At 40.3% G+C, this 106,298-nt stretch overlaps 2 protein-coding genes across 6 annotated transcripts; both read left to right on the top strand.

Moving 5' to 3' along the window:
- The first annotated feature begins 12,130 nt into the window (after positions 1-12,130).
- FBLN5 (fibulin 5) lies at positions 12,131-56,496 on the top strand. Its single transcript, XM_088057568.1, has 12 exons — positions 12,131-12,237; positions 12,409-12,600; positions 14,693-14,747; positions 17,156-17,207; positions 18,364-18,606; positions 42,763-42,885; positions 45,651-45,767; positions 46,709-46,828; positions 49,618-49,740; positions 50,296-50,422; positions 53,608-53,803; positions 55,658-56,496. Exons 2-12 carry the CDS (start codon positions 12,509-12,511, stop codon positions 55,817-55,819), a joined length of 1,410 nt encoding a protein of 469 aa, XP_087913694.1. The 5' UTR covers positions 12,131-12,237; positions 12,409-12,508; the 3' UTR covers positions 55,820-56,496.
- Positions 56,497-73,236: 16,740 nt separating this feature from the next.
- Positions 73,237-105,457, top strand: TC2N (tandem C2 domains, nuclear). Of its 5 annotated transcripts, none has more exons than XM_088058223.1 (12): positions 73,237-73,387; positions 86,773-86,900; positions 87,559-87,792; positions 91,177-91,341; positions 93,104-93,195; positions 93,813-93,888; positions 95,124-95,224; positions 95,986-96,102; positions 96,953-97,144; positions 99,049-99,163; positions 99,637-99,836; positions 102,132-105,457. In XM_088058223.1, exons 2-12 carry the CDS (start codon positions 86,834-86,836, stop codon positions 102,240-102,242), a joined length of 1,470 nt encoding a protein of 489 aa, XP_087914349.1. In that variant the 5' UTR covers positions 73,237-73,387; positions 86,773-86,833; the 3' UTR covers positions 102,243-105,457. The 5 variants fall into 5 exon arrangements, with proteins under 5 accessions (XP_087914349.1, XP_087914350.1, XP_087914351.1 ...); XM_088058224.1 differs by having other exon boundaries at positions 73,380-73,470; XM_088058225.1 differs by lacking the exon at positions 73,237-73,387 and adding an exon at positions 73,465-73,578 and having other exon boundaries at positions 87,562-87,792.
- The last annotated feature ends 841 nt before the right edge of the window (positions 105,458-106,298 follow it).

Below are 106,298 nucleotides of genomic sequence, written 5' to 3'. Positions count from 1 at the left end.
ATAAAATTGCCTTTTGGTAAGCCAAAGCAGAAGGAAATGTTTAGTTTTTAAAAATTATGTGACTTACATGTTGTAAATTACCAGTAGAGTCATGCTGCTCCCTATTCTCTGAAGATACTAACTGAGCAGTTCTTTTTTTATGCATTTTTTTCCTCCTTTGACGACAGAGAACTTAATGTGTACACATTTCTCTTTCAGGAAGCTCTCTAAATGCCAATAAAGAAAATATAGTAAGACCATTTATTTCTGCATGCTATAAGTCAGTTCCATTTATACAGTAAGGTATGAGTTTGAACAGGGAAACCTAATACCAAGCAGAGGTACTGAAGAACTTCAGAATTCCTCATTAAGCTCCTTGATGAAGAAAAAGATCTACAGCAGAGATACAAAAGGTTTCAGTCCTTAAGTCCTAGGAGGTGAGCTCTGTTGAACTATGGAGAAAATCCTCATGGCTTAGACATTTCTGTTCTAAGGCTCATTCCACAGGTACATTGGTGAGGTTTGATGCTTTGTTACAAATCAGCAGTGCTTCTGTGTTCCAGGCAGTACTTTTGTGCAAAAAAGTGTAAAACGACTTCATTACTTTGTTTCTTCCTTCCTTCTTTGAATGTTTCACAGACCATTACAAACATTCGAGCTTTGTTTTCATTGAATGATTAGTAGTTATATTTTTTCCTCCAATTTTTCTTCTATGTTTACTTTGTCCTTGATAACTGTTCCATATATAGTTGCCTTACCAGTTTCCCACATGTACATACGTGACTCATGTAGTCTGTCCGGTTAATTGTGTGGGTCTTTCACACAGCAGCATAAGGGGAAAAAAATCTCTGGAATTTATGCAAGGTGCAGCAGCTGACATTTTTCATTCTTTTATTTAACGTAATTATTTTCTGTGGCTTTTGCAAGGATTGTTTTGGTCTAACAAGCTGTCAGTTATCTTTAGTGGTAAGGTAACAATTCTAGTAGCATTCATTTTGCAAGCTTGATATAAGGCGGGTGGGCGGGGAGATGAAGGTTAAGGTCTTCAGACTTTCTCATTTTTTTGCTGTTCTTTGCTTATCCTACATTCCATGCAGAGAGAAGGAAGTAACTGGTTGATCTTTCTAATTGACATTCTAAAGGAATGCACAGTGTGGGGTTTGGGAGTTTATTGGATTTTTTTTGGGGGGAGGGGAACGTTGGGGAGCTTTGTTTTGGTTTTTTTTCACTTAAACTTTCCTGCATTACACCAATTAGTCACAGCAATATAATTTCACAAATTATAGTGACCAGTGTAAAAATAACTCGGTTTTTTTAGCAACTGCATTTTATTATTGTTTCTTTTTGCCATTCTTGACCATTTTGCGTAAGTAGTTACCAATAAGGCAGGGGGTCTGGATTATCTATAGGAGTGACGGATGGCTAAAGCAGAAGAGACAGAATGGAAGATGCTTCTCTTGTAAGTGTTTCACATTATCACATAGTCATGAAAGCTTTGCAGTTAATTAATGTCTTCTTATTGCTTGTGGTGATGTACTGCTGGGTTTTTGGTCTTTTCATAGAATCATGAAATGGCCTGGTTTGGAAGAGACCTTCAAGATCATCCAGTTTCACCTCCCCTGTCATAGGCAGGTATGGATGCTAAATGCAAAAAGTAAGCAGGGAACAGAGCCTGTGTGAAACTAAGTCACACAGGCTTCTCATTCTGGCCTGAGAAAACATGAGAAAAAATCCTAACAGTCCTGGTAAAGGACAACAATCTTTGCAGGTGGAGTTTAGGAAAACAGTCAAGGGGCGGTGTTCCACTTAACCAACGATAGTGATGTGTTGCTCTAATGACCAGTGAGAGTTTTACCTCTCAGTTCTCCTCGAACATGTGTATAATAGAAGATTAAGAGTAATAAACTTTGCTGTCTTGGACAATGCAGCCAAGGGAGTCAGTGTTGTTCTGCTTCACTGTTCCTAATATAGTGCAACAGGCAGGGACACCTTTCACTAGACCAGGATGTTCAAATCCCCATCCAGCCTGGCCTTGAACACTTCAGTGGGGGCATCCACAGCTTATCTGGGAAACCTGTTCCAATGTTTCACCACCCTCACAGTGAAGAATTTCTTTTTAGTATCTAATCAAACCCTACCATCTTTAAATCTAGAGTCTGTGGGAAAAGTTAAAAAATATTTGAGTTTTGGTCAACTATTATTAGAGGGTTTTGCCAGTTATTGGTAAAAGAGAGTCTAGAAGCCCCGTGAAGCATGTGGCATTGCAACAAGCACTGACAGACTACAGACCTACGGTATCAGGGAAACAAATTGCTTATATGTATTTTTTGTGTTTGTTAACAAAATGAGTGAGCTGACCCTTGTACCAACAACCTGGAATGTTCTATCTCCCTTAGTGTAAAGGACATCTAACTCTTCAGAGTGCTGCCTGGATACTGTTTGAATATCAGCCAGTGTCACAAAGGTAAAGGGAATCTTGGCAGTACTGTTTAGTTAACCCCAAGGTTTTCATTTTTGAGATCAGATGCTGCCTGCATTTCCCCCCAGTGAATTTCCAGATGGTCATGCAAGGTGGATTGAATTGCAGCATGATCACATATGGCAGTACAGACCAAAGAGGTTTTACAGATTTGAGTCAGCTAGGAACTATTAATTTCATGTCAGTTATGAAATAGTAGCTATTAGCCAGCACTATAGTACAGCCACTTAGTAGCTAATATTTGTTGATGGAATAGTCCAAGAGGTTAGGAAAAAGACATGTGTAACATACTCCAAGTGGTGCATATTTTGTCGTTTGACAGCTTTCTGCCAAGGCTCTCCTATAAGGTTAATAAAGTCAGATGTTTGATTTTGAGTTAGTAAAAACTGATCAGTGGCATCTCCTGACTCCCTAGAATGAGAAGCAGTGTTAAACACAACCCTCTGAGAACAGAAAGCCCAAGAGTTACAGTGCTTCAAATCTAACCTTTTGTAAATTAGGGAGTAGGGAGCTAAGGCTATTCTAAGGTTTTGAAAATTATTTTGACCTTTTCAAGGCTGCAGAGAAAGGCAGAAGCCCACATTGTTTGGCAGAGGCAGCTGGATTTTTAGAACTAAATAAAGCTACCCTCATTTGTACAGCTTAGGGAGCCTGAGTCCATGAGTCTCTTGAGCAGTTAGTGTAGTGTTACCAACAAAAATACATTTAGCCTAAGCAGCGAAGTGGCAACTGGATGTAAATAGAGCAACAGTAAGAGGTAGTAGCAGTTTTGAGTAAATCAGGGATAAGAAGTTGGGTAAGAATATTAGTTCCTAAATGGGTACAAGAGATGTAAGCTGCAAACATTATTTCACAGAATCCATTAGGTTAGAAAAGACTTCTGAGATCATTGAGTCCAAACTTTAACCAAACATATCTTGTCAGCTAGACCATGTGGCACTGTGTCAGTGCTTGATGACCCTTTCTGTGAAGAACTTCCTCCTGATGTCCAACCTGAACCTTCCCTGGGGCAACTTGAGGCTGCTGTCCAGGTTGCCTGGAAGAGACTGACTCCCACCTAGTTATACGTCCTTTCAGGTAGCTGTAGAGAGTGATAAGGTCACTTTCTCAGAAGAACAGAGATAATGAGAGTGACTCGAGATGCTGTTTGGGTGCAGGTATCCAAAAAGCTGCAGAGAGAAAAGGAAATAAGGAATTCAGGTTTCAACTAGTCATGGAGAAAGCCAACCACAGATTGTAAAATTAACCTTTATGTATAACTGTTTCCTTATCTCCTGCAATACTTTTCTTTATTGTTATAGGATATTAAAGTATTTGAATGATGCTTTTGTTTGTAATAAAAGGGTATTTTCACAACTACAAGCAAATTACCAAGTTGATTCCAGTTCACCTATGTGTTTGGGTTTACATGTCATACCATGGATACAACACTAAATTGTAGCGGGAGTAAAACTATAGTAAAGGAAGTAGTTTGAATGGTAGACTGAAACATTGAAAAATAGTAATTAAAACTGAAACTTTTTCTGGAAGTAGATTTGGAAAGTATTTAGACTGTACTTCGCTCTACTCCTAAGTGGTGCGTGCCAATAAAAATGAAGGCAAACAGAACGCTGCCTTATTTTTGACAATTTTTGACAAGGAGCAGTAACAGATGTAACAGTTAACTTAGAGAAGGCTTATTATGAAACTACAAAAATTTGAGGAGTACTGGATTCTAAAGAAAATGAATGAGTCATAGCTAGGATTGCCAGATCTGTCTGGCCCCAACTGCAGACTGAATAGCACATTGTCTGCAGAGTGCTCTGGATGAAGGACCTGCAGAGTACCACTGCAGGCCGAGGAGTTGCAGGTGGTACCTCTGTCCTAAATTGGACTCTGAACAGAACAGCAACTATGGTGTGCTTCCCAGAACCTGCCATGCAGGCAGGGCTGGAGGTCCAGGGAGCCTGCTGCACTCTGGCTCTGATGTTCTTCTGAACTGAATCAGTGGTTCCAACTGCCTTGTACAGGTACTTAAATAGCCTGATGCTTTGCTGGCAACCTGAAGCCTTCACTGCCCTGGCCAAATGGCACTAGGCAGTCTAGTTCATGAAAGTGAAGATTTTCAGTAGAAACTCAAATGGAGTTGGCTAGAGCTGTTTTCAATTGCACGGAGGTAGAGTAAATGCAAAAATAAACCTCTACACCATGGAGCAGAGCTGTTTTTCTGAGATATGTAGTTCTTAAGGATAGTCTCCAAGAAAATCTATGCCTAAAAGATGACAGAATCATTAAGGTTGGAAAAGACCCTTAAGACCATCAAGTCAAACGTTTGATGGATCATTACCACATCAACTAGGCCATGGCACTAAGTGACACATCAATCATTTATTGAACACCAGAGATGGTGACTCCACCATCTCCTTGAGTAGTCCATTCCAATGCTTAACAACCCTTTCCATGATGAAATTCTTCCTGAATTTCATGATCTCCTATGTTCTGGTACTGATTTCCAGATAGTTTGTGTTTACTGTTCTGTATTTGATTAACCATTACATATAAACTTACGAAATAGAGGTTGTACTTGGTACTTTATCTTTTTCTAGCACCAAGGCAATTTTGTGAGAGATTGTACTTCAGATAAACAGTTCGGCTGTCGCAAATGGTCATATTTAATTCAGTTAACAACACTTAATTTCTAAACATCAAGTGAGTTCTGATGAATGGTTTTTCTTCATTTCCTTGATTTGTTCTACAATCTCTCCTGCTGGCATTTCAATTTAGACATATCCTCCCAAACTGGATTAGTTTGTTTTTACTTCTTTTTCCTTTTTTCTTTGTTTTTTTCCACTATGGTAATCTCTTGAAGTTTCTCTACCAAATGCAGATGACGAAGAAAAACTTCACCTTCTACAGTGATTTTATCTTTTCTAAGCACTATTTTTATACCTTGTTCATCTGTTGGCTTTGCAGACTCTTTGGCAATTTTCCTGCTCTTGGTGTGTCTGAAAAAGAATTTATTATTAGCTTTATGCTTCTTATGATTTGTTTCTCAAACCTTCTTGGCCTGACTTTCTGTTTTTCACATTTAACCTGTCAGAATTTTTGTTCTTTTCTATTTTCTTCATCTGGCACAACTTCAACTTCTTGAATTTTGTTATGGAACTGTGGACAAAATGGGGACTGATTGATTTATCAGACTCTGGTTATGGACTCTGCTCACAGTACAAGTGCCTCTGCTGGAAGATGCATCCAGTTCCACTCACTTTTCACATGGCTGCCTGAGGTTCTGGTACCCCACAATTCCTGAATGGATGGGAGTTCTGGGCATGGCTGCTTCTGAACAGGGAACTCCTGGTACTGCTCAGCTGTGGCATCCAGTGCAACTCAAGGCAAAGGCCAGGAGATTAAAAAAAACCAAAACAGTCTGTGTTTAGGATCTGCATCCTGTTGCAAGATTTTGTAAGTTCTGCAGCACATACAACACAACGAGGAAATGGGAGTACATCCCTGCTCAGTGGAATTTCTACATTCAGCAAGCTAAATTGCTGCCTTACAGCAACACTTGTTGCTGCAGAGCAGTGACTAATGAGTCTGAAAACAAACAGACAACACACATGATGTTTACCATCCAGTTTCATAGGCAATTCTTATGAACGGCATGGTTAGGTCGCAAATGTAAACAGGTAGTTTGTGAAATGGTGTAATCCCTGCTGTGGGAATAAGTAAAGTGTAGTAATTCTTAAATGAAAGAAAAGTTTATAAATGTCTTCTGGGATTAGGAAAGCAGTTGAGAAAGTGCAAAACTAAAAGTCAGAATTATTTCTCTCCTTATAGGGAAACTTTCTGCCACTCCTATATTTGACTAATGTATAACCCCAAAAATCTTAAGACCCAAAAATGTGCCAAGCATCTTATTGGAAAAAGAAGCCAGAAGTCTTTGCTTATATTGTATTTATTCACCTGTGAGAGTGAAGCATGTTTAAAAAGGGAATGTTTTCCACCACTTGGAAGAAGAGGCTCTGGAAGAGAGGGTTGATGTCAAATATTTTCTACTCTGGATTCATCACCAGGGTTCTGGCAGGTGCCCTTACAAAAATAGTCCACATACTTGTGAACATTCAAACAACCCTGTTGAGAGATGGCATTTCCACAGACTTGTTTGCGTTTATTCAGAACCTGAACTGTTTTAATGGAAAACACAGAATATGCTCAATGCTACAATGGCTGATCTTTTGCTCTGGATAAAAACAAAGTGAGTTGCCAGAGCAGAATAAAAAGGAGAAAGGATGCACTAAGTCTGGGAAAAGGAAAAAAAAAAACCAACAAAATAAAACCAACCCCAAACACAAAACCCACCTAAAATATAAGGTCTGTGTGGTGGAATTAAAGTACTTGGGAGCCAAGGAAGCATAGGTGAAGCTGATGTTTTACTGGCACTGATGCCCAGCAGCCAGGGAAAGCTGCCAGGTTAACCAGCAAAAGTGAACCACTGTCTCCAGTCAGCTGCTCTAAGGTGCCACCCAATCCTGCTGTGCCAGATGTACCCAGTGTGGTGCTTGTGTTAGTAAAGGGCTTGGGAAACTGCAAAAGACACAGCAGTCTTGAGGCATTTTTGCATAAAATAAATCAGTCCTGAATATTTCTAAGGAAGGTTTTAGTACATATTTCTAACTGTCTGGTCGTAATTGGAGCCCAATGGTTTATGTATCCCAGGCACTCGTGAAGACTGAATGTTGGCTTGTTCCAACAGTGAAACAGACTTTAGTCTTGGTCCAAAAGTATTAAGAGTTTTAGGTCTTTATTTATGGAAGGTCATTATTAGCTGAAATGGGCCATAAAGAATTTATGCTTGCTATTAAAAGGGGCTGGTAAACATTTTGTCACAAGATTAAAGAGCATTGTTTTCAACCACATTGTCTAGACCATTTGACAAAAATGCAGCGAAGGCTACAGCCCAGTTTATGTACATGTCAATCTTAAAAAATAAACAAAAACAAATGAAAGTATCTGTCTAGTTTCAGGCAAAATGTGAACTGCAGTTATGAGAGCTATGCTGAGATTCAACAGAAAAAGAAGCAAAGTATGAACAGTGGGCTGGGGCACCTTGTTCTTGGATACTCAGAGCAACCAAGGGGGAGATGGGAGTTCTCAAGTGTATCTTCTGTCTTTAGGTACATGATGATGTTCCATGCACTTTTTACAGGAAAGTATTTTAAAAGTACCAATGTCTATCTAAGGATTGAAAACTCAAGAAGAATGTTACAAACTACCACTAATAATAATTAGTACTTTCTGCTGAGAGTTGTCACATTCATGAAAAATGCTGTGAAAGTCTGATTTTTTTCCTGAGAAAGTTACAGTAAAAATTTAGTTTGTTTACCTTACTTTTACTGGGTTAAAAAAACCCTGAATAATACTGAGGAATTCTTCTAAGAATATTACTCTTTTTTGCCTCAGGCATCTTCTTAGACTGTCCTAGAAAGTATTACAGGTGATCATCAGACATCAAACCTCACCTCACTAAAGGGAATATTCCTGAAATGGTTCTGTCTTACAGTAGATGCAGTTCACTGGGCTATTTCAAACTGTTTGGGTTTTGGTATGTACCTGCTAGATCCTAATGCTCCTTATCTAAAGGAACAGGTGTTCAAAGCAATAAAGTGGAGTTAGATGTTTAGAGTTTAGAGTCAGTCCACGTTTAGAGTTGCTGCGTTTCAGAATGGATCCAATGATGCCTGGACTTTCCACTGATAATTTCCATCCTAAAAGAAGCTGGCTGTTAGAAACTGGTATCAGAATGATTACAGACCTGTAAAGAGAGTACAGCTATGGAGTGGTGTGGTTTAACCCCAGATGAAACCAGGACAAAGATGTAGAATTAGAGTAAACCAAGGACTTGAAGTGTTTATTCCATGTGCTTGGGCACTGTGAGACCACCTGGTACAACACAGCAGTGGGCCTCAGCACGCTGCTCTTTGGAAGCAATGATATCAGCAGTATGCTCCAGCCAAAGGAACCCATGCCTCAGACAGACAGCTGACATCCCTGTGCAGGAGAAAGGAAGAGGTGCTCTATTGGCTCTGTTTTGCATGGATATCTCATGCAGGTGGGAACTGTACCACACTGAGGCAGCTGAGGCCCAAGAAATGGCAGCACAACAGGAACTGTTACGTTTTCTCCCTCCTAAAAATTGTACTGTGAGCTGCAGATCAACACACCACAACATCTCAGGGACCCTACTTTTCCAGCACATTTTAATTAGCACTACTGATGTCTTTACAATTACATACTATGTTAATTTTCACTGTTAATTCTAGCTTGTGTTATATTTGGCTAGGAAAGGAAAATATATGTAAGGCTGTATTTTTGAGCTTCTGGCCTGAGCCATCTGGAACCAGTTATTGCATCATTCATGTTATGAGATGGCAATTATAATTCAGACAGTGAACAAAGCAGATCTCAGCTGATAATATAAGGTAGCCTTTGAAAAATTATAGGGAGCCCTCCCCAAACACCAGGAGTTTGCAACTGAGATTCTTTCCTGGGAGGTGGAAGAAATGAGTCCTACTCTTTCCCAGGTGGAATTAGGGTTTGAGATCATGTGTCCTGTGTGCTTGGTGCTATTCATGTGGTAGTAGGGTGAGATGTGTGTATGTCAAATCACTGCCTGTCGTAAAACATCAACAACAGCATCAAAAGCTTGCTTACTTGGCAGTCTCCAAGAACACTTAGATCAATCTCCACAGTCAGGCAAAAGCTCAGTTTTTGTATCTCATGGAGTTTAGATGTTATCAAAACACAGTTGTTTCTGCAAGTGCCCAGCTGGTAAAAACATTTGGTTCCATAAGATTTGGCAGGAGCAAAATGAATGTTTTTAGCATCTAAAGCTTGGACATGTAGGTCCTAAAGTGTTGGTTATAAGAAAATTCATTTAATGAATTTAGGTCTGTGTGGCTGGCTAAAAGATGTCTATGACTTGGCATGTAGAAGGACTTTGGGCTCACAGACCTACCACCATACAGACTTGTATGGTTTGACTCCTCTCACAGTTTGAAAATTTTCTTGAAAATGTTCAGAGTGGGGGAATTTTTAAAAATTACAAGAAATCTAAGAAGGGCGTTTGACAGATGTGGTTCTGGAGAAATATAAGAACAAAATCAGAGTTAAAAAAGGAGATTAAATATTGTGAAACTTAGAGGATGAGGACTTGTTTCTCCGAGGAAGATTTTTCTATTCAGGGGTGCTGAGTGTAATTAACTACTCTTAAGTTCCATGACCTATTTATAGCTTTTATCTTAGCATTTAGAATTAGTCAGATTATGTTCTCCTCTGCTGAGGGCTCCTGTTCATCCAATGCTGTGCTTTATCTGCAGGAGCATGGCTCAATTCATATGTGCAGCTATCTCATCCAAAGAGAGTAAAATTATACAACACAGTTTATGTCCCCCTTATTATATTTATACCCTTATACACAATTTTCACAATCCAGGTCTTAATTTGAGACACAGTTTCAACCCTGGCTATGAACAAAGCAAACTTTGAGAACATAGTTATTTAACAGAGCCCCATTTTATACTGGGGACAGTTCTGCACCCCCTCATGAAGACAAAGGCAATGTCAAACTAATCTAAATAAAGTAATGGATTTTATAACACAGATGGATATTTGAGACCATTGAAGTGAAAGCACCACTACACATGAAGTTTAGCCACCATCTTAAGCATAAATGCTGAAGGTGTCAGGACAGGATGTTGAAAGATGCATTGAATTGTCCATTTTTATAGGGTGAACAAAAGGGGGTTTATGCACCACAAAATCCTTCCTTTATGCAACCCTTAATACCAAACAGTTGTGAAAAGGCTGTGGCCACATCTCATTGTTTTATGACTGATCGTAGTTACAGAAAGGTACTGCAGAAATTCCACTTGCATCAAATCCTTTTATTTTGGAAAAAAAACAGTCACCATGCTGTAAACTAGCCCAGGTTGTGGTTTGGTACACTTTTTGCACTCTGGTTTTTATCCACTCCAGCTGTCAGATGGAGACAGGAAAAATCAAAACATTTGTACAGTATTTCTTCTTAAGGGAGCCCCTTAGGTGGTTGAGATCTGGATTCACCTCCTGTCTCCAGGGCTGGAGCATCTCTGCCAGTTGGCTGATGGATCAGAACTCTGAGGCAATTATTTGGGAGCAGACTGGTGCTGCACTCATACAGTGATTCTGGCATGCATGCAATGATTTTACCATGTGATTGCAGAAAAATTCAGTGGATTAGCAAGTGAAGTATGATCAGATGAAGCAAGTTTGTCTTCCACACAGCTGGATGCACAGAGCATTTGCTTTCCTATAAAGCTGTTTCTCATTCTTTCGGTAGATTTTCACACTTCTAACATCCAGTAAGCACTGCTACTCTTAGATCTGTTAGCCCTCCAACTTATTGAGTGTATTGAGAAACTCTGGTGGTATGGAGCAGTGAGAATATTCACTCTTAAACATTTGCCACAATAAAAATTTTCCTGGTCTTCGCTTTCTATCCTCTCCTGCCTGTTTTCTGACCCATGACAAAACTCCTTCACAACATGCCCAGCAGCTTCTTCAGAAGTCCCTCATGCAACTTTTTTGTTAGGCTTTTGGAAACTTCATTCAAAGTACGTAAACTGGTTCTTGTTTATTATTTTCAAATGTATAGGTACTGTTTGAATGATTGCAGGTGAGTGTTTAATTTTCCATGCAATGCAAGGGATACAAGCATGTCACTGAGAGACAAACAGACAGAAATGGCCAGGAGCCTCTGGTGCTGTTATTTTTGAAAAGAAATTTGGACAATTACAGCCAGTTATCAAGGTAGAGAGCTCTTAAGCTTCCCATTGGCTCCAATGCAACTTGTGGGGGCTCAGCACCCCTAAAGCATCTCAGTCTTGGTATCTCAAACTGGATGTTGATGCTTAGAGGCTGATTTTATTATTATCTATTATATCAACTGTACTTCTGTTTCTCAATCTGTTACACAGAGATGTATGATAATAATTTCAGGTTCCTTAGAAATAAAGGGTTTTCTTATATGGGGACACTCAACAGAAATTCAAAGTAGTTGTTTAATGTCTGTGTTTGTATTTAAATTCAGTGTTCATCTTTGGATCTACTATAATCTCTGCCACATCTGATTACTTACCTTTCACATCCCATAAATGTTCTGCTTGACCTACTAAGGCTCTGCCCGTGGCAAATTTGCAAAACACCTGAAAAAGTACTTTATTTCCTTCCTCTTCAGTCATAACTGGAGATCTGCAAGTTATGCTTTTCCTGAAGAAATATTTCATATCATAAACTGTTCCCTTAAGCATGGAGGTCAGTTTAAAAAAGGGCCAGTGTTTGCAGACAAGCCATTTGTTTTACTTTGAATGTTTAATTTGTTTATTCCTGTTTTCAAATAATCCCCAAGCAATATAGTTCCTGTAGCTGTGATCGTCATGAATTTGAGTTATTCACCTCCCAGAGGGTCAGACCTTTCATCAGTATGCCATTGGCACAGAGCAGCGAGTGTTGCATATTCATTGTCCAGGACACCAGCTAGAGGGCCTCCAAAAAAGACTGACTTTTTTTTTTGTTCTCAGAACAAGGAAAACAATCCCTTCCCTTCTCCAGTCCCTTGATAAGGGTTTCTGTCCAATAACGGTGCTCTCTGCTCTGAGGCACATTTAACTGTGAAGTTTGCAGCGGGAGAGGCTTTCCTTCAAGCTGTTAGTGTTTTATCCTGGCAGGCTCCTCGAGGTTGTTGTGAGGAGTCTAGCCAGTTGGTGAGCTTTGTAATCTAAACCAGCTGTCCCAGGCTGAGGCCCCCATTTGCATTGTTTAACATACTTAGAAAATGAAGTGTTCATTTTTAACATTCCTCCTCCAATTGGTTTAATGCTGAATTACAGAAGAGAACTAAGCAAAACCAGGTGCTTTCTCTGTATTCTCTCCAGTGTCTGAGGAGGTACAGACGGCTCCCGATCTTCTCCATTACTTGCCATTTCATTCTTTGGACTATAAATGACAGAGGAACTGAAGTGCTAGCGGAGGGTAATGCTTGGAAAACTTTCTAGTTATTCATCCGCACAGACTCTGGTTTTTTTCCACCTTTCCCCAACGGTTTTGGACATGCAAGGATTAAGAAGGTAAGTGGTATGCATGAAACTTCTTTACTTACTGACGGGAAACCTACTTGTGGAAAATAGCTGTGGCAGGGATATGTTATGCCAATCCACTTGCAAAAGCCATTTGCAAAGAGACGGGATCTCAATGGTCAGAGGTGGGGAAAGACGATCTGGCTGTTATTAAAGCTGTGCTGTCTCTGACAAGGTCCTTCTTGATCTGTGCTTATACTCTGCGCATCTGCAGGAGTGCTGAACTGCAGCAGCAATGATCCCACTGGCTACAGTGATTGATTGAAGTAATTAGTTACTATTGCAGAAGTTAATCACTAGTTTAAAGTATTTTGCCTGCTGGGCAAGCTACTGTGACCAGCTGCATACAGTGTTGATAGGTTGTGCTGCTTGTTTGTTAATAATTCTTGAGGGGATTTTAGATCTAAAGTAATGAGCAAATTGAGATCATGGGTGCAGACAGAGCACGTATGGGGCAGTAAGTTCACCCACACCACCACCACCACCAAAAGGAAAGAATATATAATTTCATGGCAAAGGAAACTAAAGGCTGTCTAAAAATGTTTGAGTTTTGTCTGACTGTTTTATGGGGGAGTTTGTTATCGTGCACTGTCCTGCAGCAATGTGCAGCATAGCCCAGTTGCTGCATCTGTCTTCTGCTATAACCTGTTGTATTCCTTCCCAGTGCTGTTTTTGCTATATGCAAAATGAGTATACAGTCTTTATAGAAGTGCACACTTTAAAATATCTTCAAAAATATTTGGGGACTCAATAAATTACATGCAAATCTAAATGGATAATATTGTAGTGTGACTGCTTTACATTGGACTATTAAAAAAAAACTGTGCAGAATTTGCATTTCCTTGTCACTCGAAAGTTGCCAACAAGTACAATTTGTCTCCACAGCACTATGAGCAACCATTTTTGGGTGTATGTTTACTTTTCAGAGCTTGTCCCTGTCTCCTCATTTAAAACAATTTTTTTGTAATGTGTTGGTCATTTTGTGTGGTTTTGTCTGATCCATTGGTAGATCTTGCTCAGCAGCTCAGTCTGCACTCTGGAAATCAGGGACAGCTCTAAGAAAGAAAGTTGGCAGCTCACTTGGGTAGCAGAACTAAGGCTACCTAAAATATCTCCTGCTTCCTCTACTGGTTTTGTGGGAATGTATTGTATCCAATTGCCATTTAGAACTACAATCCAAGATAAGCAAGGTGTGGGTTTAATGGTACTGGGAAGTTTTCTATAAATCAGTAAAACACTGAAATCCACAGGACCTAGAAAAAAAGTAGTTTCTGATTGAGCTTTTTCATGCTTTTCTATCTGTTAGTAAATATTTGGAGGTGGGAGGTTACATAGTTTCTATGCTCTGGGTAAGGAGCTCTAAAACTAAGCGTAGGGCTCTTCTTTCAGTTGCAGTGGAGAGCGAGTAGGGACCACAAGATGTGAAGGTGATATACCTGGGGAAGGCTCCACTGAAGATAGCAGCCTCTAGTAGCTGGTGACCTGGCACAGTGTGTCTCCTTCAAGACTGAGTAAAGGGACAGAATCTGGCCCAAGAAAATGGACTGATGTCAGATAGAGCCTCCTGGGGATGAAATGCGGTTTAGTGGTCGGAGCAACTGGCTTGGATTCAGGACCTCCTGCATGACATGTCTGCAGCCCTGCCAGTGCTTTGCATTGTGAGCTTAGGCAGGGCCTTGATCTGGTTTACCCATCTGTAAAACCTGCAGTGTGCAAGAAAAGCTTTCATTCTTGCAAAAGAAAGGTATCTGAGAGGGGAAAAAACACTTTATTGAATATTGCACACTTGTTCATTTTACAGCTGCTGCATGGGGTGTCATAAAAATTAGGTTAGACCATAGACATGTACAGCCTGGTTTCAATCCCAGTTGCATAAAACCATCATACCATCAGAGTCACTGGCTCTGAGACCTGAATCTGGCCACATTTATATTATTCCTTCTCCAGAGGCCAAATTCATGTTAACAAAACTGTGGAATACACTGAAGTGTCACTAGAAATTAATTTGTCCATGTGTATTTAATTCTATGTAATAAATCTGGATATCAGAAGGTTTTCAGCCTATTTTCTATGCACATTACAGGATACTGACTGCTTTCACACTGGCTGTCTGCCTTTCAAGCCCTGGAAAAGCACAGGTGAGAGGTGCATGCAGAGATGTATATACTGGGTTATACTGAAGCACTATATGGCATGAAACTTAACTGGCTAGCAAGTGGATAGGAAGCTCTGTGGTCTGGGGTTTACATGAAAAGGAAGTTGAATGGTCTAAGGGTTTAGAGGGGAGAACTTGCAGCCAGCAGGATTCTGGAGTTGAACATGGATTGAGCTTATTGACTCATCCTTGCCAGCTCAGCAAAATATCCCTGTAAAAACCTGGACCTCACTGAAAATGTGATTCTGCCTCTAAATTGAACACTTCTGGAACAGGAAATAAGAAAACCTATCCCATGAGACCAGAGACCACTCAGTTCTATTGTGAGAAACATCTGTATTTGGAAAATTCATTCATATAAATACACATTTTCTGTGTATAGCAGGATCATGTCTTAAGATTGTTTAATTTTGGACTGTGATCCTGAATGACTGTATCCCAGTTTTCATTTTCATTTATGCCCAAACCCATTTCTGTTCAAGAGGGTGGATGGAGGTAAAGCAGTCCAGTTCTTGAAATAGCAGAATCATTAGTTCTTTGTGTGCTTGGGCTCCAAGTAACTTTAAATCAGGAAAATCTATTCCTAAAGGCATGTTGTTTGGATTTCTAGTTGATAGTCCAGATATATTCAGTGTCCAGAGCTGTATTTCTGAATACTTTTGCCAAAAGTCTCTGAAATGTAGGATTTTTTTTCTTATATTACATTGAAAATTTCCTGCACAGGGCATGCTTACTGATCTTTTTGTGAATATTGGATCTGTATGGGAAATAGTTTTCATGCCCCTGCAGAATTTTTGAGATGTCTTTAAGGGTTTGTTTTTATAATTTAAAAAATATTGTTTATGTTATAATTTTTATAAAAACATCTTGTAACATAAATTGATTTTTGAAGTTGCTTTGAGAAAGAAACTTGAAGCTGAAACAACAGCAATGGGTTCTTTCTGAAGATACTGAAACTGGTAATTTTGACAATATTGAAATTTTTCCACAATAAAGTTCTAGAAAGTTGTTGAAACCAGTTCTACAGTAATTTCAGTGTTTCTGAATTATAATTTGTTGACCAAAACAAAATAATTTTGTTAAAAACTATTTCAGCTTTTCCAGCTAACCTAGGTGTAGTGTCTGTACAGAAAAAGGAGAACAAAAGGCAGAGTACATACATTTTTAAAACATGAGGGCAATTATACCTTTTCCTATTAGAATATCTTGGCTTTCCACAACATGATACCAAAACATCTTAGAATGCCAAAATAAATGAAAGCAACATTCCTCCATACTTGTCTGACAGTTCCAGCAGAGGTTTTGTGTATTCATATCTGCAAGTGGCAGGTGCAGTCCAAACAGTGCCATGTGTTTCACTTCTTGTCCTGTCCCTAACTCCTGCAATGACCCACTTCCACTGACTCACCCCTCTAACCCTTGGTCTGCCATCTACAACTTGCTACTTTTCCAAACATCAATTACATACTTCACTCTTCCACTCATTTTTTCTATGAAGTCAAAAAATAAGTGTCCTTATCATTAAGAAACAACAAAAAAGGAAGAATCTTGAATACACTCCATCCCTCTGCCCTCTGGCTGCTTCAGTGGTTTCTGTTTCCTGGATATCTCTCACTGACATTCCTTAGTACAACCTATTTACTGGAAGATCCTGTGCTTGTGTCAATTGCTTGGCCCCTTGCTAAATAGCTGGAGGCCCAGTCAAAAACTAGGAAGAGGAGGAATCATTTTAACAGGCTTTGAAACCATCATCACCAGGACTTTCACCTATTTAGAAATGCTGAGGTCACTGAGGAGATGTTGGAGACTCAAGGCTCCAGCCCCGATAATAACCAACACCACAGAATAGGAAGGAAGGCTTCCAGTAACCCTGAATGCCTGTAACATGTTGTCTAAAGATTTAACCTCTAAAAATTACAAGGTTTGGTAGAAAGGAAGAGCCTTATTTTTATTAAGCTTGTTATGTTTCAAATGGAGCTCCGTATCAGTCAATGTCTAGTGCATTGTGTGCTGAATGGGCTGTCTGGGGAGCTTTAGAGCCTGTGAGAAATGCAGCAAGTATCTTCCAGATGAACCCCCCTGTTCTGGCAAAAACAAAACTCCAAGCTAGAAAACTGTAATTCTGTGCTAACAACTCGTAACACATTGCACACTGGTGACCCCTGGGCAGAGGAACAGCCTGACACTGCCACCACCTGAGGTTACCACTCCCAAACACATACTGGGGCCTCAGGTTCATGCCTTGCTGACTGTCCTCTAGGAAAGGGACTTTATTTTGATGTACTGTATCATGCTGAACAATTGTACTAATCATAATAATCCAGATGAGCATTTGACTCTGCAAACCTCTCATTTCACAGTCACTGAGTGTCCTTTTTTCTCTCATTTTAGCAGCAATGCACTAATGGGTTTGACCTGGACCGTGCCTCTGGGCAATGCTTAGGTAGGACTTTAATTAAATCAATACATTTAAATTTGGGTTCAGAAATCCTGAATTTATTGAGTTAACATTGTGCTGCTCTTACTATGTTTTAGTTGAAAAGTTCTTACTGTGTGACAAATATGTGCATTTGTATACATGTATATACAAAAAGTATGTGTATATAAAAATATGTGTGTGTATGTGTCTTTACATAGCACTAATCTTTGACATTTTTGAGATACTAACAGGCTGTCAGGGCTACTCAAACAACAATGATGCATTTTGATAGGAGCTCAGTTTAGCTGCCAAAGGACAAGGGCTGTTCACCCTCCTTCTCTTTCTCCTTTAAATTCAGGATTTATTGTCTTTGTTGCCTGTCTCCACCTGCAGGCTCAGATAGTCTTCCATTCTTAGCACTGAAACTCCAAGTAAACTGAGTTAAGGTAGTGTATAAGGAAATCTGCACTTTGCCCAGGAGCATCTTTTTGTCAATGGCATTCAGTCTCCAGGGCAGCATCTTCTATATTCAATGAAGTCACTCAAACAGAAAGGGAAAAACCTGCAGCAGACTGTTTGCCCTGTCATCACCTACTGCTTCTGTGGCCCAAGAACCGGGGGAATGCTCTGTTTGACTAAACCAGTTGTATCTTGCTAAATTTAATTCAGCAACAATCTCAACCAAAACAAGAAAGAGGCCTGAATTCTGTCCCCAGATCCAAGCAACCCTAACATTTACTGTGGGAGGGAACTCAAGACTTCCAAAGCAGGATCCAAATTTCACAGCTGGGCAGACCAAACCATCAGTTTCTGAAATCCTGATCTGCATGTTGTGGTTTGGACAGACCCTCTAGCAGGAAAAGGCAGCAGCATGCTGCAGCCATGTGTAAATCAGTGCTCAAACCAGACTTCTATGGAATAGTAAAGCAGGCCTTGTCCTCTCCCTCTGTTCTCTAATAGTGAAGTAAAATGAGTAGATCACAGGATAAGTTGAATATAACGGATGTTTCCTATTTTAGTACAATCTAACTTCAAAGTGAGGTTCCACAAGAATGGATTAGCCTTTTTGATGGAGAATATAAATTTTTTTGCAATGATTTGTAAAAAACACTTTAACTATTTTTTTGATAGGTCCCATTAAGGAATAATCATTCTTTGAACTTCTGCGATTTCATTCCAGATATTGATGAATGTCGGACTATTCCTGAGGCCTGCAGAGGAGACATGGTGTGTGTCAACCAGAACGGTGGCTATTTATGTGTCCCCCGAACAAACCCGGTGTATCGATCACCGTATCTGAGTCCTTATTCCAATGTTTATCCACCGCCCCCAGCACCAGGCCCTGTTCCTAACTACCCTACTGTTACAAGACCTCTGATTTGCCGATTCGGTTTCCAGCTGGATGAAAACAACCAGTGTGCTGGTAAGTTGTAGAAACCTTTCTTCTGTATCTTCATTCATATTAAAGCTTGTCTGACATTGCAGAAACAATTGTCCTGCAGTTGTCCTTCAGTTATTGCAGCAGTCAAGCCCAGTATTTTGAAGTCAAATTTTTTTTAAGGATATGAGCTATATGTTTCATATCATCCTTATTCAATGCAAACTAAGATATTATTCAATCCTATTATTTAAGCTGAAGAGCCACTTTCATGAAAGAAGTAATGTTTTAATAAGTTAATCATCTGATGGCCGGTGATCTCAGTGCATCAAAAGTATGCCTTTTATGCCTATGATTCTGTACATGAGAGAGAATGTGGTCCTTCATTTGAAGTGTTAGGTGAGGCCTGGGGAAACTTTGTTCATCTCTTGGCTGTATGAGAACTGGTCTTTGAAACCAGAGAAGCAGAAAGCAGAAGGAACAACATTTACTTCAAAACTGCTGCAGAAAACCACAAGAGCTAAAACTTACTTGTTTTTTGGGCTTATTCTGCTCTATTGTCTGAAATTCCTGGTGGGACTTGGTTGCAGATGATGCACTTTCTTTGTTTCCCTACTGAGGAGACCACAAGAGCTTTACAGGAGCTTTGACAGTCTGGAGTTAAATTCAGCTGCCTTGGGACACATTTGCTGTATTTGAATCATTGTCCTTTCTGAGGTGGGAAAAACATATTTTCTAACCAACACTCACAGTAACACTGACTGGAAAATTAAAAAATAAAAATAAAAATCAAAAAATCATAAAACCTGGGGGTTTTTTGAGAAGTTTTTTAATCCTGGGATAACTGAAAAATTTGCTGTAAAAATTAGCATTTTTACTATCTGATCCTTTGAAAATTTCCTCTAGTTCTTTTCATCTTAGCAAACTGATCAACCTATTATTTTATCTACTGATTTGTAGATTTCCAGGAGTGTTATCATTTTGCTTGCTTTGCTGTAGATGATTCAGGAATTGGGGTAGTTAGCAGAAAAGAAGTACTGAAATGAAAGTGGAAATGAAACCTCTGAATTATCTGATCTGCTCCACACAAACCAGAATAATCAAAACAGGTAGATTTAGGAAACTTTTACAGTGAACTTTCCAGACTCCAAAGGGTACATATGTTCCTATCCATGCTGGCAGAAATGGGAGGACTAGTATTTTTTTCAGTCAGGGCTGTTCACTTCTGTCATTTTAACTTTCAAGTATTTGGGAATTAATTGTAAAGAAAGTTTGGTGATGAGAGACATTAATGAGAATGCATGGGAAAGGACAGGCTGTCATTTGAGTACCACAGCAAGCTGGGAGCAGTTTTTGTAAGTCTACATCAGATTTAAATTTGGGTAGATGATGTGCTAAAGGAAGAAAAACAAAACTAAAAGAAAATAAGACCTGTCAGGGGTCTCTGCTGGGTTAGATTTCATTTTTTATTTAGTGAAATTCTCTGGAGATGTTCACTGTGTTGATGCAGTATTTATTGCTGTAGCTGTGTGCCCTAGGATGGAAAGTGTTGTCACCAAAGGGGGTGATTAGGTCCATGTCTCACTGTGGTAATGGTAGAAAGGCCTGATCCCATTTCCAGGATTCCTGGAGCAATTAACAGGGTTATGTGCAGTGCCATGCTTGAAGTTCTTGGAGGCAAAACACCAGGGAACCTTAACAGGGTCCTTAGGAGCAACCAGAATTTTACCCAGGTCATTTAAGAAAGTCTGAACCACAGGAATCATGGCATCCATAAGCCAATTATAAGCATAACTCATGTTATTGGTATTGCAGTTGCTCTGTGCTTACCTCCTTGTCAATATTCAGCAGGTTCTTAAGATACAAAGCACTTCAAGGGCTAATTTTGTGGTGGAATGGTTGAAAACAGTGAACTAGAGTTTTGCCCAGTAGCTGAAGCACTATGTAACTCACAGGTTTGTGAAGCTGGTGTTCAGACACCACCCTCTAGCACCTTCTTTCCAAATAAAATTTGCTACAGGTATTTCCATTAGAGATAATGAGATTTTCTGCTATTGACTGCAAGGGAACCAGAGCTATTCTCATGCCAGTGTGTCTGAGCTTCCTGCAGATTTTAACAGAGTACACATTTCTGTCTGGTCAGATATGGGGTTACAGATCGGGATCACGTTTTCTATTGCTAGGACAACAGAAATCTTTACTTTCACTTTGAATTTCAGTCAAAACAGCTTATTAAATACAGGAGCATTTTCTGGGAGATTGGGAGATTTGCAGCCCCAGCTTTGAAGCACTGAATTTGTTCAATAGATTTCCAAAGTGAAACAGGACAAAAAATTTGATCTGAAAGTTGTGTGAGTCTTAACAAGCTCTTTCTTTTTTTTTTTCCTCCCTCTCCACAAAATGTAGGGAGGCTGCAAGAAGGTCCAGCTCTGTCCCAGCCTGGCACCTGGCCTGCCTGCCAAGGCCCCACATTCCTTGGCTCTCAAGGAATGTGCACCCCTGGTTGCTCACATAACATTCCCCTTCTTGGGGCTGATAGGTTCCAATCAGGAAAAAAAAAATAAAAAATAAAAAATAAAGAATAAAATAATCCGTTCTTCTCCCTTTCAAGCTTTTTGGCCTCGTCCTTTCTGACCAGGATGGTCAGGTTGCTCAGTGGACACTCAGTGGCTGAGTGTCCACTCAATCTTGCCAAGATCCTTTCATCTCCAGATCTTGTCCTTGGTGAAAACACAACTTTTCCTGGCTGAAGTGCCTCTCAAAGACACCTGATAGTGATGGCTTTGCCCACTCCAGACTCCTGTGTGTGCTGCCGTAGTACCTGTAGCCATTTGTGGTAGCAGAGAGAGAAATGTTTTAATGACAATTACTTCTTAAGTCTTCTGTGGGTTTGATTCCTAATACATGGTATTTTTTATCCCTGGAGTTGCTGAGTGCTTTATATTTTGTATGTGTAAGTTGTCTGTGTTTTCAACAGCACAGAGTTTTTGTAAATCATTCCAAAGCAGGTTGGGAATGAATTATAACCACAATTAATTTTGGAATAAAAGGCCATATACAGAAAAAGCAAAGAACATCTAGTGCAAGTTCACTGTTTGAACTGTTTGTCTTCTAACATTACTTCTCTATAAATACAGAATGGGTTAGTCATAATAATGACTTTTTGCTCAAGGAACTTGGTCTAGTAACTGCTGGCTCCACTTTACTGGAGTGAGGGCCTGTGTTCTTGCATTATACATTTGTAAGCTGAGAGCTCTTTCCAGTTTCCTTTCACTCCACCTTGCTGTTTCCTGATTTACAATGATTTTCAAAACATGCCTCAAACACCAATCCTTCTGGGCATTGTGGAAAGAACTGTACTGGGTGGGCTCTTATTATTGCTTTCTCTCCAATTAATGCAAACTCACAATGTGAGGAGATAATGGGGTTGGAGAGGGTTGAATAGAGAGCTCAGAGAAAGCAGATCTCAAAAACAGGAAGGTAAATGTTAGGAAAAGTATAAGCATAAGGCAAGATGAGTATGACCTAGAGACAGAGAGAAGGGAGGAGGGCAGAGGAGGTAATTAAAAAAAAAACCAAAAAAACCCATAATTGTTATTTTTAAAGCAAAAGGTAAAAGGAAGAAGGAAATGGAAGGATGCTGTCTCCAAGTGTAAGAGAAAATTGTTTTTCATGCCCCATTTGTGCAGTAGTCATTGCTTCAGCTTTCCTCATTTCTCCAAGATTGGCAGGGCCTCCTACATTCCTCACCTATGGGTCCCCAGTCCTACATTTGTGGAGTGAAACCCCTTCCTTCAAAAGATCACCTTTGCCCAGATGGGTTTTAGATCATTTTCATTTATATTACAAGCATACCTAAACCACACATCCAGCAAGCAAGTACAAGGCTGCACTTGTACTGCCCTGCCCTGTGCCCAACCTCATTAAGAGCAGACTATGTCTAGATGAGTTTTCAAGCAAAATGAAGGAACCAGATGTGCCTGTGTGGGGAAAGGGGAGGGAAATTAAGAGACAGAGAACTGAAAGGAGGTGCCCAAGTCTTGCATCAGGCTCATGGCTGCTCTGGGATAGAGCCCAGAGTTCCTTATCCAATGGCTTAACAGTGACCAAGTGAGGCTGCCTCCTCCTGATGGCTTTCCTTGTGACCTCTCTGGGCATGTAGAAACAGGAGGAAGAAAAGTAGGTAAATGGAGTAAGGAGATTATGTCTTAGAAGAGTTTATATAAAGTAAAGACAAATGGAATCCACTCCTGCCCTTGCCTTTTTAAACTGCCTATTTGGTTCACCTATGTGTCTTTCCCTTTTCCTCTTGTTCTGTGAGACAATCTCTTTTGCTGCTCCAGAGGGCCAGTTCATGAAGGCTATGCATGAGTCCAGTTAGGAAATGATTGCATCATGTCCAAATTAACCAGAAAAAGAAGGAAAGATTACATGAGAACAGATTCTCCAAGAGGTTGAGGTCAGACTTCTGAAAGTAAAGGTAATTGCTGACAGCTCCTGATTAAATTAAGGGCCATGATACATAGCTTTTACCCATAGATGGTTTTGCTCATGGGCTTTGTATGAGGAAATGTGAATTGAGACCTCATACTGCCATAGCAACAGAAAAGTTTCCTCTCAAGAATCTCAAGAGTTTATAGTTGGTGGCTAAGGCTTGGGTTGGAGGAGTTTGTGTTCAGTTCCTGGCTTTGCCATAAAGCGTGCCATTCCGGAGTCACCATCCCTGGAAGTGTTCAGGAAACACCTGGACATGGCACTCAGTACCATGGTCTAAGGGACAACATAGTCAAAGGTTGGACTCAGTGGTCTCAGAGATCTTTTCCAGCCCAAGTGATTCTGTCATTCTGTGATTCTGTGCTGGGTATTTTGGGGCTAAAGTGAAATAATATTCATTTTGAGGATTATACCAAGGATAATTTCACAAGGGGATGATAGGTGTGGAGGTGACTTCCAGGCAAGTATTATGTAAAGATACACAGACAAGAGAAAATCACACAGCAGTGATGCTCAAGGTGAGACGTAGAACTCAGGTTACTTCCCCAGTTGTTCTGGTTCCAGCCAGGACAGGGTTCATTTTTTGCAGTAGCTGGGAAGGGGGCATGACCAGAACCCACAGATTATTCTATATCCCCCCATGTCATTGCTGGGGGTGGGCAAAGGGGCTGTGTCTTCCATGAAGAAGGGGTGCCTTCCAGCTGAGAAAATTAATCCAGGGTTGTTTATTGTAGCAGGCTGCAGTGACCATTTTTGCATGTGAATCACTCTCTTCTGTACACTTTTGTCATTATTATTGTTGCTGTTATTGTTCATTTTCTTATCTCATTGCTGTTTCCAGTGAATTGTTCTTATCTCAACCTGTGATGTCTTTCATGCCTCCAGTAGGAGTGGGGGAAGGGGAGCAGCTTGTGGGTTTTTTAGTGGGAGTGCTAAATTGGAATGTACCATTCCTAAGCCACACCACCACCACTAACCTGGCTGGAATTCAGGAGCCACCTTTGTCTATGTTTCTGTATACATAAGAGAAGAGGGGATGTCCAAGCCCTTTACCCATATCTCCAATTTGCTTCAGGAATATCTGTGCCACAAAAGCTTTCAGCAGCTATTTGACTGGAGTTTTTCAATCATCTTCTACTAAAGTGTAGCACCATGCTACGACCAGATCCCTAAGGCTGCCTGCGTGTTTGGGTCTAGGGCACAATTCCAATAGAAGGCTGCCGAGGAAGGATGTCACTGGGACAGGTTCTTGTCTGGGAATCCAAAACCTTTACTGCCTCCAAGGGGGTTTAGGGACAAGAACAAGGATAGGCTGGGGGTCCAGGATTATATAAGAGATAAGACAGGGTGATCCAGGGGGCTAGGATCCAATGGGAACAGGTAGAAGTGGTGCATAGGAGGGGTTAGGGACAGGGGCAACCAATGGGGATTGACAGGGTGGAGCAATGCACCAAAATAGGGCCAATGGGGGTCCACGGAAGGGAGAACATTCTGGAGAGAATACATAGAATACATAAATGGTGCAGGGGCTGAACAGGGTGACATACTTGGCAAATCAATAGAACACCAGAACCCAAAAGGATGGTATTACTACCTCCTTTCCAGGGTCAAGGAATGAGGATCTTAGTCACTGGCCTTTGGGCCTCCACACTTAAGCTGTATTTGTTTTATGTTTTAGCACAACTCAGTATGGTTTTCCCTTGATTATTTAATGTAACGAGACTAGACAAGCCAGGTAAAATAAACATGTGGAAAGTACAAACTATATACTTTAAGATACAAGACCATATGTCAGGAGAGTAATGAAAGAAGGATAATTAACATCCTGGAATACAGACATGTTTAACATAATCCTGCCCCACTGGATAAACCCATATTGTACAGCTCCAGACAAACATAACTATAAATCTTTCAGATCCAGCTTCTGTGCTTCTGATCTGATGGCCTGATCTATTCACAATACCAACAGTCTTCATAAAGGTAATCATGAGCTGACTATAAAATAATCATGGGTTAAAAGGTACATCTGAAAATACTCAGAGCTCCTTCCTCCCTCAGGAAACCATTGCACCAGCACAGAGGATGAGCTGGGGCTGAGGAAGGGCAAGACTCATCCAGCCACTACAGTAGAGTCTATTAGTAGAGCCATTCCTACAGAAATTTGACCGTCAGTAATGGTATCCTGTCCTGCTTACCACGGGGAGTGAGGGTCGAAATGATGTTTTTCACTGAAGTTAATCCATCTGTAGTAGAGAAGTCAGCTTGATAGAAAAAGCTGCTGCATTTATCAATCTGTAGCAAGGTAAACTGAGCCTTCTGTGGCTTGGCTTGTTCCTGCTTTCATTCCTCCCTAAGTGCAGTGTGGGAGGAGTACAGTCTGGTGGTAAAAGCACAGGCAAGTGCTTCATTTATTTGTGAAACTTCTACTATTAACAAAGAAATGAGTAGAACTGAACCAAGAAATATAACATGCAAGCCAATAATTCTGGCATGTTATTAAGCAAATGGGTACTCTGTGCACTGGAATGAAAAATAGCAGGCTCCTGAGTATCCAAAGTGTAACAGTAGGAGCAAGCCCATCATTCTGCATGTCAGTGCCTTTCAAGCACCACTCACTGACTGTATTTACGTGTGATGATGTGAAAAGTGAAAACAGAATAAATACAACTACAGTATAGCCACAACTGATATTGAATGAACTACAGTCATACTGAGTAGGTAGCTGGACAGCAACTGGAGACAAAGACCCTTAGACCCATGATTACAGTCCCTGTTGACTTTGGTGAAGATCTGAAAGTAGAAGCTCTTGTAGTGAATTTATTAGGTTTCAGTTAAGCTGTCTTGAACCTAACCATAAGTATCTTATGGTTAGGGAGTCAGGTACCATATTTTTCTCCTGCTAAATTACTGATACCACAAGAAGGATTTCCTAGATTTTGTGGCATTTCTTGCATTTCGAGGTCAAAATAGACAGGTGGTCAGATCATCATGATTAAAAATTGTGACCACCAGGAGTGTTTGAATTTGGTTTCAACTTTACTTTGAGCTAAACTGATTCTGTCTGTGGAGGTGTGCATCTGCTGTTGGGAGTGATTGAAAGTTTTCTAGTTTCTTTTTTACTGAGCTGTGAGCAAGGAGGGAAACACAGTGGCATACTGAGGGGGACAGCTGAATGAGAATGGGTCATGTTACAAAACATAACAAGTTTGAGTGCAGAGAAGGGGCATAAGCACAGAAGGGACAGTGCCTATGTCTTAGATGTGCAGGCTACAGTCCAGACACAGGAAGGTTAAAATCTTTCTAGACTGTGACCTCTCTATTACATTATGTGTTTCAATTTTCCTTCTTTCTTGGAACTGTATGATGCTTTGGTATACAAAGTGGCAAGAACCCAGGGAATCTCATCTCCCTTGAGATTTGTAGACTACAGATGGAAAAGGGTATGCAAAGAAAAGAAATTCAACTGATATTCTGGTTTAATGACCTCAGTTATGCTTGGTCTCTGAATTGGGGGTTACTGGTCAATGGGCTCTGAACCAAACAATACACAGACTTCAGTTGTCACCCAGAGTTAGCTGGCAAGAGGTTATATCTGACTCAATTCAGAGGAGCAGTAATTGTGCCCAGCCTGCCATATCCTCTGGCATGTGCTGGTCAGGGCAGGGCTCATACCCCTGCCATTAATCTCTGAGTGATTCCTTAGACTTACTGCTAACAGTGGTTTGATACATGGGGCTTGGTTACTGCCTCGCCTTTATTATGTCTTACTTCCAGGGATTTCAGCAGTGCCAAATCAGTTAAAGCCACTGTGTACTGATTAGCTCTGTCTGCTCTGGAGTAGATTTTATGAGCTTTCCTTAATGGAACAGCTGTCCTGCAAGACAGTCCTACCAACTAGACAGTTCCAGGGCTTAAAAGAAAATCAAGTCACTTAACAATGCTGGAAAACTGACAGGTATCATGAGCACCCTTCCCCAGTCTCTCAGCTCTTTGGCTTGTTTTTCTCTCATTTTCCTGTGAGTGACACTTTCTCTACCTTCCTGTGGCATAATGTGCAGAGTTCAGTATGTGATAGTCTCTCCTCACCTGGAAGGCTGATTTATTTCAGTGCCTTTCATAGCACCAGAACTCTACTCAAGCCTTTGTTAATTTTTGCATATATTTGCATCACCCACGATGCCTAGAGATGGCAGTGTTCTCATTGACTTTAAAGTCACTGTTTTTCTTGGCCTTTCCCTTATATTTTTTGGGTCAGTCTTGTTTCTTTTCATTTGGTTCCAGCCTGAAATTTGCTATGGTTATATGTCACAATATAGATGTTACGCCAAAATATATAGAAAATATGAATTCTCTTCTTTGCCAGTATAAATCAGCCAAATGGACCATATGTTTTGCCAGACTCTATAGGAAGTGATAATGTGCTGGCAGTGTTCCTTTGTCTTGTCCCTAAAACACCAGACCCATGACAGAGCTGCCACACAGAAATAGAAGAGCTGCCTGATGTTGTGTGGAGTTTAACATGCTCTGACCCCTTAATCTGCCAGTTCTGTGCCTTCCCATTTTACTACTTCAATGACATGAGAGAATTTTTCAAAGAAAATAAAGCTGCTAGAAGATAAATATGAATTACAACCGTTCAGGGCAGTTGTTTCAGCATTCTGTCTCTTGGCTGGGATGCTCTGCCCATTGGAGATGACAGGACACGCTGAAATCCATCTTCAGTTTTAACACCAGCGAAACCTTCTCTTCATTCAATTGTAACTCATGGTTGCAGGTGCTCTGTGGTGTAAGACCACACTGCAGTGTGAGGAGAAGGATGGTGCAGAGGATAGGCAGAAGTGTAGGTGTCAGGACAGCTGAAATGCAGGCCCAGGTCACCGAAGTTTGGTTAAGTCCCCTGCTCTCACTGATCTCCATCCTCCATGGGAGTTTAGTGCAGAAATGCCCATTGGTCTGGTCTGCAGCCTTTGTCACAGGCTGACAGTACAACCTCAGACCTCTTTGCTCAATATTGCTTTCTGAACTGACTACTTCTCTGAGGAATATCCAAACAATCATCTGGAAACCCGTGAGGAGTCTAGATTTTCAGGCAGAAACCTTTAGCATTTACTGAAAGCTGGGGTGTGAATGGTGTCTTCTCTTGGGCATCTGCAAGTTTGGACATACAAACTCATATGTCCATCTGGAAAATGTTCTTGTTTTTTCTATGTATTAGCTCTACATCAGTAACATGCCACTACAGTGAGAATAAATTTTTATTCATGAAGCATTCAGATACTGAAGATAAAATAAGTGCTTCAGCTAAACAGAGGGAGTCTAGGAGGAGAGGGAGAGGAATGCACCATAAACTTGCAGGGTCTGAAAGAATCCGCAATCTACTGCTTGGTCTGAGACAGTATTGTTTGGGGTTTCCTTTTGTTTTTTCCACAAAATAATTTTAATCTCTGCTTTTTTTATAATATTTTGAGCTTGCTTTTATTTTCTATTTTTTTTTCTGGTTTTTTGGGGTTTTTTTTTTTGGTTTTTGATTTTTGGGGTTTTTTTGTAAAGTAAAATTCTTGTTTTCCATTCAGCCCTCTAAGTAAATGAAGCATTAACTTGTGAGCAAGTAAATTGCTGGTTGGATCAAAGGCATTAATTGATTTTGTACAACCAACATATCTGTAGGTAACACCAAATGGGAAGATTGTATAAACAGTAATACACAGATGTCTAGGAAAGCTGTAGTTGTGATCAGGAAATTAAGGGACTGGAACCCAGCAGTATGTGAAAAGATAACCTAACACATGGTCATCTGGTGGAAGATGATCTAGAGAAGGCAGTGATAGCAACAGCAGAGTAGCATTAGGCAATTTTTGGCAGTGCTACTAAGACTTCTCATTCTAGAACACAGAGCAAATGGTACTTCAGTATGTTCTGTTGAGAATGGCTCCAACCTGCTGACATTTGGTGTAAGTACTTTACTACCAGATAGATGTTGACAAGTTCATGGAAATCTCATAGAGCAGCAATGAGTTAGGGGCATTATTGAAGCTGACTTTGATTAAAAGAGTAAAGTGTATTGTAAAACTTAAGGTAAGATGACAGTAATTGGAACTGTAAATGACAGAGAGGCAGAAGTTTGTATGGTAGGTGGTACAAAAAAAATGATTATTGCTGAACAGGCTATAATTTGCGGAAAGGAAGGAAAATTACTTTTAGACTGAACATAGTAAAGCCCTTTATGGCACTGCAGTGTATCGAGTTATACAAGAACATATCTTGTAGTGGAGGAATAGTACAATATGTAACAGTAGAATAATTTAAAAGCTGCCTGGAACAATCTTTAGCAAGAAAGTCTCAAACAAGTTGGAGGTGCGATAGGTATTGTCAGGTGTAGGTTGCTGTACTTTTGAGTCCTTTGGTAAATATTTCCAGCTTCCAGTGTGCACAGAGGCACAAAAGAAAATGGTATGCTTTATCTAACTCTGCAGAGAAAAGCACATAGCATGGGTAAGAGCCTCCACCCATTAAATACCATTTATTGTCACTGTGGCTGAGCAATGCAAAGCTGTGATAGCTTGAACGGGTAGCCTGACATCCCCTTTCCGAAGGAGGAATCTTGGAGCAGTGCAGAGTCCGTTTGCCAGACTGCCACTCCTTAATCCTGGAGCAGGAGCCAAGCCAGGGAGAGGAGATGTGATCTGAAAGCCATAGCACGCTGCTAATTTCCTGCTATTTCAAACCCTGTGGGGAATCCCAAACCCGGCATAGGCTGGAGCAGCCTTGGATCGTGCTCCTGTTCTTCAGAGGTAGACTGCAGCAATATATGCAACACTCATTGCCAGCAAATCACTAAGCACTGCATCTGGAGCTTTATTTCAGAAGCAGATTGAAATTATTTTAATTAAAAGCAGGGCTGACTTTGTGATGGAATAGCCCAGAACTGTACATTGACAGCTATCAGTTGATTTCATGTACTCATCCCAAAAGACTGTAGCATGCCAACTTCAGAAAGGAGATGGTCTTCCCCACTAAATCAGTGCTGTTTGAAAATACAGTTCTGTAAAACCTGTATTACATTTTTCAGGTGGTACATTGCATTTTGGGACAAAATTTGTTCTCGGTAACATTTTCAAGAGGTTTAACTAGTCATAGATGAAAAGTGGTACAAGAAAACTTAACAGGGTTGCACATAAGACTTCAAAGCCATGAATTTAATCGAAAGAAGTAAAATATATTTGCCTGTTCCTCAGACAATAAACCCAACTATAGAGTTGAGTCCAGAGAACAATGGCATAGGTGTGTCCTACACAGACTAGAGAATACCTCTAAAGATAATGAGCAGCTGATAATTTCCAGTATATCCATTTATGGTCCAGCAGGTCACATGCATTCTGGAACTGGTAAGTGATGTACATAATCTAAACATAAAAAATACTATCATATTCTGCTCCACAAAAACTGCAAGCTGACATCTAAAAGCTTGGGACACGAAACTATTTCAGAAATACGCGATCCATCCATGGTTCATTCCCTTTGACCTGGGGAGGGACATGAAATGTTAAACTAAGCACTGTCTGCAGTATCTGATTGGAGATGATGAGAAAGACTATGAATTGTAGAATGCTAATCATGCTGAGAATTTGCTAGGCCTGCTTCTGTCCTGGAGATTGTGCCTTCTAAAATGGAATGCTCCTTTGCCTCCCTTGATTCAGTATGACCTGAGACCTTGTGGCAGTAAGGGGCTAGTAAAAGAAAGTACTATGATAAAGACAAAAAATAAAATTAACTTTCCACTAAAGCAGGCCCACATGATGGAAAATTCACTGGGATGTGCCTTCTAAAAGTAAAAGCAGGAGTTTGCTCCAGGAATAATCACAGAGATTAAATGTTCTTGCTGGTTGGGAACATTGTCTCTTCTGTTTATTTATTTACTTTTCTTTTTTTTTAATTACCTAAAGAGAACATGGGTTTTTTTCAGGCCAGGCCACTTGGAAATGAACCATTTGGCTTGGGAATGCTCCGTGTGAGCATGTGTCTTTCTGAGATTTCATGGATAATGTGAGAGCTGGCGGGACTGCCTGTGACACCAGTCATGTGGCTAGTCCGGTCGGCTTGTAGCACTAGTCAGGAATTTCTGAGTTCTGGTAAGGAAGGTAGCCTTATCTTGAAGACTGGGGGATGAATATGTGCAGGTCTGTATGTGTGACAGTGCAGTCTGGTTCTGTGCTTGTTCAACATCAAATGAAATAGTGCGCTGACCTCAGCAGTTGCTACAAAAGCAGAGATTCACATTACAAATATTTTCTCTTAACTACCTCCGGGGGAGAATTCAAAGTGCAGTCAATTTCTGTTGCCTTCACAGGCACCCAGTTCTCCCAGTCATTCTGATTTCCTGACATAAAAAAGACCTGGGCATGCTGAAGGATGTGCAGCAAAGGGCACTGCAGTGGTTACAGCAGGGCAGCACGTCATACAAGGAGAGGTTAAGAGAACTGAATTTAGGCGTGCCTTAAGAACATGAGGCTTATGAGGGAATTGTTTGCTTGCTGCCTTCCACTGTCTAATGTGAGGATGCAGAGAAGATGAAGCCAGATCCATCTCAGAGGTACCTGTGGACAGGAATAGGTGAAAGTTGTAGCATTTGCATACAGAAAGTTGCAGTTATCACAATGAAAGTGGTCCAACACTGGAAAAAAGGTTCAAAAACTTTGTAGCTGAAGTTGTACCCTTGGAAAAGTTCAAACCTTAACTGGAAAAGGCCCTGAGCAGCCTGTCTGAATTGTCCCTGCTTTGAGTGGAGGCTGAGACCAGATGACTTACAGAAGCCAATTTCAACATGCCTTGTGCCATGGTTCTGAAACTGCAGTGCCTGAAGCGCAGTAGCCTGTGTCTGATACTGGTTCCAGCCTTTAATATATTGAAGGCTCCCATAAAATGGAAGTGATATTCTCTTTGTCACATAGACTATGAGTTTTAGCACTGATTTTGAAGTGCTGTAAGGTCTTTAATGGAGTGGGGTGCTTTTATATTTGCTTTGGAGGCTCTGTAGAGCTGACCAGTTAAGTGTGACTCAAAATTCACATTACAACCACAGGGTCTGCAGTGAGAATTAGAAGTCATTTTTAAGAAGGGAGACCTTCAGGTCTCTGCCTATAGCAACAGCTCCTGCCAACTGCTCCAGGAGCTGTCATGATTGACTAAAGAGAGTTATGCTTGGCACTAAGGGCATCGGGGACCTTATCAGGGGAGAAAATTGTTTTTCAGATTTCATCTGAGTTTCAAATCCGTCCATGTGTCAGCATGCTTTATAACAATCTCAAAAGCACCACAAAGCCAAGGTAATTCTTGTATAAATGTTAGGACCTTTTGGGCTCTTTTATAAGCAAAGAATGGGTAGTGGAAGAAAGCCAGTGGAGAAGAAAAATCTCTGCAAATACTGGCTTCCAGACTCAGACAGCTGTGTCCTCATTACTCTTAATAGCAAAGAGCTATGAATGTTGGGCAACATTCCCCTCTGACTGTATACATAGCAAGCCATCTATTTATTTATTTCAGTGGTGGTGATCATTGGAAAATGCCTATAAGCCCTGCTCAAATAACTGGCTTTAACTCAGATTTGGCATTCACTGCTTTATAATGCTTGAACCACATTTTCTTGCAATGTTCCAAAAACTGCTGCCAGCCTACTGAGTTGCAAACTGTCCTGGATAAATGAAAACTCTGTGGACATGGGAGGTTTACTTTGTTCCAATTAGTGTGTGATGTGGATGTCTACTGGCAGTTTTCCTGCTCTCCTTACTCTCAGTTCATGCCTCCCAGGAAAAGGAGGTGTTCCATCTCAGAGGGCTTTTTCACTCTCTCCCACTCTCTCTCGCTCTCTCTCTCTCTTGCTCTCTCAGTAACCCCTTCAAGTTACCTGTAGGGCCTAAGGTAAGATGGAAAATTTCTAGATTTTTGACATTCTGATATTGCAAGATCTCAAAGGAGATGTGCTGAGCCTTTAGGGGCAGAAAGTTTTGTTTTGTGTAGCCCCAAGAACTGCCAGTTTTGAGCAGGACCATGACAAGTTCTAGATGGCTGCAAAACTCCCAAACAGGACAAGATGTGAGGTTGAAACTACATTAAGGAAAATTTCTAATAAAAGTTGCCTAACATTTGCAGGAGCCCTGTCCTCCACCTGTCAATCAATAAATCAATTGAGATAAGGGCAGATATTATCCCTCTTTATTGATCCTGGCATAAAACAGAAGTCTTGATCTGGATGGTCTTGACTGAATTTTCTCTCCATGAAACCAAAGAGTCATTCCACTGAAAAACTGAGAAAAAAAATCCTGCATTTCTGGTAATTGTTTCTACTTCCCTATACGAACTTTCAGACACACGTTCTGTAAGCCAGGCTCTTTCCCCTGGTTTTAATGGCTAGGTTGAGGGAGTAAGGTGTTAGCCTCTTGGAGAAAGTCAGAGTGCCCATTATATGTGTGTTAGACTCACGCACTTTCAAGTGACATGAGGCAATCTACAGCCGTGCCTCCTCCAGCTGGTGCCTCCTTGCATGCTCAAGCCAAGTGGTTTTGAATCCAGTCCTTTACTGAATGAGATGCTGGTGATTACTGTTGAAGCTTTTGTGAGAGATCAGTTAGTATCAAATCCCATGCAAGCAATCTCTGTCATGATATCCCATGACAGAGATCCCTTTTTGTCTTTTTTTCATATATATTGAAGATTTCAAGTTATCCTGTGAGAGTGACTACAGCATCTGTACTGAATTATCTCTATGGGTATAGAGAATCTCACTTGAATTTTCAGTTTGCACAACACGCTTGATGTTGCACATCCAGAGTGGCTGCATTTTAATGGAAGAAGCAGCCTTTCCAATGAAAGTTTCTGCTATAACTTGCAGGTGGATATTTGTATCCCTTTGTTTTCACTGTGGCTTTAATTTCTGGATCCATTTGGATCAATTTCTTCTGCCGTATTAAAAGTCAGACTGTTCTCTTCTTTACTAGTTATTGTGGTTTATTCACTGTCCCAGACCTCTCTAGCCTGCCAAAACACTTGGAAAGGGAGCTCTTAATGACTCAGTTAAAATGTACGGTCAAGAAGTTCACTTATTAGAGGAAATGTAAACTGACCACCAATTGGCTAAACCAGCTGGCTGGACTATTTGTGCTTGAGATTTCTCAAAGCTCCCCAGGGGAAAAAAGTGGGAATAGCAGTTCTCTGCTTTTATTTCTCTCATGTTCTGTACTCTACCAGAAAAGTCTTTGAAAAAATTTGTTGGAGGAGAAGCCAATAGCATTTGACTGATATGTTTAAAAGCTTTATAAATAATGCTTTAAACCCCTACATTTTTGATATATTCTTTCTTTCAGGGTCTTTTTAAAGTAACCCATACTATTACAGGAAAGAATATACAATTCAGCCATAGAAAATTCACTTCTTCACTATTAGTGGCTCTACTCCTCTTCTGTGAAATTTTATAAGCCTTCTCTAGAGATTCCTGCATGAGACTATTTCATATCATGCAGCAAACTGATGATAGTAAGGATCTTTTTTTCTTACTTCTGAGTGTGCATTTCCTGGCTCTGACTGCACATTTTTTGTTTCCATTGCAATAGAAAGGTGCTACTTAGATAATCTCCCAGCAACTGGGAGTATTCATAAAAGCTCACTGGCTCCCCTTACCACCCTACCAGCAGATCACAGTGTAGCACATGGTCATACAAAACAGGTAATTTTGAGAAACCACAATAACTCTTCATTTATTCAGCTGAAAAATATATTTACTGATGATGAAGATAAAACCATTTTAAGCAAAAACTTTGTACTCCCTGATTCAGCAGGTTCAGTGTCATCAGTGGAATGGTAATGTGTCTATCTCACTTCAGCAGGGTACTTGGGTCACTCTCATTTTGCTATACTGCAGCTATTTGACATAGAATAAGTGCAGCAGGGAAATAGCTGAGATTCCCAAATCACATGCACTGATCTTGTATCTCATAAGATGTGCAGAATCTGCAGCAGAAAATCATGAATCAAGAGAATACAGTTATGTTCCAGTCCATGAAGTTTCCATCTTTAAGCAAAGCTCTTGGTTGAATTTTTGATCCCAGAGTCAGCACAGTGACCATGCATTTGTGCAAAAGCTCTCATGGGACACCAGGAATAGTCCACACAAGTGGCTGTGATCTTGTGCCAACAGGGAGCCCTGGTGGGAGCGTGGATTGGTGGTCATGCAGGCGTATGAGCCACACACAGGTCTGCTCTGAGCAGAGAGGGGAGAGACTGCTGGCCCTTTAGTCCCCTTGCTATGCACTTCTTTGCATGGCTGTCTTGTAAATCTCAGCCACAAAAGCAGAACTAGAACTGTGTTCAAAGAGCAAAGTCCTTCACAGTTTAGCTGTTGTTTATCATCTTTGAGTAGTGTGCTCGCTAAGGAAAGGCTCAGACAGCTGGCGGGAGAGCTAGAACCTGTGACACATGTTGAGCAATTTTCATACCAGGCAGAGGGAGCAGAAATACAGATTCATGCTTCACACTTATTTAATATCCATTTCCAGACTGACCCTCTGTGTGAAAAAACCCATTTTAATTCTTGTTTAGCCATCAGCCAATAACCTAATGCATATGGGATGCAGATAGAAAATTAATTCAGCAATCAATGGCCAATCCTCAGACAATGAAATATGCAATTAAACAGGTGTTTAGGGAGTTGATCTTGGATTGTGTCCAAGCTCAGCAGGGTCAGTTGTCCTTGGAAAAAACACTGACCCCACACAGCAGCAGTTAGAATTTGGCTTCAGTCTGCACTTTAGGAATGTGGCATTGTTATTTCTTCCCTTTTCTTATCAAATGTAATTATCTTGAGAAAAAAATAAGTTTTGAGAAAACATGTGATTTCACTGAGTAAAAATCTACTACTGAGGAAATTATTTTTCAGTGTCCAAATAAGGAGTGGGGGAGAAGTTTGGGGAAAGTGCTCTGTTCCAAGTAATCTTGGAACTGATACCCACGTTACTAAGCTCGGATGTTTAGTCCTGGCCTGCAATTATGCCTATAAAAAACAGACATCCAATCTTTGTATTATTTTAAAATGGAGCCCTGAGGGTTATAAATGACTGAATGAGCTTTAGTGCTTGAGCAGACAGAGGTTCTGGAACAAGCTGTCAGCTTCAAGCCTCTCTTCCAAAGCATCACATCTTAAGAGCCAGGTTAGCTCCTGGGGTTGTGACAGTAAAACAGTGGGACTAAAACACAGACAGCATAAAATAAAGACATAGGGCCCCAAAATCACCCACACCTCCTTGTAAAAGGTGGAAGAAGATTTTCCACAGCAAACTTTTTCCATTCTGCAAGACCTGTGCTCTCACAACTGTCAAATTAATCTTCAGTATTACTGTGTTGAACCCCATGGTGCTAGTGGCTCTCAAATAAACATGATGGCAAAAACATACTCACTTTTGTCAATGGCTGATTAAAAGGAGGAAACACAGCCATAGCTACTACTGTGACCCGCAGAAATTTGTAGCATGATTATCAGAATTCATTACTTAAGAAAGGAAATCATGCATGCTAAATATGTTCCAAAGAGAACAAAATGTAACAGTCCATCTGTGAAACAGCACACGTTGCCAAAAGCATATTGTCTTGGATATCTGCTGTCCACATTGGCTTCCCCCTTCATCAGAGAGTCCAAGCAAAGTTTCGCTTCTAATTGTCATAGTCTCCAAGAGTGTGGTTCTAGCTCAGAGATGATAAGCCCACATCCTTCCATGACAGCTCACTGCTAGTGCTGTTATTCCCTTGTCAGGCAGCTGGGAAAGGAGCTGCCATGGAGGGAGTGGAACAGCCTCAGTGCCCCGAGCACAGACCACACCTGTGGAGGGATAAGCTCAGTCACAGATGCCACCGCTTTCAACACCGGGGATGGACTGAGGGACAATAGTCACCCTTGTTCCTGTTGGGGCAGGTGCAAATCATCTCCTTGGGATGGAACTTCCTTGGCAAACTTTCTACTCTGTGCATTTACTCTGTCATGTGGTATTTAACCACATGCTCATAAGTATCAAGATTATTTTTTTTTCCTTTAAATGTATCTTCTTATCTTATCTTTTTCCTAACTGAAGGACTCTGAAAAGTCTCTGAATTGATGAGTTGATCTTTAGGACTTTGTTTCCTTCTGTATTCTTTAGTGGATAAAGTCCTGTTTTTATGCACAATCCTTTTTTTTCTGAGCAAACAAAAGGCAGTGTCTTTGCTTACAGTTTTTGAACGACACCTTCCAGAGGGCAGATTCTCCCTGTTCCTAAATACCTCTGCTCCTTCTCCTGTTGTCTGCTGGCTTCTTCCCCTGGCTTCCCCTTCCATCTTGTAAAGTTACTTAGGTTGCTGAAAAATCTACTATTTCCTGCATGAACACATCCTCTAAGCTGCAGTTTAGTCCTCTTGAGGCTGTTTGATTCATCGGATTGTCTGTGGTAATAGCTTGGATTCTTCCTCTTTTACTTGGTTCATCCTTCATAGAGAAGCAGTCACTCTGTGTGTACTGAAAGCAAAGTGGTTGGAATGCCCAACATATTTAGCCTGATGACTTAACATCTTCTAGCACAAAAATGTTATTAACATTTTCCATGTTTTCCACATATTTCTGAAGTTACTAAAAGCATTAAAGGTACAATTTCTCTCACTAAAAATCATTTTTATTGGTTAAGGTACAAATGCATATGCATACATTTAAATATTTGCAATGGAAAAATCATTTGGAAGAACTTAGCAAATTCCTAACCTCATTTTCAGTTCTTTTGCTGGCCCCCAGTTAGATTTCCTAATGGCCTAGGAAATGGAAAATGAGGTAAGGCAAACAGAAAATTTCAGGTATGATCATTATGGATAGAGATAAAAATAACTAAACATTGAAAGGTGTTCGATTACTCAGTGAATACTTTAAGACACCACCTTGACCACATATTTTGTATTTTTTGTGACCCAAGACACTGAACCTTACCCATCAAATGGTGTTTTGAAGATACATTTTTTCATGACAGCTTGTTTGAAAGAATAAATATTGTTGAGGTATAAGGCCCTAAAATACAGGAACAATCTTTAACATCCCAATTTTTTTCATATGTAATTTCACAGCAATAGTCACAGTCCTATCTGTAAGGCTAAGAAGAGGTGTGAAAGCCAGATAATTCTTTTAATTTGCCACTGACTATGTCAATAATTCTTTTTGCTTCAGTAACCACTGGAAACTTTGAGGTTCCATGCACCATCTACCATGTGTTTTGCAGATGCTTAATCAGAAGCACTAAAGTATATGTCTTGTTTTTAATTTGTCTTCTAAACACTGAATTATATCTCACTGTCTTTTGCTTTATCTTTAGTGACCACCTCCAGATAAGAACATAGTTTCCATGAAGATGCTTATACATCACAGGCAAATCCCTGAACCTTTTCTTAAATAGATTACTAAATGGAGCATTATCTTGCTCTAAGATAAATCTTTGTGGATTGGAACAACTCTTTGGAATCTCTTGGTATCTCTTTGCAATATCAGTTTTTGAAGTGTTGACACCAGAAGTGTATTACAGTCATTATTGCAATGTACAGTGGTAAGAACAATTTCCTGTGTCTACTCAGTGATCTCATGGTTATGCTTGATTTTTCAGCAACATGATGTCAGGAAAAGTTCATGTTCAAGTGATTATCTGTAACAACCCCAGAGTTATTTTTTTGACCTACATTTTTTACTCTTGATATATGACCTTGCATTTGTCTGTCTTGAAGAGCACTTTCAAATGTGCCCACCATACCTAGAAAAATACTTTCATATAAGACTTCATTTGACATTTTAGTTCCTAACTCCACCAGCTTGTGATCCTTTGCATTTTATCACAAAAGTGGAAAACAGTGTGCCAAATCCAGATGCTCAGAATTCCACATTTATGATTCTCTCTTGGGATTATTGAACTCCTAGTCTTAGTCTCTTTGGTTTGAGAATTACAGAGTATGTCTGGTCTTAATTCAATGGATTACTGTTGGTTTTCTTTTATGCTGTGATTTCTTGCAATATTATTGATACAAATAAGAGTGGTTTCAGTCCTGCATTCTTGGTGGATGTGAGTCAGTAATAAAAAAAAGATCTCCTGATAAGAATTAGCTTCCCTGGTGAGAAGTAGTGTTATGCTGCAGTTTCACATCTAGGTTTCCTTTCTATATTAATATGTTGCCTCATTTTTTGTGTATGAATGACTTTTAAATTATTTCTTTTTTCTTTAATTTATGAGCTGTGAATTAAAATTCATTCATTGTTCTATGATGTGGCTAAATTCTAAAGAAACCACTAATATCCATTAATATTGGCTTTTACAGATAATAAAACACAAAGCCAGTAATTTTCATGCTAAACACAATTTGTTCATATATTTATTTTGACATTGTAAATGATATCTATCCAGTCACCAGGCATCCTGCCATCCTTTAAAAATACAATTTGTACCAATAAAAACAAAGCATCAGCACATCACATCCTACAAAAGGAAGGCAGCCAGCCAGAAATACAAAAAAAACTTTCTCCACCCTTGCAATCCCCAAATGAAATCCCATCACTGCAGCCACCTCACCTCTTGTCAAAATGTCATGTAAAGACAACATCACACCCCAAAGCTGCTAAACCAAACCACCACAGCCATAATTTTTTAAGGCAAACACACTGATCTAAGAGAGAGTAGTTAATTTTATTATGTAGTTAATTTTGGAGTGTTCAGGCTTCAGCTCTTGCAGCACATTTCCTTACAAATGGATCTGGAGATGCCATCTACCCAGTCTCTCATTCTGTCAGTAACCCAGAGATCTTTAAAACTCATGGCCGGAGCCATGAAGCTCTGTTCATTGTAGGTGGTATTTCTTAGGAGGCAGAGAGCAGTGGTCTGGATGGGCCATGTGGTTGCTCTCAGTATTCATCTGGGAGGTAACAAAGTGAATCATTCCCACTTCAAGTCAGATTTTAATTTGTCTGGAGTCCTGCCTGAACTTCTGCCTTTGGAATTAGCTATGGGAGCAGTAATGTGAATACAGCAACTGGAAAGATGGATAAGACAAGTGAATGCAGCAACTGGAAGGATGGGTGAGAATATAGATGACCACTAATTTAATAGCACACAGTGGGATAATCAAGAGCTGAAACAAAATCCTTCAAGAAGATACCTAATGTCTGGCCAATTTTTGCACCAATAGTTTTCAAAGCACACAAATATCTGCTCTCATCTAGTGAGCCCATATAATGTGGATAATCTGGGGCAGACAGCCTGGGATTAGACTACCTGTTTCAGCTGTGAAGACTGCTTACCAACAGTACTTTATTTGATTCTATTGGGTGGGTCAGTCAGAGTTTAATGGCACCTCATGGTAAGGGGCAATCTTAGAGAATGCCAGACAGGAAATACAGAACTGGATGTGCGCACTCAGGCCCAACCCAAAAGATTTGCTGCTACCAGTAAAGCTGCTTATACCTTTTGATTGCATAAACCTTCTTTAGTGAAGTCACGAAAGTACTATTCAGTGCAAAATGTGAGGAGTAAAGGTGTTCTGCATAGACAACTTCGGGATCATCAGGCTTTCCAAACTCCACAGGAGGCCTCCATTGTAAAAAGTGTTGCATTCAAATGGAAATAGGCTTCCAATACCACCGCAAAAGGTGAAGACTGAGAGTAAGCAAATAAATCTGTTTATTATAAAGCAAATGCAAGAGGATCAACATCTTTTATTTCTCTGAAGTGGAGCTCAAGCAACTGCTACAAGGATGACTTGGGAACAAAACCAATCCCATAGCCACCCACTGCTTTAAGTGAAAAAAAACTGTACCCCTGTAAGAAAAATGCACCACAGAAGAGTGGAGGATCTGTTGTCTTCAAACAGTCATGCTACCATATGTGGTGAGACCATGACCCTCATTTTGTTTTCACTTTGCTTCCCCTATTAATATTACTGGAAGCAGGGAACATGGAAAATTAAAATCTCCTTTTTAAGCTTAGTGCAGACTAGAAAAAGCAGAATTGGCCAAATCCCAAGGTACCACTCCTAAAACAATAAGCAAGCATGACAAATAGAAAGCTTTTTCATTTAGGAAACATTAATGTCATTGTTATTAAATTTATGGTTAGATAAAATCTCTGTTCAGATACTACCAATTATGTTTGATATGCTGTGAAGGGAGGATACAGATTTTTTAGCCTAATCACAGAAGCAATAGCTGAACTGAACATATTTATGGACCTATATAGTCTAGACTTGTTATCTTAGCCTTTTCCCACATCCCTCACCATTTTGCCAACCTTCATCTGGCCAATAAATACATGGGAACCAATTTCTGACAGAGTTAATTACCTCTAATTGTGTCCCTCTTGTTACTTAACCAGCTTTGACTCACCATAAATTGGTCCGGTGCAGATGTTGGCAAGATAAGAACTCTAGTCTCTCTCCATATGTATAATATGTATGTATTTATTTATATATCTGAACATGTTAGCTATGCTGCTGCAGTGGACTGCATCAGTTATTTCATGACTGCTAGGATTGTACAGCTGACTGGCTGTGCTTGCTGCCCTGGGGGCAGATACAGAGATGTAATTCCTGCCCTCTGCTGCCTGCTCAAGACCAGGGCATTGGTGAGATACTTTCAGTCGTGACCCAACAAAATCTGGACTAATAAGAATCAGGGGAGGATCAAGGGAGTAGCATTGCTAGGATGACATAGTGCTTCAGCAAAGGCCAGTGCACAGTATGCTGGAATAAAAAATAGTTTAGGTATCAATAAATAAAACATAGAAATTTAGGTTGGCTGGAAAAATGACAAAATTTATCTTTTGGCATTTCCATTTCTGACATCTGGACACAAACCTGATGCCTGAAACATCAGGGAAGATACTGAGCAAGTGACTCAAAATGAACTTCTGACTCTGAAAGGCATTTTTAATCAGTTAGGTTCCAGGGTCCTGGCTTATATAAATGTAGGAATGCTATTCACCTCCTTTGCAAAAAAATAAAAAAAAAAATTAAAAAAAAAAGGGAAAAAAAGCCCACAACAAAAATACCCTAAGGGGTTGTAATAAAAACCCAAATACATTATACCAAATAAAGAAGGGGGGGGAGGGAATTGGAAAAAAATAGTATTATTGTCAGGAAATTGATTCCAGGGAAGTATACATTTTTTGGTCAGGTAAAGGTTGATTTTTGGTTGAACTTTCTTTCTGAAAAAATTACAGTGAGATGGTCTGCATTGGTGGGGGTAAGAAGTAATTTTTATTTTTTATGTCTGAGTTGTGTTTGCTCATCTCTCAAACTGCCCTTCATGTCTTATTTTTCAGTGGGGTAGCACAACCCTTTCAGCAGCCTCTCCCTAGGACTGAACACTGCCCTGTAGCATGGAAATCCCAGCTCAGTGACATAGCAAATGTGGAAGTAGCAAAAAGTTTGAGATAATGCGAGCCTTTCCTTGAGGAGAAAAACTGGGTCACCTGCAAAACTGAGAGATTTGATGTGCATCCTCAGTTCTCACTGCCCTCAGACATTTATTATTGTGAATTTTCCTTCAGGTTATGGTCATTGTCTCTACTCCTCCAAACTCTGATTCCTTGCACAGAGGCAGTGTACACAGTGTACAATATGAAAAATCTTTTGTTGCTGCTATTTCTAACATTTTCCTCCTCTATTTCTGTGTTGCAGATGTGGATGAATGTGCTTCAGATTCTCACCAGTGTAACCCCACCCAGATCTGCATAAATACTGAGGGGGGCTATACCTGCTCCTGCACTGAAGGCTACTGGCTGTTAGAAGGCCAGTGTTTAGGTAAAATCCTCATGTGATATGGTATCTGAGTATCTGTGTATGTGTACTCCCTGAAATAATGCCACTAAGCACTTTTGCCAAGCACACAGTTAAACCTTCAGCTATGTGGAAACTCCTTTGTCTCTGTAAGTGCCAGTGAGAGGTTTGGCAGAGAGAGTCCCTGATGGAACAAAGCTGTAGATGTAAATGCCATATGACGAGCATCATAAGAGTGTAGTAACTGGGCTTTTCATATTCTCCGTCTGAAGGATTCCCTTTCATGTAAGATCAATTGCAAGCATGTGTGCATAAAGATTTTTGCCCAAACAGACCTGTGCTCTTCTTACTGTGACAGTGTGGACCTCAAAGGGTCTGTATTTGATACCAAGAAATGGGACTGATAGTAAATACCTCTGAACTAGGTGCCAGTTCACGATCTTCCATCATCAGTGCAGTTCTATTTCAATTTTATTATTTTCCTTGCAGCAATGTCCTGTTTATCCTTTTAGCTCAGTCCTGTTGAAAAAACATCGCTCAACAAACAGCACAGGAAAACAAACCTTTCGTTTCTCCTCTCCTCCATCCCTCTCCCCTCACTTGACATGCTCATGGGATGATGATGTAGGCGTTAATTTTAGGTACACAGGTAGGACCTAGGAATCAGCATACAACTTTATTTAATAAAATTTGCCCATTATTAGTTTTTTCCCTGCAGTGCAGGCTGTTTGGTGCCAGCTCTGCGGAGCTGGACCATCCCATCATGCCTCCACTGGAAGGAGAATGGGCTTTCCCTGCCCATTAGTCCCTGGAGCATCTCCAGTTATTTTCCAGCTTTCTCCTCCCAAGTACCAATTCTGTGAAAGGCTCATTCATGGCTGCTTTCCTAACTACTGCAAACAGCTGCTGTGTAATTCACCTGGCAGGCACCAGGCTGAGCCCTGTCCAAGCTGGGGTCTGTGCAGCCATAGCCACTTCAGGGAGTCACTGGCTTGTAGTTTCCTGGGACAAGAAGTCTCCAAGGCCCCTGCTCCTTAATCTTTGATAAATCAACTCTTGGGGAAAAAAAAGCTTGTGCTGGGGAATGTACAGTCATATGTGATACGGTGGGGATGAGGGAGGGAAGGGAGGCAGATTCTGCTCTGCATCACCTGTTCCGTTGCTTATTTACTTCTCCCAGTTACAGGCCAAATGAAAGGGCTGTGTGCAGCATTCAGGATTTGAACACAGATCTAAAATACTCTTCTGCTTGATGGTTATAGCAGAGAACTGAAAGGCTGCATTGATGAATTGATTTGAGTACCTCCTTATGCTATTTAAAATAGGGAATAACATCCCAGTATTGCCCTATTTAAGTAATTTTGGGGTGGATTTTTGCAAGGAATGCAAAAAAGGAAAAGCAAGTTGTGTTTAGAGTTGCTGTATTTTCCCCTAAATTTGAAAGATGTCTCAATTTCCATACTTTATACTGGCTTTGGAGAAGTGATTTTTGCTGCCATAAAGCAGTAGGGGAATATTTACTGTAATCAGAGGGCCAAGTTAGGGTTTAGAGACAGATTTTTTTGGTGCACTGTTAGTAGTGCAGTGGCATTCAGTGGAATTACCAATTACCAATTACTGTTAGTAAATCACTGGTGCAAAAACCTACACTTCTGTTGCAATTATCCTGTAAAGCTTCCATGGTGGAGCCAGTGCAGCAGTATCCACATGACCCACCCACAAGAAGCAGCTCTGTAAAAGTCCTTATCCTCAGTCAATATCCTTATGTAGCACTCTTGAGATAACAGTCCTGCAAAAAGACAAAGCATGTACTTAACGTAGTGCACTGTTTCAGTGCAATGAGGTATTCATTTACTTCAAACCCAAGTTATTTTTGCAGGATTTGGTGAAGCCTGCTGCTGGTGTACTCACCACCACTGACCTGGCCTTTAGGTTATCTTGCTGACTGCATATAATATTCTGGGTTTTCTATTGCATAAACTTAGCTTCAAAGCTTTAAAGCAGCCATTAAAAGAAATCTCCATAAATCAAAAGCCAGTTGATACCAAAGGAAATGTTAAGGCTTTGAAAGGACAACTATTCCAGGTGTTTCATTTTAGTTTTTGGTTCCGAGGCAAAAATCTTCTAGCCCTTACCATCTTACATATCTTAGAGCATTTTCTTGTGCTCACAGTACTCAACTGCATTCATTGCTAATGCTGCAATTCAGCCCAAACTGCTATTTTGGCAATAAATTAACTGTTTATACAGTCTGTAATTTGTCAGTTAAAAATTCCTATAAAAAGAGAATGTGACTATTTGGAAAAAAAAAAAATTCAAAAATATCCTCACTAAAAATGAAGCCTGTAGTAACAAACACTGCTGTACCAGTGAGCAGCTTTGGTATATGTGGAGGAAGAGAAGCTTTCTATTTTGATTCTGCCAAAATTTTGCTGCAATGTTGGCTGTGGTTGAGCTGGCAGCCTGTGCCAGCTGTCAGGTATCCTTTGAGGGAGCTGCTTAAAGGAACAAACCCTGATTTAAATTGAAGATTACAGCAATGACAATCAATTCATCAGGCACACTGGTGGATGTCAGATGTGGATAAACCACATTACCACATTCTACTGGGGATAGGTATATTTTAACTATAACACCATGTCTGAACGCCTGGAAGCTTGGCTGTTACATCCATGACCAGTATGCTGGGTTATTTCTCTGTTATCGATACTCTTGGCTCAATGTGCATGCTGCTTTGTGTCTCATGTGAAAATGCAGACCACTCTACTTTCCATCCTTCCCACCCACAGATATAGATGAATGTCGCTATGGCTACTGCCAGCAGCTGTGTGCCAACGTGCCTGGTTCCTACTCCTGTACGTGCAACCCCGGCTTTACCCTTAACGACGATGGGAGATCATGCCAAGGTATGTGTATGGGAAACCGTGGCTGAAATCTTTGGTCCCCCCTCAGCCACACACTTAAAACTTGCTAGGTTTTTGGAACACAAGTAGCCTTCCCAGCATTGCTTTTGAAAAATGGTCACAGGTTTGTCAGACAGATATTTCTGTAGTTTCACGGTACCTCAAAGGGGTTTGGCTGCAACATGACCAGTGTATCAGGAGAAATACACACAGAGGCCCAAACCTTAATTCACTCAATTCAGTGGAATTACCAAGTGTTCAGACACTGAATTTGTTATTAAAATCTGAGGTTGTGTGACCCAACTGAGACAGGAAACCTTTGTCAGATTAGTAAATCAGAGTCTCCCAAGATCCAGACTGGAGTATTAAGCATTAGACCACCTTTTGCTGTGATGTGCTACCTCAAAGTCAACACAAGCTCTTCACAGTCTCCTTAACAAAGCAGGGAGCATTTTCTCACATGCTGCAGGAGAAGGGCTGTGCTGACAATGCCCAGAAGTTGTTAATGTCCTACAAGGCAAAAAATATTTATTTTGCCTTTGCTTGAGGTTTCCAATAAGGACCCTTCATCGTGGCATTATCTTTCTCAGGAAAGTCCTGCTGTATTTTTTCTCAGGTCTGTTATGACAATATTGGTTCAATAGTTTTCAAATTGCAGGATAAGGACAGAAACATATGTAATAAAAATTTAATCTCCATCTTCCATGTTCTTTTTTTTATTGAAAACATTCCCAAATGTTTCACTACCATACATGTTGTGTTTCCAACATATTATTCCCATGCATCAACCTGAATCCAAATAAACAACACTGGCTCGGTTATATTTTTTCAGAACAAATCATTCTGACTGTGCAGCTAATCTCTTTGAAATGCTCTGCAGTAAAAAAAATTTAAATGAGGTTTGGGGAGAAGCCACTGATGAATTTGGCATTGGTTTCCAATAGATGTGAATGAATGTACAAGTGAAAACCCTTGCACTCAGACCTGTGTCAACACCTACGGCTCTTTCCTCTGCCGCTGTGAACCTGGCTATGAACTGGAAGCTGATGGAGTTAACTGCAGTGGTAACTGTCTTATTTAATGTTTTGGTTTCTTTAATTCTATTACATTTACTTTTCCAAAGGTTTTGTCTTGTACGTACTCTTTTAAAGTTTTTTGCCTTGGTCCCTGGTAGCATCAGGATAGCTGCAACTCATATGAACTTCTTTGTAGCTCCAGCACTCAGCAAATACCCAGAAAAGCTCAGTGGAGGAGGGCCACAAAATGTTTTAAAGAAATAAGCTAAATATTCAAAAGATCCAAGGTAACATCAAAACATAAGAAAGCACTTTGTAATGCTGGACAGGAAGCTTTATTAGAGCAAGTAGAGATAGTCCTAGAACATTCTTCCATTATTAAAGAAATACTTTCTATAAAGCACTTTTCCATTTATCTGTTGAATGCATGTATTTCTCTTGCTCTTAATGACTGCTCACTTGCCTGAAACTTTCCTCAGTTTCCCCTGTACAGGTCTGGCTTCACTTTAGGAAAAATATATGATTTCTTAGTACAGTTATTGATGACCTGTTCAGCACACAGCATAATAAATTGTGCTTATGTTACTGTAATTTTTCCTCTCTGGTTTTTGTTTTTATTTTATTATTTTATTTTATTTTAATTGAAGGAAAAACTTATTTCTTTGCTTATTATTCCATCAGCCTGACAAAATTAGAGAATTCAGCCAATATTTTTTGGAAGAAAAAATGCACTGGAAAATACTTGAGTTTTAATTTACAGTAAACAGATGTAACATGCTATTTCTGAGAGAAGACATGTGAGATGCAGTGTACATGATTAGTGTTTCCCAAGATATTTTTCCTGCAAATCTCTGTGTTATAAGGGAAAGAAGTATTAAATATCTAAAGGGTCTTAAGAATTAAACATTTAGACTGCAACACCTAACTTAGTGTTCTGCTTTCTGATGGATTTTCTTCTTCTAAGTTAGACTCCTGAATGTTGTTTATGAATGTTCACCTCCTGAGCTACCTGGGGGTCTGAAGCAGATAAATTCATTGCAATGCCCAATAAAGTGGTGCTTGAGCCTCATCCATGTCTGAGAGCTAAGACAGCAGAAGGGTCTTTCCACCATCCACATATAGAGCAGAAAATCTTTTCCTGACAGTCTTGTGCAAGAAAATGTTTAACAAAGCAGGTCAAGTTTCTCTGGATGAGCTTCTTCCACTTCACAGCAATCACTAGACATCTGGGGCTTGCAAAGGGAATGCCTGGTTAGGAGGACACTCTTTATGAGACACCCAGGATTCAGATTACTTTCAACAGCGGGGTCTAGCAGCCAACTTACCTTGAAGTTGGGAGGCATTCTTGCCCAAATTCAAGGAGAGAGGCAGAGATTTCAACCCAGCTTTCCCAACATCATCAATATTTTCTAATCACAGAGGTCTTCCAAATGCATTAAGTGTGCTCTGAAATGACAACCATCCTGCTGTCTGCACACAGTCAGCAGAATGCCAGAAGTGTTTAGGAGCACTGTGGGCTCAACAGCAGAAATGTAGGACCCTAGGGGCTCTAGGTCCCTCAGCACTTGACGGCAGCCAAGCACCAGTTATATGAATCCAATTTGGAGGGCTGGGCTAGGATTGCAGAGGGTGGCTGATATCTTGGTCACTTTATGGAGTCAGCCCTCAGTTCATGTATTTTCAGGAAGGTGCTTATTTCAGTGAACTCACTGGGGAAACTCACACAATAACAGGACCATGTAGGTGTAGAATTCCTTTCATCTCTATTTTGATAATCTGATTTCAGCCCTAAAGCCACTTGGATAGATTTGGACTTCAAATACTTTCCAATCCATCTGCACAAAACACCAGAAGTGGATAAATGGACTGAGCCCAATTTAGAAGAAAGGGAAATTCAGCCTGAAGAGTAAAAGTGATTTGCCTGGGAGAGTCAACATGCCAGAGCTGGGAATAAGAACTTGGGAGTTCCTGGCTGGGGCTCTGGCCTTTGTTTCTTTCTTCCCCTGAACAGGGAAATAAGGAAATGATTAGTGGCAGCCTCGCTCGGCCTAGTGCCTTTGCATGTGTTTTCCCCTCTGTCAGCCATGCCTCCATGTGCAGCCCTGAATTTCGTCTTTCTCACTTGAGCACAGCTCTGCAAACTGACACAATGGCTGGTCAGTTCATGAGTGCAAGGGGGAAAGAGCACAGTTTCTGCTTACAATCAGATATTTAACAGACTGCCTAGCTTCCTGGGTATCTGGGAGAGGGCTGGACCTTTCAGCATGTCTGACCCAGGCTGGGATGTGGTCTTACAGTCTTGCTGGAATGACTTGGAAGTAACCAACTAGGGGCTAAGAAACATAAAACAGACAGGGCTGGCTGCAGGAGTTCTGCTGGAACCCGTGTGGCCCTGGGAGGGCGAAGCTTGCTCTCCAGAAAAAAAAAAAAAAAAAAAAAAGAAAAACAAACAAACAAACAAAACCCCAAAAAACCAAACTACTGCCAAGTTTTTCCTTTTGAATTACAGTTGCAGCTTTGTTGTCAGAGTGTTTACATCTCTGATGTAAAACAGGAATGAAAACATGGCCAAGTGGTGACAGGTATTAGAAAAGAAAAAGAAATAAATAAAAGCCATACATTGTGTTCAGCAGCAGCTTTGGTTTCCTCAGGAAAAAAATGTTTAAGCAAGAACTTGTTGTATAGCATTTTGCCAGGTCACTGCAGAGCTCTAGGGAGCTGGAGACTGCCAGCCTCCAGCTGAGGTGATGGGCAGGTAGTCTGGATGGCTACCTGTCTGCAGAACTGCCCTTTTGACAGTAAAGCCAAAGACACTAAACTTTGTTTTACCACTGCAGACATGGACGAATGCAGCTTCTCAGAGTTCCTCTGCCAGCACGAATGTGTGAATGGGCCTGGTTCTTACTACTGTACCTGTCCTTCGGGCTATAATTTGCTTGACGACAATAGAAGCTGCCAAGGTAACATTCCTGCACTGCTTAAAACTCCTGGGGACCAGAAAATAGATCCTGTCTCTAGAAAGAATTTTTCAAGAAAGAGTTTTCAAGAGTTGAGATGCTTGGTCTTGGCATTGCACAGTGAAACACTCGTAGGGGCCAATTATGCAGTTCTAGTCAGAATGTCATCACGTGAATATTCCTGCTGAGGTGAATTGGTGTGTTGTTTTAAGTAAGACTTTTTGGCTAGGAAACAGCTACACAGAAAAGACCTCAAATGCTCTCCCCTCTGCTGCACATGTCTACTTTTCCCATTCTCTAAGGTCAAAGAGTTTGAGCAGCCAGGCCCTCTCCCTTTTTTTTTTTGCAGCATTTAGCATGAGGGAGCACTCTAATAAGCAGAAATCAATGGAGTAAAAACTGATCTTAAGAGAGGGGTCAGTTATAAAATGGCCACCTCTCACAGTACAAGAGTTTATTAATTTTGGGGTAATTCTTTAAGATGGAAAACAGTTTGTAGGAGTGGTGTCTTGTACATATATCCTTGCTTTAGCCATTCTCTCATTCCTTGTGTTTTAGATATCAATGAATGTGAAATAAGAAACTTCACCTGCACTTCACAGCAAACATGCTTCAATATCCCAGGAGAATATAAGTGTTTAGATCCAGTACGATGCGAGGAGCCTTATCTTCAGATTAATGAGAAGTGAGTAACGTACCCACAGCCACAAAAGCAAATTCTGTCTGTGAGAGTTGCATCTAAACCAAATAAGCTACAATTTTATGACACAGCCATGAAGTCTGTCTAAAGAGCTATACATACATGCTATTGCTATATTTACCACTGGTAAGCTTTATAAAAATAATAAGTTGCAATTCCTTACCAGGTCACCAGGTGTGATATTATATGATCTGATATGATATCATATCATACTCAGATGTGTATGTGAAGTTACACTGGAAGGACAGATATCAGTTGAGAAAACAGCAAGGCTTGTGATGTAATAAGAGACATGTACTTACATTACTATCTGACTTCATATATTCTCAAATGCAGCCTGTTTATTAGTAGGAATAATTCCTACAAATGCTAATTAGTTTATGTCGCTGTTGGGCACAAAGTAGAATGGTGGATTCAGTCACAGCACCCAAACGAGATGCTAAGAAAAGCTTTATTATCTGAACTTTTCAGCTTTTTATAGGGTATTACACTACAGATTTAACATGATTGGTAAAGGGAACACCACCTCTCTGTCTTATTGGTGGGACAAGAGAAAACACACTCATCACAGGTGTACAGAGCTGTTTTGAGAAAATGAGATTATTTACAATAATAGTCCTTGAGTGAGAGGTGCTCTCAAGAGACTTTCCCTTGGGAACAGATCAGCCACTGACAGGCTGTAACTCTCAGTCGCAGAAAAATCAGGTCCACAAGTTTATGCCTGGGAAGTACTTTAAATTATCAGATGATAGAGCAGGATACAAATAGCTTCTTATTGCTTAAAGGCTAAAAGTTCTGAATAGTTCACAGGCTGATCTGCCTTGCCCAGAAACTGGGTATGTCTGGATGGGGCTGTTAGCACTGTTACTGTCTCAGCTGGGAATTATTTGAGCACACAAACAATAAAGACTTCTAAAAATAGCCTGTTTCCTTTACATTTTTGTATGCATTTACTGGGGCTCAAAATATTTCAGTTCCAGACAGATCTCAATATCCTGCAGTCCACATTATTTCATTCCACATTATTTCATTCACAGTGTTTGCACTAAACCAAATAACCAGGAATTGCTTGGTAACCTAATATAATTTATAGAAAAACAAGAGAATAATAATTAGCCTCTTTCCTTTAGGATTTCTTAATGTATTTACATTGCTTTCTGAACTAGGGCAGCTGAAGAGTGGACCCATAGTATTTATCTAGTTCTGTGTTTTGCTGTCTTGGTGATTGAGTCTTAAACAGGAATTTTAAATAACTGAACCTTCTGTATCTAAATTCTCCAGAGCCCAACTACAGAGTCCTTGCAGAGCAGCTTGCACCAGAACTCTTGATCTCTGAGCTTTGTGTTTGGTGGCTTTGGCTCATGTCTAGATGGGACTGCACTTAATTTGTTACATATGTGTAGAAGTGGTCAGTATAAAAACTAAGTGAAGTCCTTGCATCTGTGTTTTCTGTGGAAGGAATTGGGTGTTTGTAATGCCAGGAGCCTCTTGAGGGGGGATATGCCAGATGCACTGTCTGAAATTGATGTCAGTAGTAGAGATTATAGAAAAAAGAGTCAAAAAAATCCTTGCCCAGTCAATTCCCCCAACATGGCTTTTATAAAGGGTTATCCTGCCTTACAACTTTCTTAGAGTTCCCCGATGAAATCAGCAGCATATGGCTAGGGCACATAGACTGATGCAGTCTGTTTGCATTTCCAAAGGCTTCTGAAAAGACCCTCTCATAGTTATTATGGAAATTAAGCAGTCATAAGTAACAGAAAAGTCCCTGGAGCTGAAGAATAAGAGGCTGTAAGATAAAAATTAAACAGAGGATAATATTAAATTGTCAACTTTCCCACTGAAGTGCTGCAGAGGTCTGAGCTGGACCTACTTGGTCCATCATAAGCAATGTGGGGAGAGGAACTAACTGAGAGATGGGCAAAGTCTGCAACAGTATCTGACAACAGTAGATAAAAGAGTGGGTAAAAAAATATTGTAGAATAACCCTCAATGACTGTGCAATAAAAATGGCAGATAAAATTCAGTGTAGATAAATTTAAAGTAAAAAGAAAATCCCAAATTCGCAAATTAAATAAGGACCACTGATTTGATCAGAATCCATGCAAACTGAAATTTGAGGATTCTAGTTCCATGATCTGCAGTACTCACTAGAGGTCAGAAAAGCAATCTGAATTTCAAGTGTTAGTAGGTAGAGAATATCCTTGGACCACATGCTATTGTGTACCACATCTTTAAGACTGTTCAGTTCCTTCCCCTCTTGTCAAAAGAAATATAAATGAACAAAGGTTCATAAAAAACAGTGAGGATGATCAAAAGTGTGGAATAGCATCCTTGCAAAGAACAGGCAAGTTAGAGCACGTCAGCCACGAACAGGGTCAAATATAAAGCCCTGAGATGGGTGAGAAGGATGAGCAGGGATTGACTGCTCTCCTTTCAAGTAGAACATCTGGGAGCATCAGATAAAGTCAGAAAGGCCATGCAAAGAGACATGAAGGGGGCTGTGGAGCTCCTGGCCACAGGGGGCTGTGGATGCCAAACATTCATGTGGGAAGCTGGAAAAGCTGATAGATCAGAAATGCTTTAGTAGCTGATGAATACAAAGAAGGAATTTTTGTTTCAAGGATTCCCTGAGTCACAAACAATTGGAGAATGTTGGTGGAAGTGTCATATGCTTGGCTTGCTATCCTCTTCTTCCTTAAGGCTCTGCATTTGATGTTAGAGCTTTGGTTTGATCCAGGATGTCTACTGTACATTTTCATGTAGTATACAAAATATGGTGAAACAAAAATCACTACTGTTTATGTAGTACTATCAGTGAAATGATCCAATAATATTCTGGGAGCAGTTCAGTTTAAATTACTATCAGAACAAATGGAGTATTCTACACCTGCAGGGCTGCTTGAAAGAAAGTTCACATTTTTGAGTGATGTAAGGAGAATACCAAAGTATTTTGGCTGAGAAGACAAGAAAAAGGAGGCAGGATATAGGCCAGAATAGCAATACAGAGAATGCTAAAAGTGAGAAAATTCATTACAAGTTTCATTGAGTCTTTTAGCTCGTCAGCAACATTATTTGTTTATTTATTTATGCACCTATATTAGCATATAAAGAATCAAATATTACAGCAATTTGTAACCCCTGATGACAATTCTGTCTCTGACAATCAGCCGCTGCATGTGTCCAGCTGAAAACCCTGGGTGCAGAGACCAGCCCTTCACCATCCTGTACAGAGTGATGGATATGGTGTCTGGGAGGTCTGTTCCTTCAGACATTTTTCAGATGCAAGCAACAACTCGCTACCCTGGAGCCTATTACATCTTCCAAATCAAATCAGGGAACGAGGGCAGGGAATTCTACATGCGGGTAAGTCTGGTGCTCGCTGGGGGAAAACTTGGAGTATCTTGTCCTTAGCTGAATGTCCTGATAGCCCAACTGAACTTTTCATGACTATCATTTAAACCTTCAGTATGAGGCATTTTTTACACACAGATGTGCAGAGCAGTGTGCTGATCTGCAGGAACTGCTGGATCTCTCAGGAGAGTAACCTATCCAAAGCAAACACGCTTCTTCTATGAGAGACAGGTTTAGGAAAGCCCAGAGCTGTACCCATGTCTAAGAATAGCTCAGGTTTCCCAAGCTCAAGAGAAACTATTGGGCCAAACTGTTTTTTATTTGATGAGCAATCAACAACTGTCACCAAAAGACTCAATGTTTCTTGTCTCTTTTGTTAAACTTTTTCATTGGAAGTTGAAAAACGTGAAAACCAATAAAAAGTAAGCAAAAAACCCACCCCTTTATGTCAACAATTGACTTTCTGGGTTCTTTGCTTTCATTTATTATGAATTTTTTTCACTGAGAACATACATTTTATGTAGACACTGATAGAGAAAATGTAATTACCTGGGGGGTTTTAATTTATTTTCCTTAGAAGAGCTCTGTGTTCCTCAGTCATCTTTGCCACACCACCAATATGCAGAGATTACAGGGGTGTCTGCAGAGATCAGGGCACATCCACAACAGATGGTGACAGTCCGAAGGTTGATTTTCAGCCCCAGGCAAAACCTGGCTCTGACATTCACATTAAGTCCTGTTCTGTGGCTACTGAAGGTTTCCATCCCTCAGGGGCATGGGTAGCAGGATAGATTCCAGGACATATTTCCCACAAGAACCTCAGATTCCCACTGTAAGGAAAAATGTTTCAAAATCCTGAACTGACAATCCAGTTACAATAATTTGCATCTCACAAGAGCTTTCCTGTTGCCAAGTCATCACTGATGCCACTGACCTTTTCCCCTCATCTGGGCCTATCCAGCAGGTGCTGAGGGCTCAGCACCCAGCCCCGTTGCCCGAGCTTGCTGTTCCAGTGATTTACTGTGCAGCCATTCCCTGGGCAGTGGGAGGGACACTATGCCCTTGCTGAGGCACCAGGACCTGGCCTGCCATGGACCAGGCGACATGCCCAGCACCTCCTCATGGCTATGTCAGCCTTCTCTGATCAAAGGTAACAAACATCCAGTTTTGAGGTAAAACTGGACAGGTAAAACAGGACCCATTGTGTCTATGTAAGTTCCTGAAGGAAAACAAACTGCAGTTGGTTTCAACATCAGCAGCTCTGATTTTTAAATGCACATAATCCACTGCTCTGGTCGGTTATTACAAAGTTCTGCTTCCATTTAATAAAGGACTGGTTTTCTGAAGTGCCATTGCATACTCAAAGCTCTCTTTGGAGGGTAAAGTTTACCATGCACAATTACCATTAACATGCACAATGTACCACAAACCCAGACCCCATTCACCTGGGAACACCTGTTCTCCAGATTCTGTTAACAAAACCCCTTCTGGGTGTCTGTGCTTTACAGTAATACTGTCCTTTACATCAAACTAAAGAGTACCTCAAACAAACAAACAAAAAGGTATCATTACTTGTTTATACCCTAAATGCATGTTTTCATCTTTTTTTCTTTTTTGGGCAATAGCAAGTGTCTAGGTTCAATAGCTACTTTAATGTGCAGGGCTCCCAAAGGCTTTACAAACTGTAGAAGGTGATAAATAGTTCACACTGAAAAGAAGCCAAATGCAGAAATGAGACTCTGTTCCATCAGTTGCAGTGATGAAACAGAAAACACCTATTTTGGCTGCTTGAAGACTGTAGTGAAACAGTAGTTTTGAAGAACTATTTTTGGCAATCTCACTTGCTTTCTCTTGTTCTATGCACAGCAAACTGGACCAATCAGTGCTACTCTGGTGATGACCCGTCCCGTGAAGGGGCCCCGTACTATTGAGTTGGACTTGGAAATGATCACTGTTAACACCGTCATCAACTTCAGAGGAAGCTCTGTCATCCGGCTGAGGATATTCGTATCACAGTACTCCTTCTAAACTCCAAGTTTGTGCCCTGGAAACATTCAGCCAAAAGAGACAGTTCCTCCTCTGCAGAACTCTCTCCTCAAAAGCCAGTACCTATAGCAGCTCCAGATCAAATCACTATTTCCACAGACCCGGTGACCTATGCCTGTTTGAGCAGGGAGGCCTCTTCATGCGCAGTCCCAACCAGGATGCAAACATCTGAAGATACCATATGATTCTCTGTGTGGTCATGTATTTTAAGGACTCTTCTTCTCACTGTAAACACTTCTAGGGCATGAGTCTATGTGAAAGACTGTGAACCTCTGTAGCTCCAAAGCTGCTTAGCAGAAAGCACCAAAAAAACTGAGGAACAAGCTGGCTTTTGCAATCCTGCCTTTTTAATTTTTTTTTTTCATTATAAAGGAAAAGCAGACGAAAAAGCAGAAACAAAAAATCCACCTATTGAAACAAGAGACCTCAGAAGTCCTAATTTGCTTTCCCAGTTGTCTCTGGAATTATCAGTCAGGCACTTGGTTTCAATTCACCCTGCATTTGTCTTAGTTTCACCTGGTTTCTTTCATTCTATTTTATAGTTAAAATTCATTGTAAATTCATTCCAAAAAACATGTTGTACTATGTAATCTTTTGCTTTCTGACAAAGTGTCATATGTTTGGGTTCCTTTCTGTATTAAATCTTTCTATATAACAGAGTTCATAGAAATCTATCACTGGATGGTGTGTTTTACAACATTTAGGATTTTATCTTTGACAAGATCTTTGACACAGGCCTCCACTGCCAGAATAGTGTCCGGCATAAGTAGGGACTTTAGAGCAGATAAGAATCAGAATCTTATTTTTCCCTGTTTTCCTGAGTGTGATAGTTGCAAACATGGCCACAAGGTAGTAATACTAACTCTTGTAGTTATGGCTGCAATAATCTCCTGTTCAAAAACCACTCAGGTCAGACCTGTCCAAATTCCATCAGAAAATATTAATTGTTTTTTCACATCACCAACACTTCTAACATGAGGGGAAATAGGTGAAAAGAACTAGGACCAGTCTTATTCATGCTTCTACCACAAAGCAGACTGGACTATACCAGTACCCCAATCTCAAACAATGGGATCCCACAGTTTCCATTGTAATTTTCTTCTCAGGTATAACTGCTGTAGCCAAAAAAAAGTTTCTTCTAAAGTCTAATCTGAATCTCCATTGTAATCTGTTGATTTTTAGCCTATTTCCAGTAGAAATTGAGAACGGTTTATCTTCCTCTTTGCAGCAGTCTAACATGTCTGAAGACTTTTGTCATGTCTCCCCTCAGACTGTTCTTCCCTAGTCTAAACAAATCTAATTCTTTTGGTCTTTCCTCATACATCACATTTTCTGGACCTTTGATCATTCTTTTTGCTCTCATCTGGATTCTCTCCAGTTGGTTCACATCTTTTTTTAAGCACAGTGCCCAAAACTGTGAAAAGTATTCCAGCTGAGGCCTCTCAGTGCTAAGCTAAATCTATATATATGTTTAATAGTTTGAAAAAAAATTTAAAATTATATAGTTGAAAGGTATAATGCGTGTTGAAGCCACTGGCATTTTGGTCTTTTATTTTAATAGGGATAAGGGTTTGTATGCCTTTTCCTTAAATTTGTCTGAAACAAGCTCTTTTGCTTTGTTTTTTCCTTACTGGCTTATTGGCTCTCTAGCATTGCTAGGACAGGAAGGAAAACCTTTGCATTGTCTTTTGAGAACTGGAAGTGCTCAGTGCTACTTGGGAGAAGGGGCTTACAAAGACTGTAGTGTGCACAACTAGGAGCAGAGTAGCAATGTGAGGTGTTCATTAAAGTGGAGTACTAAATGGGAGAATACAGAATTGGAAAGTTATTACAACACAGACTGCACGATAGAGTCAGAAAACTGACTCTTGTTCCTAGTAAGCTTTGTGAATTGGTAGGGACTCTGCTCTTTTTCCTTGTACTCAGCTTGAAGGAAGCCTCGATGCTCTCAGCAATAAAACATTGAGTTTAGCAGCTTCCGTTTCTTAATGGTTTAAAGGTTTTCTCTCTGCTGCTACAAAATCCTGGGATGCTGTGGCTCAGAGTTCTGTCCTTTACTGTAAAAACAAAAAGGCTGGAAACAGACTCCAGGGTTTAGTGAGCCAAGCTGAAGGCAGAAAGCCAATGAGTTTTATGAGCAGCCGACTTGGAGGAGATAAATGCAGAGGAAATGGGCGGCAGAGAAATATCAGAAACAATAATTTGTTTTCTGAGTGTATCATGGCTCATCAAGTACCACAGTCTTGGAGGGAAAAATACAGATGATCAGGAAGGAAGAATGATAATTTATAACCATGGAACTAAAAGTGCTCACGTTCCAGATGATGGAAATAAAACACAGGAAACATGCAGGCTTTGGTGGACCAGATAGCAGCTGAGGGGCAGGCAGGGTCTTTCACTGAAGATGTCCAACTCTTAAAATGCTGACAGCTTTCCCAATGCTTAAAATCCCCTCTTCCCCCCTTTTTGTGCCCCTATGTTATGGCTCCTTCATGCCCAGTTGAGGAGTCCTCTCTTCCTGCCATCACATCACCTCCTGGAGTGGAAGTGCACCCTGTCAGACATCAGACAGCTTGTCACTTCTGGCCTGTGCTCCCATGGCCCCCACATACCAACCTGATTTAACCCTAATTTAGAAACATCAAAACCCAGAGGAATTCCATAACAAACACTTTTTTAAAAGAGTAAAGCTTGAGTGCTTGGTTTTAGCAGAGTCCAGCATATACTCATAAAACAATATTGCACTTTCTATATAAACATTCTGCGCCTTAAAAAAAAGTGAAAAGTCTGGAAACAAAGGAATTCAGCCACTTCTCAGCAGCCATAACATCTTTCATCACTCACTCTCACTCCAGCCAACTTAAACTTTGCCAAAATATATGCCAATCTCAAAATAATAAATTACTAGCAGTTATAACATCTAAACTCTATATTTCCTAGTCAGGGGTCTGTTTTCAATAGAACATTGCAGACTCAAATATTACAGCAATTCTCACCAAACAAAAAAAGAAGACTATGCATATCAGGTTTTTACAGCATGAAAGTTAAAAATGTAAACATGCAACTGCTGCATATATTCGTGTTCTTCTTTGAGGACATGACTCCACAAAAGCAGACAGAATTCCAGGTCTGCTCAGAAAATGATTCTTTATTCTAAGCCATGCCAATGATTTTCTGACATGAAGTGTTTTGCCATATGGTTAATGGCCAGTATTCTGACCAGCACCAATGGAGGGCACAGACCCTGCTCTGGGTGTGTGTGGTTTCCCTCTGGCTCTGCTTGCTCAGGTTGGCAGAGCTGTTCCCTTGCCAAGCAGGGAAGAGACAGCTCTTTGCCTCTCCTGCCTGTCAGCTGTCATGTCTGTTTGAACACAGGTCCTCAGCAGAAAAACTGCCCTCCACTATGTGTTTGTACAGCATCTATTGCCAGTGCAATAACTGGAATAAAGGTAAAACAAAGAAGATATGGCAGTGATCTTTGATACAGATCACAATAATTGGGAAGGAAAAGCTATTCTGATAAATGAACAAATTGATTCATGCTAGTTGGGTTAGGTGCCAGAGGGTTCGTTCTATCATCTGGCTTATTTGACTTTGAGATATTTTTAGGGAATTGACTTTTTTGACACAGACAACAAAATGTTATTTCTCCCAAGTTTCCTGGATCCCACAGAATCGCTTTTCAACTGGTGATTTTCTCTGACTACAATAACTTTGTAAAAAATAACTCAGCCTCTTTTGAGAACTTTGTCACCCATCATCACTCAATGTACTGTCCAGAGTCGTTCATATGAGCTCTCTCCTCTTCAGCTGGGGGCCTGTGTTCATATTTACCATTTTTTTTTTAACTTGGCCTTCAGAGGAGCCAACTTTTATTGTCTCATTAACATGGTATCAGCATCAGCAGAATTTTCATATTACTTTTTCTCTGTCTAGTGCTGGCAGAACAATATAATCAGTACTGTTTGTGCAAGTTCTCCCATCTGGTTTATTCACAGAATACTACTGAACATCTTCCACAGTATGTAGCTGTATTAGAGCACAAGGAAAATCTCATAACATGAAGATGTTTAAAAAAAAAAAAAAGGAATAAAAGTATGCCCTAATATTATTCAGTCTTGACAGGCATTGTTGTCAAAATAAATCTCTATCCTGGATGGACAAAATTCTCAGCCAGTATTAATCTGCATGACTGATGCTTTTCAGTGAAAAGATAACAAGTGTCCTTAAAATTTTCCCTGTGTATGTGCAAAGCACTGCACATGTATCTGCAGATAAGAGAATTTACAGAAGCTACAGAAGTGGTAGTGTGGCTCTGCATTTGGAAGTCAAAGAGCTGTAAGACAGCATGGCACAAGCAAATTCTGTTTCCTCATCTGACACAAGTCCAGACAAGTGATTTACACCTGTTACCTTTTGTTGTTTTAAGTCTTTGAACCAATTTTGAATAGCTCAACCCCAAAGCAGGTGCCATGCAGGAAGACTGAGGGTGATGGCCATAACTAGACTTCTGTAGATCCTGCAGAAAGCCTGCCTCATAAAGGTGACATGTGCTGAAGGGTGGGTGCCTCGGGGAGTGAAACAGTCCAGAGGTGTTTGTGTGGGGCTCTCAGTGACCGCTATCTGCACCTGCCCCTTTCCTCACCTATTTCAGTGCAGAGTGTAACTGAAGTTTTCAACTGTGCACATCAGCTGTGGAAATCTCACCTATTCCCAATCTTAGCTCAAACTTCTGAGATCCCTCTAGTGGTTTGCAAACTGGTCCCCCTGGATAACTCAACTAATACTGGTGAAGCCACGTGAGGGGGAGTTTGGGTACAAGTTTTACACCAGGAAGTAAATAATGATGCAGTAACCTCAGTGTAAGAATTGAGGAATGCATCTGAGTAGCAAAGGGATCTATAGGAAACACTAAAGCCATCAAGAACTGAAATATTCAATTTCTTTCAATTCCCTTTCCCATATTCTGGATGTCACTCATTTTCTCTTTGTGGTTTGTCCTGGACAAATGATCTCATTATGGTCATGCACTGCAAGCCGGTCATGCTGAGTGAACTCCACTTCTTCTCTGGCACTACTTAACACTTGCTTTTTGGAGATCAGTTATAGTCTATTTGTCTTTTCTAGGGTCTGACTGATCTCAATTGCTCTTCTCATATCCAGGGCAGATCCATTATTTTCCTATCATCTTCTTCTGCATCCATCACCTGTGCAAGTTTTCCATGTGTCTCGCTGGAGATGCAGGCACTGCCATGTTCTAAGCACTCTTACTTCAAAGTATTAGCTGTGAATGGCTGAAGGGATTGCCCATCCTGCTGGTAGAGCCTGGCCTCACGAATAGGATTTCAAAAACCCCATGTTTTGAAGGTGAAAGATGCTCTTCTAGGTCCCAATTGTCTCTGGAAATAGCATCTGTTATCATCTTGGCTTGATAGTCTCAAGGCTTTTTAAGAAGTCTGATGAGGACATGCTTATGCAATACATTCTTAGGCTTTATAAACCTTGGATGAGGTTTTTCCAATTTGCAAACACAGTATGTGGCCCAAGTCAGAGAGAGTTCAATGTGATCATCACTATGCTGAAGTCTGATCAACTCACCTCAGGTCTGGATTTAGCCCAGTTTTATTTTAAGTCTGAAATCTCAGTGTCAGTGGTATAAATGTAAGCAGATATGTATTATTTTTAGAGCAGAGCTGTAAGCTTCTTTCCTGTAAATAAATAATAGTATGATTGCAGTATCTCTTTATGGGCACTATCTTTGGGTTCTTTGAGATTTCCTGAGATAACCTTTAACATTTCAAAATTTCTTCTGGTATTTCAAGACATTCATTGATGTGTTTCCATGAATGATTCCTAACTCCTGCTCTTCAAAGGCCAGTCTAGGCACTATATTCTGTTCTGTTAATACATCAAACTACACCCAAGCCTCTGCATAGTCACATCATTCATAGGAATTGTTCCTCTCTGTAACCTGTGAGGAATTATGTTGACTTCCGTGAGATTCTACAGTGTTCCATGCATGCGTTTGTCCAGACTGGGACCTTAGTCTGGAGATTGTTCAGTAATTTTCTGCACATGTTCTCCAACCAACATGTGAAACTATGGTTACAAAGGTTAGTTTTTGACAAAAATCTTCAAAGCATGGCATTTCTTGGCTGCCTACACATAATGCAAACACAATTCAAAAATCCAGACTAGAGTTCTCCAGTCTTCATGAGAAAATCCTGTTTTTCAGAAACATTTTAATCAGTAAACTTGCTTTGTAGATTATGTGAAATGCAAACAAAAAGGAAGAAGGACTGCCAAGATTACACAGATTTGTTATTAAAATCAGTATCCCCAAGAATACTGGAATATAATTAATAATTTAAAAATATTCCTTTGGACCCTGACATCTGATGCCATTCAAATAGGGCAGGGGGAGAGAAAAACGGACTGTTTCCAAAACAGCAGCAGCTGCTCGACAGAGATCCCTGGGCTCATACAGTGACCAGAAGCTAGCCCAAGTCTACACACCAGGTCAGTGAGGAAGAAACAAAGCTCATAGAGACATAGAGCTGAAGGAGGGGTAATTTCACTGACTTCTGAATTATATCAAGTGGAAATTTACATCATAATGTCTATAAAATTTATACATCTGTATAAATGGAAATTTTAAAACTACCAAAATTAAAAGGACCAAGCTGTCACCTACCACACACATACTACATGCAGGGAGTTTTAGTATATCCCTCTGCCTTTCCTCAGGGTTGTGCTCACTTGGAATTACCAGTCTGATTTTGTTCAAGTTAACAATGGCGTGACAGCATTTGGTTCACAGCAGTGTAGTCATACCCATGGATGCAAGAGAATTACAGAGGGATGCAACTACAAGTGAACCAGAAATTTAATAAAAAAGAGCTTGCTGATTCGTTAACCTTCAGTGCTTTGGTTATGATGTCATTGACATGGACAAAAATATTCAACCAGAAACACAAAATATTAGAAAGGAGATTATCTCCATAGGAAGATAAGTATCCATGTAGCCTATAAATAGCTCTGAAATTAAGACATCCCAGACAATGTCTGTAAAAGGAAGAATTCACTCCTTGACCTCTAGCATCCTTGTCTCCCTCAGCAGGATTAAGCACAGTTGATCCTTATCAGGATACAAACACAATGGCTGTTTGATGGTCGAGCCAAGAAAGAGGCAGGCATGGCCAGAGGCAAGGGGGAGACACACTAAGATAATGCAAAAGTCCTGAAGAATGCTCTTGGTGTGCAGGATCTCTGAGACAGATCTCTCTTGCTGTATGAAGCATTTTAGCTCTGCTAAATAAATAAATACTAACAGTCACTTCAATTAAAAGGGGGGGGGAGGACAGCAGCATCCATGTGTTTGAATGAAAAATCAATTGTCAAAAAAAATTATACCCTGGCTAATATGTCACCTGATGAGATACACTGGGTACCAGAAACCTCTAAATACAATTTTAGATATAGCACATTTAGTACCACCTTATACCAAAAGTTTATCCTGCAGCCAGTACAGGTGGAAGGAGGAGGACTCACTGCCCAGCTCAAAGGATGCTCCTTAGTGTTGCTGCTGAAACAGTCATTTCCCCATCTTCTACTTGCAGCCTGTCTGGATTAATAAACATGTTATATTTTGAAGTCTTCTTTTCTTTTTAAGAATTTTGTACTGTAATTTTAAAAGGATAGTTTCAATGTCCCTCATCCTGTCCCTTTAGTCTATAACCATTACTTCATTTCTAGCAGAAAATGAGCTTTTAAGTCTTGCATTATGAATGACAGCTCATGAATAATTTGCATTGAATACACCAATAAGGATTATTTTAAAGATTTTTTAAAAAATAAATATGTTACTAACAAAAATTATAATTGAATTCTAGCTTATTTTGATCATTAACTGGTTTAGTGATGCTCATACAAGATCACTGCAAGTATTCATGACAGAATTATGTAACCTGTTTGGAAAGCAAGGTGAATGAGGATCAGTGATACTGGTACACCTACTGGTCATAAACACTAGTAACATACAGGCAGTAGTAGAGAAAGCTTCAAAGCAAAACACAATTAATTTTCCAGAGGCTAATTTTCTTTCACAGTTTTTATGTTGTACAATTGCCCACACTTGGAGGTACATGTGTGTATTTTACCTTCATTTCCTGGTGGGTTTATGTGTGATAAGACTCAACATTTTGTGTAATACTTCTTCATCTGTACTAGGAGCTTAACATATCTAAGGCATTTCTTTCCCCTGCAATTTCACTGAAGGATGGAGCAGGTCACTGCTTCTGGGGGTGGGGATGGCTCCCTAGTCCAGTTCCCCCTCAAGCACCAGCCATGCTTTATACAGCAGATTTGGAGGATGTACAGGAGGGTGTACAGGCTGCATGCCTTGGAAGTGTTCCCAGAGAATTCCAGGAGATGAGCTCTCCTCCCAGCCTGACATGGTGCCATACCCCCCTCCCAGTTGTCCTGGGTCTTTGGAGACAGTGAAGGCAGGGGTTTGTACAGTGATCATGAAGCTATGGCCAGAATTTGGCTTCCAACTGGCAGAAAAAACTTGTCTCCATAAAAATAGTGTTAATATAAGATAATTGAGACTGAACTGGTTTCCTCATATATAAATCATTAACCAGTGGCTAGTTCTCACTCCCACCTGCACTACAAATCTTATGACCTCAGTACAACAAACGCTTTTCTACCCACATGGTATTCAGTGAACCATGTCTAATGAGGTTTGAGTTTGATGGTTGGGTTTGTGTTTTGCAGGTGGAATGTTCTTATTTCAGCAATTTGCAAGGACAGCCAAAATTGGCTCTGGTTTGTTTTATGGAAAGTGAAGGAACTTATGTCACACAGTTGCTGTCTCACATTCTTATCACTCAAATAACTCACTGCAAAGTGAGGTAGGTAATACACCATTCACTGGGCTTGTGATGATTTACAAGCCACTCAGAAAGCTGATATGCACTCAAAGGAAGTGCTACCACTAATTTCCAGTATCACGAGAAGGCATCATTTCCCTTCACCACACTGCAAACGCATTAATTCTGAATCACATGCTCAAGAAAAATCACACTGAAATAAGCACTCATGCAAACTGCAATAGGAGAGGCCAAGTGCAGGAATGCTGAGCTGCAAAATTTCTCTTCAAGAGAAGAAAACAACTCTTTAGAACTACTCAAAGAAAATGAGAAAGTAGGTGTGACCCTTGATAAAGACTTTTGGTTCTACAGTCCACTCTGGGGTGCCCTGGTTGCAGTGGCCTGATGAGTGAAGGTAACAAGGGACTGGTTTTCCACCAAATGTGGTAGAGAATAAACACTTCACAAAACACAGCTGCTCTGACTTTGCTGTTGGCATACAGCTGAAGTAGCCCAAAACAGGGTTTCCACACCTGAGTCACTTTATCCTTCTTTCTCTAGTTCAGAATTTGCTTTTCAGGTTGCTATTACACATGCTGCCATGTCTGTCTTGCACATGGGACTGAATAGTGTGATCCCCTCCCCTCTACTGCACTTTTCACTATGCAAGACCAATCTGTTCTGACAGCGTCCTCCCAGCCAAGGGAGCAGAGCTCTGTGGATAAGGAAATGGTCTCTCCAGAGCTGACTCATGAATGTGGACAAACCTGAAGTAGATTTTACTTAATCTTCTGTCAGTGCTATCCAGCCAGCTGGTAAAGGACACTGCACAGCTGGAGAGATGGGGTTTTGCTGGGCTATAAAACTGACACCCTGCAGGGATTTAACCTCCTGGTGCACTTCCTTAAGCATAAGCTATGAATTGTATTTCCTTGAGAAGTCCCATGGGCTGTATTCTGTGTACCAGAACTCCTGCTTTCTCCTCCCTCTCTGTTTTTGGTGGCACCAGTTCCTCCTTAGGCCTGTGGGTACTGCTGAATGTTGTTAAACTCTCCTCTGTGTCAGCCTGTACATAACCAAATCAGTGATGGAAAAAATGAGCCTACGTGTTTTTTCCAGGAAGTCAGACAGCAGTTCCCTGTCTCATACAGGTGAACACTTTCTCACGCAGTTCCCTGTCTCATACAGGTGAACACTTTCTCACGCCAGTAATTCATTAGGACAGCAAGTGTGATCTCAGCTCTTTCACAATGATGTTTGTAGTCTGTGCCACTGCTTGTAAGGACTGTTCTGAGTGGCAGCTGGTTGCTGATCTTCAACTGCACTTCTGCACTCCCATTTTTTACTCTTTCTAGCCTGTTTTATTCTTCTTTTCTTGGGTTCTGACACAGTTCAGTCACCATACCATTCCAAAATCATAATCAAGGTCTCCTAAAATCTAGTATTCAAACACATCCTCCATCTACTTGCTAATGAAAATCCTTGTCACTTGTGGGATGTCAGCTTAAGCAAAGGAACAGCCACAGCTTTGCCTGAGAAGTGTTTGATTAGGTTTTCTGAGATGTTAAAGAACTAATTTAACAAATCCTTGCTTGCTTGTATGACTGCACCTTCCATCCTCTACCACACTTTTCATTATATCACTTGGATACAAATGCACATGGTTTTAATGTGAAGTTAAATCCTTAAGCTGAAATGAAATAATTAACCCTTCACCCTTGAATTCCTTGCTACCATACAATCTAGTTTTTGTAGAGCTAAGAGTTGAAGCAGTAGTGACAACCGAAAATATTTGAGGCAGGTGGGTATTTACTCACCATGGAAAGTCAGCCTTAATCATACGTATATAAACTTCCCAGCTTGGGGAGTACAGTTAAATAGTGTAGCAGAGATACTGTGTCCCACAAACAAATATTTGTACCTACAATTACTGGTGCTGACTCAGGATTCTTGAAAATAATCTCTCAGGAAAATACTGCCAGGAATAAATAACCTGCAGTTTTCAGCTGTTAAACTTCCTGGTAAAACACTGGTTTGTGACACCTGCACCCATCCACTCAGAACATATGATTGACTTGTACCAAATGCAACCCATTTCAGTCTGTTTGGCAGAGCAGTCTCTCAAGAGCTGTATGTGCCCTCCTCTCTGAATATTCTTGTATGTAACAGAGGTTAAACATGCAAATCCTTGGCTTTGTGGTGAGAGTGCATCCTCACTCCTTCCCTACAATCCCTAGTGACATCAGCAAGGGTTGTGGCTATAGCACATTTACCTCCCAGTGATGCTGGGTGCAAGGCTCAGAAGCAGCCAGTGCTGCTGCCGGTCCTGCACAGGGAAGGCTGGGAATGTAGGCAGCAGGTTGGTTTTCCCTTATTTCCTGTACCTTAGGAGTGCTGTATTCTGGTGTGTTTGCATGGGAACAGAGCAAAACAATCTGCAGCTGGGTTAAAATGTTAAAATTAGGGCAGAGTAGGCTGGTAACTTCTGTTTCTAGTTATGTCATTTCTTAAATGGCTTTAAGTACCTTGTCTTCTCCAGAGGGATGTGCCCAAAGCTCCAGTTTGGAGGTATGTGTTCTCCTTTTGAACCAAGCAATTTTTGATGGAGGAACAGCATTCCAGCTTCTGTGAGGAACAAGTCCCTGGCCTCCATGGATCTTCTTCCCAGCTCCCTCACTTCAATGGGGCCAGTAGGCTTTAACCCGCAGTGATTTCTGTGATGGTTTTTTGTCATCACCCCCTTTCAGCAAGGTAATTGAGATTTGCTTTCACCTGAACATTGATGACCAAAAAAAAATTTTTTACAACTGGAAACAGTAAATTATTTCTGTGCTTTTGGGCCTTTTCCTTGACTCATTCCCTTTCAGAAAGGATCTTTTGTGTGCTGCCCTTGTTCTGTGCGCAGGTGACAGCTGGCTGGCCTCTTCTTCCCAAGGATAGGAACATCTGCTCATCCTCGGGCAGGCCTGTGTCTGCTTTTGGGAGACAGGCCAGCCCTGAGGCTCAGAGCAGACTCTAGAGAGATGATGGTGTGAAAATACAGGGCATGGCTGTAGCACCTGGCCCTGAGGTCCCAAAAAGAGAGGGGGAGGAAAGGGCCCAGGCAGGTGTTTGCCCTTTGCTTGAACAGGCAGGACCCAGGCCCTGAGCAGGCTTGGAGGGCAGGGCAAGCTGCCTCCTATCCCCTCTTCCACATTGCAAGAGGCATTTCTGGGCAGTATCACAAGCAAGTGGGACTGTAACAGTATTTGGGGAGACAGCTCAGAAGTACCCCATGAGGTGGCATGATCCCAGCCTAGTGGGAGAACATATCCTTGGGATATTGGGCTTCACAAACAGCCCAGGGAACACCCCTCAGCCAGGGAAAGGGCTGTGCCTATGAGGTTTTCACTGGCATGGGTAAGAGAGGGGAGAGTATGAAGTGTAGGAGTGACAGTCTCCATCTCCCCACAGCCCTGATGTCAGTCCCAGCCCAGCCCCAGGAAGGTTCTGATGCCTGGGCTGAGGATGCTGCCCAGCTCACTGCCTGGGGGTGCACAGGGGTGGCCTGGCTTCCCACGCAGCCCTCAGCTTCCCCAGCTACTGAGGCTTGCAGCCAATTCCCTCCTCACTCCCTCATAGAGCAGGGGCATACAAAAATACAGACATACGTTTAAGCCATTGCCTGCATTTGGACTTGACCCTTCAGTCCATTTCTAACTGCAGCATTTAAGCCCCACAGATTTTCACTGCTAACTGGTCACAGCTAACATTCCTTGATAATCAGATGAACTGAAAAAGTTCTGTAAGATCTATTATGTCTCTGGCTTGTAAAATACAATAATTTCTTACTAGGTTACACTAATATTTCGTAATTCATTCTTAATATTATCCTTCAATAAAGCTCTGCGCAAACAATCTATCCCACAGGAGGAACTTCTGCCAGATCCCAGATGTCAAACACATTTTCTTCAAATACAGGAGTTCGTGACCTTTTATGTTTGCTAATGTGACGCCATGGAAATGATTTATAATAAATAAGCATATTTTAGAGTCAGGTGTTCCATGGGCCATTTTCAGTGATACAACAACCTTTCCTGAAACAGGTCTTTCCTGCTTTGTTGTTGGTTCTTTTTTTTTCCACTAACAATGAAGGTTCGGGAACAATTTGAAACCCTGTTATTGAACCAAGTCCAACTACTGCACTGAAAGGTAGACAAGAACTTTTAAGATAACTCATCTTTCATATCTTTCCTGAAATCAGCAGCAGAGAAGGTTCTAACTTTCTCATTTATCCTGAACAAAGCAATTTTTAAACTGCAGGCTGTATAAATAATTTGTCTTACAGCATCAAATCAAAGAGGAAACTACTGGAATTGTTTGGATCTAAAGATACATTTGATATGCCAACTACTGGAATTGTTTGGATCTAAAGATACATTTGATATGCCAACTGATTTTTGATGTAGCAAGCTCATCTTAAAGCTGGGCTAAAACCACCTACCCACAATCTTACAGGTATAAGGCCCCTATAAAATATCTGAAGGTGTCAATATGTTGATAACATTTAGTTTTACCATTTTTCAGTAGATATGACAATGTCCTCCCAAGCCTGTGCCAGATTAAGAGTATCTGGCTCTTAATGAAGTCAGGCAAGAAAAGGATACAATTAGAAAACACTGCAAGGAGCATGCCTTGGCTCTGTTATGTCCCTTTCTCAACTACACATAAAGGTTTATAAAGTCTCCTGAGTTTATTGGATTCATCATCTTGGATTCCTAGACACTAGCAGCAGCAACAAATGTCTCCTGAGGAGGAAACAGAACCGTTTGCTCCTGCACCTGCAGTTACTCCTGTTCATCACTCTGGGCTGAAGCTGATGGCCTGTCCAGAGCAGCACCCTTGTGCCTCAGTGATTGTCCACTGGATAATTTGGAACCTTTCCTTGCCTTTGGACAGTTTGGGGCTGGCAGCCATTGACAATGTTAAAGGCCACTGTGTAGTGCAGAAGCAACCACTGCAGCTCACACAGATGTGGGACTGGCTGTGGAAAGACAGGACCAAAGTGTTCTGGTGAATGAAGGATGAGCCCTCTTTGGATTTATTATCATAATGTATTAATGATGTGTGTGAGCAAAGAAAATCTGCTTTACAGCATAAGGCAAAACATAACAAGCCAGAAAATCTGTTTTCAAATTCACAGTACATCAAATCTGAATGAGATAAAGAGAGTCTAATTTGAACAGCAGAGTATCTCCATGTAATTGCTTGTCTAGGCATTGTAGCAACATTTTCAAATGGTACTGGACATTGTGCAGTAAAGATGTCCTTCTGCAGCTTTGTGGGAGGAGGCAACTGGCTGCAGTCTCAGATGGTGGACTGAATTACAACAGGTAATGTCAAGAAAGTGTGATGTTAAACATGCATTTGATAAAAGGAGAAAATAAAAAATAATAGTCACGGACTGGATTATAGCAGCTTTCTATAATGAAGTGTGTGGACCCCACCCAGCATCTGTGGCAGAGGAGGGGAGGTGTCAGCTAAACCCGAAGGTTATGAAGGGAATGGAAAAAAAACAGGCTCCAGCTGAGAGCACAGGACAAGGAGGATGAGGAAACAGTTTCATGTTTCTCCCAAAAAACCCTCAGGGGACAAAGATTACTGCTACAAAAACTTTAATGGTAGTAAAATCCTCTGGCTGCAGAAGTTGTTTGTAACTAAGGTGTATTAACTGCTTAGAGACTTCAGCTGAAAAGTACTCTGCTATTTCACTGAAATCTGAGTTGCGAAATCCTTTTTTTCTCTTAAAAAGTCTCTGCCTCAGAGAACTTAATTTAGTGGTTACACACAGAGTTTGGCTATGAGATGCTGTAGGCTGTGTGCTGGACTTGTCCTGATAACGCCCTGCTTTTAGGTCCTGATGGCTGAGCTCATCACTTGGCTATTGCAATATATACTGAAATTTAATTCTGATCAGAAGTACATCACTTGGTGTTAGTTTCTGAAATTAGAATATTTCATAAGTAGTAGTGTTAAATGCTTGCTTGCTCTTAAGGATTCTCAGCTGGGAGAGAGCTGGGAAGGCTATTTGGAATCATCAGTTGCTTAATTTCATGTAATTCTTCATAAACTAGGCAAGAACTTCTAAGCAATTATGTTTTCCACTTTCCTGCTTAAAATATTTCAGTGTGCTCTGTGCAAACATTGATTCAACCTCTGAACCTCTTGATTTTTAACATGGAAGTTGGCATGTCAGTAAGTGTGCACGGGTGGTGGGATCAGGTTTCTGATGTAAAGGATCACGAGGGAGAATTCAGTCTGGATTTACAAAAAGCTGCAGCCTCCATCAGCATTCCTGCTGAAAACTGTGTTCACTGGTGCATTTGCACAGAGTGAAGAAAAAGGGTCTTAATCTGTTTGAAAGTGTTTGCAGATGTAAATAATTACTCAAGATTTGTGTCAGTTTATACATGGGTTTTTTATTATTTTAGGTCCAGTTCCTAAATGTTTGAGGCCCAGAGATGATAATATAGACTCCTGCTTGCAGCTACTTTCTATAGTCTTCTGGCTACTTCTCTTTCAACAAGAAAAACACTGGGAAGTTGTAATCCAATAGCATAAACAGGCTCAGCAACAAGTGAAAAAGTCTGCAGTGCAGAGGTTCAAAACAGATGAGACAGGCCTCGCTGGGGAATATGAGAGGTGAAGCATAGCCCAGACTAATAAATTCTCTTCTGTTGGCCCTGCATGAGTCTGCTCAAGTATTTCAGCCCTGCATTTCTGGAGCTGAGAGTGCTGTGGTTTGGCAGAACCAGCCAAAAGCAGCCCAGTTTATTAGCTCAGTCTTAGTACTGGGGATGCCTGGGGTGGAAGCAGCATAAGGAGCAAGAGCAGCTGCAGAGAACCAGGAAATCAGTGAGGATGAGTGGTTGCAATGAAAGTCTGGAATGGTCACCAGAGGAGAGGGGGCCGACAGCAGCAGTCAGTGAGGCAGAGGAACCATCACCATCTTTCTCAAGTGAGGTTTTTTTAGAAAGATGCAGCAGAGCATGGACCGCTCTGGGTGCTGCCAGGAGGCTGGCAGGGAAGGAAGATCATATTTGCAGCTGACAAGAAAAGAGGTAAATTGGTTTCACTGCTGATCTTCAGACTAGATTTGTCTGGAACAAAAATCTTTTAAGGAAGTGGGGGAGGTTTGTCTCTCATCCCAGCTGAAAACATCACAGGACAGTAACATGCTCTTAAAGATCCACACAAGATCAGGTAGTCCACATCCCTTACCATGCCCATTTTGTGCTTATTGAAACAAACTCCCCAATTTTCAAACAGCTGAAAAGAAGACTGAAATGTGTCTCAAACCATCAAAAGAGCCATAGAGATGTGTTAATAGGCCCCCTCAAATTACAGGGTGCAGTCTTGCCTCGATGAAGAAGGAAGGTCATATTGCAAACTGTTCTTTTTCCTTTAACTGCCTTGTCAAAAATACTGATTTTAATTCTTTTCCTTCATCAGAGATGCAGCCTGCAGTCCCAATGGACGGCTGCTACTGCACTGCAACTCCAGCAGCTGGAGAGCCCTTCAGGCAGGACTGGAGGTCGTTGAGAACCCAAAAATCTCTTCGGCTGACAATGCCGGGTAACTTGATAGCAGCAAGCTGCATACAGGGGCCTTATCAGTAGTTAAACAACACACTTCTGTGAAGAGTGAAAATAAAGCTGTTTGGTCATGCAAATTAATTCAGTGAGATGCCTTGAAATGTGTGATTGATGTGCACCTCAGAAGGACTCAGATAATTCTGGAAGCATACCAGGTTACTGGTATTTCTTTAAACAGTGACCATGCATAATCTCTTGAGTTCCATTAACAGGAATCAGAGCCCCTCTGCTATGTGATACTCAGTACTTGCAACTGGCTCTGCACAGAGATGAACAGAGATGCTTTGTTAGCTCAAAATTTATAAGTCTGTGCTTTTGGCAGAGGGTCTCTCTCCTCTCAAAGTGGCTCTGGAGCTTGAAGCAGCTGTGTTACACTGCATGATGACAGGCACGAAATTCTTAGTTAGCAGCAGATCTATGGTGCTATTAAATTTAAAATGAAAAATATTGTAACAGAAAAAATACAGTCTTGGTGTATGGGGAATCCACTAAAAACTGCAAATCAAAAGCTATTAGGGCAACTGTGCAAAACTTCAATGACTGAAAATTGTAATGCTTTCAAAGTGTAAACAGCATTTCTTTGGGGAAATACACACTTTTTCCTACTAATCCAGCCCTACCTTTTCTTCATGTTTGCCTCTCGGGGTACTTTAGCACTTCCATTACCAAAAACTAGAATCAAGGAGAAACCACCTTGAGACGTACAGAACTTCTCCTTCCTGCAAGGAAATTTCCAAACCAGAATTTCCTGCTGAAAATACTGAACCAATCAACTGTGTGTGATCGCTAAATTACCCTACAAACTCTGCGCTCTAGTGGCAGGGGCTTTCTCACGTGTCCGTGTGAAGCCTAGCTTGACACGGATCCATATTCCAACTGGACACGCCGTTTTCTAAGAACATTGTAAAACACGAAAAAATCGTTATCTCTAAAACAGAAGCCTGGTCGTGCTTCTAGCAAAGCGAGGGGCAGCTCTGGCGCAGACTTTGCAGGTGTCACGGTCCAGCAAGCGCCAAAGAAGAGTTACTGGCAGCCATTTGGAGGTGAGCTTGCCGCAGCGAGTAGCTGTGGTGAGGCGGGAGAGTCCCAAGGCTGCGGGGGAACTCCCCTTCCGCGATAGCGCTCGGTGAGTAAGCGCTGGGAGCGCACCTGGCCGGGCGGCCGGGCCGGGGCAGCGGCCAGGGGAGAGCGGCGGCGGCTCCGAACCGGAGGACACACGGAGCCCTCCCAGCAGGTACCGGGCCGGGCAGCGGGGGCCAGAGCAGGATCCCCGGCCGGGGGCAGGGACGTGCGGGCAGGAAGGTGCGGGCTGCGGCCGCGAAGAGCAGGAGCTGCCCCGGCGGAGGCAGCCGTGTGTCTGTGCTTCCTATCGAGTGGCAGACTTTGGGAGATGTAGGCAGGTAGGAAAGTGGTAACTATTTTGAAGTACTGGGGAATTGAATCTTCGTATGAATTAAGGCCGAGGTTCAGTTGTACTCAGAACAGTTTAAACGTGGTATTGCTGTATTAAAATGCCTTCTGAAGTTCAAATATTCCATGTGAATTAGCAGCTAAGTGTTGTCACAGGCCGGCGATAGCTAATTAGGTCATCTTCCCTAGGAACACTTCAAGTACTTAGAGATGTGGTTTAGCCGAAACTCCAAGGGAAGTTGTGAATATAGCTAGACAGTTTCCCTCCGCATGGGATGAAATTAGAGTCAGAAAATACATATTTACTGAGTATGTCCTGCTGTATCCAGGAGCACTGCTAAAGCAGCAGGTATAATTTTAAGCTGTTTCAAGCTTGTCCTGTTTACAGTTGTTGAATGCATACCATGAAGCTGGATTCCTGGGTGTTTTGGATCACTCTGGTTGTTAAACAGCAATCTGAAATAAATACATCTTTAATTAAGCTGGTCTTGTAACTCTCCTTTGATGTGGAAACATGCCCGCTGTCTCATGTGATGCATTTCTCTAGATAAGAATGAAAAGGTCAATATCGTGACTGCTCCTACAATGCACACGTCCAGTCACTCTGCTGTAATTGTGCAGGAAAAATAACAAGATCTCAGGATGTCCATGGGGCCACAGCTGTCAAGTGCCTTCCCATCTAAAAGATTCTGTGAGCACCTGCACCTTGGAGCTGGACCCTTGCCGTCCTAACCCTCAGTCTGTCTCTGATCTGTGCAGGCTCAAGCTTTTCCCAGTGATACTTGCTGAATGCACTGAGGTTTGCTGCTTTATGTGTCTTTAGTTTTTACAGTTGAGTGTCCAAGCTGTCCAGGCATCCAGAAATGAGGTATACCTTGATAAGTTCTTCTTGGAGAGTCCAAGTGTCTTTAGATATCAGGGGATCAGGCCTACTTAAAAACCATGCAAGGGAATACATTGCTATGCCTTTTTTTCCCCTCTTCCTGTTATTTCTGGGTTTTGTCTAGCTGTTAGACACATGTGAAGAATCAAGTTCTGATTTTGTATCTTTCATTTCTCAAGAGAGCACTAGACACTTAAACCTTTGTGCTGTTCTGGGCTGGTGGTCTCTGGCTTCTTATGAAACTGTTTCACCTTGCTTTCAGTATAGAAATATTCATTAGATGAGCTGTGATCTTACAACTCAGTGGCTAGGGCATGAATTCAGGAGTGGGGAAGTTTAATTTTTTTGTCCTTTTACCAACTGTATGCTAAATATTAAAATACATATTTGCAGAATACATGTGGTTAAGCAATACTTAATTTCAAGAGAATACATTTATTACTAAAGTGTCCCTTGATTCTTGCCAATACTCATAAAAATGACATCTACTAAAAACGTTGCACCCAGAGGGTATATTGGACTTCATAGATGTCACATGGATTCCACTGCCCTCCCCTGCACTTAATTTAGATGATGGATCCTCAGGTGATTAATCCCTCTTTCTTCTTATGCTGTAGAAAGAATGAATGTGGGCAGGATTGCTCAGTCAGTCATGTGTGTGTAGGCTATTAATTTACAATGCTGGAAAAAAAGTTTAAGCACTGGTCTCTAACCTCAGGCTTAGTTGTTTGCCTTGTTTGTTCTGTCACTTGTTCAGTATCAGCTGGTTTGCTTTTCTCTCAGCCATTGCATCCTCTTGTGGGTGGTTTGGTTTCAGGTCTAAGTGACTCTAAATGCACTCCCCAGGGCTGTGGCTTGGCTGTGAAATGGGCAGTCCTGCTCTGGCCCCCTGTTTTCCCCATTGCATTCTGACCCCACCTTGTGCAGTCAACCACAGGAAGAGTTGGAAAACTACTTTTTTTAAGGGGGAAAAAAAAAAGGTTTTTTATTTTGGTCATTTAATTTTGTATCTAATCAGTGAGCTGGGCCAACTCACCATGCAGCTGTGTGTTTACTGGGTCCTGCAGGAATGGCTGTTGGCAAGGCAGGGATGAACAGCCCCCCCAGTAGCAGCCAGCCCTTTAAGCAAGATCAGGACAGGCAGATGCAGCCCCCATGTGTGGTGGACAGAGCCAGAGGACCTGTCTTATCAGAGCAGCCTCAACTAGGAAGCCAAGCTTTGGCTAGCTTAGGCCTTCTGTCTTTGTGTCTCTCCTATCTGCTGTGGCTTATACCAGAAGTACACTTTAACTCTGGTGAATCATTTATTGAACTTTTTTTGCTTGATGAAGATGCTATTTACTTCATTTACTGAATTTTATGTGATGCATATCCTAACTTATTGCTCCCCTCTTTGGACTCTTGTTAAATTTTATAAAATAATGGCTTTGTTTACTCTGAATTGCTATCTCCCCAGATACCTTAAATCTGGTAAATATTCTCTCTAATCTAAGTAGGACAACACCCAATCTCTGTCAGCAGAGAACTTAAGCTCACTCTTTAAAGTGAAAGGCAGAGCAAGCTCTGACTTGAAGTAAAACAGTCTCTGAGTTAAGCCATGTTGTCATTCTAGTTAGTAATGCTGCTCAAGCTCCATCAGAATGATTGATTATGCAGGGAGAAGTTAGACTGATAGCCTTTTGCAGCCAGTATGGATCTTCACATCTAAACTGAGAAGCCTCATGTGGGAAGAGGTTCAAGCCCTGGGGTGGCTTCCCTGTGTTCCATTATATTTTTTAATGATCTTAATACATGAAACCTCACAGAATTATCGAGGATACTTGTCTTAAGCTTAGTATGAGTATTTGTTTGCCTGTCATTGCAGCTGAAGTTTGCAGTAATTCAGTGCCAAAGAAAAAATTATGTAGTCAATCTGGTGCTTATCTTTCCTGTAAATTGTACCCTGGTGATTTTGCTTTGAATCTTTGTTTTCCAGTGATCTAATAGCAAGACTTAAACTGGAGAGAACAGATAATTAGGTCCCAAATGAAGGGTGTTGATGTTTGGGGGGTCCTTGTGGTCACTGCAATGGCCTGAAGAGTGAGTTCTGGAGATGCTCTTTTGGCAATTAAACCAGCTTTAAAATCCAAAAAACACAGTCTATAAGGACTGTGTGTCCCAGTGACTTTGAAACCTCCCTGACACTCCATTAATTTAGCACCTATGCTTTGGAGCCTGGAACCTGGCTTTAGCCGGTGCCGGGTGCTGCGGCCTGGGCAGGGGCTGCGTGCTGTGAGCACTGCGCTGGGCCCCGTCCACAGAGCGCGGGTGCTGCTCAATGCACACGAGGGGCTGGCGAGCCTCAGGCTGCCTGGCTTCTGTGGGACAGCCTCATCATCAGAGCTGGGGGGCCCTTCTTCCTGCAGGAATGCAACCCCTCTCCACTGAGCTCTCGGGCCTCTGGGCGGAGGGGGCTGGATGTGGCCTTGCCCACCCTGCTTGTCAAAGCTGGGTCAGGTGGTTCATGTGGCCAGAGATGGCCCAGCCCTTGACCAGGACTTGAAAGAGGCTGGAGAGGGCAGGGAAATGCGAGGCTGTGGCAGAATTCCCTTTATAAAGTTCAGGCCTGCAGTCAGTCCACTGTGTTTTTATGTCCTCCAGTAAGGAAAGCACCTGCCATGCAGAGAGGGGGGTTAGTCAGGATAAGGTTTAAAAGTCACTTGAGCAGTGCCTTTGTGGTTAGTGGTGAACTGATACAAAAGCAAGTTTTGTCTCCTGTTTCTGAAAGAAATTCTGTTGTTTAGTACTTTTAAGAGACAACAAAACATTCTCAAGACCAGTTTAATTTTTCAATAGGGGGAAATTCTTAAAATTTTAATTCTGTGTTGATTTAGTTGGGGCTTTTTTTCTCTATGTTTTACTTTTGCAAAAGGGAGTTGTCGGCATCTAGACTGGGAGCTCTATTTGACTTTCCCATACAGGTTCTCCTCAGCAGTGATTAGAGCTGCAAAAAAATTTCTTCCATAAAGCCTTAATAAAACAACATAATCTGCCTAAATTACTCTGACTTTCATTCTATTAAGTGGTATATGTACTTCCAGATCTAGTTACACCAGTGTGTGAAATCATGGGTCCAAAATCTCTTAGGAAGAGTGTTGATTCTCAACCCAATAAGATTTTAAGAAAAAAAACCATACATTTATGGTGTAGCTGTTGTTCACTGTGCTGTTAAACAATTCTGTCCTAAGGGAAAACAGGGAATGGTAGCTTCATGCTGCCAACTTCTGCTCTCAGGACCTCTGTCTTCTCAGAAGGGAGCAAAGCCCCACCACCGTGTCCCAGAGCTGTAGCAGCATTTGGCCAATAATGAATGGGGTCTTAGATACTGCCATTAAATTGAAACAGTTTTGATTAGCGCTATTTCTCCCCATGTCTGTGCAAACTCCTTGAAAAATGCCTCTGTTACACAATGCCTGGTTACCACTCATCTGTCTGGGCAGCTGCCAACAACTCCAGCCAGTACAGCTCTCTGAGAGGTACTGCTGGGGCTGTTAAAGTGGTTCTGGGTTCCTGGTCTGGGTGGATTTAATGCAAAAAGTAATAAATAGTTGTACTTTATAAGGACAGTATCCTTCTGGACTTTTATTTCAGTGTGTGTTTAGGCAGCTTCCTGAGCTCAGTACACATGCCCTGCAGAGCCATACTCCCAATCTGGTTTGGATTTGAATTTTTTAAGATCAGTTTCCATTTCCTGTTCTTGATTCATTCATTTAACCTGTTTGCATATATGAAATGTACTTAACTCACCTTTCCTTTCTGAATCTCAGACATAGTCTTTTAGCTTTCATCTACACAACCTACATGTTTGCTTCCTCTCACCACTGTGCAACTGGTTCTACAGTGACACCACGGAGCAGAACTGCTGAACAGGGAATCCTCACCCATTGGAAACTCCATAATTGATGGGCTTTTTGTTTTCATCATGAAACAGGATAATAATTATGTGTAACATAGCTATTTAAAAACTGCTTCACCTAAAACAAAGCAATAGATGTGTGTGTCTGTGTGGATGTGAAGAAATTGCCCATCTTCACTCTTGTTTTAATGGTAATGAAACTATTTTTCCATGCAAAACTGCTCAAGTTTCTTCTTTTCTTTTTTTTTTTTTTCTTTTTTTTTTTTCCCCGAATATACAGAAGAGCTATTTGCATTAGCTGTCTGGATGTTAGATGTGTATACATGTGTTTTCTGTATGGCTCTGTGGTCATGGCAGAGGCTGAGGAGTCTTAATGCCATTTAATGCTCTTTTTCAGTGTTGCATTGAGTTGGTTTCCAAGGGCCATCTTTTCAAAACTAGACACATTTAGCCATGTTAGGGAACTCCACAGGCAGATGCTCTTGCCTAAAATACCTTCTTCTTGGCTGTCCTGTTGAAAAATGAATCCAGATGTTTCCAGTTTCCCTTGGTATCAGAGCTATAGAAGGACTGCTGACAGTTCTATTTTTGTGGCTTCTTGGCATTAACGGCAAAAAGAGAAAAAATATGGATTAAAACCTGACACAGAATACATAAAGTCTTAAGTTAGATTATAAAGTAACAATTGGTGATTGTGATTTGTTCCTAATCTGCTTAGAGCAAAGGACTTATCTTATGTTGAATTCTTTCCATGTTCTCATCAAAAGCCAAGTTCTTTTTACAGATATTTTAGTCTCTTCAGCTTTCTTTTCTGGTGTCCTGACTTCAACTCTTGCTTTGCCGTTTTCCATCTGAATCCAGAAAGGTCTGCAGTTCAACATAATGGATTTATTCTTTTGTGTTTACTGCCCCAGTACATACAATATTATACATTCTTGTCCAAGTCAGTGAATTTATCTTCAGTTCGCAGGAACAGTGTTGTCAGATCAGGAATTGGAGGAATTGGTTACTTGCCTAATGCAACATTAGGAAGAAACACTATATCAACTTTTACAGCCCAGAGCACAGGGGATTCAGCATATTAAAATCCCAAGTTTTAAGCTTTGTCGTGGGATAGATTTATAATGTTTCCTTCTTAATTCAAATATAAATCTCACACAAGAAAAACTGGTTCAGATTTATGGAATTTTTTTCTTTTGGCCATTGTAAATTATATTATTAATGTTTTGCATGCTGGGGTAGGATTGGATTAAGTCTGCATTTAAGGGCTGCAGGTGCAAGGCTGCAGCACTAAACCAGAGGCAGGGTGTCCCTGGGGCCCCTGTCAGAAGGACAACTTTGGATCCTGTACTTGTGCCAGGGTTTGTTCCCCTTCTCTGAGGGGTGCCTGAAAAGCAGAAGCAGTTGTTTCTGTAGCACAATAGCTCAAGCACACACACCTGCTCAGCTTTATTTTTCTTTGGGGAAGTAGGCAGGAGCAATTAGTTCTTCTCTGTGATGTACTCTGCTGCTCTGTGCCTGGGCTCAGTGTGCAGATGTGCTGAAAGCCACTTGGCCTCCTCCAGGCTGGAGCCCTGGGAAGAAGCAGCTGCTGAGCTGAATGAGACCACAGCTAGATTGCACAAGTGATCTTTAGGGTTCAGCTCAGGGCCTGCACAAAGAGAGACATACATTAGATCATCTTTGTCTGGGCAGAGAAGCTGGAAGGAGAAGGAAAAGCTGGAGTTGGACACAGCATGTTCTCTCAAAAGTGCATGTGGGAAGATGTGGCTGCTCCAGGAGAAGTTTCTGCCCTGGCACAATTAGAGCTAGACCTCATTGGCAGGAGAAATGCAAAGCAGCTCTTGGGCTCACAGTGAGCTCTGCTTTTACTGCTATGACAGCACCTAAGCTAAGAACTGATCTCTGAGGTGCTTTTCTTTCTCTCAAAAGAAGCTTGTTGTAGTTAAAGAATATTTTTGTACAGTTGTCACATCCTGACTGATAGCAGTAACATATTAAGCACTGCTGCTGATTACAAGAGTTTTAAACTTTGCCTGCAACTGTTACCTGTAGAAGAGCCCAGCAAACAGTATCTTACCTGGCTGCTATGGCAGTCACCCAAGGGAGTGTGGAGATGCTGTCTGCAGGCTCCCAACTTCCTCATCTTCTTCACTTGCTCAAAATACAGTCAGAAGGATGCTGAGCCAATTGTGGACTGGTAACAGTTTGGAATGTCAATACTGTGCTGTGAGAGTGAGAGCAATATTTTACTTACTAGTGTTATTAAATGAAATATTTTCTCACTTTAGATTATCTTGTGATACTGTTGAGTCTGAGACGGGTAGTTCCTGGAGATAGAGTTAAAATATTAGTAGTGAAAGAAATTAGTTATTGTAATATTTTCTGAAATAAAAATGTGTTTCTGCTGAAGTTGCTGAGTGTAGTGCAGCTGTAACTTGTTGAAAACCAGTGGTGTCAGAAGCTGAGGGGAGTGGAACAAGGGCTCATAATGGGCCTCCTGGTCTTCAAAAGAAAAATTCTGCTTTAGCAAACTATAAGTGAATGAGAGGAGGTTGCAGCACAGGGCTGTGACAGGTCAGACCCATGAACTGTTCCATTCCATTTCCTGTTTTTGTGATCAGTGAGAGGAACATGTAAAACTTCCCCTGATGGGCTGCTGTGTCATCATTTACCAGCATGGGAAGGTGCTTCCTGAGCCAGGCAGTTGGTGGTTTGTTTGCATCATGGAGTGTGACTTTACCATCTATTTCTGTTACCTGATTCAACTGCTTAAACAACACTGGGAGCCGCTTTGCCCAAGGCAGGCTGTGCAATGGTCAGTCATAAAATCTCCATCAGCTAAACTAGGTTAATGATGCATGGTCTTCTCTTCAGTTTTAAATATGTAATTGCACTTGTTTTCATTTGCTGGACTTAGATAGTTTTGCCTCTCTTCATTATGTTTCTGTTGAATTGTTTGTAAGATGTGTCTCACAAGAATGTCTTTCTGGTTGTGTCCTTCAAAAGCCTTCTCATACCTTCTTTTTCTGTTGTGTTATTTCAGCATCTTCTTTGTGATCCACTGCTTTCAGGGTGAAATCCCCTTTTTTTCCACTCACAAAAAAAGAGAAAGCCTCACATTACCTTAATTTCCTTGGAAGGCAGAAGAAGCAGAATAATCTCTGCATGCAAATTTCCAGGGCTTTTGTACTCTTCCAAGAGTTGTGGCTACAAGCAGAGAAGGAGGGTGTATGTATGCATACACACCCCCCATAGTTATTGCAGAGATCACTGTTGTGGAGTTCTTCCAGAAATAGCTATAGAAAGGAGCTTCTTATCATGCACCTGATAGGTGTGTGTTGGCATGACATTTTTGTTTCCTTTTTTTTTTCAATCTCACAGACATCCTGCTACTGCTGAAGTTTATAATGAATAGGAACGAAAGTTATGTCCTCTCTTTCCCCATGCTCAGATGCACCTGAGGTACCTGTCTCTTCTGTGTGGGCAGTACAAGTCAGGTCTGCCTACAGTCCCCAAAAAAAACAGTTGTTTTTTGTTTTTAAACTGTGGGCTTTATGTCTTTGGTAAGCGTATGTGGGTACGTGTGCTGTTCTTGCTGCTGTAGTAGCAAAGTACCTGGAGGCAAATGTCTCAAAACCACTGAGGCTGTTTTACTAGTGTTGGCCAGTTTTGAGATGTGGTGGCCATCAGCCACCCCTCTTCAGATGAAGAGCTGTGCTGAGAGGGGTGCACAGCTCCCAGACACTCCCCCAGAAGCAAAACCACAAAACAGCTGGCTGTGGAAGTTAAGCCTTAAGCAGCATCTGCACCATCAAAAGATAATCCATTTTACCTCCATCAGAAGCAGCTTTTGTTGTGCTGTGCTCCTGTTAAACATCTGGAGACCTGAGCTGGTGCCGTTATGCTCTCTGAAGGATTTCTGAGTGCATCTTCTGGATCCGAAAGGCAGAAAGTCACAGGGTAGCACAAACAGGTAGCATAAGAGGTATCATAAACTGGGTGTTTGGCTGAGGTGTGAATTAGCAAGATTGAGCTCACTTTCTCCAGGGGGCAGATCCTCATACATTGCAAGGTGTCCTGGCTCCACTGGGGCTCGTGGAGTTGTAGACGCTTATGTCATTCAAAGATCTCTCCCAAATGTTTTATAACAACTGATGATCCCTATTTCTGGATATTTTGTTTTACACATCCTGCTGTGTGAGAACTTATTGCTGCTAGAATTTTGCTATGGTATGCTTCTAAAATGCAGATCTGAGAATGTGTTGTATACATTTATGACTGGCCATAAATCTCAAAAGGTTTGAAACCACTGGTTTAGCCAGCTTTCCCTGTTTGAGGACAGCTATTTCACCTTTGTTTCTATTGTGTAGTTGTGAATGTGTTACCTGTTCAACTCCTATGGAGCACAGTTGTGACTAAATGCAGTAAAATTCATTGGCAACCTGCAGTCTTGTTGCAAAACACCCTTTCCTTGTAAGGCAGTAAAGACCTGACATTTCTTCTCAGACTGCTTTCAGCTTTTAATATTTAATATTGCGATCATCCGTTTTCTATCATGTTCTTTTTATTTAATGAGTTGTTGGAAATATTTACTTTCTTCTTCAAACATCTCTGTCTTGTAAGCATTCTGGAGGCATTTGGAACTAAAGTCTTTGATACTCTGGTTATCTGTTTTTAGCTCAGTCAAAATTTCTATCAGAGGAATCTGGAAATCATTAAGATAATTTATGTTTTCCATCTAAACTCATTAAAATAATAGTTCTTATAATCCTCTAGGCTCAGTGTATGTGTGTGGTTAGGTTTTAAACTGCTGTTTCCAGGATGTTCTAATAAGTTTGGCTCTCTTTTTGCCTTAGTGTGGAAGTACTCTTGCTGAGTTACATTTGCTTATCTTACTTTGGCTTGATACTGGGAAGAAAGAAATTAAATGGCTTACCGAATTTGGTGAAAAATACCAAGAAAGAGAGAATTTTACACAAGAGTGACAAGATCTGGGTTCAGTTCCCTCTTCTGCAACCTGATTTTTCTGTTTATTTATATGAAAATGAGGGGAAATTCTCTTTTTCCCCATCGTTTTGTCAGTCTAGAATCTCAGAAATGGAGGATGTCCTTGTAATGTGCATTGCCTAACAAAAACTGACCCCAAAAAGTAGAGATAGTATCAAGGAGTCTTAACTTCTTGTTGAAATGGTTAATATTGCTGGGAAGTCAGTACTTCTTTGGGATTTGGTGGTGCAACTAAAGAATGTCTCTATGGTTCTAGTTAATTTCATAAATATATTCTGAAATAAATTCATTTTAGTACAACCTTTTAACAACTGTTAAATTGTACACTGAGGATTTTTGGGTAGCCAATACCAGCAAAAGGATCTGGCATGTGGGATAAGTTTAACCTTTGATAGAAATGTCAACTTCTGTCAAGATCATAAAATACTTGCTTAGTCTTCTACAATGTTTTTGTTTATTTTCAGTTAATAAAATATACAACAGAACCTGCTATATGTCTTTCTCTCCCACATGGTTAAGAGAAAACTTTTGCATGCAGTGAAAGTTGTATAAATAACTGTAGGCAGCTTTGAAAATACAGATACAAGAAAATACATTAACTGGGAGCCAAGCCATCTAATTTACTGCCAGGATTGCTCAAACCAAAAAAACAACAATATTTATCATGGTAGCTTAATTAAGTGAATTAAAACTTTTGAAAGTAATTGAGACCATCATGTTGTGATTCAATGAACAAAGCAAAGTGCTATAAGCAGAATGAGGCAGCACTGTGTCTAAATGCCCTGTCCCTCAGCAAATGCAGTCTTTTTTTTTTGTAATGTGGCTGTGGTGTAAGTCTAGGGATCCAAGTGCAAGGTTTGTCACTGAAACCATTACCTTTTCAAGCTTAAAGAAGTGTAAACAGTGTTCTAGTCTCTTAGTCATGGAACTTTCTTCTCAAACTCCTACAATTAAGCTAAAACTGAAATGGAGGCTCTAACGTGTGTCTATACACTTTGGCATCCATTGTTGATATTTTGCCTTGCCTATTGCTAAAGAGCAATCTCTAATCCTAACTCTTCTTTACAGTAAGCAGTAATGAATTGCTTTATATTTGTCTTTAGATAGAAGAAAAATGTTTGAACATTTGCATATTGATAAATGGGGAAAAAATATAATGGTTAAAGACTATCACAGCTGACTTGGCATTACTGTGAAAGACATGGTCTTTTTTAATGATAGAAGAACAGGAGGTGTAGAACTCCTTTATGACTGTTAAATTCTCAATACCCATACGAAGCCCTTTCTTTCTAGGTAAGGCACTCACCCCTGTGAAGGAAAGGCAGCTGCTTGCGACAGATGATTTCCATTTGTTTATTTGCTCACATTAATTGTTCCAAGTAAACAATTCTCTACCAGGAACCAAATTTTCTCTGATGCAAAAAAAAAAAATTCTACTTTATGTAGATAGAAAGTAGGCCTGTGCTAACATTTTGGTTTCTTCACCAGCAGTAGCAAATAAATTCAATCTGGACATTTTGAGATAAAAGTCTGTTTTGCCTGTGCAAACTGCCACTGAGGCTTAGATACCATTGTTGCAAAGCTTAGAGCAAACAGAGCAGCTGTTTCAGTCCAGTTTAAACATGGTGAACAAGAGTGAAGCATATTAACTCCAGCTGTGTACTGATAACAGCTGGGAAGGAAAATCACTGCAAAGGAACCCAAAGTAAATTAGCAGCCTTAGCTATCATGAGTATGCCTCCAAGGGAGGAGCAGTAGTGAAAATCTGGTCATTAGAACCATGGAGAATTTAGTGAGAAATTCTCATGCCTCATTTTGTGCTTCTGTAAAGATGCAGAGCAGGTTCTGGAGCTGGTAGTATTGCCTCTGAAGATTTTTGATGCAGATCTCATGCTGTACTTACATCATGGACAATTTTAAGATGAAGGCAAGTACTGAGAGAGGAATTCTGTGCAAAGTAATGGTGTTTGAGTTAGAGGAAGCATCCATAGCTTAGTATCTCCACTTGAGATCTACAGAATTTGAGGGGCTTTTAATGCAAGAAAAAATCTGGGGACTATTACAGTTATTTCCATAGACTTTATGTGATTCTCTAGCTGTCTTTGACTCTACAAAGAAAATCAGGGTACCATTCAAGCTGTAGAGGGAATGGTTTCCGTGTTGGTACACAGATGCTTTCAGAAATTTCTTGCAATTGAAATAACTAAGTAAACATGTCCATTTTTCATTTTTTGGTAAAACTACATGTTTTCTTTGTGCCTTCCCCCTCTATCTTACTTGTTGTCTTCCCCATCCCTTCAACCTATGTTCATGTTCTGTTTGGTGTCTTCTAATCTTCATTATGTTAGAATTGTTTCTTGGGTATGTTCTCCTAAGAACCTTATGCACTTCAGGTGGATGTAAAAGGACTAGACTTAAACAGCTGAAGTTTTGGACAGGAGGCAGTGCAGTTGTCTATGTCTCTCTGAAAAGAGAATGTAAGGATATGAATAAAGACATTTAAATGAGGCCAGTTAGCATTGTCATAAAGTTCTTATAATGTTAACCAGCTGTTAGAGACTTGTTCTCATTCTTTTGTAGATTACGTATCTCTTATTTTGCTGTAAGTCAGTGTGTTTTATTTCTGTGTGCACAGCAAACAATTATATAATAAACCAGGTCTTCAGTTTCATGTGTATACAATTATGAGAAAGCAGTAGTTTCTCAAAGAAGGCAATTTTGGCACCATTTATAAAGCCTGTTTTCAAGTTAAAAGTATGGAATATGTCGCATAAAAAATGTAAACATATATAGATGTATGTGAAAATATTAGGGGAGAGAAAGAGGATAGGAGAACCATAAACAAGGGGAACAATTAAAAACACATCTTGAAAATTATTTGACAATACCATGTCAAAACAGCTGTAAAGCTGAGTAAACTCCAAAGCCCAGTGGCACACACAAATACGAGGAGAATTCTGGTGTTCCCAAAAGACAGGGACCTGTCTGAGTGGATCACTGAAAGTATTTGAATGCCATATGTTAAAATTCTCTCCTTCCTTGTGCTTTTATATAAAAGGGATTCTTCTCAGTGAGAGAAATCTGATTACTCTGATCCTTTTATGGCTGAAGTAACTTTCTGATTGATCCTGCGACTGTGTAGAAAAAGCAATTACATATTAAATAGCTGATACAGCATTCTGATTTCACTTACTCCCATCTACTATGGTTTGTTTGATTGTGTTTTTCAGGTTTGATAGCTGCACTGGATCACTGACTGAGGTCCCCCTCTAAATTATAACACTGAAAACAATGGCAACAGAATGTATAAAAACCTGCTGTAAACTGTGTTTCTGCATGGACAAGGAAAAAGATGATCGTGAGTATCTGACGTAATGAAGGTTTAATAAAAGTTTTGCTGTTTTGTTAGTGATGAGATTTCCCATTAATAAAATGACTGTGTTACCCCTGATAAACTTGATTTCTCTTACAACATCCAAAATTCTTTCCATACCTCCACTTGGAGATTGAACACATGCTTGTTAGTATTATGAATTGGAACTGAGAAATAACACTTGTCTGAAATCTGCTCCTTGCAGTCTAGAACACTGTCCAAAAAAGTCAGCTTTTTTACCCAAGGTTGTGTAAAGGTCTTATATCTTTCAAACTCTCAGAATCTGAATGGTTTTTTTATTAATTTTTTGAACTCTGTGGATATTTTTAACTCTGTTAGGGTTTTCTTTGGTGTCTTATTTGTTTGAAGAACTCTTCTGTGATACAAGTGTAGCTCCTATGAAAACTCACTTAAGAAGAAGGTATAAATATAGTGCTTGGGAAATAAAGAGTTTGGGTCAGTGCAGGTGTCAGGAGGATGAATATCTTTTCCTGATGTTAGTCCTGAATGCTGTAAAACTGAATACTAGCAGCTGTTAAGTAATGTATCAAGAAGAGAAACTATTAAATAAAAGAGATCTGTTCATAGTATTGTTCAAAAATTAATGCAGATGTGTACTGTCTGTCTTGCTCTTTATTTTTAGCAGTTTCCATGGTGCAGGAATCTGAAGCAGTAGCTGCAAGCAAGCCAACTATTGTAGAGCAGCCTCCATTGTCTTCTGTGTCAGTGAAGCGTCAAGTTGGCTGTTCTGAGGATTATTTGCTTTCTAAACTGCCCCTGGATGGTCAGGAGGTACCATTTGTGGTCCCTCCATTCAAACTGGCTTATGTACAGCCAAAGAACCTTTCCAGCATCTCACACGCTGGAGGGACTAAAGGTAAGATATAGACAGTATTGAAGTAGCTGTCTTTAGTTCTGCTGCGCCTTGAACGTTGTCAAGTATTCCTACTGAATACATATGTTTGCAGAACTTTTCTAGAAGCCTGGTCTTGTTTCAAAGAATCATAGATTATGCTGAGTTGGAAGGGAAGCACAAAGATCATTGAATCCAAGTCCTGGCCCTGCACTGGACACCCCAGGAGTCACAGTATGTGCCTGAGAGCGTTGTCCAAACACTAGAATTCTGTCAGGCTGCTGCTGTGACCAGTGCCCTGGGGAGCCTGGGGAGCTTGTTTCTTTTCTCTCTGGACACCCAGAGAGGTTTTGGGAAGTATGTCATCCCACTGTGAATCTCTGTGACACTGTATGAATAAAATTAAATGGGACAATTGCGTGCCAGTGCTCACACTCAAAAGTAATGGAAGACACTTAAAGGAAATGGAATCTTTAGAAAGAATTCCTTGAATTTATTGGAGACAAGGAAAGACCTAATATATCCCCAGTATCCATATCACTCAAGTAAAAGAAGGAGGGTGTTCCGGCTCCCATGGTTAATATTCTAGTATGTTTTAACATACTAACACATCTTCCTTTTCAAATTTTGCCAATAGATGAGATGTCATGTGCTACTATCTGGCAGAATTTTTTGCCCCTATTATTTCCTGCTTTTTTTGCTGTTTTTTGGGAAGCCAGGGAGCACAGATCCCCTGGTATGAGGTTTCATATGATACTGGTTTTTTTCTGCTTCACAACAGTCTTGTGCTTCTTCCTCTGTTACTCCCATACTCAAACTGCCAAAATGCGGTACATGCAATTTAGACACAGTGGCATTTTAAGATAATATGATCCCGTTCTTTTTGAGTAGACATAATCCTTAGAATAGGATCCTGTCCCACTAACATGAGTTACAGAGCATATGCTACTGTTAGGCTCTTAGTCCTTCTAGGAGATGCATAGAATTAGGTAAGGGAAAATTTTGGAACAGAGGCATACCTGAACAGTTGTTTTCTCTAGGATTTATTTGCCTCAAGGAAGTGATAAGCTGGTAGTATGTTCTTAGTCCCACGTGACTTTATTTCCTTTCTGAAGGTGAAAAGCCTAATAACTGATAGAAGTCAACCATAATGTTGCATAATAACTAATGCAGTACTACCTAACTTTTTTGTGTTTGTGGGGTTTTATTCCCACCTTTCTCTCTTCTTCTCTCTAGGCCCCTGCTGTTGTTTCTTTCCTGCTCCTGCAGGGCTATTACCAGACTTCCCCACCCACTGCTGCATGTACCACTGGCACCATATCCAAGCTAAGCAGCCTAGCAGAGCTGTTCAGTACAGACTGGCCATTCTGTGCCCCATCTTCTCATGGGCTTTATTGGCATGTCAGCAGCCATTAAGTGAAGAGCTGCAGGTAGAACATGGGAGCCCCCTCATCTCTGAGCCTGATTTCCCCAGTTACCTGCTATTTCAGTGGCTAGTTCTTTCAAGTCTGTAGTTGGACATGCTATGGAAAAGCAGGTCACGCTCCTGATAATCCCTTTTCTTACTGGGTCTAGGTTTAGGCTCTGCCTTCCTTACTCTTATCTCATCTCCAAGATACTGTACAGAGAAATTTATCAAGGTCTCTGAGGCATGGATGTTCTCCAGAGAGAAGGAAGATGTGTCTAACAGCCTTTAGATGAACATTTTCCTTGTTCATGCTGTTGTTACACAATCTTAACAGTCAGTGACTTGTCTACATTGAGCACTTTGCTTCCTGATAATTTCTGAGGGACCTGGTGTACAGAGTGGCCCTTTAGGCAACAAGCTGTTAGATCTTCTGGCAGGATGACCTGACTCTTCATAACTGAGTGTCTTGAGCAAATATTTTAAATTTTTTAACAAATATTTGAAAAGTGACTCTTATGTCAAGTAGGCAACTTTCATTTCTCTTTCCAAATATAAATGCTAATTTTTTAAAGTGCAGCTTTAAGCCACAAAAAGTTGTGTTTAAAAATGCAGTGTTTACTTTTTAGGGAGATTTACTAAATAGAGTGAAGTGTGCTGTCATTCTTTTTTCACATTAGCCAAAGCACCAGCATAGTCAAAAATGTATTCAGAGTACTTTTTTCTTAGACAGTTGTTAAATATCTGTAGAAGTCCAAGTCCTGCTCTCAGTTCCTCACCATTTTCTGTGCATGTCTGGCCATTTTCCTTTAGTAGAACAGGACATGTTCAGTATTAGTTCTTGGCAAACCTTCTGAAAGCAATTAAGTGCTGGCAGCCTTTCTTTTCTCTTCAGCGCTCACTGCAGTGTGTCTCATGCTCTCACAGAAGTAAGTTAGCAGGAAGAAGTGTGCTCCTGGTCTGGAACACTGGATTTTCTATCATCTGCTGTGTAGCAATTCTTTGTGGCCTCACTTTCAGTGTTCATCCTGATTTACGTCATGTTCGAGCTCATTGCGCTTGAGCTCTGGCTTAATCAGCACCCATGTTCCACCTCAGTGTTTTAGATTTTCACTTTACTACCACATGCAGGAAAGGACTCTTGGGCAGTGGTAGTCTGCCTCTTATGGTACAAGACACTTGCAGAACTGAAGGCACTTTATTGTGAGGTAAAGAACTTTTTTTTAAGAGATAGGTTGAAGTCCAGAGAGGTGAAGTGAAGGAAGCAAATATCAGAGTTTCGCAGAAGCCAGGTCACCCCATTCCCTACTGTGCTGTTACATATGGCTTCTTGTCAGTCCAGATAGTAAAGAACACTACAGCAGTGTTCTTCACTGTTTTGCTGACCAAGGCATACATGTTTTTTCTGAAATTATTATGGGCTGAGTAAAGGGCTGGGATTCAAGCAGTCTCAGATATGTCTACTTATACCTCAGCCAACAATTCAAGTAATTTTGGATCAGTGATTTTTACCACGGACAGACTTGTCATGAAAAGTAGATAAGGAGCCTTCAGTCACAAGCTATATTATCTTTTCATTTAAGATCTTCCTGAAGGTCTGGGCATCCATTAGTTCAGTAGGAATATTCTGGGGGTAGGTAACTAAATAATTTGGAGGTTTTCTGTACACAGAGTACTACTTTTCCTGTTAACTTCTGTCTTGCTGTTTGTCTTTCGAGCCTTCTGTATTTAACTACTTAGGCATTTACTGCAAAACCCCAAGAGAGAGTATGCATAGTTTTTTATGGCCAATTTAATTCCAGTGTTTGCTCACACACTGTGGAAATCTGACATAATGTGAATGTGTGTTTTCTTTTTCTTTTTTTTTTTTTCCCTTTAACCAAAGTAGATAATATTGAAATATTTTGTCCTTCACCCTGAAGGCACTCCGCCTGCCTTATGAAGCCAGGCAGCATGTGTTATGTCTGGAACTCTTGCATTTGATGTTTACTTGTGCTCCACAGAGTCAGCCAGAGCCTCGTTTGGTGGCCGGAAGGCAGAACTGCACAGCATGTACCAGTGGCCCCACTACGACGTGTACAACCCCTTCTATCTGGAGCATCGGGTTTCACCAGATCTCATCAGGCGCTTCCAAACAAAATCAGATAGTAGGAAATTATATGGATCAGGTGAGAAGGACCACACCCTTGCTTCTCTGTCTTCCTACCTTTTTCAGGGTTTATAGGTAAGAGGAATAAAAGTCATTAGTCTACAGAAGACTTGTTTGGTTAGAGCAGTTCTCAAGCCGGTCGGTGTGCTAAGGATACTCTTTGGTTGGTGAATCAATCTGCAGAGCCAGCTCTGCTTAATTTTCAGCTGTACTGTTACTTTTTGTCTTTTAGGGGCTTGACACAGCTTTCATGGATCACACAAAGGTAGACAAATTGGCAAAGCGAGATACCTTAGCTGCCTCTGATCCATACCAGGATGCAGTACTGGAGATTTCAGCTACCAGTAAGAGGAGTGAGGGAGATGGAAAAAGGAAGCCAGGCAGTATATTGAGTAGGAGGAATGCCTGAGGAGTACACATATGGGGATAGGAACAAAAAACATTCAGGAGCTGATGATAAGAACAGGTGCAAAATGGGGCATGATGCTATATGCAGACTTATTTTGTAGTTTGCTTTTGAAGATACAGCAATGTCCCCACTTCTCAGTGTGTGTAAGAATGAGGGAGGGTTGCAAGATACTAAAAAATATCAATAGAAAGTGTTTGGCTACCGAGGTAAAAATTGTCTTCTGCACTGTTCATTGGTGTATGTATCCTATAATGAATGCTGTTCAGACTGGAGTAAATGACTAGTTGTTTCTTGTGATTGCTAAGGCAAATGCATTCAGAAAACTCAAACACTCAAGGAAAGGTACACACTCTCCATGAAATTGGAAGCTGGCAACCACTCACATTTTTAAAGATGTTTTATTTAGAATGATATACCATTTTTATTTTCAGCTGGGGGAAAATGTCTCAGACTGTGTCCTCTTCTAAAATAATTCTGAGTCACCATAGAGACTACATAAAAACACTGCTCCATGTATTTTTTTAAGAGAAAAAATGCACATAGAATTTTAGCAGCCTTTAACATGTGTGGGTTTACCAAGCCTTGTAAGCACCTGTGGTGGGAGCCAAATGGGTTTTATTAAACTGTCTTGAACATCTTCCCTTCAGTTCACCATGTAATTTTCCATTTTTCTTCCTGCAAAGTGAACACTCTACTAGTTTTGTCTGAGCAAGTTTAAACACAAGAAAGGTTATTCTAGTGTGTCTAGAGTACAGTTCTAAAATGCCTTTTTCCTTCAGAGTTTTTTGACAGCTGTTTCAGAACTTAGAACTTCATGAGCATTTATAGACTGTTAAAACAAAACTCAAAGCCTGGTTTGTCGCAGCAAGTGCTTGATATTTTTCATATGTGTGGGTTTAGAACTACAGAATGCGTTTATTTGCAAGGTACAAAATTAAATTCTTGAACTTTAATGTGAAGACCCCTCTCTTCATCTAAAAAAAAACCTCCACACAAACAAACTGAAAAGTAAATTCATTAATGTTTTTCTGAAATTCTAATTATTATTGGTAAACAATATATTTTTATGATTAATATCTTTCTGTTTTTCTTATATTTTACAGAGAGCTTTCTGTATAAAAATAGACATTTTTTTCATTAAAAATGTAATTTTTTTAAAAAAGCACCATTTCTTCACCCCTGCCCCATCCCCATATGCCTGGAAAATGTTACTAGAAACAGCAGATCATACTGTCTGTAAACCATTTTGGTCATTTGTAATCTATAGGATTGGGGAGATAATTTCCAGCAGTTTGTGAAAGTTATTCTTAGTTGGGGTTTTTTCCTGGAAATGATGCTAATGTGATTTTTATTGTTCTCTTTGCCTTCTTAGTTAGTGATTTAAGACCCAGTGCTTTGCCTGGATCCCTTGATGTAAGTCGTTCGATGTTTGATCTCAGGAGCCCACCTCACCGATTCATGAAGGTGAGTTCCCCTTGCAACCAAGGTTATACTGAAAACTCAGCTGACTCAGTGTATCTGTTCCCATTGCATTATGTTTCCAAAGTAAACACTGGAGGGCATTGCACTGTACACAGGGAGGCCTAGAGGGAAAATTTCAACATCTTGACCAACTTAAAGAGGCTTTTTCCTGATGTCTCCTCTGACATTCACTGTTCTGGCCCAGCAGGGCTGTTGAGAAACCCAAGTAGGCTATTGGGCAGGGCAGGACAGACAGCATGTTATGGTTCATCATCTTGTGGTTTCTCCCATCAGTAAAAAAGTGGAGCACTGGAAGTTTCCATTGACAAAAAACACTGTGTTTATTTATTTCTTCTATAATAATCATGTCTTACACAGCAATAAAGTTGTGTATATATTCATGAGAAAAAAAATAAAATCTCTGCTGGTCAAATAGGTCCTCTGTTAGCTTGTTGCATCAAAATAGTAATTGTATGCTGCTGGATCAAGCAACTAGTAAGGAATGAGTAAATTATTTGAAAATGGGTATTTAGTTTTCATCATATCTTGTCTGATGGTATAATCTCTGGGTTTTGCATCTGTTGCTCTGAATTAAGTGATTCCTTTCTTCCTGTCCCCAGAGATATGATTCAGTCTCCAGTGTACCTAGCAGCACCTCCTCCAGGAAGGATTCGCAAGGCAGTAACAGGAGTCTGGGTAATGTTTTGTTTGTTTACCTTGTAATGAAATATTTCCCTTTGCACATGAAACATTAAACTGTTTTGACTCTGCTGTTGATGTTTTTGTTTGGTTTGGGGTTTTTTTTGGGATGAATCTGACTAGCAGGTCAGCTGGAGATGACTTGGCAATTTGAAATTAAGAGTTTTGGATGCGCACTGTCCTGTTGTATGGAAATTGAGCAAATGAGACCTTGAGAAGTTCTCATGCATTTGGCAAATCCATACTTGGATTTACTACCTAACTGAACTAAGAAATTGCAGATACTATGTTAGGACAGAATGCAGCACTAGGTCCCAGGTCTGGTCATTTTTCATCTATCAGTATTTTTCATGTGAAGTGCCTGAAATCCAATACCATATTACACTAGTCATTAGACAAAAATATTGTATGCAAACCCAGTATCCTTCTTAATGAAAGAATGCTGAAGAAGTGGAGATATGGCAAAATAAACCCTCAAAAACTAATCAAGTCCCCACAAAAGTCACCCTGCTTTAAGTCAAAGTTTGACCCAGTCTCCTTCTAAAAGAAGACCAAGGCAATGACCTGGTTCCAGTCATGACAGAGAAATGCTAATTATATATTAAATGATATTAAATGGATATTAAAAATACTAAAATATAATATGGATATTAAAAAGGATATTAAATGGGTTTTCTGACTTGAAGAGAGCATAATAGTAAATGTTAAATAATAAATAATGTTTACTAGACTGGAATTGAAATTTGAGAAAGATAAAGAAGAGGCCAATTTATAAGCTTAACAGTGAAAGAGATTAAGGGAAGTGATAGGATATGTGTTCTGGGTTTCTCAGGAACATGATTTTTTCTTTATAAAAGTTGTTTGAGTATAACACTAGTTACTAAATTCAGTAGAGATAACCCAGGCACATAATGTGATTCTTGGTGTGGTCTCCTGTGCAGGGCCAGGAGTTAGACTTCTATGATCCTTAAAGGTCCATTCCAACTCAGGATATTCTATGATTACATGATTCTAGTCCATTAAATGTGAAGGCTTTTAGCCATGCAGAAGGCCAGGTTACTGGACTGGGTGGATATTTTGTCCTTAAAATGTAGCTGCAAATATTTCAAACTTATTTTGAGAGATGTTTGTGAAGATAAACAGTCCACCTACTGATGAATTCCCTTATTTCTGGAGTGAACTTTTAAGATACTGCATTACTTCTAAAAATATTAATTGGCTTTCTTCCACAGATACTATTACATTATCAGGTGATGAACGAGACTTTGGAAGACTGAATGTGAAGTTGTGTTATCTTTCTTCAGTAGAACAGATTTGGATCACAATTTTACATGTAAGCAAATATAAATAAGTTATTCATTATTTACTCATTCATATTTATTATTTATTCAAATAATGACTATTCAATAATCAATGAGTATTCTACTATACATAATGGTAATTGTCATAAAATTTGTTACTGTGTTACTTCATGTGAATACTATGTTCATATGAAGTAACATATGTTACTTCAATTAATACTTTTAGGAAAAAAAATAATTTTTAAATGTTAATATAAATGAAGTTCAGTCAAATGTAATACTAGGCTTCAAAGCATCTCCCTCTCCTTTAATTTTATTTCTGTTGCAATCTCTGTTCTGCTGCAGTCAATAAGAAGAAATAATATGTATCTCCATATGTTACTATACATATGTTAACATATGTTAACACATATTCTGCTTGAGACATGAGGAACTATTCAGCACAGATTAGAAAGCTGAGCTGGTCATAGGCTGGTCCTGCTATGGACATTTTTCTGTGGAAATTTGAAGGCGATAAATGGGAGCAGCTGTGGAGGCACCATTTAAGTGATTTCTGTGATTCTATGACTTTAAATCAAACAGTTCCTTCAGGGCAGAACCCTAATAGAACTCTGAGGACACGTAGTTTCTTGAGGCTTTTTTGTCAGCAAATGTGATACAGTTATGCTGGTTGTTTTCTTCCAGTAGCTGTGAATAATTTTCAGGCAATGGAACTTTGAGTAGACAGAAACCTTGTAACTACATCAAATGGCAAGTCTTGCATTGTCTAAAATGACTGTTTTCAATGTTGCAGTGCAAAGACCTGAGCTGGCCTTCTAGCTGTGGGGAAAATCCTTTTATCTGTGTCAAGGGAATTATCACACTGCCCAAGCCAGTGCATTTCAAATCTTCTGCCAAGGAGGGCTGCAATGTAAGTAGAGGCATGCAAAATACTGAGAAATATTTTTCTCCACAAAAAATAAACGTGACGTGTAAATGGATTTTTAAAATGGACCAAACATCCACTCCTATGCCATATTTGCTATGGTAACTGACCAGGTGTATTTTACTTCCCCCAACTTCTCAAAATCCTATTAAAAGCTTTATTCCACTTCCTCCCCCTATATCCTGTCTTGAATTGTATTCTTACCCTTTTTCTCTCAAGCTGGCAGGGCAGTTATGCTCACAGGGGACTGAACCATGAGCTGCTAGCCATGGCACCTCGGGGGAGGTCAGAGGAACACTGGGCATACCTGTAGGTGCACACTCGTCCAGGGAAGGTAGCTGAGGTAGTTCCTCTCAACTGGCAGGAGACAATATTCACACTTTTTCTTACAGAAAATAGTAAAAATTGGTCACATGGGACAAAATTCCTGATAGTGGCAGTAAAGGAATATTAAGGGGATGGAAGGTAAAGCAACATAAATCTCCAATAATGTGAACCAAAGGTGAAAGAAAATAAAATTAGCTGGAGAGACTGTAGCAAAAGGTTAGAGATTCTGTTGTGAAGATGTGTGTGTGCACTGTTGTAAAGCTCCAGAAGAGATGGCCACAAATTGTTATGGTAGTGAAAAATAATCCAGAACTTTGTCCCTGCCAGTGTGTGACAATGCAGGGGTGAGTGTGTGTGGACTTTGCACTATAAAAGCACACTTTCCATGGCAACCTAAAGGGACACTCAGGAGCAATGGCTATAGAACCAGGTTGCCTTGGTTTCTAGGTTTTGGAGTCAGTGGAGTTCTCTTAAAATGATGATGATACTCATCTGTTTTTCTTTCTAGGACATTGAATTTATGGAAACTTTTGTTTTTGCTATTAAACTGCAAAGCCTGCAGGCTGTCAGATTGGTATTTAAAATCCAGACACAGACTCCCAGGAAAAAAACTATTGGAGAATGTTCCTTGGCACTGCGGGAGCTGAGCTCACAGGAGTCGAATCATTGGCTGGATATATCTCCTCCTTCCAAAGCACCTGTAAGTGCCAATACCATGAAAGTATGTTCTTAACTCACCTAGAAAGGGTTGCTGGAAGTGAAAGTAAAATAATTCAGTAGTAAAAACTAGAAGGCTTTGTTTTTTCTTTTTCCTTTTACCCTACTTCCTTGGAGAAAGGCATTTTGATGGGGAAAAAATGCAGACTTTTGAACTCTGCACATAGCTGTTCTGGTCATAAACTGCAGATGTTTCCAGGAAAAGAGCTAGAGCAAGCTCTTCCACACCATGGCTCACAGCTTGAGGGAGGGACATTCTGGGGAAATGTTCAGCAAAGGACATTGGGTAATTGTCTTTTCTGACCAAAAAAGCATCAGAAGGTTCTTAGGACTCACAGCAAGAGCTCAGAGCAAATGGAATCTGCTTTTGTTATGGAAGAAAAGTGCTAAGATCTTCAGTGGCCTGAAACTGCAGAGACAGCCATATATTTAATGTTCAGATTGCATGCTGTGAAGTAATAATTCAGACAGTTCATTTCCATTAGTGTAATAAGAAGCAGGTGGTTTTTACAGTGGGATTTCCTTTCCCCCCACCCTCCCTTTATTTGTTTCTTTTATAGATTGTCTAGACATTTGTATTTTCAACAAATTAAACTTGAATTAGCAATTCAAAAGCAAATTTTATTTAAGTGTTTCTGAATAATATGAATGATACTCTTGATTTCTAACATAAGTTACACTTGACATTTTTCAGTTCTAATGTGAATAACCATATTGCTTCAAAAGCAGTAAGATAAAGTCACAGAGGAAGCTGGTTTAGAAAGCTTTCATCTCAGTGTAAATTTCTGAATCATCTCATCATTTCTCAATCTGTGTTTGCTTTTGTCACCATTATATCCAAGAGCCCTCCAGACACTCTGGGATAGTACCCTATGAGGCAGCAAACCCTGCCCTCTCTGCCAGCAGAAAGACAAAGCTCAGAGTCAACTAAGTGGTTTCTTCTCAGGGTTACACAGAAATTTTGTGCCTGAGCTACAAAGAGAATTTGGGTCTCTTTGATGAACTGGGGCCTGGCTTTTCTTTATCTAACCTGATGCTCTCTTGCTTAGTGCATTTTGGTTCATTGAAGTGCATTAGAACTTGAAGGCAACAAAGAATAGCAGAGTCCATTTAAATGAAGGCCATCAGGAAAGGTGGGTCTCCACTGGCCTTGTGCTGCTGCTCTTACGGTGTTCTGAGGACATTAGAGTGTGACAGAAGAGCGAAGAGAATGACTCAGTGCAACTTTTCCACTGGCAAAAATTATAAAAAACCCCCAAGAATCAGACTGGAGATCTTGATACATAAGCTGGTGTGTGCGGCAGTGGTGTATGTGTGTAGGCATGTAAAACACAAGTACTTTCATAACACAGGAAACTACACAGTATCCAGTCACCCTAAGCACTCATAACATCAAGTGACAGTGCCTTGCATCTATGGAAAACACTGCTTATATCTCCATATTGCAAAATTCAGAAGCGTGGGAGGGGAACTCTGAAGGTTTTTGTGTGAGTGCCCTTATGTGCTCTCTCACTTCCACACCCAGATTTAGTAAAGTTACAATGGCAAGTCTGGTTTCTCCTGTATGCTCTTACCACTGCAGAATTTTACCAGGTAAAAACTGATAGGCCTAGGTGATTTGGCCAGTATCCCTGTCTGCAGCCCACGAGGGCCATATGTACACCACACATAAGCAGCTCATCAGTGGAGCACATTTACTGCAGCTATGACAAGTGCAAGATGCACTTACTGTGCATCTGCAGGTTCTGAATACAACACATGCTTATATTTCTGTCCAGGAAATCCCAGATAGAAATGTGGGAGCCCAACATATGACAAAATTCCTGTGGTTCCTGAGTTTATAAGCAACTTAATCCAAATGTTATGGCAACATTCTTCTGCTTGTAGGTGTGCCGTGCAGAACTTCAAATAGGAACTTGTTTTCAAGCAATAAACAGGAGGATACAGTTACAGATTCTTGAAGCACAAAACCTTCCTGTTTCATCTATGCCATTGTCTTCAAGTAAGTTACATCAGCTGTTTCATGCCTCCTCTCTGAAAGCATTTGTAATAGGTAAATTGCTGCTCAAATGGGTTGGCAATTCATAACATTCTTTACAAACCTCAGACTAACATATTGTGGGGTAGATTACCATTGCCAAGGCTTGTTTCCCCAGATATCTTACTTGATTACTTTTTGTTTGGTTTGAAGATATGTATTTATGTATTTTGGAAGATTTTTATCCCAGTATTAATCCTGACATACAAAAGCATTAGTTTGCACTTGCTGTTTGGATACTGTGTTAATCAGTCCGATATTACTGAAATATTCTGTTCATGTGACTAGTCAGGAAAGCTATTGTAGAGTTCTTTTGGCCAGACTTTTGAGAAATTGATGCAATTCAAAGCATACATATGGATCTTGTTGACTCCTTTTTGGGTGTGTTGTGAGTAACCCTTTGTGTGCTATGCCTTTTTCCTTCCGTTTTGTGCTAGATTTCTTTGTGAAAGTTGGAATGTTTAGTACAGAAGGGATCATCTATAAAAAGAAGACTCGCCTTCTGAAGTCCACTAATGGCCAAGTGAAGTGGGGAGAAATGATGTTTTTTCCAGTCAGCCAAGCAGAACAAGGAATTAGCTTTCTCATCAAGCTCTACAGCAAAAGCTCAGTGAGAAGAAAGCACTTCCTAGGACAGGTTGGTTTTTGCTAAATAGCCTAATACCCTTTACTTCAAATCCAGTTTCTTGGTATGAACTTTAAAATACTTTAAATGAGGTGACACATCACAAAATAGTAAATTCTACTAAACTCATCTGTATGTAATCCAAGCAAAAATGGTACTGGGCTCTTAAATGTGTACCAGCATGGGAATGGGAGTTGACACTTGACTTTTCTTTCAAAAAGAAATCCTAAGGTCAGGTTTGTGTGGAGTATTACTATGTGACAGATTGCTTCCAAGAGATACAGGATCTCCTGGTTGCCTTTAGCTTTCTGAAGAAAAACGTTGCACCCACAGGAGCTCCATAACCTACAATGTCCTGTTCAGCAAGGGGGTGTTGGCTTACCATAACAATGCACTCACAACAGGGCTGTGTAAAAGGACATATCAACAGCTACAATGAGACTCCTTTCCTGGGTAAAACAATGCTGAAATCAGTACAATAGTCTGTGTATGATCAAGTAATAGTGTAAGTGTCCAAACACAAAATATTTTTAGTTTGTGTTTTAATTAACAGACACAACTTCAGTAGTACCTCCTTGAAAGTGTATGTGTGATCATATTTATTTAACCACCATAAAACTTAGTAGTGTGGTCTCATTATTCTCTCCATCTTCTTCCCCTGCTTGTTCTAATTCACCATCATCCTGTCCTCTCTATCTCTCTTCTTCTTGCTATGGTGAGCCATAGCTGTTCTTAATGCTCTGTGCTTTTCCTGACCCAGTTAGATGCAGTAACAGAATTTTAATAAATGCATAAATTAATAATGTAGATTTGATTTTGAGATCCCAAATGTAATGTCCTATGTCAGATGGAGGACTGTGCTATCCTTAGGTACAAAAGAATTATACTGTCCTATTCAGGTGATGCTTTTTGTGCCTGCTGAAGACATGCAGGTACAGGAGATGCTCATGTACAAGATACAGAAACAATGTGCTAGCAAGAGTTATGTGAAATTCCTCCATTTTTTGTAGCCTCATGCTGCACATGTCCCATCTTCCTGTTGGTGAAATTAGATTTGAAATAGGAAAAGCAAAAAAAAAATGTTCTTCTTAGCTATACTGCCTTGGTGGGAGAAATAACTGAGTATGATTTTGCAGTCATCTAGCAATATATGAGGAAATCTCAATCTGATGAGTTGCATTTGATTGTGGATGTTATTTTTAGGGGGAGGAAAACTTGTGCTCCTCAGAGGTTGTTTGGAAAAGGTTGTTTCAGCTCATGAAGGCAGACATTGCCACATAACACATGAAGACATAAAATATAGCTCAGGAAAAAATGTACTTCGAGCAATTGGCTGGGTATCTGGAAAAAAATTAATATAGCTGGATCTATTAACTTTTTTCTTCAGAGAATGGTGTTTAATTGGATGCTGTTCTAAGCAGACAATACTTAGATTAGGCTGCTTTTACAGGCATGTCTTTAATCATGAGCAAGATGTACATTGAATCTGTGAATGAAACATCAGCTGTCTGTGGTATTCTGGAAGACATTATTCTCACTTTGTGAGGACTCATGCCCCAGCAGTATAGGCTAAATGTACTTCATGGTCAAGGTTTCTAAGAAGTCTTAAAAGGACTCATTCTTGGAAGACTTGAGGAAATAGAGTCCTGTAAATAATGCTACCTACTTACATAAGCAGAATTCTTTTGGCAATGGAGGCTGGTGATAATGTTAAGGGGGAAAATTTCCTATTTGTGCTTCATTTCCTCATTTAATGGCCACTATCCACTAACTGAATACTGAGAAGAAACGGACTCTTACTACGTGACTATGTGTGGTATGGGCCTGCTAGTAACCTCCGTGGAATGCAGGTTTGGCCCTGGCTGTGGGAGTGTGTAATTTTAAATGCTCATGAAAATGCTGGACAACTCGTGCCGGATGCTGCACGGCTCGGAGCCAACCGCGTCCGAACGCACAGAGCAGCCACTGGCCTGCAGAGCCCCTGACCCCAGCATGTGCATTTGAATACAGCAAGGAATGCTTCACTTAAAACAACTTATTAAGTACTGAAACATTATTATGTAGTGGGTTCCCAAAACTAATTTAGAAGCTACATTTAAACACAGATTCTCTGTGTTCCCAACTGAAAGCCAATATGTTAGGACTAGCAGAACTCTTATTTGTTGGTATTATGGTTTGGTCACATCTATACATTGTATCTTCTTCTACACTTCTATGGCATTTATTTGGAACTAGTAAATGCTGGGTTTCGTTATATCATGTAAACTCTTTTTTTTTTTTTTTTTCCTTTTTTCCCCCCAAATGCAGATCTGGTTAAGTTCTGATAGCAGCAACAGTGAAGCAGTAGAGCAGTGGAAAGATACCATTGCAAACCCTGAAAAAGTTGTTGTTAAATGGTACAGCATTGGTCCATCTTGAAGACTGGAGATGAAATTCAGAACTGATTTTTCTACACAAATTCATATGCTGTCTAAAATACTATAAATAAAAGGAAAGATATTGTCTATGCAAGCTCTTCAGAAGTTCTCCACTGCATCATGCCTCTGTGGAAACAGAAAATTCAGTTTCACCAAGAGAAATACTGGCTAAATACTATCAGAAAGAAGACTTAGAAACTGGAAAAAGTGCTCATTTGATTTCACAAAATCCATCTTGAAAAAAAGATGTTTGCCCCTTTTGGACTTCATAAAAGCACAGAAATTCAATTTTGGAGAGAAGCAGCTTGAATCAATTCTGTTTCATTAGCCACTGACATCAGGCTCATCTGCAGTGGTGTCTTTGGCAGACTCCAAAGTCCAGGGTATGGGGTAGTGTCAGAGGCTTGATTCTGGGTGCCTGTGAGCCTTTGGGGCTGTTGACACCATTTGACCAGAATAACATGTGCCTGAGCAAGTGGGGAAGCTGTGGCATCAGGAGAAGGCATAAAGGGAAGTACAGAATAAGGCAGTACTCACAGGATTTTCTAATCTCCATTTTGGATGAAGGGTTGTTCAGAAGGCTGTAGTTTGAGCTTGTCCCTACCCTGTCCTTAAAACAGAGAGATGGAAAGATAAAAGTTCCTCTGACTTTGTGATCTTTACAAGGGGGACCCTACAGACTTGCTCTGTTTGGGTAAATTCTGGCTGGAATCAATGGAATAGTACAAAGAGGCAATGACCCTGCCTAGGATCAGAGCCAGGATTTTTAAGATTGCTTTCTTATAGAGAATACTTATATGTAAACCACTTCCTAAATAGTCAACATGCCCTAGCATTTGCTTACATTGCCAAAACACAGGCTAATATGTACAAAGGAGTATGCAAAGATTTACTGACTTACGTGCTTTTTGATATTAATTAAAATGCAGCACTATAAGGGATTCGGACTTTGTTTAAAGGATGGGCTGCTACTGCAGAAGTATTTGTTACATGTCTAGGATGCTAAAAAATTATGTGTGGAAGTATATTTTTATTACTTGTTTCTCGTAAGAAGAAATTACCATATTTTTTATTTCAAATTGTATTTTTCCAACAAAATCCTAAGACTATATTTTCTGTTAGTTCCCATATTTTCAGGTGTTCATTCACAGTTATTTTTAAGGGGGGAAAATACCAAGTATATAATTGATAATGTAGAAATCTAAAAGAACAGACCTCTTTGCACTACTTCAACTACCTGATTAAAAAATACATACATATTTCATTAACTCCATATAAATACTGTTGGCTGTCTGGACTGTACAAATATGTATGTTTGTATAGATGCTGAATAAATCTACCTTTCTTCATTACTTGAAGGAACTAGAGTGGGACTGAGAGCACTCACTGCTGGAAGGCAAAGGAGCATGAGGAGCAGAGAAAATGCTGTAACAGGAAAGCTCATTCTCTCCCAGCAATACAGCTTGGAGCACCTTTAATTCAAGTTTTTTGTCTTTGAGTATCAGGAAAAAATGGAATCGCTTAGAATTGTTTCTTTTCATCAGTTGATAACTGAAACTTTCAAAACTTCAACCATTCAGATAGTTGTTGTTGGAATTTAATATTTTGAAACCAGAAAGATTTTCAGACTCATACATATGCTGTCCAGTCATTTTTGACCAGTCATTATAAAAAAACTGAAAAAAGATTTTGCATGTTACTTGGTGAACAAACATTGGTTCTAGCTCTTACTCTTTGCAAAACTCCCAGTAGGCCCAGAAGATCTTGACTGACACTGATAATTTTCAGCCAGTTAAAAGAGTTGGGAGGAGCCTGGCCTGCTGGGTAAAATGAAAAAAGGAAGTGGGGTAAACATATATTTTTGGAGTATCTTTATTTGAATACATGGATCTTTTTTATTCATTGTGGCTGAACATTTTATTCATTGTGGCAATAAAAAAAAAGTGCAAACTAACTGTTTCCTGATGCAGAAGGCTGTTCTGCTTAAAAGAGGACAGGGAATATCCCAGTGTTTTGTAGACTTCAATTACCACAGCAGTAGTTCTAGAGAGTTTGCCAACTCAGTGGATGCTATATAAAATGGATTTCTGGGGCTGTTTTAGGACACTTACCCTTCTAAAGGCCTAACTAGTCTCTTTTTTTTGTTGTTTGTTTTTTGCTATGTTAATATTTAATCTATATGTTTATAATAAAAGCTATGAACAGCAAATATTCCTCTTTTTTTCCCAATTGTTTATACTAATGTTTAGCAGTCTCTCAAAGTGAAGTTCAGTTCCTACTTTTTCTCTGAGAAAATGCCAGCTAGCACACACTGTTTCATGTAGTGCTGTCTGTAGGGGAGTTAACTGCTGACAAACAGAGGAGATCCATAAGGCTTCTCCATGCAAGATGCACACAGGTACTGCAGCACTCTGAGGCACTGCTTCATCCTGTGCCCATTCCCAGGCTTTGACATGTTCTGCATTTGTATGCATTCATGTAAGAATTCAATGAGTTAACAGCTGACATGCTAGAAGAAGGAAAAAGAGGTGTCCTGGGACACTCTTCTAATGGTCACAGCTGTATGTTGTCCCTCTAAAGCATCCTCAGCCACTATTTTGATTGTTACATCCAAGTTTACCGTCACTGAAAATACTGTTAGTGCTATATTGTCAGTTCACATTATTTGTAGATAAAAGGCACACATGGTTTATAGTTGGATTTGCTCTTGCTTCTAGTTAGTGACTCACCCGGTTTCCCAACCTAAAACAATTCTGATGAAAGCAGCTGAGATTCAGAGCTGCACCAGTTTTATTTTGGTCAGCTCCCAAATGGATGTGGATGAACTGAAGGAACAATTATGATCTTATATTAAATGTTATTCATACAGAGATCTGTGCCTGTATAGTTAGAAAACAGCCATAGACTAAATTTGATCAGATTTTCCAAAATGTGTGTATATAATTTAGCTGGTTAATCAAACAATCCTGGTTTTTTTATTTACTACTATTCCGTATGTAAATAAGGTCAACAAATTTATTTTTCAAGTTTTTATATCTCAGTGACACACCAGAGCATTCTTTTTAAGCAAAAAAATGTGATATTCTACCACAGAAGATAAATGGGTGTAACAGTTTGTAAACCACATTGTCATACAATATTACTTGGAAAATAATTGTATTTGAGCAACTGATCTTATGTGATCACAACCTAAATAGAGCAATGTTGTTAAATCCATTAGGCATCTCTGTCTTTCCTTTTGTTGGCAGAACATCTGTATAAAATAAAAGGTGATTTTGTAAGCATTCAATTAAGTACATATGCTGTTTGACTCAAAAATTGTTTTGCCTGATGAAAGTTCCCTTTTGAGTTATGAGTTGATTTTGCAGCCAAAACATAAGCTCGTCTAGAAGTCTGGGGCAGGGTTGTCCCACATCTTATTTTCATCCTGCCAACAAATATATGACATGGCTACCTAGTTGTGGAAAGCTTGACATATATCACCTTGGACAAGATATACCTTCCTTGTTTTTCCAGCTTCTGCTGCAAAATTACATCACCATGTAAATACAGCCCTGTACATGATCTCATTCTTGGTGCATGGAAAAAGCCATCACTAAAATCAGCACCATGTTTTACAACCACTGCTCCAGCACATGTACATTCTTTTCTCTAGCTTGCACTGAGGAACAGGCTGTTGTCTCTCAGTCTATAGCAGAACTCCTACTGTGTTCAGCAGAAGCAGTCTGCAAAGCTGGTTTAGTGATGGTATGATTTATCTAACAAAAGGTTACACACACCCCTTTTTTTTTAATGTGTTTTTAAAATAGGTGAAAATCTCTTCACACTGATGTTTCTGTAGAAACTGAATTTCATGAAAGTGGATCTGTATATTTTAATGTAATGCAATTCTTCCCATAGATTTCAGAGTCTTAAAAATAAATCCTGGTGCTTATTCTTCCCCCATATTTGAGTGCAGTTTTTTCCTTCCTTTGGTTTGACTTTAGGCTGCTCTTCTCCCTCAGCATAAATAAGTCTGTAAACAAGTCTGCTTTTTGAAATTAACTTTCTGCATTTC

Source organism: Pseudopodoces humilis, chromosome 7 (genome assembly GCF_049639895.1).
Source record: "Pseudopodoces humilis isolate 2021_Gansu_Grassland_sample_001 chromosome 7, ASM4963989v1, whole genome shotgun sequence".
Classification (NCBI taxonomy): Eukaryota; Metazoa; Chordata; class Aves; order Passeriformes; family Paridae; genus Pseudopodoces; species Pseudopodoces humilis.
This window is presented reverse-complemented; position numbering and strand designations above follow the sequence as displayed.

Bases quoted from the DNA above. Each gene is read 5' to 3' on its own strand.
- FBLN5 (XM_088057568.1), top strand. From the start codon at position 12,509: ATGCTTGGAAAACTTTCTAGTTATTCATCCGCACAGACTCTGGTTTTT. The intron at 12,601-14,692 runs GTAAGTGGTATG...TGCACATTACAG, and splicing joins GACATGCAAGGATTAAGAAG to GATACTGACTGCTTTCACAC. The intron at 18,607-42,762 runs GTAAGTTGTAGA...TCTGTGTTGCAG, and splicing joins TGAAAACAACCAGTGTGCTG to ATGTGGATGAATGTGCTTCA.
- TC2N (XM_088058223.1), top strand. From the start codon at position 86,834: ATGGCAACAGAATGTATAAAAACCTGCTGTAAACTGTGTTTCTGCATG. The intron at 91,342-93,103 runs GTGAGAAGGACC...TTGCCTTCTTAG, and splicing joins TAGGAAATTATATGGATCAG to TTAGTGATTTAAGACCCAGT. The intron at 97,145-99,048 runs GTAAGTGCCAAT...TTCTGCTTGTAG, and splicing joins CTCCTCCTTCCAAAGCACCT to GTGTGCCGTGCAGAACTTCA.